The 143,154-nt window shown below is 42.9% G+C and overlaps 7 protein-coding genes across 11 annotated transcripts in view; 4 read left to right on the top strand and 3 right to left on the bottom strand.

The window, feature by feature from the left end:
• Positions 1-2,982: 2,982 nt before the first annotated feature.
• Positions 2,983-22,947, bottom strand: CHMP4C (charged multivesicular body protein 4C). Of its 2 annotated transcripts, XR_014513908.1 has the most exons (6): positions 22,376-22,947; positions 8,965-9,142; positions 7,642-7,750; positions 6,424-6,532; positions 4,847-6,038; positions 2,983-4,617 (listed from the first exon to the last, which is right to left on the bottom strand). XR_014513908.1 is itself a non-coding variant. In XM_083451431.1 (5 exons), the coding sequence occupies exons 1-5, from the start codon at positions 22,569-22,571 to the stop codon at positions 5,974-5,976; spliced, it is 657 nt and encodes a 218-aa protein (XP_083307557.1). In that variant the 5' UTR covers positions 22,572-22,947; the 3' UTR covers positions 2,983-5,973. The 2 variants fall into 2 exon arrangements, 1 of the variants encoding a protein (XP_083307557.1); XM_083451431.1 differs by having other exon boundaries at positions 2,983-6,038.
• Positions 22,948-24,728: 1,781 nt separating this feature from the next.
• ZFAND1 (zinc finger AN1-type containing 1) lies at positions 24,729-37,673 on the top strand. The gene is made up of 8 exons (XM_083451358.1): positions 24,729-24,885; positions 32,346-32,388; positions 33,325-33,364; positions 34,269-34,396; positions 34,490-34,581; positions 35,551-35,672; positions 37,107-37,262; positions 37,373-37,673. Exons 1-8 carry the CDS (start codon positions 24,732-24,734, stop codon positions 37,541-37,543), a joined length of 906 nt encoding a protein of 301 aa, XP_083307484.1. The 5' UTR covers positions 24,729-24,731; the 3' UTR covers positions 37,544-37,673.
• A 1,850-nt stretch (positions 37,674-39,523) lies between these two features.
• On the top strand, positions 39,524-51,546 carry IMPA1 (inositol monophosphatase 1). Its single transcript, XM_083449802.1, has 9 exons — positions 39,524-39,716; positions 41,149-41,217; positions 42,066-42,199; positions 43,815-43,919; positions 44,610-44,655; positions 44,786-44,894; positions 46,106-46,214; positions 48,161-48,312; positions 48,787-51,546. Exons 2-9 carry the CDS (start codon positions 41,155-41,157, stop codon positions 48,903-48,905), a joined length of 837 nt encoding a protein of 278 aa, XP_083305928.1. The 5' UTR covers positions 39,524-39,716; positions 41,149-41,154; the 3' UTR covers positions 48,906-51,546.
• A 7,944-nt stretch (positions 51,547-59,490) lies between these two features.
• LOC310682511 (myelin P2 protein-like) lies at positions 59,491-63,474 on the bottom strand. 4 transcript variants are annotated; one of them, XM_083451465.1, is made up of 5 exons: positions 63,151-63,474; positions 61,579-61,690; positions 60,835-61,007; positions 60,540-60,641; positions 59,491-59,658 (listed from the first exon to the last, which is right to left on the bottom strand). In XM_083451465.1, exons 2-5 carry the CDS (start codon positions 61,649-61,651, stop codon positions 59,608-59,610), a joined length of 399 nt encoding a protein of 132 aa, XP_083307591.1. In that variant the 5' UTR covers positions 61,652-61,690; positions 63,151-63,474; the 3' UTR covers positions 59,491-59,607. The 4 variants fall into 4 exon arrangements, with proteins under 4 accessions (XP_083307591.1, XP_083307593.1, XP_083307592.1 ...); XM_083451467.1 differs by having other exon boundaries at positions 61,579-61,687; positions 63,151-63,362; XM_083451466.1 differs by lacking the exon at positions 63,151-63,474 and adding an exon at positions 62,490-62,654.
• Positions 63,475-74,685: 11,211 nt separating this feature from the next.
• LOC310682509 (fatty acid-binding protein, adipocyte-like) lies at positions 74,686-81,846 on the top strand. The gene is made up of 4 exons (XM_083451462.1): positions 74,686-75,272; positions 77,492-77,664; positions 78,255-78,356; positions 81,597-81,846. The coding sequence occupies exons 1-4, from the start codon at positions 75,200-75,202 to the stop codon at positions 81,645-81,647; spliced, it is 399 nt and encodes a 132-aa protein (XP_083307588.1). The 5' UTR covers positions 74,686-75,199; the 3' UTR covers positions 81,648-81,846.
• Positions 81,847-87,889: 6,043 nt separating this feature from the next.
• On the top strand, positions 87,890-92,519 carry LOC310681886 (myelin P2 protein-like). The gene is made up of 4 exons (XM_083449879.1): positions 87,890-87,997; positions 89,431-89,603; positions 91,109-91,210; positions 92,263-92,519. Exons 1-4 carry the CDS (start codon positions 87,925-87,927, stop codon positions 92,311-92,313), a joined length of 399 nt encoding a protein of 132 aa, XP_083306005.1. The 5' UTR covers positions 87,890-87,924; the 3' UTR covers positions 92,314-92,519.
• Positions 92,520-142,458: 49,939 nt separating this feature from the next.
• The window catches only part of FABP5 (fatty acid binding protein 5), an 8,862-nt gene continuing 8,166 nt past the window's right edge, over positions 142,459-143,154 (bottom strand). The window contains exons 3-4 of the mRNA XM_083450261.1: positions 142,874-142,978; positions 142,459-142,720 (exon numbers count right to left, since the gene is read on the bottom strand). Of these exons, the coding sequence (XP_083306387.1) occupies positions 142,670-142,720; positions 142,874-142,978 (156 nt within the window). The 3' untranslated portion in view covers positions 142,459-142,669. The remainder of the gene's footprint in view (positions 142,721-142,873; positions 142,979-143,154) is intronic.

Here is a 143,154-nt window from a genome sequence, read left to right on the forward strand (position 1 = left end):
TATTGCAAAACCTGGGCAAGGTGTTCCATGACTCATTGTTTCCACATCTCCAGTGGTGTCTGATTTTGTTGCTGTTAATGCAGAAACCGGCTAAACCTTTAGCTGCAGCCAAGTTTGGGAAAAGCTGCTAGTTTGTTCAAAGACAATATCTAGCGTTTATTCACTGCCAACAGTATAGGAGCTGCTGGGCAAAGATGGCTGGCATACTTCAGCATGGGACAGAGGTCACCAATCTTTTGGGAAGTGTCCTGGAAGTCAAGTCCAAGTAGGAGCAAGCATGCAATGAATAGGAACACGAGGAGAGAGCTCTGCTGAAGTAGGCCAAAGGTGTGTCTAATCCAGCACGCTGCTTTCACAGTGGCGAACTCGATGCCTGTACAAAGCTCACAAGCAGGACATGGTGCCATATGGTTTTATTTATGTCTACCCTGCATTTCCTTCAAAGAGTTCAATGTTTGTCCCCTCCCTCATCTTAACTTCTTGAAAAATTTGTTAGGTAGCCTTCTTATCCCACTCCAGCTATTATTCCCCAACGACAGAGAAACAGTGGTACCTCAGGTTACATACACTTCAGGTTACATATGCTTCAGGTTATAGACGCCGCTCACCCAGAAATATTACTTCGGGGTTAAGAAATTTGCTTCAGGATGAGAACAGAAATCATGCGGCGGCAGCAAGAGGCCCCATTAGCTAAAGTGGTGCTTCAGGTTAAGAACAGACCTCCAGAACGAATTAAGTTCTTAACCTGAGGTACTGTCGGACTTGCGTTCAACCAAGCGACTCTTCCAGTCGAGTCCTCCGACGTGATTAATAACCTGAGCCTTTGATGAGGCTCCAAGCACGTTCCCCCATTACGCAGAGTATCCAGCATGCAGGGAAGGAGCCGAGATAGTATGAGCTACATTGCAAAGAGTGTTTTATTTCTAACTATGCAGACAGAAAAGAAATATACATCTCTCTGTGAAAGCAGAGAGCAGCTGAACAACAAAGGAACAGGAAACCAGTAACATCACATCCGTCTCCTGTCTTTTGTGAGACTTCCAATAGCCTGGAATCTCCGGAATTCCAAATAGAGTCTTGGGCCTCCAAGCACTGCACAGTGGCACAAACAGAAACTAACAGGTACCTCTGTACACTATTTTGGAATGGTTTTGCCTTTTGTCTGCTGTAGTGGGAAGCTGGTGGAAGCAAAGATAAGGAGACAAGCCGTATGAGCTGGACTCTACTGGAACATGTTCAGGTCTTCCACAAACCACAGCTGCCTGGGGTGTGTTGGTTGGCCATTTATCTGTGACTGAGAGGGTGACGTAAAGATGAGAATCGTCTCTACCATACATTTGGTGGGACACTTGTTTCCTAACTTATAAAAAGCAGTTTATTACTTTTGAATAAAAGTGAACCAAAAACAATGCAGCATAGTAGTTTGGGGAACTAAAAAGACCCGAATTCAAATCCCCACTAAGCCATTCTTCTCAATGGGGGGCACTGGACCAGTCAGCCTAACTAGGCTCTCAGGCATGTTTTAAGGATGAAGGAAGGGCAAGTGTGCATGGTGGCTGGAAGAGAGAGGTAATAATAAAAACAGAGCCATGCCCATCTGTCTTGACAAAGTATCTTAATATACTGGCACTAGTCTGACACAAGCTATTCTCATAACCTGTGGCCTATAGAAATTAACAAATAAGGGCTGGAAATGTAGCCTTCATTCCCCTGAACTAAATCCAGCACTATATGTCTTCTTGCATTTCTGCAGCAGATAAAAAAAAGGCTATCCCTCTGGACTGATCCATTTCTGTGTATAAAATGAAGCAATATTTACATATCCTCAAAAAGAGGTTATGCCGATTTCCTCATGTAAGGGAGCCTAGCATGAGCAGATCTTCAAGCAAAAGTGGTCAAGCAAGTTTAACATTTGTTATTGAATTCAGAGTGCCACCTACAGGCCAGCAAAAATACCTCCCATCCTGTTTTTTTATTAAAAAAAGACCTTTCACATGCATCTCTCAAACATATTAACTTGGTCCAAAGGCCGTTACCATGATGCAGGTGGTTGTTTCTAGAAGTTATAACAATTGCTTCAATCTAGCATTATTATTGGGATGCGGGTGGTGTTGTGGTGTAAACCACTGAGCCTTGGGCTTGCTGATCGGAAGGTCGGTGGTTCGAATCCCCACGACGGGGTGAGCTCACGTTGTTCGGTCCCAGCTCCTGCCAACCTAGCAGTTCAAAAGCACGTCAAAGTGCAAGTAGATAAATAGGTACTGCTCTGGCGGGAAGGTAAACGGCGTATCTGTGCACTGCTCTGGTTTTGGTGTTCCGTTGCGCGAGAAGCAGCTTAGTCATGCTGGCCACATGACGCGGAAAAACTGTCTGTGGACAAATGTTGGCTCCCTTGGCCAGTAAAGCGAGATGAGCGCCACGAGCGCCACAACCCCAGAGTCGTTCCCAACTGGACTTAACTGTCGAGGGTCCTTTGCCTTTAGCAGCATTATTATTTTGCAGAGATTCCAGTATTTCGTTAAAATGAGCAGGGCAGCTTTCCTTCTGAAAGCTTCAGTTGCACTTTGGAGCACAACGCAGAAAGGCTCTGTCTTTAAGATGGATTTCTAGAGTGTGATTTCCACCAATCTTACAAGATCTGTCCAGCAGTTATGTAGACCGCATGTATCTAATGCATCTATACTTAGAAGAAAGTCCCACTGAGTTTACACCCAAGTAGGACTGTATACTTTGACTCTACCTAAAGAAAAGCAACACCTGATCCACTACGATGCAATTCCTGGTTAATAAGACTTCAGCCTCAGCTTGCTTGCTTTGCACCTATCAGGAGAAACAACATTACCAAGCAACTTTTAGCTAGTTTTGGGGTTGTTTTTTAAAAAAAATAAAAATAAAGAAGAAATTGGAGACAGAGAGAGAACATGCCAAAATGTTCCATGACACTCTATATAAACTGCAGAAAAATAATTTGCACCAATAGCATTTTAACTTGCAATAATTTTAAAAATCATTTTATCGAAGGTTTTCAACAGCTCATGCTTTCTATATCCAAAATCTATATAAATATACTTGTCATAGTGGATACTGGTCAGGATTCAAACAGTTGTACACACAAAAGCTTTTTTAGGCTCTCCTGAATGCAGCCCCCCCTCTCTCTACACACACACACACAAATACAAAGAGCCAAAGGATCATTTACAGCAGAGGAAGCAGGTTTTTGAACTATACAATCTGCTTGTCTTTGAACCTGGACATCCACCACCTAGAGCCAGATACTAAAAATACATATTTACAATAATTTACAATGGCTCTGAGCTGCTGCTGAGCACAGGGATTTGTTTTGAGTACTGTACCAGAATAGACCTCGGCTCACAATTCTTATCCAAGCTGCTTTCACTTAAGCAGTCAAATTTGCTACTATTGAACAACTTAAAACCAGAAATCTTTGCCAAATCTGTTGCAAATCACCCAGAGATCCACCTACCTCCTGATCCATGAAAGAATTATTACTTGATGTTGGGTATGAGTGTCACATTTTCCAGGGTATTGCATGATTAAGCATCAGTCAGCAGGGTGAAGAAAATATGTATAACTCATCCCCAGTAATGATGAACCAAAGCATAAGAGTATTAAGCCAGATCAATATTGCATCCTTTAAAAATAATTTGTGTTACCATTGGCCAAGCTGGTTGGGACTGAGAGGCACCTTCCCATCAGATGTCAAAGAAATAAACAATTATCTGACTTTTAGAAGACATCTGAAGGCAGCCCTGTTTAGAGAAGCTTTTAATATTTGATGAATTGTATTTTAATATTTTGCTGGAAGCTGCCCAGAGTGACTGGGGAAACCCAGCCAGATGGGTGGGGTATAAATATTATTATTATTATTATTATTATTATTTGAAGGGGCCAAAGGTTTCCCACCCCTGCTTTACAGCAAGATAGGAAAAACAATTGCCAAGTCAAAACAAATATTTTCAGACAATATATTTATTTGCACCTTCATTATCCAATCATCTGAAACCCAGTTCTGTTTCTCCCAGGTCAAAAAAAAATGACCCTGTTTGAAATTTGATACTTCAAGTTATATAAATTATTCCATTATAAAGTGTTTCATTCAGGCAAAAAGGAAAAAAGAAAGAAACTGAATGAGTGCAAGGAGGACATTTCAAAAGCCACAACCTTAAAAACCTATTAAGATTCCCCGTTTGATAATAGGCATGGCAATATGAAAGGTTCAGTGTTAAAGAAAGCTAAGTGGGAAGAGGGGAACAGAAGATTCTCGGCCATTCTCTGCCCACTATTCTCCACGTTAAGTCTGATTTAGTGGACTGCAACCTCCATGTTAAAACGGTTTGATAAAATCAGTTTTAAGTCGGCTGGTCACAAAACCAAACACCCATTATAAACTGATTTCTCAGCCCGTCTGCCCCCCCCCCCCATCAAACATGCTCCACTCAACTACCTTTGTTGGCTAAAATTAACTCCATTTTAGCAATCAAACACACAAAAACTCGGTGGAATTTAGCCACTTATAGCAAGCCAAACTGTATCCAGCATTTTAGACTGCAGAGCTCTTCATGTGTTATGTGCCTATACAAGACCCAAGTTGTCTTTCTATATACAGTGGTACCTCGGGTTAAATACTTAATTTGTTCTGGAGGTGTGTTCTTAACCTGAAACTGTTCTTAACTTGAAGCACCACTTTAGCTAATGGGGCATCCCTGCTGCCGCCACGCCGCTGGAGCACGATTTCTGTTCTCATCCTGAAGCAAAGTGCTTAACCCAAGGTACTATTTCTGGGTTAGCGGAGTCTGTAACCTGAAGCGTATGTAACTCGAGGTACCACTGTATACGCTTGACAAAGATAGTGTGCTAGTCTTTAAGGTGCCACATCAGTCTTTGACTCTTCCATATAGGACCCCGAGTGAACAAGTAGCTACATGGAAGGAAACTCCCATAGAAAGCAAAGAAATCCAACAGCACAAAACTCTGGCAGGACTTAGACAAATATTTTCACAACACCCTGTAGGGGTAGATGAATCTGCCAATTTTGGTGTCTCTCAGTTGTTGGTTTGTCAGATTTTAAAATAGGTTCATCATAGTTCCAAATCGGTTTGTGAGATTCTTCTGTTATACATATTTGTGAAGGCAATTTCTCCTAATGTAACACATTTTAATGCAAACTCTCTTAACAGACACATTTATTACACCTTTTGGTTGGAAAACTGCATTGCAAAATTCAGGAAAGTGCAAATATTGAAGGATAAGTGCATTTTGGCTTATGTGTTGTTTGGAGAGGTGTGCATTAAAATGCAAACGAAATCAAATTTCTCCTTCATCTCTACCTAGTGGGACCAAATGGACCACATATTCCAACAACTCCAAACTTGTTTGAAACTCTACAGAGGATGTTGCTCTATATTAGAAACATGCCTGTTCATACCATCCTCTGCAGCAAACAGGGTTTGCAACCTGTACAAGCAAAAGTCAGTACATACGAAAGAGGAAAAGCAACAGCCTGGGAGAGCTGCATTTATCGGCTCTCAACTTTGAAAGTTTCTATGGAACAGAACCAATTAATTCAGGTAATAAGCATGCATGCCTGTACCTATACACAGAGCTTTCAGAGTCAAAGGATAATACTGTGTAGTAGTAATAGACTACCCCAGTCAATTTTCACCAGTAATATAAAAAAATAATCAGATTTCTTCTGTATGAAAAAAAATATTCATATGAGGCTGCATCTAAAGAAGAAGGCACACTTCAAGTACAGGTCTTAAGTAATCCTGGTTCTTTTAAAAATACACACACACACACACATATACATACATGTGTACATATACATATAGACATAAAATCCCACCAGGGACCAAAGCCGGACTGTATCAAACACAGCCATGCTCTGTGTAAAACAAAACACTGTTCCATAAACTTCTTCCATGGCGTTTCCCGTAACCCTGTAGATTGCTGTTAAGAAGCCCATGCCGCAAGCTGCTGCATATCATCTTCATCCTCCACCCTCTTCCTTGAAGATGCTGTAACAAAGAGATGTGCAATAACCGTTAGAATAGAAAAACAAGGTACAAACATGATGATTCAAGGGGAAGTCTTGGCCATGGCCATCATGCACCCAATACAAATTCTAATTATATCACTTGAAGTACAAGAGTCATCATCATGGAGGATGTCAATAGAAGGTACACACTAGAACTGTTCACAGAGTGCCAGGTTTTGGGTCTTGAACCTCAGTGCTAAAAAAACCCTGTTCTTCACTTAGTGTATTCTGTCTCAATTCTTCCCACTCATCCAGTCAGAAATCTTGACAGTTTCAGGATATATATACTGAAATTTATTTCACCTGAATCATTCTATATCATATATCATTAACAGACAGCTTAACATAAGGAGGGGAAAGTTTACCAGGATGGGAAGGCAGTGGCGTAGCTGGTACACTTGGTAGTCGAACATTTGCCATTTTATTATTGAGTTCTTCTTGCTCCAGTTCTTCCAGTTCTGCCAACAGCTCATCCTGAAAGTTTTTTTTTAAAAAATGGAAGGTTATGTTTTGAGAAACAGGGTCCACTATCTCAAGAGACTAATAATGGCAGCCATGTAAACAGCCACTCGCCTAGTTGCCAGTAGCAAGTAAGTATCTGCTCCAGGCAATCAGACAGGGAAGCTTTATTAAACTGGAAACTGGGTTGTCATGTCATGATTGGCATAGGTCAGAGGTGGGGAAACTCTGCACCAGGGGCCAAATCTGGTCTGACAATTATTTGGCTCACAGGGCCACCGTCTCCATATGTCGTCCACCTGCTGCACACCTGATGTCATATGTGATAGCAGGTGGAGATGCAACTGGACTGGCTGCTCATACAACTGATCCAAGCAGGAAGCATGATTTATGGTCCCACATGTCAGCTGATATACAGTGGTACCTTGGTTCTCACACGTAATCCATTCTGGAAGTCCGTTCAACTTCCAAAACTTTCAAAAATCAAGGCGCAGCTTCCGATTGGTGCAAGCGCCCCAGAAGCAATAGCCGACAACCGCATCAGACATTTGGCTTTCAAAAAACGTTTGAAAACCTGAACACTTGCTTCCAGGTTTTCGGTGTTTGGGAGCCGAAATGTTAGAGTACCAAGGTGTTCAAGAAACAAGGTTCCACTGTATGTGGGAAATGGACTAGTATTATAGTATTATTTTTGATTGTAGACTTATCTTCAGGACTCTACAATCAATTACAAATCAATGCATCACACCCATACGGACATACAGAGCCTTTTTGTAGTAGAGGCTTTGCTTTAGTTGAGATTCCTGCATTGTAGGCGATTGGACTAGATGATTCTCAGGGTCCCTTTCCAACACTACAGTTCTATGATTCAAAGACCATTAAACTTCGCTGGGTGTGTGCATTAACATGTCTCGCATATAGTTCTGAAAATTTTCTTCAGGGAAGTACTGAGTCCAATTTCCCACCATTTAAACTGTTATCTCCTCAGTCAACTGAGAACTGAAGTGCACTTAAAGACAGGTGTTAAGTGCTTGGCAACCAGCCTGACAAGATTTTATCGAGCATAAAATTAAGCAGTGATATTTAGTCTGCATCTACTTTATGTCCTTAATTTCATTACCAACCTCATCAAAGTCATCACCAACTTTTCTGGTAAGAGCTTCTGTGATTTCCTGAGCGATATCTTGCTGTTCAGTGATATCTTGCATCATGTCGTCAATTTTGTCCAAGTCCCTGAAGAGACAAACATTGATTTAATGAACCTGTATACTACGCATGAACATTTTAGAAAGTTACCAGGGTGGGACAGAAAACAGACAAAAGTCACAGAAGTATCATGAAGCACCAAAGAACAGCAGAATAAAGAGCAGTAATAAAAACAAGCAGAAAATCTACAGAATTATAGAACTATGGAGTTGAAAGGAACTCTGAGGATCATCTAGACCAACCCCCTGCAATGCAGCAATAGATGTTAAAAAGCCCAGGGAAATAACAGGTTCAGCTGGTGCCTAAGAGACTTTGGGTTGGAGTCAGACTTGGCACATCCGAGTTCTATTCACTATGGAGGAAGGGGCAAGATGATTTTTGCCTTTACTCTTTTCCCCTGCAGAGCCTGTTTCCCTCACCACCTACACACACAAAAATCTCTTCTGAGCTGCTGGAGGACCATCCTGTTCAGCATCAAAGACAGCACAGGATCTCAGTCCCTTTAACTAGCAAAAGGGACACTGTGGACGCAGCCTTCCAGCTTAAGTGTAAGGCAAGCCTCCCTGGTGAGAAAATGCCATAAGGGCTGCCACAACATTGGACCCTCACCCCTAGTCACCATGACCAATTTCAGAACACAGGCAGGTTGAAGCAAGGGAAGAGGTTCCCTCTAGAATCCACATCCCAAGCCATGTAGGGCTAAGCACCAGCACTCTGAAGTGTGCTCTGAAACAGATGGTAGCTACCGGAGCTTTTTAAGCACAACTGAGGTGTGTTTGAAATGACCAGTTAGTATCCTAGCCGCTGCAGCTGGGCAGTTTCCAAAGGTAGCCCCACATACATTACACTGTAGTAGTCTAATACCCCCAGAACATGAACTTGCTCGCTTGTTTTGTTTTAGAATCATCCCTCCCCACACACAAATAAATTGGCCATAACCTAAAATGGAAAGGAAGGACACCCTTGTAGCACACCAGTTCAGCACATGCTTTGCACACCAGAATCTCAGCGCAGCACAGACTACAGGGAGCAGCTAATCATGTTAATCTGGACTGCCACAGGGCCTGCAAAAACACCACAGGAGCAAGAAATACTGCACTCAACCCCAATGTCTACCCATAAAATCTTGCCACACCTGAGGCTCTAATGAAAGCAACAGCACAAACCAAAATAAACCCAATGGTAACCTTAACATTGAAGGGCATTGCCAATGGACAGTTGACAGTGTGTTTTCCACTTACATGTTTTCATGCACCTTTTTCATCGCTTGGGCTGCATAGCCCATGTTCTTGAACACTTCCGTGTTAGTGTAGGAATTTTCGAGGGCTTCGCGTTGGAATTCAATGGTGGAAAGGGTCCCATCGATTTGGGTCAACTGTTTCTCGTATCTCTTTTTCCTCTTCAGTGCCTGCAGTGCAGCTGTTGGTGTAACAAGGAGAGGTTAGCGGGAGAGCTTTTCGTGATGCAGCTGCAGGGAACCTGTGGTCCTCCAGTGGCAGCTGGACTGCAACTCCCAGCACAGCCCTGACCACTAGCTGGGACTGATGGAGCTGGAGTCCAGCAATGTGTGGGAGGCCACAGGTTCCCCACCCCTGTCCTAATGCCGTGCAAATGGTGCTGCTTCACAGCAAATAAGGCAGAGTAGCAGATAAAAATAAAGAAAGGAAGGGGGCTTAGGAATCCATCAGGCCACACACACAAAAACCCCAGGGTCCCTCCATAGCTTTCAAGAGGCAACACAATCTCTATGAGGGAAATGAGGCAACAACATTCTAAGGGATAAAATATTGTCAAGATAATAGCAAGATGTTGATATTTCTGAGATAAGATACAAAAAGCACACATGGGATACTTTCTCCTCTACTGCAGAGGCACATTCCAGAGCATGGGTAGGCAAACTAAGGCCCAGGGGCCGGGGCCAGCCCAATCGCCTTCTCAGTCTAGCCCGCAGACAGTCTGGGAATCAGCGTGTTTTTACATGAGTAGAATGTGTCCTTTTATTTAAAATGCATCTCTGGGTTATTTGTGGGGCATAGGAATGCATTCATTTTTTTTCTTCAAAATATAGTCTGCCCCCCCCCCCCAAGATCTGAGGGACAGTGGACCGGCCCCCTGCTGAAAAAGTTTGCTGACCCCTGTTCCAGAGAAACAAACAACTAACTCCACATTACCAGTAGGGCTTTCTGGCATTTACATCTCGAAATCTCTCTCAATAGAAATTTGTTACAAAGCGAAGGAGGAGGAGGGTAGAAATAAATGGTGTTCAGTTGGGAAAAGTGGATGAATGCAAGACTTGTGAATTTTGGCTATTTGTTTTCCTTTCTGCTTTGTGAATGTTTCCGCCCCAAAGCTTTACTTAGATCAGGTATTAGGGTCTCTACAAAAGGGCACAATTTAAGGATTCCAGAGATCATGCAGTTCCTTCCACTGTATTTCTTGGAAAAGGTCCCCTGCCCTAAATGGCCCATCCTTTTATGAAGGATGCAACACCCACATCAAAACACAAGCAGAGTGGTAGGAATTGGTTCATCAGCTTTGGCAAAGCTAGGTATCAGTAGCCCTATTAAGTCATTGTATGAACAGTAGGACGGCGTGCCCGGAATCTGCTTTAACCAGAATCTGCCACAAATGTTACAAATTCTGTATTTCTAGCATTGCTTTCAGAATGGAACTTGTCAGGACAAATCCATTGAAGTATGATCAAAATAATTCCAGGGAATAAAACTAATTAGAAATTCTTTAAAATTGGTCCCAGCCCTGCTGCCCCCAATTTGTTATTTGCAAAATTACACATTTGGAAAATCAGCAGGGAGACTGAAAGAGACTACAGCCTAAAAAAAACCAAAAAAACCTGGTGGGGGAGGGGGAGCAAATATTTTAGACTGCTTTTTTTCTTTAAAAATGTTTAGGGGTACTCTCATTTTGACTCAAGAAAATCACCATTTTATAGTTCAAATTGGGGAAAATAAACACAGTAAATGGACAAAAGTACAAAGATTCACAAAATGTTTAGGGGTCTGAGTATCCCCAGAAAAAAAGCACTGATTTTAGAACACCCTGAGTCTCCACTGATCTGTTCTCTGAAACAAAGTGAAACTCTGAGCAGTATTGTACTTTGAACTTAGTGCCACTCAGGAAACTGGGAGTGTCTCACAGAATAATACAGCTCTGCTGCTGTATTTGTGAAGGAGGTTGGTGAGGAAAAAGATCAGCCTTAATTCATTTCCTTAATGGGATCTAATGACAATTAAATGCTTAGAGATTTCACTGGAATGTGAAGTCAGTGGTGGGGGAGAAAAATAACTGCTGCATTCAACCCAAACGAAGTTGTTGAGCAGCAGGTGTGCATAAACAGAACTGGGATTTCTTTGGTTCATTGTGGCCAAAATAAGAGGATTCCATGCTTCAAGAACGACCCAGTTCAACCAGTCCAACAACTGCAGCATGGAATGAGTTCATGCCAGGAAACTCCATAAGAATCTGAACAGCTAGTGCCTTTATAATACGGATTTTTAGGAAGACAGAATCCATTCCCTTTAGCTTTATCATATGTACAGTCATTTTTACAAATGGGTAAAGGTAAAGGTAAATGGACCCCTGACCATTAGGCCCAGTCATGGCCATCTCTGGGGTTGCGGCGCTCATCTTGCTTTATTGGCCAAGGGAGCCGGCGTACAGCTTCCGGGTCATGTGGCCAGCATGACTAATCCGCATCTGGCAAACCAAAGCAGCGCACAGAAACGCCGTTTACCTTCCCACTGGTAAAGGTACCCCTGCCCGTACGGGCCAGTCTTGACAGACTCTAGGGTTGTGCGCCCATCTCACTCAAGAGGCCGGGGGCCAGCGCTGTCCGGAGACACTTCCGGGTCACATGGCCTGCGTGACATCGCTGCTCTGGTGAGCCAGAGCCGCACACGGAAACGCCGTTTACCTTCCCACTAGTAAGCGGTCCCTATTTATCTACTTGCACCTGGGGGTGCTTTCGAACTGCTAGGTTGGCAGGCGCTGGGACAGAACAACGGGAGCGCACCCCGCCGCGGGGATTCGAACCGCCGACCTTTCGATCGGCAAGCCCTAGGCGCTGAGGCTTTAGCCCACAGCGCCACCCGCGTCCCTACCTTCCCACTGGAGTGGTACCTATTTATCTCCTTGCACTTTGACGTGCTTTCAAATTGCTAGGTTGGCAGGAGCAGGGACCGAGCAACGGGAGCTCACCCCGTCACGGGGATTTGAACTGCCGACCTTCTGATCAGCAAGTCCTAGACTCTGTGGTTTAACCCACAGCGCCACCCGCGTCCCCCTACAAATGGGTAGATTTATCCAAATAAAAACATATAGTCATAGATATATGTCTTTGGAGCATACGAATCTCCTTAAGCCAGTGGGGAACCTGTGGCCCTCCAGGTTACAACTCTCTTCATTCTTGACCAACAGCCATGCTGGCTGAGCCTGATAGCAGCTGGAGTCCAATAAGGACTGGACAGCTATAGGTTCCTCATTCCTGCCTCCACAGGCATTTTAAAAACTCATAAAATTCAAAATTCGAAATTCTTTATCAACGACTTGGATGATGGACTCAAGGGCATCCTGATCAAATTTGCAGATGACACCAAACTGGGAGGGGTGGCTAACACCCCAGAAGACAGGATCACACTTCAAAACGACCTTGACAGATTAGAGAACTGGGCCAAAACAAACAAGATGAATTTTAACAGGGAGAAATGTAAAGTATTGCACTTGGGCAAAAAAAATGAGAGGCACAAATACAAGATGGGTGACACCTGGCTTGAGAGCAGTACATGTGAAAAGGATCTAGGAGTCTTGGTTGACCACAAACTTAACATGAGCCAACAGTGTGACGCGGCAGCTAAAAAAGCCAATGCAATTCTGGGCTGCATCAATAGGAGTATAGCATCTAGATCAAGGGAAGTTATAGTGCCACTGTATTCTGCTCTGGTCAGACCTCACCTGGAGTACTGTGTCCAGTTCTGGGCACCACAGTTCAAGAAGGACACTGACAAACTAGAACGTGTACAGAGGAGGGCAACCAAAATGGTCAAAGGCCTGGAAACAATGCCTTATGAGGATCGGCTAAGGGAGCTGGGCATGTTTAGCCTGGAGAAGAGGAGGTTAAGGGGTGATATGATAGCCATGTTCAAATATATAAAAGGATGTCACATAGAGGAGGGAGAAAGGTTGTTTTCTGCTGCTCCAGAGAAGCGGACACGGAGCAATGGATACAAACTACAAGAAAGAAGATTCCACCTAAACATTAGGAAGAACTTCCTGACAGTAAGAGCTGTTCTATGATTCTATGAAATCCAAAACATCCTAAAACAGAGGTCGCTCCCTTCAGCTTGACTCTGAATTGTATACAGATAAATATATGAAACCATTATGCTGTTATACCAAAAAAATTCTTCTCAGCCTTCTAAAGACTGTATGGCGCCATCCAGTCAGAGATCTAGACAGTTTCAGAATATATATGCAATATATAATGTAATTCCCCAAAATAATAATAAAAAATACATTATATTGTTTTTATAACTGGTTGTCAGAATGCCGCAGGTGAATTAAAGGAAAATAAAAAGTAGACATAGGACTGCCAATTGCAGAGGTGTGAAAGACCAACCGACAATCTGGAAAGTCAGAGTCCGAGCCTCTGTCTGTCTGCTTCACAACAGTGGATAAGAAAGGCTCAAGAATCTGGCTTTGCTTATCAGTACAACCATTTGTTTATTAATTGGTAAATGCACATTTGTTGTTTACTGTACAGTCAATATAACCTAACCTGATGGTTTCACAATATTGGAGAGTAACTTACTTCACAGACAAGATATTCTGAAAGACCGGAAAAAGAAGGTTCCCACTCCAAAGATTTCAGAAACAGAAGAAAGCCAGAGTAGAAACAGAGAGTAATCTGAGGAAATAAACATAACATCACAGGTCGCAAGACTATATAGATTTATCTTTAGTTATTTATTTTTTACTTTAAGAGTGCTGCGATTTTAAAGAGTGACAATTTCAAAATAGCAGTAGTAAGAGAAATATCAAGGATGGAGTTTGATATTGGATACTTCTCTAATTACAGAAGTATTCATTTGGTACAACAGTTGTATTCAAAAAATAAAAGGAAAACTTCCTTTAGAGAACGAAAATACAGTGGTACCTTGGGTACCATATGCTTCAAGTTACAGACTCCACTAACCCAGAAATAGTGCCTCGGGTTAAGAACTTTACTTCAGGATGAGAACAGAAACCGTACTCCAGCGGCACAGCAGCAGCAGGAGGCCCCATTAGCTCAAGTGGTGCTTCAGGTTAAGAACGGACCTCCGGAATGAATTAAGTACTTAACCTGAGGTACCACTGTACAGCAAGCGTACAGTCTAGTAAGGCAGAGGCTACAGTTGCAGACACAAAACTGTACCCTTCAAACTAAAATGTAGAAACAAATGGAAATGCAATGAATTCTCCACCAATCATTGAACCACAATTATTTCCACAAAACTCAATGATCATGGCGTAACAACAGGCAGGATTCCAGGAGTTCTGTTCCCCAGCAGCTATTTCTCATTTTTTTACTAGCTACAGCGTGCGTGCGTGCGCGCACGCACGCACACACACACCAGAGGTTCCCCAATCTACTGGAGCAGGAATGAGGGGGTTTATTTGTGTGGGGAGGGTAAGGAACAAAAGCAACTACGGAAAGAAAAAGTTATTTCACATAAATAGAGCTCTACTCATGATTTGTTGGGATTTACTTTAATACATTTACAGTGGTACCTCTGGTTACGAACTTAATTTGTTCTGGAGGTCTATTCTTAACCTGAAACCATTTTTAACCTGAGATACCAGGTAGGTATCTAAGGGGGCTCCCACCGCACGATTTCTGTTCTCATCCTGAGGCAAAGTTCTTAACCAGAGGTACTACCTCCAGGTTAGCGGAGTCTGTAACCCAAAGTGTTTGTAACCTGAGGTGTTTAAATTTCTATTAACACCCTTCTCATCTCACGATCACAGGTCCATTTACAACATAAAAACCACAGTAAAAAGATAGGAAAAAAGAGATTGTATAAATTTAAACTAAGTTTAATTTTTGTGAATCCAAAGAAGAGTAATAGTACATTGCTGTTTTCATTTTTGTCAAATTAAGAGTGTGTACATTATGTACGTTATTTATTAATTTCAATAAAGTTATGTTAAAATAAAAAACAACATAAAAGCACAAAAATACATGACATAGTAACAAACAAAAACAATACCCCCTCCCACAAAATATCAACAGGCTTAGACCACATTCCTTTTCTTTCTTTCTTTCTTTCTTTCTTTTTTTAAAGTAACAGGTAAAAATAGTCTGTCAATTCAGTTTACACTTACATGTTGGCAAGGGCTACTTATGAGCAGAGGAAAAACTGATAACTGATAGAGCATGTGCTTTGCATCTGGTTCAGTCTCCAGCATCTCCAAGCAAGCCAGGGAAAGACCCTTTGCCTGAAATCTTAGAGAGCAGCTGCCAGTCAGTGCAGACAATACTGAGCTGGATGGACCAAGTGTCTGACCCAATGTAAGGCAGCTTCCTATGTCTACTTCTGATGCAGCCCATCTCATATGAGACAAAATGAAGTAATGCCAGCATGTTCGGTATAAACTTAGGGGAGAAAGTTAACCCTGGCATTTGTAACCAATGAAATGAGGTGTCAACCCTCTATAAAGATAATGTTTTAAAGCAAATCTCACAGAGCTTCCTTTAGCACAGTTCCAATAAACTCAATATTTACACTTAAAAGAAGTAGATCATACCATTTGACAAATATTTATCCTTAGGGCTCTTAACTCATGTGTCAGGACTAGGAGGTGCCGAATTGTACACCTCATGTGGACTGCTGCTGGATCAGTTCTGGAGTTGATTAATGGCTTAAAGACATTCATACTAAAGGAGAACTGATTATGGCTCTGAGTTGTGGCTTAAGGACAACTCTAAGGAACTAAGCCCTGTTTTCTCTTGGCATGAGATTGGAAATTCAGACAAAGTTTCCTAGCTGAAGTTATTACACAGGGTAATCTATTGTGTTACAAGAATAGCAGGAGCAGATCTGAGCCACTCCTGTTCTGAAGAAGGTGCTTTTTTCTTATAAAACTCTCTGGAAGTTACAAAACAATTCTCTCAGTGGCTGAATCTGTCCATTATTGTTTCTCATTTGTCCAATCTTTTTAGTACATTTTAGTACAATTTTCCCCCAATAAGCACATTTTTGTATGCATGTCTGCCTTTTTTACACATTTCTGTAAAGTATTTTTGCTAATGTAATGGTATTTTCACTAATACAGACATACCTCAGAAATAAAAAAGAATCTGTTCCGGAAGTCCATTCAATTTCCAAAATGTTTGACTTCCAAAACGCCGCTCCTGATTGGCTGTGGGAAGCTCCTGCAGCCAATCAGAAGCCGCGGAAGCCCAGTTGGACATTTAGCTTCCAAAAGAATGTTCAAAAACTGGAACACTCACTTCTGGTTTTCGATCATTCGGGAGCCAAAACGTTTGACTCCCAATGCGTTCAGGAGCTGAGGTACGACTGTATATGCTTTTCAGATAAACTTTCCCCTAATACGCACATTTACATATGCATTACTTGTCTGGAGAAACTGGAGGAAAGTGTGAATTTTGAAGGATGGTTGCATTTGGTTTTGCACATTGTTTCAGAAAGCGTGGATTCGACAGGTTCACTCTTAAATGACAACCAAATTGAATTTCTGGTCCAGAGCAAGACATGCACTGGGCAGGAAGGTAGAGACTGCAGCAGGATTATGGTGCTGGAGGAATGGAGTCAAACTCTTCTCTTCGTATCATTTTCCCAGCTATAATCTCACCCTTCCAAAGAAACAACAAAAAATCAGGTACCCATTCAATACGACAGTATTTTGCCTGACAAAACAAATGAAGCAGCATTTTAATCAGGAAACCAATCAAGAAGAAAGGCTTAATTCCCTTTTCCCCAGGACCATGATGGTCTCACTCTTAAGTCCCCCTCCCCACCAGTGGGCTGCTGATTTGACTTTTACAGACTACAGCAAATCCTGATGATGGATCTCCTGCTTCAAATCAAATGTGGTTCTTATGCACCAATGCATCAAATCTTGGGGAGAACCAATTGTGCATTTTATAATAAGAAATTCGTAAGCTATTGCCTCTTTTCATATTTTGTAGTTTGAAAATGAAGCTTACGAAGCAACTTCCTAGAAGACTGGAACAAAGTGGTATTTGAGATATTTATGGGTGCACGTCAGCCTCGCGATGGTGTTCTTAATAACATGTCGCTAGGCTTGTTCTACAGTAACATGAAACATTTGCATCATTGCCTGACTCTTACATTGCCCAACCTCAAGTAACAACAGTCAAGACGGCTAAGTCAAACACATGGAATGCGGATCACCATCATGAGACACTCAAAACACCACCAGCAGTACATACATTTTAATTATCTATTACCAGCCCCCCCGGCTTGTTCTTTTAATCCCATACTTCAACTTTACCAACAACTTGCTATGCATCTTCCAGACAAAAGTGTTGCTACATTTTCTGAGCAAATATCAACTAATAATATTTGGTGCAAGGAAAAATATTTTGTTGGAAAATATGCCCATTGCTTTATGCAAATGCGATTATTTTCTAATAACCTAAAGGACTTCAAATATCTAAAGGGCTGCCCCATGGAAGATGGAGCAAGCTTGTTTTCTCCTGCTCTGGAGGCTAGGACCCAAACCAATGGATTCAAGTAACAAGAAAGGAGATTCAAACTTAAACAACAGAAAGACCTTTCTGATAGTAAGAGCTGTTCGGCAGTGGAACGGACTCCCATGAGAGGTGGTGGACTCTCCTTCCTTGCCTTGAAGGTTGTTAAGCAGAGATTGGATGGCCATCTGTCATGGATGCTTTAGTTGAGGTTGGACTAGTTGACCCTCGGCATCCCATGCAACTCTACAATTCCATGATTCTATGATCTGGTTGTCATGGACATCTACCGCATATAGGTTGATATAATTAGTGACAACAATCCTAAGCCTGTGCCACTCTATGAAAATTTATTTTTCTGGATTACTTTAATTATTTAGTAAATAGCCTCAAAAGGGTATCCAAGTTTGGGCTTTGTAGCCTCAAGAGGCTATTCAAGTGGCTTACAAAAGATTTACACAATGCAATTATATTCAAAGGGTGAGGACCACTTGTGCTGAATTGCTTGTGCAATTGATTTCTGCTTGTACAAAAATCCCCTTGAGCACTTGAGGAGCCTCTGCAGCAGGCTGAGGACAAGCAGGGACTGCAGAGGGAAGGAGGAATGGGAATGGGGAGAGTGGGGTTATTGGTTTGTGGCAGTTTTGTTGTTGTTGTTCTTATGTATTTTGTGTTTCTACCTTATATTTTAATGTTGTTAACCGCCCTGAGGTCTATGGATGAAGAGCAGTAAACAAACAAACAAACACATGGAAACCACAATGTCCCCATGATTGCCACAATCCCTGAATCCAACAACAATCAAGACACAGAGCTGGAGGCTGCAGAGGCATCAGCTAAGGACCCAGATCACATTCAGTGCTCTGAGCTAACTGCTGGAGATCCAGGGAACTCTGTAATTGAGGGGGGCAGATAGAACTAGCAGGACCAAACCCTGGACCCTCATGGGTGCATTCCCAGAGGATCCAGATGCCTCCCATTACACCAGTCCAGCGACTAGACCCGTGAAGAGCTTGTCTGAGGTCCAGGGCCAGAGTCTTGTTCTTGGCCTGACAGCGTAAGTCTGGCAGGCCCCTGGCTGGGGCGCCAAACAGCTTAGTCCTCCAAGGCATGGGGCAAGTGTACCCAGCTGCTCCACCACTCTGCATAAGCTTCCCAGAGACACAAGGAGAACATCAGTAGGGAGGCTAGGGAATGGAGGAGGAATGGCTGCCTCCAGGCCCAGGCCCTTTAAGCCTCTGAAGTTCTCCATGAGACGGTGGAGCCTAGAGGAAGTAGTCTGTTTTCTCAGAGTTATTTATGGTTCTGCAACTTTTGAGGATAGGGAGGGAGAGGGTGGGTGGGTGGAAGCTAGCCTATTGTACTTTTGCCTCTGGCCCTGCCCTCTGTTGACATTTGGCTCCCATAAAGGTTTCTCAGAAGGAAATGTGGTCCTTGGTTTCCCACCCCAGCCCTATAGCTAACATTTCAACTCAAAGGGTTTTTTTATCTGCAATGTATTTTTAAGCAGTTTCTCATCACAAAATTATTATCCCCATGTTCCTCTTTCTATTACACATGGAAGTATATTGTGCTTGTGGAAGCATCACACAAAGCCTAATGTGTCAAGGTTTGATAGATTATGTGGAAAGCTGTAGAAAAACCAGTGTTTATATATTATTGAGTTCTGGGAGATGACTATGTCTGCATAACTTTAAAGGCTGTTCCAACAACAAAACTGCAGGTGCCAACTTTGCCTTTGTTCCCTGGCTCCCTTTCTGTAAGTACAACAAAAGTTTTCTTATCTACAGCTCACACATCAGGGTAGATTTCCTTGACCCACTTCCTAGCTAAAAACCTTTGTGAAATCTCTGCGTTTTTATATTCTTGTTTCACAAAAGAACAGTACATTCGAACGTTGCTTTGATATCAGTCTAAATTAAAGCGCTCTTGGTCAAGATAAGGCAGCGTATTGGGCGATTGTTATTGTTACTTTTCGTTTACATAATCAAGAATAAGTTTTAGGTTTTCAGTGTTGCTTATATGCTGTCTGAGTCCATTCAACTGCCCTGGCCTTTCCGTAGCAATTATACCGTGATCTACCAAGCATGCCCACAACATGGTCTTCAAACAATTCTATTGTCACCAGACTATTGCACCACCACAAGCTGCTCTCATTTCATTGATGTTGCAGTACTATACCCATTTACCCATTGTACTCATAGTTTTGAGTAGAAGTGTATAGGATTGCATTGTAAGACTGTGGTCAAAAGAGATATTTGAGAATCAAGGCTTTCTGATAGAATTCACCAGCCACAAACATCTACAGGCTAACAGTTTCACCCAGGTAACCACAACCAATGGAAGCACATAGCTTTTGTGGTTACCTTGGAAGATCAGCCTATCTGTGCATTCGCTGACGTGGGTGGCAGCTTTGCAACTGCCCTTCATCCTCATCCTCTCCCTCCCTCCTGCCACTGTTGACCTCTAACTCCATGTTGGGCAAAAGATTCCTGCATTGAAAGAGGCTGGACTAGACAATCCTTGTGGTCCCTTCCAACTCTACAATTCTATGATTCTATGACAACAAACCTAGACAGCAACTTAAAAAGCAAGAGACCTTGCCAACAAAGGTCCGTATAGTTAAAGCTATGGTTTTCCCAGTAGTGATGTATGGAAGTGAGAGTTGGACCACAAAGAAGGCTGATCGCCAAAGAATTGATGCTTTTGAATTATGCTGCTGGAGGAGACTCTTGAGAGTCCCATGGACTGCAAGATCAAACCTATCCATTGTTAAGGAAATCAGCCCTGAGTGCTCACTGGAAGGACAGATCCTGAAGCTGAGACTCAAATACTTTGGCCACCTCATGAGAAGAGAAGACTCCCTGGAAAAGACCCTGATGTTGGGAAAGATGGAGGGCACAAGGAGAAGGGGACGACACAGGACGAGATGGCTGGATAGTGTTCTCGAAGCTACCAGCATGAGTTTGACCAAACTGCGGGAGGCAGTGCTCTGGTCCATGGGGTCACGAAGAGTTGGACACGACTAAACGACTAATCAGCAACAATGACAGCAAATGTTCGGATTGCCTCATGCCAGTTTCTGATGTAGCAATGCTTATTCAGAAGTAAAACCCCACAGAGTTCAATGAGGTTAACTCCAAAGAAACTACAGTATTTAGTGCTTTGTCCAAGTTCCCTTTATACTGAAGGTTGAAAGGGGAGCACTCTCACAAACCAGAAAGCCATTCTTCCAAAGTACTGTTATATAAATCTCAAACACACCTACATGACTTCATCCAGCTATTTATATTGGCTAGCTAGGGTGGGTCTACGGATGCAGGCAAAAGAAACACTGAAATTACTGTGTACAGTTCTAATTCTAACTTAGATTCTGGCCAAACAATGAAGACCAACAACAAATCTAAGAATATACTTCACTTCAGCGCAGACCACACAATCATTTCCGTTTATTTTTGTAACACTTTATGCAGCAACTAAAAAAAACCCTAGTTGCGCAATACCGTAGAATTACGGTAGATACAATTAAAAAAGTCACTAATATGCAATATCTAGAACTACTCATAGTGATGGAATATTTTAGAAACTTAAAACAATTATATATGATAGTCGCAAATGAGCTCTAGAGCCACTGCAATCTTAGCCTTCAGCCCATTTGTATAGGGTGATATGCAATTCAAAGGATGTTTACTCAGAATGAAGTCCTGCTACATATCATGAAATTTACTCTCTGGAAAGTGTGTTCAGGATTACAGCCCAAATACAGGACTAACAACCCAAAATCTAGAAGTGGTGTGGTCCCTTATAATACATATTGCAAGGTATCATTTTTTTGATACGAGTGTATCTTTAAAACAATCTGCTTCTGCAGACCTTTGAAAACTAATTTTAATGATTGTTCTTGTTGTATATTTACTTATTAAACTAACAAAGATCAAAGTAACAAACTTTCTAGTGGGTATAAAGTTCACATTGTGATGCAGTGTGATTGGGAAATAAGAGGCTGTATACAAAGATAGTATCATATAGACACAGTTAAGGGGGGTCATTATTGTGGAAATGAGTTCTCTATCTAGGAAATGGGTGTGAGAGCAGCATAGGTAGAATTTCTAGGGAGCAAGCACCCTAGCTTGCCAACAGGAAAGGACATCACTTTCGTATAGGAAATAATATATGTGTACATCCTGCACTCAGTTGTCACGTGGTATGATTACAAAGAAGAATGGGAAGGAGCTTGTACTGGATACAATCACAGGGAGCAACAGCCAATTATGCCTTCTGAGTCAAAACCCAATGCACTATTTAGTTACTAAGATGCATACCCCACCTTTCAAGGCAAAACAACAACTCTCCAAGACCGCTTACAAAAACAAAATAAAACAAAGATTTAAATGGCAACATTCCAAAAACCAAGTAATACGCAGCAGCAGCAGCAGCATAGATCAACATAAACAGAAAAATGTAAAAGGCAGATACAAGTGTAAAATTATTTAGCACATTCTAATTTAGAGAGCTGTTTTGGATGACAACTCCCATCGGATCCAGGCAGCATGGAAATGGTCAGGAATGACAGGACGTGTAGTCCAGAACTTCAAGAGGGAACCAGGTTGAGGAAGGTTCCTTTAAAGAAATGCAATACATTCCAGTAACCAAGCTGAAACTGCCTCTGGTGAAATACACTTTATGACACAGCTGCCTTCTTCGGTCTCTCCAGTCCACACACAACAGAATCGACAATTACATTCCTAAAGGGTGGGAAGCGAGAGAGCCGTAACCGCCAAACCGACAATGTTTGGGGCGAAAGCGTTTGCACTCTGCACGTGTTCAGAGGCACCGCTTCCTAAAAGCGCCTCCCCCACAAAGCTTGACCAACTTGACCCTGAAATCGTGCCTTTTAAGGCCTGAGCCGGTCCAAAGCTCACCTCGCTTGTCTCGGGTGCCGTGTTTCTTGGCCAGCGCCAGCTCTTTTTGGATCCTCGCCTCCAGATACTCCTGCTTCTTGGTCAGCATCTCCTCGGTCTCCCGCAGCCGGGCTAAAGCTTCCTGCGGGCTCGGGCCCCCTTTGCCTTTCCCCTTGGCGCCTCCTCCGCCCTTGAAAAACTTGTGGATCTTGCTCATCTTTGCCCCGCCGAGGACCAGCCGCCTTTGCCAGGGATACGATCGCGCCTCCTCGACGCCCCTAACTCCCTAGAGCTCTTCCCTAGAAAACAAGCCCAGAGACGCGCCAGAGAAGCGCCAGGAGGGGAAGGAAGTGGCTGCTGTTGCGGCGGCTCCCGAGGCCGACGGCCGAGCCACGTGACCCACACGTACCTGCGACAGGTGTTGCCACCTGGGGAACGTGCGGCGCCAGCGGAGAGGCTCTTCTCAAACGGGAACCCCAGCAGGAAGAACCAGCCAAGCCGTGGGACAGCCGCTGCACTCTGCACATGCTCGCCAGCGCCCTCCTTCTCATTCCTTCCCTACATTCCTGGGTTGAGCACTGATTCGTTTGGGGCTTTATCAGGTGTCAAAGAAATAAACTATCTGACGTTTAGAAGCCATCTGAAGGCAGCCCTGTTTCGGGAAGGTTTTTAATGACTGATGTTTTAATGTATTTTTAATCTTTTGTTGGAAGCCGCCCAGAGTGGCTGGGGAAACCCAACCAGATGGGCGGGGTATAAATAACTTCTTCTTCTTCTTCTTCTTCTTCTTCTTCTTCTTGGTACCTCTGGTTGCGAACGGGATCCGTTATGGAGGCCCATTTGCAACATGAAAAGAGCGCAACCTGAAGCGCCGTATGCACAGGTGCGCGGCATGATTTGGTGTTTGTGCGCATGCGCGACGCGCGATTTAGCACTTTTGCGCATGCGTGAGCGGTGAAACCCAGAAGTAACCCTTTCCGGTACTTTCAGGTTGCGGCGGGACGTAACCTGAAAGAACGTAACATGAAGCGGATGTAACATGAGGTATGACTGTATTATTATATCAGAGCAGGGTTGAAAATTTGGGAAACCTTAAGACCCTCGTGGTACCTAAATGCAAATACTGTAAGACTATTATTATTAGCCTGGATAGCTGGTTAGAGTGTGGTGCTGATAATGACAAAGTTGTAGGTTCAATCCCCATATGGGACAACTGCATATTCCTGCACTGCAAGGGGTTGGACTAGATGATCCTCAGGGTTCCTCCCAACTCAATGTTTCTATGATAAGCTTTCACGCGCTGCCGTCCATCAGAATCGAGGCTGGTCAACGTTACTCGCATTTTACGGATTTTTAGGGTTTGACTCCACCCAACTCCCAAATTGTTGCATTAGGGAGGATCTGGATTTGGGAACCCAAGGTGGAAATCCAGCAGGATGGTTTAATATTGCTTTATACGGAACACCTAGTATACGCGATTCTTGCTTCATTGAGGGGGTACAATGAATCCAGCGCTATGTTTTTAAAAACTGAAAATAAACGTAAACATCCAGCAATATTAAGGATACCAAGACACAGGGAGCTAAGCATTCGTGCCATGACATCTTGCTTTAGTCATAAAGCTTACAATAGGCATGACTACCAAACAGCGTGCCTTGATTAATCCTTCGCTTTACATGTATAGATTCAAAAACCAGAGATCCCTAGGCAATTAGTGTGTCATTTTAAATTGTAATGGCAAGGAAGATTCCTACTGATCAACGGTGGTCATGAGAGCAGTTATGTCATGAACCCCACATGAGTCACCACGTGTACCTGCAATGATTGACAGCACAGTGCAAAGTATGCCTGCTCAGAAGTAATCCCTCACATCTAGTGAGGTTTAAGGTAGACTCTAAGTTATAGTTAAACTGGAAGCAACCCTCACTGACATAATTGGGCTCTTACTCTCTACTAAACTGATTTAATGCCTAATAATGCAACTCTAGACTTAGAGGTAAAGCCCATTAAGTTTACTCCCGGGTAAGTGATACAGTAGTAATTTATACTGTCTAGGTGAGTGGAAAAGCTCTAGGATTTCTATTTATGACTTTTGTATGTCTCTGGATTTTTCTTAAGGTCTCTGGAAGTTTTTAAGAACTTTAAAACAAAATAAAAAGTAGAATATAAAACAATGTTCAATGTTTTAAAAAATTGCGGCTGCAAATCTACGCACGTTTACCTGGGAGTAAGTCCCATGGAAACGGGCAAGACTTAAATAGGAGTAAATGGGCTGCACACACACAAAAAACACTACATCAGAAAGGGGGCAGACGTCACGTGACAGCGGGTAGGCGCTGCTCCTATCTCTCAAGCTCCGCCCCTTAGATGACGCCCAATGTCATTTGGAACGCCGTGGCTCGGTAGGAGGAGCCGATTTTACCCTTTTAGAGCCGCCGGAACATGGTGGCGGCGCGCGCATGCGCCGTGCAGCAACATGGCGGAATTGGAGATTGGACAGCACTGTGAAGTGGAGGACTGCGGGCAGCTTGGTAAGGAGCCCTTGAGCGGCAGGGCAGACCATGGGACTCTCCGTGGCGGGGGAGGGGGAAGTGCATCTTCATGGTACCACTTCTGAGGGGCGAGTTGGAATTGAACGAAGAGGCACCACCATGGAGATTTGAGGATAGAGCGACTTCCTTCTCCTGCCCTTCCGGAAGTGTAGGCTAATGTACTGTTCTCGGGTTTTTTTGCTTCTATGGGTGTGGAAGGCAAAGGGGAGGAGATAGTGGACAGTAACCAAATTAAGGGGCGTGGCTCTTTCCAGAAGTGGGCGTGGGCTGTTGCTTGGTAGCCAGTGGAGTTTAGCCAGCACTCTGGTTATCACTGAAGGCAAAAAGGTGTTTATCCTGTGGCCGATTTGCTTAGATACAAAAGGACATGCGCTAGAGCTCACGTCTGCCAGGCCAAGTGTGTGTGCGTATATGTGTAGGAGAGTAGTTATCTTTTATTTGAGTTTTATTTTATGGTCTTATCACAAAACGTAGCTTGCACTCAATATAAAACCCTTTAATCAAGAACGGCCAGTCCTAGTGTTTATCAAAGGAAGTTGGAGACTTACAGCAAATCAGTCCGCCAGTTCTTCTGGCCTTTGCAGATGCAGGACGGACTTCGCAGCAAGGAGATGGCTAGTCCGCTCCCGAGCAAAAGTTATACATTCTTTATACACAAAGTAGCATGTGTCATTTCGCTTGACCCAAACCTTACAGATAGCTCCCCTTTCTGGGCTCAGAGCCCAGCACTCCAAGCCCACAGATAAAGATAACAACAAAGGCAGCCAATTAGCTTTTATAAAAGCAAGTGAATGTAAACATATATGAGCTCATTGCTACGACAACTTCCAGTTAACTCTGGGGTTATCATGACTATCAAGATGGCATCAGCAAAGCTTTCAGAACACTTCAGATTCGGTTCAGCACAGGTGTTGATTGACATATGAGATTATCTGTCTTATTTTTGTCACTGTCTTATTATTGCACCTGTAATATATATATATATATATATATATATATATATAGGAGAGCGCAAAATATGGTCTGAAGCTCAACATCAAAAAAACGAAGATCATGGCCACTGGTCCCATCACCTCCTGGCAAATAGAAGGGGAGGAAATGGAGGCAGTGAGAGATTTTACTTTCTTGGGCTCCATGATCACTGTAGATGGTGACAGCAGCCACGAAATTAAGAGACGCCTGCTTCTTGGGAGGAAAGCAATGACAAACCTAGACAGCATTTTAAAAAGTAGAGACATCACCTTGCCAACAAAGGTCCGTATAGTAAAAGCTATGGTTTTCCCAGTAGCGATGTATGGAAGTGAGAGCTGGACCATAAAGAAGGCTGATCGCCGAAGAATTGACGCTTTTGAATTATGGTGCTGGAGGAGACTCTTGAGAGTCCCATGGACTGCAAGAAGATCAAACGCATCCATTCTTAAGGAAATCAGCCCTGAGTGCTCACTGGAAGGACAGATCCTGAAGCTGAGGCTCCAATACTTTGGCCACCTCATGAGAAGAGAAGACTCCCTGGAAAAGACCCTGATGTTGGGAAAGATGGAGGGCACAAGGAGAAGGGGACGACAGAGGACGAGATGGTTAGACAGTGTTCTCGAAGCTACAAACATGAATCTGACCAAACTGTGGGTGGCAGTGGAAGACAGGAGTGCCTGGCGTGCTCTGGTCCATGGGGTCACGAAGAGTTGGACACGACTGAACGACTAAACAACAACAACATATATATATATATATATATATGCTTTCGTAGATTTTCACGGGTACAGGAATGCAGGTTTTGGTGTCCTCGGGTGTCTTCCCGTGTAAAAGTTGGGGTGTCTAGGCGACGTTTCGACGAGGTCTCACTCGTCATCTTCAGGCTGGTGCTTTCGGCTTCTTGTTACTGGAACAGAGCAGGATCTCAGTGTTTGAGTTCCTATAAATACTGTTGAGGAGGTGTGGTGTATAGCCTCCAATGTTCTGGGCGGAGAGGAGGTTCCCAGGCTGGTGTGCCTTTTCTTCTTTTGTTCCTTAATTACTTGAGGGATATCTTGAGTGATTTCTTGAGTGATTTCCTGAATCCCACTTAGGTGGGTCATTAGGTGTGGATTAGTTGCTAAAGCCTTCGTGTCTTGAACTCTTGAACTTTGTGAAGAGTTTTTCTGAGAAGATGGCTGTACTGCACTTGGTTGTGCTCTGGCTTGGCTTCGTGTATAGGGGCGAGCTGTGGTTTTGTGGCCTGTGCCAGCCAGATCTGTGTAGGGATTGCAGGGGGGTGCAGCATCCGGAGGTGCCACCCTGGTTTGGCTACTGGATGGTGTCTGTAATTTATCTGTGGAGAGGGTCTGGGTTTGGGTTTGGGACCAACCACTGCCTAACCAACACGTACTTCATCCACAATGGACAAAGATACAAACAGATAGAAGGAGCACCTATGGGATCACCCCTCTCACCGGTCATCGCTAACCTGTACATGGAACACTTTGAAACCAATGCTTTAGACAAGTCAGAACACAAACCCAAACTTTGGCTCAGATATGTTGACGACACCTTTGTAATTTGGCCACACGGGAAGGAAAAACTGGATAGCTTCCTCACACATCTCAACAGCCTACACCCCAAAATACAATTCACTATGGAAATAGAAACCAACAACCAACTTCCCTTCCTTGACGTCCTAATCTACAAAAAACCTGATGGCTCCCTAGGACACATTATCTACCGGAAAAAAACACACACCAACCGCTACTTACATGCACAATCACACCACCACCCTGCACAAATAAACTCCGTAGCCAAGACTCTCATCTCCAGAACCAAACGCCTGGCTGACGAAGACCACTTGACAACTGAGTTACAGAATCTCTCAAATGTGTTAATTGCCAATGGATACCAGCAAAACAGGGTTACGAAGCTAATCCAAAAAGAAACACCCCCCAAAAACCAAGACACAGAAGAAAACAATGGCATAGCCCTCCTTCCTTATATCAAGGGCACTACAGATAAAATTAGCAAAATCCTCCATAAACACAATATCAAAACAGCCTTTTGCACCAACCAAAAAATAGCCAATATCCTCAGAAACCCCAAGGATAAAATTCAGTTGGAAAACCAAGGGGTCTATGAAATACCCTGCAAAGTCTGCCCAGCCACGTACATTGGACAAACAAACAGACGAATAAATGCACGGATCGCAGAACACAAGAATGCCGTCAAAAAAGAAGAAAAAACTTCCTCTCTTTTCCAACACATGAAAGAAACAGGACACGAAATTAATTTTGCAGATTCCAAATTGCTCTTTAACATGGAACATCACCACAAGAGAATAATCATGGAAGCCATCGAGATAGAGAAACACCCTCACAACATGAACAAGCGTGACGACACATCCCGCTTGCCAGACATCTGGAAATTAGCCCTCCCCACAAAATCTGACACCAGATCCAGAGGCACACAGAACGCCATCACCAATCAACCACACCAGACCCAAACCCAGACCCTCTCCACAGATAAATTACAGACACCATCCAGTAGCCAAACCAGGGTGGCACCTCCGGATGCTGCACCCCCCTGCAATCCCTACACAGATCTGGCTGGCACAGGCCACAAAACCACAGCTCGCCCCTATACACGAAGCCAAGCCAGAGCACAACCAAGTGCAGTACAGCCATCTTCTCAGAAAAACTCTTCACAAAGTTCAAGAGTTCAAGACACGAAGGCTTTAGCAACTAATCCACACCTAATGACCCACCTAAGTGGGATTCAGGAAATCACTCAAGAAATCACTCAAGATATCCCTCAAGTAATTAAGGAACAAAAGAAGAAAAGGCACACCAGCCTGGGAACCTCCTCTCCGCCCAGAACATTGGAGGCTATACACCACACCTCCTCAACAGTATTTATAGGAACTCAAACACTGAGATCCTGCTCTGTTCCAGTAACAAGAAGCCGAAAGCACCAGCCTGAAGATGACGAGTGAGACCTCGTCGAAACGTCGCCTAGACACCCCAACTTTTACACGGGAAGACACCCGAGGACACCAAAACCTGCATATATATATATATATATATATGCTTTCGTAGATTTTCACGGGTACAGGAATGCAGGTTTTGGTGTCCTCGGGTGTCTTCCCGTGTAAAAGTTGGGGTGTCTAGGCGACGTTTCGACGAGGTCTCACTCGTCATCTTCAGGCTGGTGCTTTCGGCTTCTTGTTACTGGAACAGAGCAGGATCTCAGTGTTTGAGTTCCTATAAATACTGTTGAGGAGGTGTGGTGTATAGCCTCCAATGTTCTGGGCAGAGAGGAGGTTCCCAGGCTAGTGTGCCTTTTCTTCTTTTGTTCCTTAATTACTTATTAAGGAACAATAAGGAACATGCTTCCAACTTAAATTCCACTCTAAAACCCCAGCTACCGAAAGGATCCTGAAACGAACTGAACTATCTCTAATCAGAAACGAACTACACAAGAAAAGATACCTACTAAACCAAACCAACAAAGATCTACTCACTCTTCACCTCAAACTCTGTAACAAAATCCACCCTGCACTCTGGGACAAATGCAAACAACTAGCCGTCTGGAGAGCTGAAACGGAGACCTCACACAAGACAGACACACACACCAACAAACTCCACAAACTAGAGAAACGCCAGAAGCCCAGCCACCCTCCACAACAACCCATGAAACAAACAGTACATAACATATCAGACAGGATCCTCACCTCAACTGAAACCAAAGTACTCTCCAAAGGTTTCAACTTTGCAGTCGCCCCGAGACGCATCCCCACGGAAAACATCATATGTGGAGTCGAAGCTAGCCTAACCAAAATCAATCCAGATGAAGCCAATAAAATCAGACTTGAAGTCACCAACATCCTCTGCTCCAGCAAACCACCCAGAAGCAATTTACACAAAGAAGAACAGAAAGCACTCACCAACCTGAGGAAAGACAACAACATAATCATTCTCCCAGCAGACAAAGGTAATGCCACTGTTGTGATGAACACATCGGACTACCAAGCAAAACTATCAAATCTACTCCAAGACCCTACCTACCAACCTATAAAAACAGATCCCACCACCTATCTGGAAAAAACCACCAAATCCAAAATAAAAGCCTCTCCTATCAGTGAAGAAATCCAGCTAAGAATCATCCCCAGAGAAAAATCATCCAGATGCCCCAAACTCTACGGCCTCCCCAAGATACACAAAGAAGGAACACCACTCAGACCAATAGTCAGCTCCATAGGCTCACCTCTACAAAATCTCGCTAAATTTCTCGCCAAGCAACTTCAGCCCTATGCAGAATCCATCTCTTCACACGTTCCAAACTCCTTCCAGTTCATAGAAACAATAAAGAAGCAAAACCTACAACCCAATGACCTACTTGTGAGCTTCGATGTTGTATCTCTCTTCACACAAGTGCCCATTAATGAAGCCTTGACAGCCATTCAAAACAAATACAATCCCCCCGAATACATCTTGGACCTGACCAACCACTGCCTAACCAACACGTACTTCATCCACAATGGACAAAGATACAAACAGATAGAAGGAGCACCTATGGGATCACCCCTCTCACCGGTCATCGCTAACCTGTACATGGAACACTTTGAAACCAATGCTTTAGACAAGTCAGAACACAAACCCAAACTTTGGCTCAGATATGTTGACGACACCTTTGTAATTTGGCCACACGGGAAGGAAAAACTGGATAGCTTCCTCACACATCTCAACAGCCTACACCCCAAAATACAATTCACTATGGAAATAGAAGCCAACAACCAACTTCCCTTCCTTGACGTCCTAATCTACAAAAAACCTGATGGCTCCCTAGGACACACTATCTACCGGAAAAAAACACACACCAACCGCTACTTACATGCACAATCACACCACCACCCTGCACAAATAAACTCCGTAGCCAAGACTCTCATCTCCAGAACCAAACGCCTGGCTGACGAAGACCACTTGACAACTGAGTTACAGAATCTCTCAAATGTGTTAATTGCCAATGGATACCAGCAAAACAGGGTTACGAAGCTAATCCAAAAAGAAACACCCCCCAAAAACCAAGACACAGAAGAAAACAATGGCATAGCCCTCCTTCCTTATATCAAGGGCACTACAGATAAAATTAGCAAAATCCTCCATAAACACAATATCAAAACAGCCTTTTGCACCAACCAAAAAATAGCCAATATCCTCAGAAACCCCAAGGATAAAATTCAGTTGGAAAACCAAGGGGTCTATGAAATACCCTGCAAAGTCTGCCCAGCCACGTACATTGGACAAACAAACAGACGAATAAATGCACGGATCGCAGAACACAAGAATGCCGTCAAAAAAGAAGAAAAAACTTCCTCTCTTTTCCAACACATGAAAGAAACAGGACACGAAATTAATTTTGCAGATTCCAAATTGCTCTTTAACATGGAACATCACCACAAGAGAATAATCATGGAAGCCATCGAGATAGAGAAACACCCTCACAACATGAACAAGCGTGACGACACATCCCGCTTGCCAGACATCTGGAAATTAGCCCTCCCCACAAAATCTGACACCAGATCCAGAGGCACACAGAACGCCATCACCAATCAACCACACCAGACCCAAACCCAGACCCTCTCCACAGATAAATTACAGACACCATCCAGTAGCCAAACCAGGGTGGCACCTCCGGATGCTGCACCCCCCTGCAATCCCTACACAGATCTGGCTGGCACAGGCCACAAAACCACAGCTCGCCCCTATACACGAAGCCAAGCCAGAGCACAACCAAGTGCAGTACAGCCATCTTCTCAGAAAAACTCTTCACAAAGTTCAAGAGTTCAAGACACGAAGGCTTTAGCAACTAATCCACACCTAATGACCCACCTAAGTGGGATTCAGGAAATCACTCAAGAAATCACTCAAGATATCCCTCAAGTAATTAAGGAACAAAAGAAGAAAAGGCACACTAGCCTGGGAACCTCCTCTCTGCCCAGAACATTGGAGGCTATACACCACACCTCCTCAACAGTATTTATAGGAACTCAAACACTGAGATCCTGCTCTGTTCCAGTAACAAGAAGCCGAAAGCACCAGCCTGAAGATGACGAGTGAGACCTCGTCGAAACGTCGCCTAGACACCCCAACTTTTACACGGGAAGACACCCGAGGACACCAAAACCTGCATATATATATATATATATATATAATATATATAATATTATATATATATATATATATATATATATATATATGAATTCATTTAAGTCACTTCTACAATGCTTTACATTTCCAAAAACAGCTCTCTACAACCTCTCTTAAAAGATCAAATGAAATATTACAAAATACCCACACACAAAAATTACAAATGAAAGTGAGATACAATAAAGATTTGCGTTTAAAACAACACGAGTAACCTAAACAGAAAAGTAAAAATATCAAAAATTCATTTGAGTGTTATCTTTTTCATTTTAGATTTTCTCCCTTTTGTCTGTGATGGCTGCTCCGGAGTCTTCTGGTAAGAAAGAATGTATGCTACAATCCTGACTTCCCAGATATACAACATCCTAATCTCTCCCTGCAGGAATATCCTTCCCTGCACTTTAAACTGATATAGATGACTTGACCCAGGCATATTTATTTATGGGTGCTGAGGGATAGCCCTGCTGGCTTAAGTCAAAACAGCAAAAGCAGTGTCAGAGTAAATGCCCCAAAGGGTGAGAATGGGAGTGGTGTGAGAAGAATAGACAAAGTTGCACTGCATCCTAACTCACTTTGTTCACTGGTCCTGCCCACAAAGCTCAGTATAACATATCGAAAAATTCAGGTGTAACTAAATCCACCCCATGGGAGACAATGGAAGGTCAGAAAATGAAAGCTTACACTGTCACCCACAATCTGGTCTTGATGCCAGGAGCAGTTAGGATGCAGGAGATGCACTGACTTAACTGCCTTCTGGAATATCTGTCTGTTTAGGATTGCTCTGCTCTTCTTATTTGTATAGCACCATTGTGGCACTTAAAAGAAATAAAAGAACAGCAATATATATGAAATAGTCCCAACCCTGAGGAAGTTAAAATCTGTAGTTGAATCAGGGATGGAGAACCTGTCACCCTTGAGATGCTGTTAGATTCTCAGCTCCCATCAGCCCAGCCAAAATGACCTCTGGTCAGGGCTGGTAGAAGTTATAATCTAGTTATATCTGGAAGGCTACAAGTTCACCATCCCTGATTCAGACATTTGGATGGATGGGCTGCGAAACAACATAGCTAACAAATAAACAGAGAGAAGAGAGGAATGAGCAAAACTATGCTTTGTTCAACTGAAGCTGTAGCGTTCTTGATTAGTTTTGCTGAGATAACTTTTCAGGAAAAAATGTGCCAAGTCTTTTTTTGTTCTCCTGTTAATTCACAAACTAATGATATGTTGGTCTTTATTTACTTGTAATTTTAAGTCTTCAGCACAGAAGTCGGGCTGCTCATGGTTGTTCTGAGGTAAGTTGATAATTTTTATCATCTGTAGCATTCAACACCTCTGGAATATTTTAATTAACAGTGAAGTTCCCTTAAGCTCATTCTGAATAATTTTGCAAGCAATTCTTTGTAAGTTTTCGTTCAGCAATTCATATGATCTTTTTGCCAAATTATGTTTTAATTGTATGCTTGTAGATCACCTTGAGACTTAGGTAAATGGATTGGCTTAGCACATGATCCAAACCAGAGTTCATGGTTTAGCTCTCCCAGATAAACCACAAGCCATAATGCACAAGACAAACATTGGTTACAACTTGTGGTTCATCTGAAAACAGCTAAACCGCAAAACTGGGTTCAGATGGCATGCTAAGGCAAACATGGCTTAGCTAAGTGCAGGGCAGCACCAAAATAACTGTGTTGGAACAAAGCAGCTGTGATCTCTTCCAGAGTCTGCAAGCTCTCATGTTCACCTTGACTCATAATATGTCTTAGCGTGTCATGCAAACCAGACCATTCTCTGCCTTTCCCCCCTAGGTTGCTTAGAGAGTATTTATTATTTACCTTAATTTGTGAATTGGTTGCTTTTAGTTGCTGTTATTCTTTTATGGTGTCCTTTTTCCTGCTTATAAGTTCCTGATAAATCATAGGCATATAGTGAACATGAGCACTTACGTATTTTAGATTAATGGCTTCTATTAGTTTATTAGGAGTAACTTCCTGGGACATGTTTTATTCTACTCAGTCTCTTTCCACCTGGCATTTGGCAAAAGTGGTCTTATATTAAGAACATAATATCTTCTCTCTTTATTAAGAGAGAGCTACTAAATAGCTGTGATGTATGATGGAGAAAATGCCCAGTTATGTTTCAATAGAATGCAGGATGTGTATTTGTAAGTAACATGAATTTCCTTTAAAATTGTCTTAGGCAAATCTAAAAAGTGGGGAGGTGAAACCAGATCACCACAAATCTTTCTTGTGCACATATAAAGGTTGTGATGGAAAAGAACTTGTACCTGTGTTGTGCCCTTCCTGTGGAAAGCAGTTTTGCTTTCGGTGAGCAAATTAATTAATCTAAGCAACCTCACTCCTCGTTTTTCATTAGGTTGTAGACTAACTACTGAGAGTTTCTTCATCTATTGTTTTCAGTCACCGCCATGAACTGGACCATGAATGTGAAAAATTGGAAATCCCTAAACCTCGCATGGCTGTTACCCAGCAGCTTGTTAAAGATATTGTAGGTAGGTACAGTAAGACTTGCTAAATATACAGTTTTCTGCTGCAGAATGTATGTGACTCCTTTCCTGTTGTGGGGACATATTGAAGAAACAGGGTAGCATTGGAGCCAGTAGGTAAAGCACCCCTGGAATGCCCCGTTTTACTTTTATTGCTATTGGAGCACTGACAGTACAGGTTTCCACATCCACGGTGGTAAGACTTCTTAGGGCAGCCTTCCTTTGCTCACGGACCTCCCTCTCCATGGCCGAGGTGGAGATCTACTATGGTCCCTAGGATGCCTTTGCAGGGGCCATAGGATTGCGCCCTTAATAAGGTTTCTGATACAGAAAGAGGATAAGAGAGGCTAAGTTTTTCATATTTAATATTGTGTCCTGAAAGTAAGGCTGGGTCCTGCAACTTCCATCTCCTTGCTACAAGTCCTAAAAGTAATAGACTTGTCCTATTGTTCTGTGTACTTGAGCTATGTCTGGGTCTACTTCCTATGAGACTTAGATGGAAATCCTATGCAGGAATAAGTCGTTCTGTTTTTCTAACAGCAAACTGCAACTTCCTAATGCTAAAATACTGTAGCTTGAGCTAGCAAGATATAATGAAGGAGTGGAACCACTTTCATTCCCACAAGTTCTCAACTGTAATTGAGCAGTAATTTTTGTATTGCATGAAACCATCCCTGAGACAGGCCTGTGGGATCAAGTTGGTTCCTTCGTATCTGAGCTCCCCTGAACATCTTCAGTTCTATATATTGGTGTGGCCCATTCTTAGTGACACATGTTGATTACTGGCAAGCATATAGTACTCGGAGGTCGGAGAAAAGGTTCTATCCTATGTACACAAACAAGAGAAGGCTGCACATTGTTCCAGTGCACCCATTCTGAAGAAGCTTTAACATTCATGCTGGTGCATATTTCATTTTTAGCAAAATGAGAGGGACTGGTGATAGCTACTAAAATGAGTCCATGCATAAATCTCAGATTCTAAGAAAGGAGCCACAGTGAGTAAAAGAGGCAGAGGAGCAAAGAACAGCGAAACAGCAGCAAAGGTGGCCCTAATGAAACTGAAAATGCATGCATCTGGGGATAAGTCCTTGGTGCAGGTAAGTCACGTTCATTTGTCTCTAAACACCATACCTATTTGTAGTTACTCCCATATTTAGTGAAGCAAAAGTGATCTCTGTACTTCTGCTATTGTGTTTGTTCAGGGTTTTCTAAAGTGGAATGCAAGTGTAGGAGAGTGTTGTCTACTACACTGTCCTTGTAGAGCAATTTAAATAACTGCAGGACCTGAAGGAAGGAGCAATGAAGCCCCATTAGTAAAATCTTCTTCCCACAGGGACTGTACATGCAGCAGCTTTGTATATTAAACTCTGTACAAATGTAAAATATGGTATAGGATGGAAACACCTGGAATTGTGGGGAGAGTGAGGTAAGTGGATTCTAGATTGCTGCTGGATAGTTTTCGTGAATTTGTATCCTTGTCAACTGAGGTCCTCAAAACTCTCAATGATATTTAACTAATATTTGTATTTTATTTTTATTTATTAAATTTGCAAACCGCTCCACCCCTACCTTTTTTTTTAGTTTCAATCTTTATTGAAAGTTCAAAAGTTACATAACCATACATGTACCAACATGGTGAGACACAAAAGAGAGAGAGAGAGAGAGAGAGAGAGAGAGAGAGAGAGAACCCGTGCAGAAGGGAAAACAAAAGGGGGTGGGGACCCAAAACTGTATATTTTACAAGTTTGTTATTGTACTTCACCAGATCTTAACCTATTACAGTATTTGTAAGAATGGATTCCGAATATCATTGAACTTGTCCATGGCAAGTCTCTGTTTATATGCAAGTTGTTCATGTGTTGCAAGTTTGTGTAAGTCTTCGATCCAATTGTAGAAGGGAGCCACATTTTTATTTTTCCAATTCATTAGTATCAGTCTTTTTGCTATGGTAAGGGCACGGAGAGTCCATTTGTATTGTCCTTTTGTGAGGTTCCATGTGCTGGGTTCAAGAGGATATTTTGCTCTGTAAATGTAAGGTTGTTCCGTACAGTTCTGTTGATGGTTAGTTACCTTCTGCCAAAAGTCTTTCCATATCGGACAATGAAAAAAACACATGTTTTAGAGAAGCATTATCCCTATTAACCCACCCCTATACCTGTAGATCTCAGGGTGGTTCACAACAGAAAATCACAATATAAAAAAACAGAAAATACATAATAAAATAAAAAACATCCCAATAACCCCCTCTTTCTACAACACATTTTTAAAGCTAATAAAAATGAAATGAAACCATCCCAGCTAGAGCAAGAGTAGGGACCTGATGTTTTCTTTGCCTGCCTGTCTCATGAACAGCTGGTGGTAGTGGCATTGGGGAGGGGACATTCTGTGTATGTTGTTTTTTACAATTGGAGGATATGTTGTTGTTGTTTTACCTTTTCTCTCTAGTTTACCTGGCCCTGATTCTTTGTAGAGTTCCTTTCTGAGGAGTATGTTCCTTTCTAAAGGCACATCAATGCCATTTTCTATTGCAGACAGAGAGAATCTACTTCCAAGTGTTTTTACCTAAAGAAAGTAAGGAGAAAAGCAAACCCATGTTCTTTAGTAGTAACTGGAGCATTGGTAAAGTGATAGATTTTGCCGCTACCTTAGCAAACCTTAAGAATGAGAACAACAAAACCACAGCTAAGGTAAATCAACTACAGCAACTATTTTTTATCGTTCAAATATTTTTAATTTCCTTAGAGAGCTGCGAAATAACAACAGGGTATCCCCCCCCCCCTTTTCTCTGGATTTTCAGAAATTACGACTCTGCCACCCGGCATCTGGAGAAGCTTTGCCTTTGGACCAGACACTAGCATCTTGGATAAGCAGCAGAGAATCCCCACTAAATAATGGTGGAAATGTGATCTTGGAATATCTTGATAATGAAGTCCAGTTTCTAGAAAATGCAACTTCATATATAGAGTAGTCGTGAAAAACACTCTGCATGTGATTGTCAGGCCTAACGAAAGACAGAGTCTGTTTATAGTTTCATCATGTGTTATTTTTATCACCTACATGAAGAAATTTAATAAATTCTGATTTATGTCCATTTCAAAGTAGTCCAAGGAATTACTCATAAATCCACGCTCCTCAGTTGATGCATTTTAGGGCAATGGGAGAAGTAGAGCTTGTGCAAGCCCCGCCCCCAATCGAATTATAATACTGAAATGATTGTTGATTGTTAAAGGAATCCTTTAATTACAGCTGTTATGTCACTGGCAGCACGTTCGGATCTCGAGATTCTCGCTAAAAGCAAAGAGAATGTCATAAGTCAAGTTTTCGCACTGGCACCACAAACAGCTACACACACCCCCTCCCCCACACAATCGCCTTTGGCTACACTCCAGATGCAGCTGATGTTTGTCCATAGCTGTCAAGCTTCCCTTTTTTGGTGGGAAATTCCCTTATACCAGCTGCTATCCTGGATTGTTAGATATCCTGTTGACTGTCCCCGGGACAGGTGAGGCTGCTGATCCCTTATTCTTGAAGCTGCTGATCCCTTATTTTCAAATCTGAAAGTTGACAGCTATGTGTTTGTCCCGCTGTCCCTCCCACCTGGCGTCTAAAGACGTACTCTATAAGCTCCCGCCCCCAAGAAACATCAGAACGCGCAAGGGCCAATAGGATGCGTCGGCTTGTATGGCGCGAGCCAGCTTGTTATTAACTCGGGCACAAGCACAGTGATGGGACCAAAGGGCTGGCTGGCTTCCTTGTTCCGTGCTTCTCATTCCCTGTGCCCCCCCCCGTGTTAACTCCTTCCCTTCCTTCCTTGTCCGTGATTCTTCTTCTCTCCCCCCCCCCCCTCCTCAGGCAGCATCCCATTCCACCCCACTGCCAGCGCTGAGCACAGCGGGGGCAGCAGGGCAGCATCTCCCTCCCCCCCCCCCCGAGCGCAGCGATCGGCCTACGATCGACCATAATCAGTCTCAGGTTCCCCCAGTCATCGCGATCGACGTATATATGCAGCGTTGGGGTCACACAACAAAGCGGTTGCTGAAGTGAGCTGCAAACGTGCCATCAGTAATAACTCTAAAAGATAGAATAAATAAAACTGAACCAGCTAAGCATCACATAGCCTGTTAGAACCTGGTGTGCCATATCTGCCTGCCCTCCCATTAAAGAGAATAATAAATACCAGACACCTCACAAAAAGAACCCACCCCGCCGCAAACATGTCAGCAAAGCCTTGCAAGACAAAAGGGAATTAAAGCGGGAAGCTCCCTTTGCAGGGAACCCGCCCGTCGCAAGCCGCTGTCTCCATGTGCGTGCCCCCTCCCCGTTGGTCCTCCAAATGCCACTGAACCTCAACTCCCATAAGCCTTAGCGAGCTCAGAGCATCTTGGGAGTTGTAGTCCAGCATCATCAGAACTCCGGCTACCTCCCAACAGCGGTTCTCGACCTGTGGATCCCCAGATGTTGTTGGACTACAACTCCCATCATCCCTGAGCTCTGGCCTTGCTAGCTAGGGGTGATGGGAGTTGTAGTTCAACAACATCTGGGGACAGCTTAAGAAAGGCTGTTCCAGAACAACCATAGTGTCTTTCTACCACTCTCATCTATTTCTAGTTGTTGTTTTTTTTAAAGAAAACCGTCGTCGGACTAGAATGAACTCTGCACAAGCTCAGGGGCATTTGCCAACGATAACTGTGTATCTATCAAGGGAAAGGTCGCCATCGCTTGAGACGCAGCCTCCCTTTTTCCTAAGTGCGAGTCGGGCAAGCAGCCAACCATCTGAGTCCCCAAGGGCTCTTCGGGGGTCTGCCGACTGAGCCAGGAGGCTGCCCGGTGCTTGCCTGCCTGCCCGCCTCTTGGGAAGGGAGAGCAACCCGCCCCTCGCCTCACCAGAGGCATCCCAGCGTTGCCAGGACGACGGTGGGATGCCGGTCATCCCCTTCCTTCCGCTTTTAGCCGCGCCCCTTGGGAAGAAAAAAAAAAATACCGGTGGCTGCCTAAGAAAGAAAGAAAGAGGCGAGGAAGGAAGCACATAACGGAGAGAGGTGCAAAGGTCATCATTTTCCTCCCACGCAGGTTTTCGCCCGCCGGCTTTGTAGATTTCCGTTTGAGAAGTTTGATCTGAGCAGTGCTTCGATTTGCTGACGGTAAGCCCGGGGCCTGGTGGGGCTTCTCTTCAATTCATTTCCATGAGTTCCGGGGCAGCCATGGTTTCCTTTTACCCCCCAGTTATTTCTACTGCCTTCCTCCCCCACTTCGCGATGAGAATCTGCTCTGCAAGCACTCATGGAGTCTGCACCCCACCCACCCACAACTAAATGTATAGCGGGGCTGGGCCATAGCTAAGATTAAGCCCCAGGATCAGTATCTAAACTGAAAAACCGAGGTGTTTGTTTGTTTGTTTAGGGGCATCTAAATACAACTTCTCTCCTTCCTTGTCAGGCATTCCTGTTAAACCATGCAAAACTCAGGGGTAACAAGAGGAATCCATGTTTTGTGAAATTTAGACCCCCCCCCAACAATATGCAGCCTTTTTGTATAACACTGAAATAACAGATAATTGAAAAGTGTAGCCCTCCAAATGCTATTGGATTAACTTCCCCATCATCCCTGGCTATTGGCCACATTTGACCGGAGCTGATGAGAGAAGTGTTATGTGGGAGCACTGAGGTTTTATTTTTTATTGCTATAATAATTTAATGCAGGGTTGATGTGAAATGTGTTGCTTATTATGTTAGAACTGTGTTGCTTATTACATTAGAAATTATTATGCATTGGCTACCCTTGATGGTCACGGCTGTCTTCCACACAATGCTCAGTATTGCTATGGGAATGCTTAGTGGAATGGAGAAAGTCACATTTCCCTAGAAGCAAAACTCCTGTTTTAAGTGCTCGGAAAGTGCAACATCTACACAACACATTTGCTGGATCTTTCACAACAGCTAAACGTTAACAGCAACCTTGTAGCATATTATGAACAGTTTGTCTGGAAGACTGAAAGATTTGGAAAACATGGCAGAGATGCTATTGTTGGTCATCATGAGTAACAACTTTTCATACATTTGGTCTCTGTTGGTTTATCAACTTTTATATGTGCAGAAACATGCTAAGGGAGTCTACAGTGTGAAATTGCTAATAAGCTATAAGTGATCTTCCCACTGCAAGTTTTCCCATGTTGCACTATGAGCTTTTATAATCTCTGCAATTGTGTGAACACAATACTTCTCTTGCAAGTCACTGCCAGTTCTAGTTATCTGTGGCAAGGGCATGTCTCTTGCTACATTTATGCAGGAGCACAAATTTGCTCAGCATCTGCCTGACATTGGCAACATACAGGAAATTGTGTAGTTGCTGGGTAGCCCATATTACAAAATAATGCATTGCTCTGGACTGAAGAGAAGTTTATTTCGCAGTATCGCACAGTGTTGCAGCTTTGATATCAGCATTTTGAAACAAAATAATAGTATTGTTTGTTGAAATAGTTTGAACCTGCAGATTTAGCATTTTAACACATCTTCAATGTTGTGCTGTTTGCTCTTTTGATTAGTATAATTTGGTGGTGTATGTTCTGTTTCCTAGAGAAAGATGGCTGATCCTTGGCAAGAATGCATGGATTATGCAGTTATTTTAGCAAGAAAAGCTGGAGAGGTATGTTTCAGGAAATTTTTAATGTTTGATGTTTTATCATGTTTTTAATATTCTGTTGGGAGCCACAAAGAATGGGGAAAGCCAGCCAGATGGGTGGCGTATAAATATATTATTATTATTATTATTATTATTATGCTTTGAATTTTTGTAAGCACATAATTATTCTGAAAAATGTATATGTCTTGCTTGCTTGTACTTCTGTTTAGTACTTCAGCAGTCTAAAACGATGGGGTATTTGCAGAACAAATAAGGAGACCAACTCCATTTTAAAATATAAAAACAAAGGGAAGGTTTAGAAAAGCATGATCAGCTTTGTAAGGAAGTCCAAAAATATAGCAGTCTACAACATGCTGTACTTCCCTTCTGCTAGTCATTTTTAGAAAGGAGACAATAATCACAAGTGGCTGTGTTCAAGCCTGAGCATGATGGCTGCTTTCAGATGAGCTATTTACTGTGAAATTGCCACTCCCCATCTACTCACCTTGAGAAGTCATCCATATGACACTGTCATGCATTTGTAATCTTCCCATTGCCCTTGGTGGTTTCTGGCTTTTTCTTTTTCTTTTTTTTTTTTGTACCAGAAAGAATCTGCTATGTTCTGAAAAGGCTGGAATAGTAGCACTTAGATGGGGATGATTCATAACACCATTAAGTAGTCTTTGGAGAGGGCTTTGGATGTGCTAAGTGACATTGCTGGGGCAGGAATGGCAAGGCACCTCTCCTCATTTCTGGCTCATAAGCCCCTGAGCTTCTGCCTGTTCCACAAGGGAGGAAATGTTTTTGTGCATCTGACTGAGTGCATTAACTTTTGTTTTCAAAAAGTGTCATGCAAAAATTTTTCTTTGCAGGTAGTCCGGGAAGCACTAACAAAGGACATAGCTATCATGATTAAAAGCTCTCCAGCAGATCTAGTGACTGTCACTGATCAAAAAGTAGAAAATATGCTTATTTCTTCTATAAAGGAAAAATACCCTTCTCACAGGTACAGAATATTTTAGAACTTGATTTTTTTTGTTATCACTGGGGAGAGGAAGGATGTGTCTGAAGTACAGGTATGAAAGCTTTGGTCCTGATGGCTCAAAATAAGCACAGAGAACCTGACAAACTAATAACATAACTTTTTCTACATTTTAAGTTTGCTTGTCTCGCATAACCTCCATTTATCACACTTCAATTCTAGTTAGGTAAGGATGGGAAAAGGGAGAATAATGGAACCTTCAACACCTGTAGGCAGTAACAAAGGAAGTTTCTTTCAGTTATGGCAAAATGGCAGGATGATGCAAGGGTGTGGTAGAAGCCAAGAGAAATGAATGACAGGCTTTGCAAATATGAAGAGGTGGATCAGAGAGTCAGCATGGTGTTATGGTTGCTGCTTAGGCAGGAGTAGCCCATTTGCCTGGGATGCAGGCAAGCCATGATCATTTGCGGGTGAATATACCAGTGATATCAGTCTCTGCAGGTCAGCAAGAGTCTGAATTGTAAGATGGTACGCCATGCTATTAGGCCTATGTGGGAAGATTATATTTTATTCAAAGTGTTGTGCGTGTAGAACAGGTGAGAGGATGCCTGCTGTCTATAGAGACAGAGTTTGCAGATCCTAAAAAAAGAGGGAAGGCCAGATTATATCTAACTAGGTATGGTTGTGACAGCTTCATAGATCTGGAACATGGATTATAGGTCAGACACATTTTATCAGTGTTGTACAACATGAGAAGTGGGCTGCTCCTGTTGGGAGAGATGAAATCACTGTCATGTGGGGAATAGCCAGGCGATGTGAAGATGAGGCAAGTCTGGCAGAGAACAGCAATATGCACATGGGCATCTTGTTTCTCAAGACAGAAGAGCAAGCCTGATCCAAGAGGTCAGGACTTCCCAACTGACCTGCTGTGACAAATCTAGCCCTCTTCTTTGGCCAGTGCTTAGGGGAGATACACAGGATAAATCTATTAACTGACAGATCCCAGTTCTAGGACTCATTTTAGGTTCAAAGTCTCACATAGGTGCAAAGGAAGGATGCAGAATACCAGTGGTGGCAGAAGGGGCTCTCTCTACTTTAGCAAGTTTATATGGGAAGATCCAATATAGCAGAGCTTTCCAGTGCAACCTCATTGCTTACCAAGCATATATGACAGATATATAGCAGAAAGCGCTGTATCATACAACACATAGCTACTTTGTGGAATTCACTCCCACAAGATATTGTAATGATCTCTGGCTTATGTGACATGAAAAGGAGATCACCAAAATACATGAAGGGTGGAGTTTTAGAGACACACCAGGACAGAGGCAGTAGTGAGGAAGGTTGTTGCATTCCTGTCCTCTTTGTGGGCTGTTCCAGGGTCATCAACAGACCACTGTGGGCTGCCAGGATTACATCTTGCCTAGTCTAGGAAGCTGAAATAAATCCGACAAGGCTTCTTATGGCTATCAATTTCCTGTGCATAATATGAATCTGTACCATGGAGAATGGGATGTTCCATAAATGATCTGTTGGATGAATTATCATTTTTGAAGTTGTGACATTTTAACATCTATATGTGACAGGTGTAAATCCTGTATATGTTTGTTTGTTTGTTTGTTTTTAAATATCCCTTTAGTTTTATTGGAGAAGAATCTGTTGCCGCTGGTGCAAAAAGTACCTTGACAGATAATCCCACTTGGATTATTGACCCTATTGATGGAACGACTAACTTTGTTCACAGGTATGTTTTTTGCATCTTTCTCTTAGAGTCACGGTGGGCGTGTTTAGGTGTCACATTAAATCGCAAACCGATCACACCCACTTCACTCTTCCCCACTAGCACTGGGAAGAAACAAACTATGATCCCATTCTCAGCGTTACATCAGCCAGGGAGTACAGTTTGGTTTGCTCCAAACAAACCACCATATCTAAGCAATGTTTCTTCTTGGCTTATTGATTATAGTTGTTTTTTTTTTTTTAAGTCAACTAAATTGCAGTCTTTGATTTGGACATCACATTAAGCCATGGTTTGTTTCTCCCCTGTGAAAATAGTGAAGCGAGCATGACGGACTTGTGCAATATACCTCTGTGCTTTTCCCCCTCTGGAATCAGAGTAAGATCTTTGTCATGTTAGACTTTGCTTTCCAGTTTGTATTTTATTAGGAGTAGCTAGTTAAAACTTTGCCTTAGTTCTCTAATTCAGTGTTTCCCAACCTTGGGTCTCCAGCTGTTTTCGAACTCCAATTCCCATCATCCCTGACCACTGGTCTTGCTATCTGAGGATTATGGGAGTTGTAGTCCAAAAACAGCTGGAGGCCCAAGGTTGGGAAATGCTGCTGTAATTTACAGTTGAACACTTGCTGCCTGTCAGTCATTAACATTATGCCTCTGAGTTTACAAGTGCAATATGCTTATCTCTTTGGTTTTCAAGGTTTCCCTTTGTGGCTGTTTCAATTGGCTTTGTTGTAAAGAAACAGGTAACTTATAATTTCTTTTTAACATACGGTAAAAAAGTAAAATACTACCATTGCAGCCTACACACAAAATGTAAACTTTTTTTTGAAAGCGTAAAAAACCCCATATGATTTTGCATTTGTTTGGTCGCAGATGGAATTTGGAATTGTATACAGCTGTGTAGAAGACAAAATGTACACTGGCAGGAAAGGAAAAGGAGCATTTTGCAACGGGCAAAAGCTCCAAGTATCAAAGCAACAAGGTACGGCTTTTGCATTAATATAGCAGTATGACTATACAAAATTGAGAAAGTGATGGGCCAGGTTCAACTAACCTGGTGTCCCAGCAGAATGACTTCCACTAGCACAACAGGGCTTCTCCACCTCTCACTGTGCCTCCCCCAGATCCTACTGTAAAGGGTAAAGTGAACCCTCAGGATAGTGCTCACAGGAAGGAGAGGGGGGATAGTTATTTCCAGCAAGCAGAAATGCCTGTGCTGGCAGAATGGTCATCTTAGCACAATGTTGAATTTCACCCTGTGGATTGAGAATTGCAAAGACCCAATTGTTGACTTAAATTTATTTTGGATGTACTGTGGTACCTTGGTTTACGAGCTTAATCCATTTCGGAAGTCCGTTCTTAAACCAAATCCGTTCTTAAACTGAGGCGCGCTTTCCCTAATGAGGCCTCCCACCGCTGGTGCCCTTCCACCATTCGGATTCCGTTCTTAGAATGAGGTAAAGTTCTCAAACCAAGACACTATTTCCGGTTTTGCGGAGTTTGTAAACCAAGTTGTTCTTAAACCAGACTGTTCTTAAACTGAGGTACCACTGTATTAGAATAGAATTCATGATTTCACCCTGAGAACGCTATCCTGGAGACTAGATCATTCATGTGAACAAAATGTGACGAGTGTTTTTCCATACTAGCTTCACTGTTCATTTTACGTATTATCTGGAGGAATAGTTTTCAGCTCAGAAGACCATAGAGAACCTTTGGGTGCGTAGTGAAATCTGCTCCTTCAAGTAAGGTTGAGGCAGCAGGATTGGCCCATGTATCAGTCTTGTGCTTATTTTTTTATCTTATTAGAGACCATATGTTCACCAAAGAGTACTGTATAAATTCAGGTAAGTGCAGGAAGCAGAGGCCAAATCCTGACACCCCTAGTGTGTTACATGCAAATTTCTATTTATTTGCAGATTTATAAACTGCTTAACAACCAAAAGTTATTGAAGTGGTGTACAGTAAAGTAAGATAAAAGTACAAAAGATCATGTGAGCAAAAGGCAATAAAACCATTTGTATGGATATTGTATAATGGTTTAATGAGTTATATGCTGTGGGGGGAACATTGTGTGAGTACTTTTCTTAAACACTCACTGTTTTTCCTTTGAGCTACAACAACCAAATCTGAATTAAAGTAATGGTCAGACTTGTCTACCTTTCCTCTCCCCCCCCCCCCACTTCTCTACAGATATTACAAAAGCACTCTTAGTGTCAGAGTTGGGATCCAACCGTGATCCAGAGGTTATAAAAACTGTTCTTTCTAACATGCAAAGACTACTGAACATTCCTATTCATGGGTATGTCTTATTCTTGTTGTTTATTTATTAAATTACTCTAGTGTCCTGCATCCGAAGGTCACAGGGCAGTTTATGCATGCCATTACCAAAAAATTAGGGACGCGGGTGGCGCTGTGGGTAAAACCTCAGTGCCTAGGACTTGCTGATCGCAAGGTCGGCGGTTCGAATCCCCGCAGCGGGTTGAGCTCCCGTCGTTCGGTCCCAGCTCCTGCCCACCTAGCAGTTTGAAAGCATCCCTAAGTGCAAGTAGATAAATAGGTACTGCTTTATAGCGGGAAGGTAAAACGGCGCGCAACCCTAGAGTTGGACACGACTGGCCCGTACGGGCAGGGGTACCTTTACCTTTACCTTTTTACCAAAAAACAATAACCCTCCCACAAACAGTTCAAAAGGCCATAGGTAAAGGGACCCCTGACCGTTAGGTCCAGTTGCGGACGACTCTGGGTTGTGGCACTCATCTCACTTTATTGGCTGAGGAATCCGGCGTATAGCTTCCGGGTCATGTGGCCAGCATGACTAAGCCGCTTTCTGGCAAACCAGAGCAGCGCACGGAAATGCCATTTACCCTCCCGCCGGAGCGGTACCTATTTATCTACTTGCACCTTGACGTGCTTTCGAACTGCTAGGTTGGCAGGAGCTGGGACCGAGCAATGGGAGCTCACCCCATCGCGGGGTTTCGAACCGCTGACATTCTGATCGGCAAGCCCTAGATTGTTTAATTAGCCAGAGGCCTAGAAGAGGAGGATAGTTTTTGCTTAGTGCCTAAAGAAATGTAATAAAGGTGTCAGGCAAGCCTCCCTGAGGAGAGCATTCCACAAGTGGGGAGCCACCACACAAAGGCCCATTCCCATGTTACCGCCATCCAGGCATCTCACAGACAAGGCACACAAAGAAGGTCCTCAGATGATGCAGTGGTTCATATGGAAAGAGGTGGTCCTTGAGGTATTGTGGTCCTCAGCCATTTAAGGCTTTATTGGTAAAAACCAGCACTTTGAATTGAACCAGAAACTGATCGGCAGCCAGTACAGTCAGGCCAGGATTGGTGTTATATGCTCAAACCGTCTTGCCCCGGTAAGCAACCTGGCTGCTGAATTCTGCATCAGCTGAAGTTTCCGAACTGTCTTCAGAGGTAACCCCACGTATAACATGTGGCCGTAATCTAACCTAAAGGTCTGTTCTCTGGCATAGATGACAGAAGTTAGGCTATCTCTGTCCAGATGGGGGCACAGCTGGGCCACAAGCTGAAGCTGATGGAAGGCATTCTTGAGATCTACATGACATCAAAGAGGCTTGTTTAGAATGAGGCACAACTTAGTTTTTTTAACAAATAGTCTTTAAAACTGTAGTGTTGGCTATCCTTTCTTTAAAAATGTTTGCTTGCGTGTGTATAACAGCATATTTCAGATGATGCAGGAAGGCGAGGGCAAGGCAGAGAACATCAGTGTTTGTAGCAGTTAAGTGAGCCTAATCTGGTGTCCTGTCGTGACCATGTCCTGCCCAAAAGTTCCACAAGGGGGCACTATTAAGAAACCAAAAAGTCAGCTATTCTAAAGTGTTTAAGAGGTCACACATAGTGGGGGTGGGTGGGTTATATATTATTTAGGACATAATGGAGGAATGGTATGATGCAGCAGTGTGCTCCTATTGATAATATGCAGCTATTGAGTTAGATCCAGACTGAGGCTGCCTTCCTAAACTCACATACTTGGGAATAAGCGCTATTCATCCCAATAGGATTTACTTTTGAGAAGACACTATTGCACAGAGACCCAAGTTAAGTCACGACTAACTTATCTCATTGATTTCACTGAAAGAGACCCAGGTCAAATGATTTGGTTTGCATCTGCTTCTTTTGCATTTCGAACGACTGGCGATTGCTGTGAATATTTTAATGTGAAACTGCAGGGTTTGAATTTGCTTGCGATAATATACTTTCTCTGTTTAAGGATTAGAGCAGTTGGGACTGCAGCTGTCAACATGTGCCTGGTAGCAACAGGAGGAGCAGATGCCTACTATGAGATGGGCATTCACTGCTGGGATATGGCAGGGGCTGGGATTATCATTATGGAAGCGGGCGGAGTGCTGCTCGATGTCTCAGGTAAAATATGTTGGGAATGTAACAAGACCAGTTAATTTCTGCTTTCTTAACTGAGGGATGTGCATTTGTGATGTGCAATTCTGATTGTGTTCTATGTCTTTAATGGTTGTCAGTTTAGTAAACAGTAGGTAGGGCTTTAGAATTTGAGTATATTCCATCTAGTGGGTTGTCAGGGTCTCAGGTTTTTGAAGGATTTAGCCCACTACTTTTGTCCTGGAAAACACACCAGATTAGTATGACTAGCAGACAGGAGTTGCCTGTACTGTAAACCACTATGCAATCTTCAGATGAAGGGTGGTATTATTATTATTAGTATTATTAGTATTATTATGTTACTTTGGAGTGGTCCTTAATAAATTTTCGCATGACTTATCCAGAATATTTCGATAATTATAGCTAAAACCCTGCTTCATAATATTAGTTCATAAATAACACTGTAAATCAGTTGTGTTTGTTGTTGTTTTTCATCCCCAGGGGCACCATTTGATTTGATGTCAAGAAGAATAATTGCTGCAAATAGCCAAGTACTAGCAGAGCGGATAGCAAAAGAGATTCAGATCATTCCCTACCAAAGGGATGACGAAACAAATTAAATGTTATAATTGCACCATCTCTGTATGGACAATTCCTATCAGCTGGTCTGTATACTTAAAAAGAGCTTTTAATGTGAAATGCACCCTTTGTGCTAGGGCACGTGATATAGATCTGTTGCTGAATTCTGACATTTCAAAGCTTGATGCTTCAGTCCTCCCCAAAGTTCCTAGAAATGTGTTTAGTCTTGTGCAAACAGCACACAAGTATTTTTTAAAAAAATAATGTTTCATTACCTTGTTTATGTCTCTTACGGGAAAACATATGGGGTGTGGTGGTGGGATTTCTGCTTCAAACATCTTGGGCCCAGAGACTCATTCTGTAATCTGAGGACCAAACTAGATGTTACCTTTGCAAATAAGTGGCCTCAAACTCATGTTTGTCAATACAAGCATGGAGTGGGCGGTTGCAGGCGTTTGCAAGGACAGGTCAGTCAGCAGGTGGAGCGGATGCATAACTCCTGAACAGCCCACAGTTTCTCCTTCACAATTTCCCTGGACTCTCTCTTCAGCCAAACACATTTTCTGACACAAAGCTGGATGTGAGCAGAACTTGCTGGGGAGAATCAGCAAGCACATATCTGCCTGCCAAGTCGTCCCTGCAAAGTTAGCATTACGATGGAAAAACTGCCCTGTTGTTTCCCTCTCAGTGTCCAGTTTGGCCACAAAACTTCTGCATTTGCCAACTTCTGTTTTCTGTATTTTCCACCTCATATTGTATTTCATATCAACCTTCTTGATACTGGCCTGATCAGTATCATCTTTGATATGCAGGGCACAGGATGTCAGAGTTGAAGTCAGGATCCAGCTAACCATTTTGAAAACATTGTGTGTGAAATGGTGGCATAAAAGCATATGCTTAAATCTCATCAACTGAAATCTATGGTATTTAAAAATGTTTAGCTTTGGCTTTATTCTGCAGCTTTTCACAGAATTGTGGTTTTTCCTTTCTCCTTCACAATAATTGTTAAAAGGTGTTTTAAAGGGGGATATTATTAATAGATTCCAAATGCAAAAATAAAATAAGACAGGCATGCCCTCTTTCGAATACCTAATTATTAAACTAGGGTAAAAATATTTGGCCAAAAATCATGGAACCGTTATTGTCAATATAAACAATATAAACATTTGGCTGAGTTTCACACTGAACATTCTTCACAGATTTTTTTATAGCCTTATTTTGAGAAGTTTATTTCCAGTTCCAGATATTTATTTCTTGGTTTATTTTGGAAATCAGTGTTTGATCAGCTGAAGTGGAGTAAGTAAGTAAACAATAGCTCTTTCAGGGGCAGCAGAAAGTCTTGTGGTTCATTAAAGAGTGACTTATGAATCAATTAGGGCATAAACTTGTGTAGGTCGTTTGCAGAAAGCAAGCTATGGCCCAGAAAAGCTTCTCCTCTAATATATTTGTTGGTCTTCTTTAAGATGACATAAGACTTTTTGTTACATTTTCTGATTAACACTCATTCAGGGATTTATCCGTTAAGCTGTGTGTGTTAGTCTTACGTACTATAAAATAGCTGACGTTTGCCATCTGTTAGAAAGAAAAGTTTAACTGTAAAGAAGCATTGGGAGGTGTAAGGAAGGTAGCCTTGTGGTGTCTAGAAATATTGACTTGACTCATACATTAAAGCTTGTACCTGCACAGCTGGAACTTTGACAGCCAAAATGCTTTCAGTATAAAATACAGGTCTCCTGATAGAACCATAGCTCTGTTACTAGCAGTTTTCTGTGATGATTCACTTCGTGATGCTATTTCGGATGTACAGGTGACCTGTTTGCAACCGTGGAGCAGTGCCACCAGTGTAATATTTGTAGGCATGTGGTTAATGGTCCTCTGGTCTTCCGTAATTAGAGCTTTCATTATGCTAGATCTTCTAGTTCAGCCATAACCAACAGGGCTTATGGCCCAGTCACGTGAACCTCCGCCATTGTCCTGAAACATTAGGTTGCTAATCTGGCACCCATGGGTGCGCATGTGGCCAGAGAAGGGCTTCCTAGCACCCGGAGGGTCCTGTCTCAATTCCTCCCCCTGCTGAAATTAGGCTGGAAATAAGCCTAAACCTAATGGGATAATGAAAGTCGAACTTTTGCAAGGTGTGCTCTTCCCAGAGATTGCTGAGGAAGGAAGGTTAGCCCTAGCTTCTCTCTCCAGGAAAATTGCCACCACCATTAGATTTTGGGATTGGGGAGCAAAAACAATTCCGTCAAGTATAATTGGGAGGGTGTTAGTGAGTGTGCATATTCATGCAGGGTTGTGGTACCCACACAATTTCTCCATTTTGTACTTTTGCCCATAGGCCCAAAAAAGGTTGGCAACCCCTTCACCTAGTGTATAGGATTTATCACCAGTGTTTAGATTTTAGCAGTGCATGGACTATAGCACCAGTGCAAGGGGACAGCTCAAGTGTAAGCTCTAGAGACATTTCCTGTACTTCAACCGTCTTCAGAATTTTACTTTTTTCAAGGCGTCAGAATGATTCTTTAGCATAGCAGGCCAGATAAATTCTGAGCTTTTGTTTAAAATCTAAGGGCGGGGAATGCTAATGTTAAGAAGCTTTACTTTGTAAAGTTGAGAATTGCTTTGAAAAGTGTTGTAGTAATATATTTAAAATAAAGTCTAGCTTTATTTTTGGCTTTAAAATGACCCTGACTATTATTGCCCTTTATTTTCAGAAATTTGCATGCTCCAGTGCCGCCTTCACTGAGCAGTAATTAAAACATGTATTTCAGTGATAGTCGTTTTCTTAAAAGCTAGTCTAAAATTGTATATCCAGCACCTGTGATTGAATGTCCTGCTGCAACATAATTGATGGGAGTAGCCTTGGCATTGTCCCATACGCATTGTTGCCTTTAACAAAAAACCAAGGAAGAGATGTACTTGAGAAGAGGCATTTGGAAACAATAAGAGGAAAAGGTGTGTAAAATAGTAAGGGTGTGCCTGTGCTTCTTTGCAAGGGAAGGGCTGGCTACGCTTGAGTTCATCGTTTTGAAAAAAGAACTAATACGTATTCCTCTGCATGAGTTGCATCACCATTAAATCAGGCCTGGCTGAAAATGATGTTTCCTGTATAGTTGTTAGCCAGCCAGTAGAGGGACTCATTTCCCCAAGTTAAAATTATGTACACTGTACATTGCTTCCTCTTACTAATATAGTCTTGCTTATGCTAATACACCAATATGGTATGTTCACATTTCTAAAACAAACAGGCAAACACATTGTCTCTTTGGCTGTACATCAGTTTGTTGCTGCTGACATCCCTCAAGTAATAAAAGCCGGATAGCTTTACTTAGAGGGATTGGATCCAGAGAATAAGATCCCATATTTGGGTGGTTTAGGATCCTGCTATTGCCTGGCTAAATTCAGTATTTTCCAAGTCTCACACAGAGTAAAGGTCTGATATCAGGAATTGCCCTATGATGATGGCCTTTGGATTTTTCCTCAGGGGGCAGCTCAGCTATCTTTGCTCTGTATTTCACATACTTTTCCAAGTGTGCTGTCTTGTAGACATTCACATATAAAAGTGCACAGTCTTGCATTTCAAAACCAGACATTCCTCCACAGATTTCACAATAACGTAATCTTCACGTACATTAAAAAGCAACATGTTAATGTCTGCAAAATGAAGGGAAGATTTAGTTAAAATGTTATATAAACTTTACTCAGATTGTTATCAGCAAAATACAAGTGGGTGATGTTTATGGCTAAGAGAGATAACGGGCTGAAAAATACTAACTGATAAGCATGGTATTTTTTCCAGCTGTGCTCGGCACTAGCTGGTACCACCTCCCCCCCCCCCCATCCTTGAAAAATTGTTTGGGGTAAAGGACATAGCGAAGAGATTAGAGTTGCAACAGCCTTATAGGCAACTCTACATGAAATCTGATGCTCTCATCTGGGCAATTAACCATTTCTTTTTCAACAAGAAACATCAGCTCACAATAACACAGTGACGACCAATACATCCATCTCATTTTAAACATGCATGTCAATATAGGTTATTGAAATACCCTGATACATATCCAAAGGAAATTAGAATTTATAAGAAATGTGTTCAAACATAGCAAGGGCAGTAAAGTCCCTGGATCTTTGCATAATAGATGGTGGGTGTTCTGTGTCATTTCAGGCTTGAAGTATAAGCCTCTTGGCAGCCATAAGGGCTTGCAAAATCCATCTTTGTCCTACCATTAGTCCTCACAGGAATATAATTTAAAAGTAGATGAACATCTGCAAACGAAAAGCATTTGTGCAATACAAAATGAATGCAGACAATAACTACAGACCAAAAAATATATATCACTGGACATGCTCACATCATATGCCTCAATGTCACATTGAAATTAACAATTTCCATTTGGCAAGAGTAATTAACCTACATCTACATATAGGATTAGATCCAAACAATGTTTGGGGTGGGGTTTTTTTTAACCCTCTTATTTTGTTTATAGAACATAACATAACACAAAGCAAATAAGAAAGACAACCTCACAAAATAGCAAATGTATGCCTCTGCATTTATTTTTTTTTTAAATCAGAAAATGTTCCACCAAATATATCTGTGGGTAATGGATGGATTTAATTGTGTGCACCTTTCTTTTCATATATTCAATAGAGCTTTAACTATTTTGTCGAATATTCCATTAATACTGGGTTCCAGTTTTGTTACAACCAATAATCTTATGTCTATTTATTTATTTATAACAATATTTATATACTTATATTTTATATACATAACAAATGTGTTTACAAAAAGTATATATAAAACCATACAGTTAAAAAGTTTAAAACAGAAAGCAGATAATTACTGTGGGAAGAGCAGTTGAAATAAAAAATAAAAATAAAAAATTGTCCAGTAGCACCTTAAGGTCTGTAAGGTGCTACTGGACAATTTTTAAATTTTTTTATTTATTTCAACTGTGTCGGACCAACACCGCTACCTACCTGAATGTGGAAAGAGCAGATCTTAATTGCTTGCATAAGCCTGTCAGAATAGGGGGAAAAAATCAGGTATGCAAAAGCTGAAACACAAGGTGCCTTCTAAATCTCTGTAGGCAGAATATTCCACAATATCAGGCTGATAATGCTAAAGGTTCAGATCCTAGTTGTCAAATGAGTATTGCCAACTCAGGGAACGACGACGAACGCTCCTGCAATTGATCTTAACGACCCAACTTGAGCTATAACGGTACAGGCTGCCCCAAGATGCCCTAGACCAGGGGTCTGCAACCTTTAAGACAAAAAGAGCCACTTGGACCCATTTCCGAAGAAAACAACAACTGGGAGCCGCAAAACTCGTCATTATAAAAATAACTTTTTTTGTCACTTTTTTATTATTTCTTTGTTTGACCCCTCAGAATTACTCCTCCTCATAGAAATAAATGTTAAATTAACAAGTTACCTTTTTTCTGGTGTGTGTTCTTCACTCCCCTTCAAAACAGTGACCAGCGTACATGCCCCCTTTCAATGCAGTGACCAGCGTACATGCCCCTTACAATGTAGCGAGCGAGCGGGCGGGAAGGTGACGTCGGGACGGTGCGTGACTAACGCACGCACCGCCCCTATGCGACGTCACAGCCAGTACAGCGCCCGCCACAGTGGGGAGTGTCGGGGCGCACAATGCGCCTCCTCCCCTCGCTAGTATCCGCCCTTGAGCCGCGGCAAAGGTGTAAAAGAGCCACATGCGGCTCTGGAGCCACGGGTTGCAGACCCCTGCCCTAGACCTAAGTTGCTCAGGCTTTGTAAATGAATGCAAGGACCTTGAACCTAGCCCATTAATAGCTTGGCAGCCAATGCAGATGTTTTAGCAATGGTGCCACATGTTGTCAGCTAGATGACCCCATGAGTCTGGCTGCTGCATTCTGTGCCAACGAGAGCCTCCGAACCAGGCTCAAAGGCAGCCCCAACGTTACTTAGTGACTTTCTCTTGTCAAATTAACAAGAGGTTTGACTCTTACAGTTCAAAAGTACTTTAAACGCAAGACTTGGAAATGCAAGTGCTTTGCAGGCAAAAGCCCCCAGGTACAACCCATGATATCTAGTAGCAGAGGGCAATCCTAAACCAATATCAACTGGGATGAGCAAGTTGGGTCTCTGGCTCAGCTTGTCTATGCTGGTGTACACCCCAACTCCATTTTAGAGGCTTTTTTTCCCCTCAGAGGCTTGGGCCAGCTAAGTGAGCAGTAGCCTTGATCCTGAACAAAGTTTAGATCTGGCTTAACTTTATGCCAGCTTAATATACACTGAGGGTGGCACTGTGGTCTAAACCACAGAGCCTAGGGTTTGCCGATCGGAAGGTCGGCAGTTTGAATCCCCGCGACGGGGTGAGCTCCCGTTGCTCGGTCCCTGCTCCTGCCCACCTAGCAGTTCGAAAGCACATCAAAGTGCAAGTAGATCAATAGGTATCGCTCCAGCGAGAAGGTAAACGGCATTTCCGTGTGCTGCTCTGGTTCGCCAGAAGCAGCTTAGTCATGCTGGCCACATGACCCGGAAGCTGTACGCCGGCTCCTTCAGCTAGTAAAGCGAGATGAGCGCCGCAACCCCAGAGTCGTTCGTGACTAAACTTAACTGTCAGGGGTCCCTTTACCTTTAATATACACTGGCTTCCCATAGGATTTGCTTCCTAGGTTCAGAGACCTGTTTGAAACTCAGGAAAGCTGCTGCCACTCACTATGCATTTGGTTACTTAATTACATTTATATCCCACCTTTCTTCCACGTAGCTCATTATTATTTTTATTTATTCAATTTATAGGCCACCCTTTATCAGAAGATCCCAACGTGGTACACAACATTAAAAACACATTACAGAGCATCAATGATAAAAACATGATAAAACATAATAAAAAACTTACTGACATGCAGCCTAATATTAAAATCATTACCATAATAACAGTCCTCTCCCCACACTTTCACAGTCCCCACACTTTCACAGGCCATAGATTACTTAATAGCCATAGGCCTGGGTAAAGAGGAATGTTTTTGCCTGGTGCCTGAAGACATGTAGTGACGGTGCCAGACAAGCCTCTCTGAGGAGCGCAGTCCACAATCAGGGAGCCACCACAGAAAAGGCCCATTCTTTTCTTGTTCTGTGGTTCTCTTCCTCTACATGTTATCCTGAGAAGGACAGTGTACAGCTGGTTGGACTAATACTGTGAGACAACTTCCTGTGTTCTTTAGCAGGCACCAGAAAGTTGACTCCAGTTTTCCTCAACCAGTGTCACGAACTGGCAGGATCATGGGGAGGGGAAAGAAGATCCAGGTGTGGGGTGTAGCCATGACTGATACATACCAAGGCAAGCTGGGGGTGGAGAAGGAGAGGCCAGGGGCATAGAAAGTATGGCTTTTTGGCAAATGAAATCTTGAATAATTTTTTCAGCTCCTCATATACCTCGTTCCAAAATTTCCCTACAATTTTACATCATGTGTGATAAAAGATTCCCACCTCCCTCTTACATCTCCAGCATAAGTTTGACTGCTTTTTGTAAATCTTAGCCAATATTTCCGGAGTGAAGTACCAGCCGTAAAACATTTTCATCATGTTCTCTTTTACGGTATAACAGGTTGTGAAACTGATATCCACCTTCCACAACCTTTCCCAATTTCCCAATTGGATTGTATGACCAAAATCCTTTGCCCACTTTATCATTACTTCTTTGGTTGTTTTGTCCTTCAATTCCCACTCTAACAGCAAATTGTACATTTTAGAGATGGTCTTCTTTTTAGGTTGTATTAATTTACTTTGTAATTTTGACACTTTTTGTTCAAAGCCCTTCTTTTTATCCTGATTAAATCTCTGAACCACTTGGTGGTATTGTAACCAGCTATTGTAATTTTTCTTTTTTTGGTTTTGGAAATAAAAAATTTTTTTAAAAAAGAAAGTACTCATGGGGTGACAGCGGACAGCAAGGGGGTTGGTGCTGGTTATAAAGGACCAAAGCAGGGCCCATTGCCAGAGCCTGAGCCCCCCCCCTCCACGAACATGGCGGGCTCTGAGGTATAGGGAGCTGTGGAAAGTGTGCTCTAGGAGGCTGAGGCCAGCAAGGGCCCACAGCCCAGCTCATGAGCTGATCAGATGGAGCTCACCAGCTCTGGGAGAAGGTTGTGATTCCTCAGCTGGAGTGGGCTTGGAACAGGTGAGGGTCGCATGCCTCATCTAGCCTAGAAGCTGCAATCAGTATGCAAGGGATAAATGGGAAGCAGAGGTGAGGTTCTGTGTCTGGTGGACTTCCCATGAGGAGGGGCCTTGGCTTGGATATTCCAGAAGCAATTCAGGACTGTACTTTTTGGGACTGCATACACCAGTGGGGACTTACCATCAGGTACGCCGGGGGCTGAGGACAACCAGGTGCCTGCCAGATGTTTTGAACTTCAACCTCTATCAGCCCCAGCTTGCACAGCCAATGGTGAAGAATGATGAGCAACATCTGATGGGGGCGAGGTTGGGGAAGGCTGGTCTACACACCGGCAAGCATACGGATTATCAGTTTCCCACCAACTCAGACTGCGGCGGAATAATGCTTTACTTAAATAAGAGATTATTTAAAAATTTGATCCAGCTACGGTGGGAAATGGAGCTACAAGGTCAAGAGAAGCTGGAAGGCTACAACTGCCCATATCCCCAAAATAGCTTATGTAACAGAAGGGAGGAAATGCTTTTCTAATCCCCTATTCCTGTAAATTAAATTTTAATTGTTTTTAATTGCTGGATTTTAAATTGTGGTAGCTCACCTTAGGACCTGCTGGCAAAGAACAGATAACAATATCCAAATAATGTAGCCTGTGGGTCTAACGGTGGTTAATAATCCTGTTTTAATTTCTATTTCATTTATTAGTTTTCTTGAGGAAAGTTTGGTAACCCTCTCAAGGTGAGAGGGTGTGTGGACCAGCCAATCCTTGCAAGATTTCTTACTCTGTGGGTTTAATGCATTAAATTGAGGTAAGCATGTTGGTTATATGAGGTTGGATTTATCCCGCAGGTCTTACTTCAGTATCTTAGTCACTAGAACTGTAGGCCATCAAGGCAGTGGATGGAGGAGGCAGTGTACCTCTGAATACCCGTTGCTGGGAGTCACAACTGGGGAGAGAATACTTCGCACTCAAGTCCTGCTTGCAAGCATCCCGAGGACATCTGGTTCGCCACCGCAAGAATGATGCATTAGATGGAACTTTGGCTTACGCCTGCAGGGCTCTTATGTTTTTATGCATTAGTTCTGTGCATTATGCATACAGCCAGATACCATAGCAGCAGCAGGAGCAGGTGGCGCTATAGTCTAGACCACTGAGCCTCTTAGGCTTGCTGATCAGAAGGTCAGCGGTTCAAATCCACACGACAGGGTGAGCTCCCATTGCTTTAGCCCAGCTTCTGCCAACCTAGCAGTTCAAAAGCATACCAGTGCAAGTAGATAAATAGGTACTGCTATGGCGGGAAGGTAAATGGCCTTTCTTTGCGCTCCGTCACGGTGTTACGTTGTGCCAAAAGCGGTTTAGTCATGCTGGCCACATGACCCGGAAAGCTGTCTGTGGACAAACACCAGTTCCCTCGGCCTGAAAGCGAGATGAGCGCCACACCCCATAGTTGCCTTTGACTGGACTTAACCATCCAGGGGTCCTTTACCTTTTACCTTTATAGCAGCAAGTACCCCATTATTATCTCTACAGTGATACCTCTGGTTGCAAACAGAATCCGTACCGGAGGTCTGGCCGCATCCCGAGGAATTTGCAACTGGAGGACTGCTTCTGGGCATGCGTGCAGCATGGTTTAGCGCTTCTGTGCATGCGCACGGCATGTAGAGCGCTTCTGCGCTTGCGCACAGGACAAAACACCGAAAAATACTTATGGGTTTGCCACGTCCGCATCCCAAAGATTACATATCCAGAGGGAAATGTAAGCAGAGGTACAACTGTACTACAGTACTTTAAATTTAGCATAGGGACTTGTATGTACAGAGGAGAGAAAAGCACTCTGTGCTTGGAAAACTGATATTGGCCTAGGTGCCTCCCTAATGTGCTAGTTTTTTTCATGCATCAAGCTTTGTGGGATTTATGTATGTTCAGAGTTGGGGAAGTACTTGATTGTCTGCTGTTTGGAATATATGGATTGCCTCTTATTTAAATTCTCCCTAGCGTGTCTTTCATCCCAAAATGTAAACTGCAAACTCCACTGGACTTAACTTCAAGTTAGCCTTTATTGGATACCCTAAGTATATTATCATAACCCTTTAATCAACAGCTGCAGTTCACAGCCAGATTTGGGTAAGTAGCTTATTATACAGCCCGACTTCAAAGGGACTTCTTGCTCAATAACACATTCCATCCGAATCTGTTAAGCTACAGCCACTGCCCCCTACACTGATTTGCATTCTGGTGCAAATATTCCTGGAAACTGGTGTGTCCGAAAGGAAAATGCTGAAATGCAAAATAAACCTTTGCAATTAAGAATGTTCTTACATGCATGAAACCGTAACAAACTTAGTTTGCAAAAAGGAATTGTGATCAATTTTGCAAAGTAAGCTTGTTCAAAGGGCATGTGTTTGTGTGTGCGGGTGACTGAGTATGAGTGATATGAAAGGCTGCCACTGAAGGAGCTTCCTTTAAGCCAATTCCTTGAAATTATTTATTTCAGTTCCACATAAGCGCTGTGCTCATTTATGTAACGCTAAACTAATATGCCGTAGGAAAAACAAGCTGAAATGGAAAGACAATGTCTTCACACTCTTCCATAGACTCTGGTACAAATGATGTCATTCATGATACATTCCTAGCAAATGAAAAAAATAATAGGTTACAATCCATAGTCTTCAATCATCTTTATAGCAATGCTGGTGTCTTCTCAGTTGTTTCTATGTGTGGGGTGGTGATGCTGTTGCCAGTCACACTGGCCCAGTTTGCATGTTACATTAAACCATAGCTTATGACCAAGCAGCAGACCTGCACATGCTGTTGAAATCATGGACACACGAATCCTACCCTTCCTCATATACTTTGGGGGCTGTCTACTCACTCCTTCTGTAACTGCCTCACAAAAAGGACATAGGGGTAGAATAGCAATTTGTTAACTTCAGAAGGGTGGTTGTCATAATACAATGCAGCTATCAAGGCTGTAGTGTCAAGAGCCAAGGAGAATGCTATTCTTCCCAATTTCTTCTTGTTTTTTCCCACTCTCTCCTTCCATGCTCCAGTCTGATGGGCGGGGAAGGTATACTATGTCCTAGTACTGGTGAAATCAACTTGATTGGGAAGAATAGCATTCTCCTTGGCTCTTGACACTACAGCCTTGATCGCTGCAACTTTAAGCAAACAACAACAGAACTGACTGCCTTAAAACCCCGGGTGAAACGTAATGAGCTGCCCTGCATAATCAGACCATTGGTCCATCTGGTTCAGTTCTGTCTCACACTGACTGGCAGGGACTTTCAGACAGAGGACCTTAGCAGCCCTAGCTGGCGATACTCAGGATTGAACCTGGAACTGTTTGAATGTTCCATAGGGTTGCTATATTCCCCCCAAACGTCAATTCCGCCTTTGAAATCCCTGTAATGTCCAACAGAATCCGGACATATGGCAGCCCTATCTTCTGCCACTGGACTATGGTCCTTCCCCTGGTCACATGGATGTATGAATGAAATGGAAAAAGCTTACCAACACCATAGTTCCATCTGCTATTTTTCGTTTGATGATAGTCTCGTTGCCATTCCACTTCTGCACTTGAATCAGAGTGTCATTCTCTCTTGTTATAATGCTCTTAAAAATAATGATATAAGTAAGAGTTATAAGGAGATGAATTTTTGGTTTTACCTGCTATTTTTCTTCTCCCCCACCAACAGGAATATACTGTATTTATCTAAGTGAAGTTCTGATTATTAGCAGACCCCTCTGTCAAGACACTGCACTTCCCACCATGGGAACCATTCCTAGGGGAAACAATAATATTCACCTTGGCACGCCTGTTATCCATTGTTATTTCCTCAAACTCTTGGTCTAGCTTGAAGGAAATCTCAGCAACTTTAAACACAGTCTCTGTTCTGATGGTGGCTACATCTTTGTCTGTGGTGATGATCATGGTGGGTTTGGCTAGGCTGGCCAGTTTCCTTTGGGCAAAACCTACTCCTGCAGATGAGAAGGAAAACAGAATTTCACCTTGGGAGACTGACATTACCCTGTCTCTCACCTAGGGCCACTCTCAACCATCTACCAACCCCATGAGTACACAATCCCTGGACCTTAACCAAGGCCCCAAAAATATGACCCAAAAGAAGATGAAGAAAGCAAAAAACAGAGACAAAGAAAGGGGAAAGAAACAAGAAGATGGAAGGAGAGAGAAAGAGAAAATAGAAAAAGGAAAGGAAAAAAGGAAAAGAAACAGAGAAAAATAAAAAGGGCTTCTGATTCTCCATCTGCCAGTTACATAAAAACAGTGGGAGGAGAGTATTTAAGATATTCAGTCCATGATAACATCTATTTTCTGTTAAACAGTATTTCTTTTAAGCCAAAGTGCCTCAGACTCATTCTGAACAGTTTTCTTGTTGCCCCACTCCTTTCCCAGGGAAAACCTATTCTTTAGCGCTAAATCGGAGCAAACATCAATCCAGAGAAAATCTGCCGTTTCCTTGGATTGAATGCTAAAGAGCCATTTCCCCCAGGGGATAAGCCCTTAGTTTGTGACAAAATGTTTGCTTACCCAGTTCTTTCATATATTCATCAAAATTTTCACTAGAGATGAGTTTCCAGGTTCCTGAGAACTGCTCAACCATTATGTAAGAGTGATGGGGGGAAAATCCTCATGAGTACTGCTGTATGGGAAAACATGATGATAATTTTTTGTAAGAAAAAGGTAGCTTTTGGCAGGCCAGCTCCAGATTTTTTTATGCCCTTGGCATGTTCAGACAGGGAGTTAGTTGCTACAGAATGTCGTCTCCTGGGCTGCCACCTGCCAAACTTAAAAGGGTGGTGGGACTACCTAGAAGGTCCCTCTGCTGATCTGAGAGGGTATCTCAAATATTTGGGGCCTCAGTCATTTAGGCCTTTAAATAGTTGGGTTGCCTAGGGGTTCACTACTATCTCTCATCAACTGATGACATATCCTACAACATTTCTCCGATGAAAATAGGGACGTCCCAGTCCATAGTGATAATTTTACTATTTATACCCCACACATCCTACTGGCTTGCCCCAGCCACTCTGGGCAGGTTCCACCATACATAAAAACACAATAAAACAGTAAACATTTTTTTAAAAAACTTCCCTATAGAGGAAGCTTGGGGATCGGATAACTCCATATCCTCCAGCATTTCTCCAATGAAAATAGGGACATCCTAAGGAAAAGTGGGACATTCCAGGATCAAATCAGAAACCGGGACGGTTTCTCTAAATCAGGGACATCCCTTGAAAAAAGGGACACTTGGAGGGTCTGTGATGATGCTTCTCCTCACTTTTTCCTCCTCCTGCTGCCTCTTACTCTTCAGGCCCAATGTTCAAGAAGGAGGAGGAGGAGAACAGGAAGCAGCACTCATCTATTTGCTCACACTTTTCCTCTGGGCCAACTGGCACTCTTCAGCCTGGCAGAAGCTAGCTGCAAATTATAGCACTGACACTCTGTGTGGTCTGTCCTCCTCCGCTCCTCACTCCCTCTCCAGGGCCTGTCCTCGTGACATCACCAGGGGCATCCTGTCATAACATGGCCAGGGCCCATCCCTAGGTCTCAGGTTTGGGCCCTGAAATCTCTGGGTCTGGGATGCCCTTGACCTGGCAACCCTAGTGGCCTGCGGGCCTCTTCCAGGTCCTTCCTTTCTCTGTTAATGGGTCTTTATCTTTAAACTGGCATTGGATCAGAGTTTTTCCACACTGAGGGCTCCTTCAAAGAGAGGACAATGCTTCTAAAAATCAGGCCACAGTATAGACACACATGGCCTAAATCAGTGCAAATGATCCTTTTTTTTTTACTGGGCCTTCTCTCCCTTTAGCAGCTGTATAGCAGGCAGTAATTCAACTGGTGAGGATCCCCCCCTGTCAGTTGCATGCATATACTGGAGGAAAGTAGCATTTGTTGGGTTTCTGCCTGTTATGTAGCTTGAGTAGAAAACTTGTTCTGGGGTAGAGGTGCAGGAAGGTGGTGGGCCCATCCCGAAAAGCATGGAAAAGAAAAGGGCTTGAAGATAAGTAGATAGATAGAAGCGATTTCAATCAAAGCAAATCATGTACTTGAAAAGGTCTGTGTTTCCCCATAAACCTTTTTTAAAAGTTCGCAGCTTACCTATACAGATATATTATCCTTACTACTGAGATCGCCAACTGGGTGCTACAGTCTTATGGCTTCAAAACCTGAAATATTTCCAGGGTCAAAAGGGTCCCAAGGACTTTTGCTTTCTGGGTAGGTGACATTTTAGAAAGGTGATGGATAGAAACTTTGTGTTAGTAGTACAGAGCGTTGGCAGGTTAAATGCCTGTAAACTAATGAGGGTATCCTCATATGTGTCTTAAATCTCACCCTGAACTGAAATTTCAGTCCGGTTATTAAATCTCTCCCTTTCCTTCTCCCCACCCACCCCAAACAGCCATGACACATGGTACAGTCCTCTAATAGACTGAAAAGTGCAGCTAGATAAAAAAATGTCTGGTACAAAACGCAGCAGGGAAGCAAAGCTAAAATTGCTTTCTGGCCCCTGCGTCTCAGTGCACTTCAAATAATACATGCATTAGCAAAGAAAGTTGCTCTGGAAGTACTGAAGGTTAATAAGAAAGTTGTGAGAGATAAAATGGTCATTACTGCTCCTTACCAGCCAGGAAAGACCTTTGCATTTCCACAGAAGGAAACCACGGTGATTACACTTAGGTCAAAGCAGAATAAATTAAAGAGAAAATAACTTCCACTGTGCAATTGGATGCAAAATTTAGAGCTGGAAAAATGTGCAGTTAGAAAGCAATTGGCAATTGGAAAAATGGCAGGGGGTGGGGATTATGACCCAATGTCAGGGACCACATGTACACAAATATAGGGCAGAATGCTTAAAAACAAACTGCCTAAACTATGTGAAAGCACCATCATCTTTTGGGCCAGAACATTCTCTTCTTCACCTACATCTTTGGGCAGGTAGCACTTTTCACATCTTTGCAAATAGTCTCAAAGTCCACCTTTTTGTGCCTGTTAGTTAATGAACTAAGGCAGAATCATAAATGAATCTTCACTGTATAGTAAATAAGCACTGACTATTATGGAGAAATTGCCACAGATACAGGGTGTAAGCAAGGAGCAGAACACCCTGTATGTTAGTTCAGCTTCTTCTTCTAATTATTAGTGTGGAGTGTCTGATGGGGAATTTGAGTAGCTGGAAAACCTGCTTTACTAAAAACATTCCTGCATTCATTTAAGAAGCAGGCCAAGTTTGGATGCACAACTGATGCAGTGTTGATGTAAAAAGCTATCCATTTGACACAAAACAGTCCAAACAAACCTTTTTAACACCAGCAATGACTTAGCTATTACAGTGTCCCTTGTGGCTGTTACCTTTCTCCATGCTGTGGGAATACTTCATGCCACTGTTGAATTTCTGCCTACTACTGTGTATAAAGTTGAAAAAAGGAGAGGGTCAGTTAGAACAAGGAAACTTCAACTCCTTTTATCACCCATTTGTTTGCATCTGATATTTGCAATATTTGCCACATTGTAAGATGATACCAATGAAAGTTGCATACTGTATTTGGTAGTTTGATCTCCTGTGGTGTCTCTGTGCCTCTGTACTATAAAGTTTCTGTCAACTTTAAGCTAGACTGACAACCCTCTTGCAGTAGCAAAGGCAATCTAACTCATTTGCTGAACTGTTCAAGAGGAAGCCTGCAACAATGTTGCCCTTCCTAATTACTTGTAATTAAAAGCAGGAACGTCAAATACAAAGCAGCTGTAGGATAGAAATCCTGATAGCCAGGAAAAAGGAAACACCTGAGTTTGTGTTGTAATGTATCTCCAGTCTAAGCAGAAAATGTCTTGTTTACGTCTCCAGTGTATTCCTGCTGTTTATCAATTTTTCCAAGATGAAGGTCAAACTTTGTGAAGTTCCTTTTTCTTAGCTGTAGGCGGTTTAATGTCAGTTCTTACAGAACGATTAGTTATATTTTTTAGAATAATATTCAACAGGACATTGACTAGCAGAGTTTTTAGAACTCTTAAAGATCTTTGTCATTGTATTAGCAAAGCTTAGCTGCAAATCATGCCTGAAATTAGCCTCAGTTCAGATTAAGTCCAAGAAAACCATCAGTCCTGAAACAACATAACAACAAAACAACAACAAGAGTTGCTACAGAGCTTCAAGCTGAGTATGACTCCAGCCTACCATTTTAAGGAGCAAGCAGGAGCCTGGTTTGCCCAACGGACTTGTTTTCCAGGAAGCAATCTTTGCAACGCCTGTTTAGATGTCTGGAACATTGTGGCATGACTTGCCACCTACTCCCAGTCCATGCCAAGCTAGGTTTATGTACCTGCATAAAGCACTGAGTTCAACTTCTGACTCATAAATTACTTTCATGTGCATTAGTAGCTGGGTTGTGAATGATGTTGCGCAGTGGTAGATTCTGGAAGGCAGAAAGGACAAGACCTTTCCAACAGCTGCCCTATATGAAATACCATAAACTGAAGTCCTTGAGCTTCAGTCACCACTGCCTGAATGTCAGGAAACCATAGAAGAGGCGGAATTGGTAAGTTCTGCCCATTACAACTGGGGGAGTTTAGAGGAACCCCCTCATACATTCAAATAATGATGGGGGAGGGCTGTGTGGGCTAGCCCCCTCTGTTGCCACCATGCCTACACTGGCAATACATGTGGCAGTCATGTGCCCACCATCTGCACACCTGGCACGCATTGTCTGCCAAAATACATGTGTGGAGCTCCTGGATAGCTCAGCTGATTAGAGCATGGTGCTGATAACGTCAAGGTTCCAGATTTGATCCTTTTATGTGACAGCTGCATATTCCTGTATTGCAGGGGTTGAACTAGATCAATTATTATTATTAATAATAATAATACCCCGCCCAATGGGCTGGGTTTTCCCAGTCACTCTGGGTGGCTCCCAACATAATAATAATAATAATAATAATAATAATAATAATAATGCGATAAAACATCAAACATTTAAAACTTCCCTAAGTAGGGCTGCCTTCAGATGTCTTCTAAAAGTCAGATACAGTGGTGCCCCGCAAGACGAATGCCTCGCAAGACAGAAAACCCGCTAGACGAAAGGGTTTTCCGTTTTGGAGGTGCTTTGCAAAACAAATTTGCTATGGGCTTGCTTCGCAAGACGAAAATGTCTTGTGAGTTCCTGCGGGTTTTTTTTCCTCCCCCCCCCTTTTTCCCAAGCCGCTAAGCCGCTTATCAGCTGATCCGCTAAGCCGCTAAGCCGCTAAGCCGCTTATCAGCTGATCCGCTAAGCCGCTAAGCCGCTTATCAGCTGATCCGCTAAGCCGCTTATCAGCTGATCCGCTAAGCCCGCTAAGCAGCTAATAACACTAATCCGCTAAGCCGCTAATGGGCTTGCTTCGCAAGACGAAAAAAACCGCAAGACGAAGAGACTCGCGGAACGGATTCTTTTCGTCTTGCGAGGCACCACTGTAGTTGCTTATTTCCTTGACATCTGATGGGAGGGCATTCCATAGGGCAGGTGCCAATACTGAGAAGGCCCTCTGCCTGGTTCCCTGTAGCTTCACTTCTCACAGTAAGGGAACTGCCAGAAGGCCCTAGGAGCTGAACCTCAGTGTCCGGGCTGAATGATGAAGGTGGAGACACGCCTTCAGGTATACTGGGCTGAGGCTTTAAAAGTCAGCACTAACACTTTAAATTGCGACCCTCAGGGTCCTTTCCAACTCTAGAATTTTATTATTCTATGATCTGCTTACATGGAGGAGCTGTATGTGCACACATAGAACACTTATCACATGAAGAAAATGTGCAACTTGTGACCTCATGTGTGAAGTGTTTATCTGACCATCCTGATTGTGCTTTCTGGGAACTGCAGTTTGTTTACCCTCACAGAGCTACACTTCCCAGCACTCTTAACAAACTACAGTTTCCATGATTCTTTTTTTTGGGGGGGGGTGCTTTAAAATGTGTAGTGTGTATATAGCCTTCATGATGAGAAAAGCTTTCTTCCTGTCATGAAGCTGATAAATTCACTGGAGTCCTGCCAAGAAAAAAGAAAAATCAGAACCCTACTCTTGTAAGGCTCTCCCAAGGGCCACGTAAACAAGAGCTGCTTGTCACAAAGAATAATAGAATAATTTCCCTCTATAAAAGCCCAGCTGTATAACTGAAAACTCATTTCCCCTCTTAAATGGGTAAAGAAGCAAGAGTCAAAACTAGGAGCCAGCGAGAGGGAGGAAATGAAGGAACAAAGTTCAAAAAAAAAAAAAAAGACTGATTCCTTTCAAAAATGAGTGAAAGGTTGATTAATATTGTGAGGCAGCCTCAAAGGTCTCTCACCCTCTAGCTTAAAGCAACATCAGTGCTGAAAGCGCTGTGAAACTATTTCAACAAGCATGGATTTCCCTAAAGAATCCAAGGCACTGTACTTCGTTAAGGGTGCCGCTAAGACAAAAGTACTGGAACGCGGGTGGCGCTGTGGGTAAAACCTCAGCGCCTAGGGCTTGCCGATCGCATGGTCGGCGGTTCAAATCCCCACAGCGGGGTGAGCTCCCATCATTCGGTCCCAGCTCCTGCCCACCTAGCAGTTCGAAAGCACCTCCAGGTGCAAGTAGATAAATAGGTACCGCTTTATAGCGGGAAGGTAAACGGCGTTTCCGTGTGCTGCGCTGGTGCCGGCTCGCCAGAGCAGCTTCGTCACGCTGGCCACGTGACCCGGAAGTGTCTCCGGACAGCGCTGGCCCCCGGCCTCTTAAGTGAGATGGGCGCACAACCCTAGAGTCGGACACGACTGGCCCGTATGGGCCAGGGTACCTTTACCTTTAAGACAAAAGTAAGGACTGCTTCAATCAGCACATCGTCAAACTCTGGAACTGGCTTCTCCAAGATTCTGTTCACATATAAAGGAGAAGCTACCTAGCTTGCATGTTCCAAAACAATGTGCAAACCAAAACACAGACATCCTTTGAAATTTACAGATTTTGCAGTGTAGTTCTTCAGCCCAGTATTGTGTACCAAAAAACACACCATATACTATAAAAATGCATTTATTAGGGGAAATAACACAAAAATCTATATTAGGGGAAATTGCATGCCAAAGCATGCATATTTGGCAAAATCATATAGGTTTGGAAAAATGAGAAATTGAGAGAAACCAAATTACAGTTTTGCCCATCCCTAGCAAGAACAATTCTTCCTTTCCTTTTCTATTTGCATTTGTCCATAACAGCATAAATCAGGCATAGGCAAACTCAGCCCTCCAGATGTTTTGAGACTACAAGTCCCATCATCCCTGATCACTGGTCCTGTTAGCGAGGGATGATGGGACTTGTAGTCCCAAAACATCTGGAGGGCCAAGTTTGCCTATGACTGGCATAAATCCTGATCAGTGACACGTTTGATTTGTCCATTGATTTCACCAGATCTGTTCTGAGTGTGAACTGAGTGTGAATTAAAGGAGACAACCCAGTTTAAGCTTCCAGTTCTATGCACACACTTACTATGCAGTAAGTACCATGCTAAAAATTCCGTGGGACAAAGTTTAGAGTAAGAATGCACAGGGTCTAGCTGTATGAGTGCACTTCTACTCACCCATGAGTGGGCCTATGGACTTTAGTAGCTAAGGCTGCAATCCTGTACACACTTATTAAGGAGTAAATCCCTCTGAACTGAATTCGGTCTTACTTTTGAATAGACACGCACAGGACTGTAATGTGAATCAGCGTGACATGAGAGTTGATTGCATTCATTTTCTCATAGCCACTCTGATTCAAAAATCGCTCCCATATCATTTACTTACTTATCAAACCTTTATTAGGCATTATACAAATAAAACCATAAAAGAGAAAATAAGATATAAAAGCCTTGAAATATATATAAAAAGGCAGCAGTTGGCTACATACATATATATATATATGCATATAGAGTCAGTGGTTTTCCTTGTTAACCTGCTCCTTGGAGAACTGCTACCAAAAACTCGGCTACCCCCGCCGTTACCCTTTGGTCAACGTCGGATAGGCAGAATCCCACACATTCACCTTGCTGGGGTTCCAGACCACCCAAAAGAGGGGACAGCACGCGTTGACGGAGCGTACGGTACAATGGGCAATGAAAGAGAATATGCTCTACGGTGTCCGGGACATTCATAGAACATCTGCAGAATCTCTTGTTTCTGGGAATGTTTTGATATCTTCCCCTGACAAATGCTGAGGGAAAAACATTCAAACGGGCCAGCATAAAAGCCCTACGTTGGGCTGGGATTATTAATTTAGTGACGTAATTGGCTCTGCCAGCTAAGATATTTAAACCATAGAATATGGGAGAGCAAATTTTGTTTACAGCTGCCATAATATTTTGCCTCTCGACATCCTTTAGTCTAGTTAGGATATTATGGAAAATGTATTGCTCATTAGAATTGTACAGGGGCTCCAGCTCGATGCCTAAAGATTCAATCTTTTTTTCGAGGTACTGATACCATCTTGATTTGTAGGGGTCTTTGAGCAAATCTGCGAGCAGACTTGATGGAGGGCAGCGAAAATGGCAGCGTAACCAGTACTTTATTGAGGTGGACCAGGCCCAGTATTCCATTGTGTGTATGCCTATTTCTGCACACATTGTTTCATATTTAATCGCAGCTGGGAGTCCAAGAATACGTCTCAAAAAGCTGGAGTGAATCTTTTTTAAATCACTATTATATGCTTGGACCCATAGCGGGATTCCATAGAATATCTGGGATTGCACTTTTGCTTGGAATATCTGATTGGCCGCAGGAATAAATTGATTGCCTTTCTGATAATAAAAACGGGCAACTGCTGATGAGGTGCACTTTGCCTGTTTTATGGCATTTGTGCGATGATTTGCCCACCCTAAATTGCTCTGGAATAAGATTCCCAGATACCTATAGATTTTCACTTGTTGGATTTCTTGCCCTCTTATTTTCCATTTCTCTAATTTCCAACCATTCGAGAAGACCAAAATTTTTGTCTTCTCGTAATTTATAGAGAGTTTGTTACATTCGCAGTAAAGGATCAGAGAAGATATAAGACGTTTCAGACCCAAGCTCGTTAATGATAGTAGAACAGCATCGTCTGCGTATAATAACAGAGGAACTGGTTTCTGATTAAGTTTAGGGGCATGTGATTCTATTTTTTGAAGGTGATCTGGCAAGTCTGATAAAAATAAATTAAATAGAAAGGGGGCAAGAATACACCCTTGTTTTACCCCTTTCGAGTTTGGGATGTCTGATGAAAGGTGACCTTTGGTGTTAAGTTTGACTTGACAGATATTGGAAGAGTATAAATTTTGTATTAGAATCAATAAGCGCTGGTCAATTTTTAATTCTGCGAGTTTCCTCCACAGCTTTGGGCGGTCAATTGAGTCGAATGCACCACGAAAATCTACAAAAGCAGCATATATCTTAGATTGCCTTTGAGATCTGTATTTTTCAACCAAATGCATAAGTATAAGGCAGTGGTCTAATGTAGAGCAACCTTTGGAGAAACCTATTTGTTCTTTCCCTGGTAAATTTAGATTTTTCATCCAGGTGAGGAGTTTAGATAAAAGGTGCTTAGCGTAGATTTTCCCTATCACTGATAATAGGCTTATCGGTCTATAATTCCCTGGTTCTTTTGGGTCGCCATTTTTAAAGATTGGGATAATTATTGATCTTAACCATATCTCAGGTATGATCCCATATTTATCTATGAGAGTAAACAAGTGAGCTAAGGGTTCTGCCCACCAATCTATATAGGTCTTAAATAATTCTATTGGTAGACCGTCTGGCCCAGGAGATTTCCCCGATTTGAAATTTTTAACTATCTCTCTAATTTCCTCTTCTTCTACCCTTGGCCACTCCTGGAATTTATTGATTTTATTTTTAGTGGTTTCATTTCCTTTAAGTTCACTGTGTAGATTGTTAAATACAGATGTAAAATATTGGGACCATTTGGATTCTGCAATTGGTGGTAGAGTTAGTTGATTTTCGGCTTTCAATCCTCCGTACACTAGGTTCCAGAGCGCTTTGTTGTTTTTACTCTGAATTGAGTCGAGTAATTGTAGCCATTTTTGGGTTGCATATTTCTGTTTCTTTTCGGCCAGAATGTAATGATATTTTCTTTTTTCATCAAGATAAGAGGGCTCTAGTTTAGTGCGATTATTTTTAAATGTTTGGCGCAGTTTTCTTTTTAGCTGGAAACATTCATCATCAAACCAAGGGCTAGCGCTATATTTAAGTACCCAAGCTTTAGGTGGAGTACCGAGTTCTACGAACATTTGGAAGATTTCATTATAAATTTTCGGAATATCGCTGTAGGAATTAGCGGTCCTTAAGTTGGATAATACTTGCTTTCTCAGGTTGGCTGTAAGTTTTTGCCCCACTGCTGCGCTCATTTCCTGGGACCATTTTAATTGGGTCATTTGTTTGTATTGAGAGGGTTCTATGATATTGTGCTTGGTTATTTTGGTTTCATCCTTTAAGTTAATAGACAACAATAATGGCTGATGGTCGCTTTCAGTACGCGTTCCAATTTTGAGGTCTATGATCGAATTTATAATATTATAAGGGACAAGAATATAGTCGGTGACACTGCATCCTCGGGGGGAGAAGTATGTAAACTCCCCGCTTCTATCGCCTTTTGTTGTACCGTTCACAATCTGCAAATTAAAGTTGTTACATAATTCTAGTAGGCGTAAGCCTTCGTTGTTTACAACCCTATCTCTGGAGAATCGTCCTATTTTCAGGGCATGTGCGATATCATTATCAGTGTTCCAGTTTAGTTTGCTACATAGTTGTTCATTGTTGGTTCCCACTCTGGCATTAAAATCACCTGCTATTATCAATGAGGCATTTGGGTATTTGTCGATCAAATTTTCTATATAAAAGGTTAGTTGTGACCAATTATCACTGTTGCTGTTGTTTTTGGATGGGGGGATATAGACATTTACAAGTAGCAAAGTATCGTCTTTTTGGGTTAAAAGTAGAGCTTGTGCAAGTGGTAAGCATTTTTCTAGCTGCTTGATTTCAAACCCTAAGTTATCTTTGATCATACAACAGAACCCTGCTTTCGGCCGGCCCTTCATGTTTGTTTTCAATGCGGGTTTCGTATAGGAGGAGAATCCATTGATTTTAATATCTCTAGTTGACCATGTTTCTTGTAGAAGTATTAATTCAAAATCTTTAAAGAAGTTCATTAGGTCTGGGTCTCCTTCTTTGTTTCCCCACCCTGCAATATTCCAGGACAGCAAACGTAGGATCCGTTTTTGAGTTGGTGGCTGGTTGATGGCATTTAGTCATTCTAGTTCTGTTATTGAGTCCAGCGAGGGATTTTGTCTTGTGCCAATACAGCCATTTGTCGTTGCTTTCGGTGGGGGACATAATGGTGGATCTTTTAGATTCTTTTTTGGAGTGCGGGAAATTAAAATTTCCTCCCTTTCTTGATTTTCTTCCTTAGCTGTTCCTTGTTCCTGAGAAATTTCTGTGGCTGGTGGACTATTATGGACAGTAGGACTGTTTTCAGTCTCTACTTCCATTTCTTTAGTCTCATTTGATGTTGAGCTCAGTGTGTCAGGTCTGTCAGAGGTCATCTTTTGTTCGGCAATATTAGAGTCCTTTGTAGTACTTAAATAAGGGGTACCTATTTCGTTTGGAGCTAGTATTTGATATCTCAGCCAGGAATTTGTAGTCTCATTGCTGGAGTTTTTCCTTGTCATTTCATATTTTAAAGGAGGCTGGATTTGAAGCTCTGCATCTATGCATCTGAAAGTTCCATTAGTAGCTCTCTTTTTGACTATGCATTTTGGGGAGAGGGCTGGTAAGTGTGGAGTTTGATTGTGTATTGTTTCTACTGCATTTTGTTGACCTTGTTGGTGAATTTCGGTCAATCTGGCCTGTAGTTTCGTCAGTTTACTGAGTATGTTTATTTGTTCTTTATCTGGTAGGTTGGTAAAATTACTCAGCAGATCTTCTTCTTCTGGGACTGTCCAGTCTGTTGTGTCAAGGACGAGGCTGTTATTTGATGCTACAATCGCATGGTTTGGGAGCTTGGATTTTTCTTGCGTGATTTCCCGGGTAGCTGGCTGCGGTTTCTCCCATCTACTGGGTTCTTCCACGGAAGTAGGGCAGATATCGGCTTCTGGTGGAATGGCCTTGTTCATCTTGTTCTGTCTTTTGGATGCAATCAATGGTCTGAGTGATATATCTTCAAAGTGTCGACGTGGAATAATTCCTTTCTGGGCTAAATGAGCCTTTTCCCTTAAGATTTTGGTTGGAATTCTATGACTACCAAATCTTAGTAGTACTTTTTTGGAATATCCATCGTTAGTGAGCCTCTTGACTGCTTTTAAGTCAGTCCTTCCCCCCTCAAGGCCTAGGAGCAGATTTAGATGATGTCTGGCCCAAAAGGATGACTCCCAGTAAGGTAGGGGCCCTCTGTATGGAAAGATGTGGAGAACAATCTCACATGGCCTCAGTATCAGGTTGGCTGAGTGAGGGGGGCTTCCTCTGATTTTTGGCTGGTTTAGAGGTATAAATTTGTGTTTATTCTGTTTATCTCCAGGGCTTGTTAAGGATGGCAAAAGGGGAATGAGTTGCCTCCTTTCATCTGGGTTATCCAGTTTCTTGAAGATGTTTTGTAATTGTTCAAAGATTTTTTGAATTGTTTGAGCAGTCAGTAGGCAGCATTCCTCCAGCAGCTCCACCTTTCTATCAATTAGTACTTGTGCCTCGGTTATGGGAGTAGTAGCCTTATCCTCGTTTATTCCTAGGGATATCTCTTCAACTGTCTTTCCATGTAAAGAGTTGAGGAAGGTTTTAGGAGGAGATATGTGCTGTTTTTGAGGTAGCAGATAATTATCTAGATTACTCTGTTTGAAACCAGAGGGCTCTGCGTCAGTTTCTGTATCAAGACACCTGAGTCTTTTGGCTCTTCTCATTGCAGATTCTTCTTAAATCAATGAGATCAGATTTCTAAATAGAGTGATGAAGTGTTAAAGTTCTCAGGTCGCAATCTCATTCAATTTTCATTCAGTCCTAGGTGGGCTGCTGCGAGGAGTTTAAAACTGGGTCCAATTAGAGCACTCCTTTGCAGTACCCCCCCCCCTTCTTCTCAGTTTGTTAAAACAACTGAGATGTTTGGGGGTCCACGAAATTAAAGGTGGTGGGAGAAATTTGTGGTTTTATGAGTTTGTAGTTTTTAGGGTTAAAAGCCCATTAAAAGTCCTTTAAAATCCTTGGAAAATCCTTAAAAGTCCTTAAAAAATCCTTGGAATAAGTTTGTCACGCGGAGTCAATGAGAAACTGGGTGGGAGTGCCTTAAAGCCCGGGAGGGAATGTCTGAGAGCCTTCGTTAAAAATTCATTAAGTCCCGGCACCGAGGAGGATAAGATAAGATGTTCAAAAGCACAACAAAGTAGTGAAAGGAAATAAAATCCAAAAGAAGGAGAGGAGCCAGCAACAAAGGCATTTAGTTAAAAGATTTCTTTGAGCTCCGATAAGAGCGTCTTACCTCGGCGCCATCTTTTTCCTCTCCCCCATATCATTTACATGATATTGTAATAAGAATCTTTTGATTATCCAAGCTGCCACATCTGAGCAGCTTTGAAGATCACAGTCTTTGATCCACCTACCCAAGAGCAACTAAAGCAGCTCTTCTACCACCATGCATTTAAAGTTTTGGCACGCACCATTTGAGACAACTCAAGTATTTCTATGCTGCTGAGTCATGGAAGAAGATAGCACTGTGGGCCTCACTATCTTCTGAATGAACCATGCACAGGATTCCTCTGTTAGTAATTGTGAGTGTGTAATCATGTGGTGGAGAGGAGTCATTACTAAATCAATGCAGAATAAAGGTTACAATATTTCCTCCCCAACCAGGAAAATTAATTAGGATGCAACAGCAGAAATTGCCACAGACACTCAAGCACAATAATTAAGTGCTGACAACACAGTGATTTATATTGCAGTGACTAATAGTACTATGACCCACTGAGAAAGGAAGAAACTCTGGTAATTGGAGTCCTTGAGAGTCTCTGTTACCATTGGCTAATCTTTTGAGGGTCACATGCTCAGGGTTTCTTTTTAAAGTCATCATCTGGCTGTATAGTAGAGGTGCTGTGCTCTTTGTGGTGCTTAGTTAAACTTGTAAGAAGTTCCTCAGGAGACTTAGTTAATCCTACACCATGTGTGAACAATTTTTGGGAACTTGGAAGCTTGTTTCCACTGAAAAATTTGATGACTATATGAAAGAACTTGGTAAGTAGGAAGCAATATTTTTTGTAGGTTTGGTTATGATGCTGAGTTTTTTGCTTAGGTTTCTTACGTGTGAAAATCCTTTTCCCCCACCCACATTGATAACTAAAAAACAAATTATCAGCTGCTGTTCTGCAAGTAGTTTTCTATAGTTCTGAATTTAACATTAAGTTGCTTTGTTTACTGGATTTAGACTTCTTTAATAAAGTGAGAGTCTGGATGGAATGCTGTAACTCAAATCAAGTTGTTGTTGCATAATCCTATGCATGCTTGTTAAGCAGGTGCCACATTGTTATTTTGAATGATTTCCAAGTAAATTGCATGGTAATCCTAAAGAAGCTTATTAAGTAGTAAGACCTATTGTAAGCTCAGCCCATTTTCCACACAAAGGCTACAAGGGTACCATTTTTATCTGTTAATTTTTGTGTTTTTTAACTAGTACTAGAAAAAAGTCTGTAACACGGGACTATTCAAAAAATCTACTTAAAGTGTTTATAGTGCTAGGCCATTTTTAAAAAACTTATTGAAATCCTTTTTACTCATTACCATTTAATCACGTTGCTGAACTGATAGCTACCTGAATAGTGTTGCCACTATTTTAGCAGTGGGATATCTAGAAAGAAAAGCCATAAGTGCTGCTTGCCAGAAGCACTCAGTGTGGAGTGCTTCTCTTCATGAACCAGCTAATCTGTGGTGTTTCCCCTCCTTTTCCGCTTGCTTTAAACAGTGCCTGCTGGACATGCTCAGCCCCCAATGGTCTGGGGGGTGGTTCTTCATGGGTAGGGGGATATTGAAGTACTGGTAGCCAATTTAGCTACATCGCTCTTTGATTTCTCTGTCCATTTTGGGGTTCATTTGAAAGTAACTTCTCAGAAATGATATATCCATCCAATGAGGTGGTCTTCCTCTATCCTATGTACCCAGATGTGATTTTCATCCTGTTCTCCATCAGTTCTATTCTCCCCCGCCCCTGTTCAGTCTTCAGTCCCCCCCCCCCCCCATTTCTGAGCTCAACTGGTATTTTATGAGCAGTAAACATGTTCAGTCCTCACTGAGCTGGGTTTTTATGGGGGTGGACCCCCTAAGTCCCCCCCCCTAAAAATACTTTGTGTTTCTGCAACCATTGGGAAGGTTACCATGAGTTCGCTGATACTCTCCTCTTATTCATGGGTGGTGTGGTTTTGACAACAGAAAGGCCAGCATACTGGAAATGGATAAATGGATAGTGGCAAGCACCGTAAAGCAGGGAGCATGGTTTATGTAGTACATAAATGAAACTCTGTAATTGGCTACCATCTTTTTGTTTTTTATTGCATTTATATCTCCAAAGAACTCAAAAGTGGTAAACAAGTTTTCCCCTGAGATGTGTCAATGGCCACCAGTACGGGACTTACCCATGCTTGCCTTTCCTCTGCTCTTTCTAGAAGCGGTCCACACTTTAAAGCTTCATGTCCAGACACACTTTTTTTTTGCTCTGGAGCTTTCTCCGTGAAGACCCACTCTCTAAAGCTGAATTGGAGCAAACTGCATTCCACGGAAAACCTGAATTGTCATTTGTTGCCCTTCAGCTTTAAAGAGAAGGTTTTTGCGGGGAAAGCTCTGGAAGCAAAAGAAAAGAAGAGTGCTCAGACACTGAGCTTTAAAGCGCAGGATAAAAGGGGATTAGACACGTTCATGGAGGAGAAGGTTATCAATTGCTGCAAGTCATTATGGCAACATGTTACCACTTCAGAAGGTCACAATGGTCATCTGAATATGTCACTGGGAAACACAAGCAGCAAATTGCTATTGTGCACACATCCAGCTTGGGACTCTTGAAGGCACATGACTACTGTAGAAAATGGCGTCCTGGTCTGGATAGATGTTCCTCCTGAACTATCTCAATACCACAGCATGGGAATGCATAACACTTCATTCTCCATTTTGCCACCAATGCTCTTCTCCTGAAATAGTTTTTCTCTAGCTGTATCTTCCGGTTACACTCTGCCCAGAGGTAGACCCCGGTGTGTGGGTGTGTGAATAGTTGCAGAGAAGGGAAACTTGAGCAGGACAAATGTTTGGTTGCCCATGTTGTGCTTTTAAATCTTCCCCACTCTTTCCTTAAAGTTATCCTTCAGGACCTAGCTTAGGATGTCCCACTGCCCTGACTTCTTAACTGCCTTGATCTTCAGACACCCAGCAGCTTACGCTGAGAGCTTAACAGTGTTTCATTTGGCTTCTAGGTGTGGGCTTTCCCACCAGGAAGCTGGCTGGTGTTGCCAAGCCCAATGTGATCATCAGTTGCAACGGAGATGTTATAACCATCAAAACAGAGAGCAGTTTAAAGAACACCGAGATTTCCTTCAAACTGGGGGAACCGTTTGATGAGACCACAGCAGATGACAGGAAAGTAAAGGTATGTCCTGCTGTTTTCTTAATTTATTTGATCCGAGCCTTGGTGTTGCAGGATGGATATCACTTGAAGTGTGGTGTGGGAGGCGGAGTGGATCTGAAAGATCAGATTTGGATGGACTGATTTTTCCATCTGAATGTGGAGGAAGAGTTTGCCCAAGGTATCAAGCAGTAGTTAATGGTCATGGGAACCTTTGGTATGCACTTCCAAGGCCATGGATGGGGAACATTTCTTATCTTGAGGGCCCCATTCTCTTGTCAACAACTGTTTGGGGGCCATGTTCTAGGGGTTGGCAGGGTCCAATGGAAGAGCATTGGAGGTGGTGCTGATTTTTGTATAGTGGTCTACATTCCAACCACATGCTCTCTCTTCCCTTATTTACATATCTCTACTTTCTATCCAGCCAAGCAAAAAGCTTTATCTGGAGGGTACCACCTTGGCTACCCCTGGTTTAGCTTCTGGAGAGGTGTGCTTTGGCAATCACTCCATGGTTTGCCAGTTCATGCATTGGGCGAAACCACAAATAAGCTGCTTAACTACAGTTTAACATGATTTAGGATCCACTAACCAGATGGTCACTCTTTTCTTGGCAGAGTATTGTAACATTAGACAATGGGTCGCTCAATCAGGTGCAGAAATGGGATGGCAAAGAGACCACAATAAAAAGAAAAATAGAAGATGGAAAGCTGGTTGTGGTGAGTTCATTTTCCCCCTTGTATCTATATTGCAATGTGAAAGTAGAAATGGAAAAATTATGCACTATCTCTAATGAAAGGGAGAGATAAAAATGGAAGCAACGATGCAATCTATACCACATGCCATGCATGGTGACAGAAGAGCTTAATAGGTACAGAAACTACTTTTAAGGGGGCATGGAATGCAATTGCTCAAACAATTTTTTACATCAAAACAGCACACTTTGATGGCTGCTCCTTGCAGTCACTTGTATTTGGACAATATATCTGTAACCATGGGGTTTCTCATTTTATGAGAGCCATGGTACATAATCTGATCCAGCATTTCCTTGCATTTGAACCCAAGGAAACAGAAACAGGAAACAGCTAAAATTCACTCGGGACAAACTTTAAATCGAACAATATGCTGTTATGGTTTAAGGCAGCTGCAAATGTTTGGATTGCAACTCACATCAGCCCCAGTCAGCATGGCCGTGATAACTGGGGCTGATGGGAGCAGTAGTCCAAAACATCTGGAAGATATCAGGTGGGGGAAGGCTGGTTCAAGGGCATCACTCAATCCCATTTTTAAGTGCCATTGACTCAGTGATATTGTTAAGAATACATGTTAATTGGAATCAGTGGGCTTAAATGGGCTTTGATGAAGTAGGTAGTGTTCTGAATACCATTTTTGCAAGTGTATAGACACAGGGTCAGATGGAAAAGTTAGGTTGTTGGAAGGCACTGGAAATTATGAGGGAGTTTCTGTTGCCAGCTACAGCGTAACTTCCAGATTGGATTACTGCAATGTGCTCTAGGTGGGGCTGCCCTTGAAGGCAATACAGAAATTTCAAATGGTCCGAATTTCAGATTACTGGCCGGGGTCCACTTGGAATTTGCAAAAAACAAACAAACCTGTTTTGAAACAGTTTCATTAGTTGCCAGTTGTATTCTGGGCCCAATCCAAGGCACTCACAATAGTATTTAAAGCCCTTAACTACTTATGCTCAAAATATCTGAGAGACTGCATCCTTCCCTACACACCATCTTGGATATTAAGATAAGCAGAGGGAGCCCTCTTGGTAGTTCCACCCCCTTCATAAGCCTGGGATGTGTGGTAGGCCCTGAGTTGTGAAATTCCCACCTCACAGAGAGGTACACCTGGCACCTTCGCTACACAGCTTTTGGCAGATGCTGATGATGCACCTATTTAGCCTGGCTTTAGAAATGTGAGATGTGTGCTTTCAGGACCCACCCTATTCCAATGACTGTAATTTGTTTTAATTGTTTTTAATACTGAATTTTATAGTGCTGTAACCTGCCTTGGGACCTACTGGAGAAGGGCGGGCAATAAATTTGGCACTAATTGATGGGCTTATAAAATCCACCCTGTTGAGTAAAGGGACATATTCCGTGGCCAGTACCTACAGGGTTTCAAACCATCTCTGCAATTGCCAGAACACAGGTTTTATAAACAAACTGATGACAGTTTTTAATACTGGGGTTTAATTGTTGTAACCTGCCCTGGGACCTTAGGGTGAAAGGTGTGTTGTTCTTCCTAATAATGGTTTATGATGAGTAGACAAATAGCTCCCTGCTTGCCACCCCAATGTGTAGGATCTCAGGGGCGGGGGACATCAAGTATTAATGGCAGCTACTTCAAAGATGCTACAAGGGTGCTATCCAAGGCTTTGTGCAAGAGGAATCCCACAGACACACAAGCGAGCTGACCAGCTTGCAAGCGTGAACTTACCTCCAAGTTTCTTTGGCTGTTGTGCCGGTTGTCAGATCTAGCCAAACTTACTGAACTCTGCACATGTCCATGCATGTAGACTACCAGCCGTAGGCATAGTTCACAGATTAAGGGAGACGCCAGGTAATTGGATGAAACAGTGGTTGATACTGCCAGTCAGCATTAAGGTACAGGGAAATCTGAGCACCTCTCTGCCTAGCTTCTCTTCTGTCAGGGTGTATCTCTTTTTTGCACCAAAAAAGAATCCAAATTATCTTCCAGGAAACCCACTCTTCTTATCTCCAAATCTCTATCAGAGGTTGGGAAGCTGTGGGTCCTCCAGATGTTGTTTGACTGCAGTTCCCACAATCTCAGACTGTTGCTGACATCAGAAGGGCCACAAGTTCCCCATCAACACTGTTCTCTATATTTTGCCTTTCATTAGGAACATACTCAAAAGCACTAGTGATAGCATACGTAGAATACCAGGACCCAGACCGCCAAAGCTTTACAGCTCTAAAACTGTGCTTTGAATTGAGTCCCAAAATATGTTAGGAGAGGTGTGTTGTCGATAATCTACATTGGGCAACAAATTAGTGGCTGCACTTTTGAAGCTGCTGGAATTTTCTAGACTGCATTTTGGGAAGTCTGACAGAGAGTATATTAAACTAGTGCAGCTTAGAAGTCATCGTGGCATAAAAACAACCTACTGTGGCTTATTCTGCCTCTGCATGACAATCAGTTATACATCATTCTTCTTCAGGGTTTGAGGTTATTGGGGGATGGAGAATCTAATTTTGGGGGCCCATGGAAATCTGTTGGTGAGAAGCAAGCTACTGGGGCTCAGGAAAAGCTTAGGATTTTCTGGGGTTCTGGCCTGACCCCATGCTTAAGGTTTAGAACAAGCACTTTAAATCCAGAACGATCTCTTAGTGAGTACTGACTTCCCACCTGCATTTGGAATGTTAAGTTGGTTCCCCACAAAATCACTTGTTGTGTTCAGCATTTGACATTCACCAGAACAAGGCTCCCTTTATATGTGGGGGCATGGAAGCTGCTGCCATGTATACAAATATGTGCACAGCTGTAAGATGCTTGTGAATGATGTAACAGTGGTCACCAGTGAGGTTGCCGGTTGGTGGTGTGAAAGATCATGTGATTTCAGCCAGGCCCATTTTGCTGTGTCATTTTGTCAACAACTCTGACTTGTGACCTGCAGAAGCATCTCTCGTACTACTGTGGCTGCATCTGAATGGGGGCTTATTCTCTAGTAATCTAGTTGTGGTCCTCCTGCATTTACAAACACCATAAGGGATGTGAACAGGAGATGCTCCATACTCTGATAACCCCCAGATTAGACAATTGCAAGCTGATTTATGTAGGATTCCCCTTAAAAGCCCTTAAAAGTGCTGCAGAACTTGCAGTGAAGCATCTGTAGTGGTTGAACACTTGAGCAACTTGTTTGAAGTTGCTTGTATGAAATGAATGGATTCTGTGATGTACTGATTCTCCTGTCTTTTACCTCCTAGGAGTGTGAAATGAACAACGTTGTCTGCACCAGAGTGTATGAGAAAGCATGAAGATAGACTCCTTCCCCTGTGTGGTTAGTGGGACACAGAAGCAGAAGAGTTAGCTGGTTCGGGATGCAGAGCCCCACAAGGCAGTTGCTTTCTCCAAAGAACTGATATGTTATTGATAGAACCGTTCCAAAGAACCTGTATACAGTATTCAAACTAAAAGTATGGTGACTATTCAATAAAGTGCTTAATGATAAAGAAACAACATTGCTGTTTTTTTGCGGTCAGATTCTGTATGGAAGCCAAATAAGGAATAAGTCCAAAGTGAGATTTCAGAACTCTTTCTGTGCGATCTGCCAAGCTTCACTAATCCCCTCTTAAAATAGTAGCAAAAACCTGGCATCTCGAACAGTCATTTCTTCTCTACAGCAGAGGTACCTGGTAACCTCACCTTCCTTGGTGTGGGACCTGCTTGGATGTTCAGCCAGCTGTCATAGGAAGTCCAAACATTGGTCTATCTAGCTGGGTATTGTCTATACCAGGGTTTCCTAAACTTGGGTCTCCCGCTGTTTTTGGACTACAACTCCCACCATCCCTAGCTAGCAGGACCAGTGGCCAGGCATGATGGAAATTGTAGTTCAAAAACAGCTGGAGACCCAAGTTTGGGAAACCCTGATCTATACTGAGTGGCAGTGCCTCTGCAGGGTTTCCGGCAGGATTCTGTCCCAGCCCTACCAGGTGATGCCAGGGATTGAATTTAGGACTATCTGCATACAAAGCTGATCCTCAGTCACATGCTTCACTCCTCTGATGGACATGGCAGCAGTGTGCATGGGCAATGTTTACTTCATGCACAAACATGCAGGCATCTCTCTTGACACAGTAATGAATCTTACCAAGTCATCCAGCACTGGGTTGGGGAGGAAATGTTGCAATTAACTCCATTTTGTTTGCTTCCCCCCATTGCAGTTCGTGCATGGAACTTTTCTGTAGCATCCGCACTACATTGTCCTCATCAAAATGCTCTCCCACACACTTAATCTGAGAAGCTCATCTAGAAGGGTGGGGCTTTAGCTCAGGGGCTGAGCAGACACTGAGGAGTTGCAGGGTGATCCCTGGCATCTCCCCAATTAAAAGGATGTTGGGAATGGATGGGAAGGACTTGTGCCTGAAAGTTGATGTGACTCAGAATATGCAACTGGCTCCAAGGGTTCAGTAGTCTGACATGAGCCAGCCTCATGTGTACACAGGCAGAAGAAGCACAGTTTGCTTAACTCTCAAAGATGATGGTTCAAGCAACCCAGGTAAAGAAATATGTGTGAAGGCTGGATTCAGTGCCATATCATATCAGATACACAATTGCTCCCCAAACATTAGGCAGTGAAGTCTCCTACTCCATGCATGAAGCTGTAAGCCTGTGGCTGCTTACCTGGAAGTAAGTCCTGTGGAATTCAATGAGGCTTACTTTTAAGTAGACACAGCATTGGATTGTGCTGTTAAGGAATCTTTAGTGGAAGATCAGTTTAGTCTGCCCAGTAAGTTATTATTAGAGCTTTTTCCCACTAAAGGAAGACTTCAGATTGGATGGTAGATAGTTGCACAAGGTTGTAATCCACCCTGGCTGCATTTTTCATGGCAGAACTTACACAGAAGCAGAACTACTTCTCATTTATTGGTTCCTCTGCAGTAGGAAACACTGTTCCTAAATTTCAGTGACTTACCATTCACAAAAACAAAAAGTACCTGAGGCAAAACGCATCCCAAGAAAACCAACTGAATCTTACAAATGAGCTGGTTTTGTGGGGAGGTTTTGTGGGTATAGTACTTCACACAAAGTTCACATACTGAGTAAAAATATCTTCTAAGCAATTAAGACACCCCCCCATTTATTTATTTAATCCGTTACTAACATTTATTACAAAAATACACACACACATAAATATGTATATATGAAAAAACACACATGAGCTCACATTTTCCTATCTTTAAACCAAAGCCAATAATGAATGTAGTCTACAGATTGTACCCACCTTTCCTTTTCCACCTGGCTCATTTATTATAATTTTCATTTTTGACAACTTCCAAAGGCTCCGTACTTTCTTTTTAAAGAATGTATGGGTTGCCTTATCTGAAAATACTTAAACCTTTGAGGAACAAAAGGTAGCAATCACTCTCTTAGTTGTTCAAATGAAATGATCTCATTATTAACATGCAAAAAGTCTTGCAGAGTTTAGAAACCTTACATTTCCCATTCTCTCATATCTCCCAGTATCTCATTTCGTCTTTATTTGATTCTTATATTACATGATGCACAAGGAGAGAATTCTGGGGAAGCTTTACCTTTAGGTCTTAGCCATACATTACAAAATGATTGTGGCACATGGATTTTGTATTTGTGTTTATAGCCCACCTTTTCCTCCAAGGAGGTCAGTTGTGGTATTCATGCTTCTCCCCCTCCTCACTGAATCCCCACAACAACCCTGTGAGGTAAATTAGGCTGAGAGGCAGTGACTGACTCAAGGGCACGCAATGAGCTTCATGGCCATGTGAGGATATGAACAGTGGTCTTGGATAATTGATTCCCGTTCCCTGCACCACCCCAAATTAAATTCTTCAACCTCAGATATGAATTAATATTTTCAGATTGTTCAATTTTATCAGATTTCATCTACCCCATGCCATTTTTCAAGAAAGAGAAGCAGATAAGGCACTTTTCCTGACACATTACATGTGATTTATTCTGGAATGATTTAGCAAGCTGAGGCACCTTGCATTCAGTTTGGGGCAGAAAAATACCCCCTAAGACTATCTGTGTTGGTTTCTTAGCTTCCATTTTAAAACCAAGTGAAGCAGATTAAAGTGTTCTTCTCCTGATGCTTTTGTTTGGGACATTCTCATGTCTCAAGATACATTGGACGTCAGCTTAGAGTCAAAATCTGTCCCATAAAACTTTGTGTCTTGCTTTTAGTATTCCTGAATGATGGTGAGCCAGAGATGCAACCAACTTTTCACATGCAAGTAGCAAGACCATGTCTATCAGCATATTTCGAAAGATTTGCCCTGCTGAATCACTTGACCTACATGTGAGGTCAAGAGGCTCCAGATTATCTTGACAGACTTATTGCTTTCATAAACTCAGGCTATGTGATAATAATAATCTGCTTGTCCTTTCCCCTACATTACTCATCACAACAGATGACTCAGTGGTGCACCAGATCTTGCTTTCATTTGAGTTCTGCTACTTATGGTCTACAAAGAAATTGCATGAAGTTTTGCCTATTTGTCACTCTTTTTCTTAAGCTATCACTCTGCACCACAAGAAAAATACTTGAAAATCGAGTAACTTTGGGTCACAATGAGGCTGTAGACACTTTCCTTACTATTAAACAACCATTACTTTCACCTTTGTAGTCAGGAATATTCTCCAACCTTGATTGTCTTTGTGATTCAATACAAAGATTATTGGAGCTGCTTGAAACAAAGGTGTTCACCTACACTGCAGTTTTTGTGGGGCAGACCCTGTCATGGCCAAGTGTGGGTGCAAAACAATAAAGACCAAGAGATATGTATGGATGAAAACTTGACCACAACTTGATTGACTGACTGACATGGGTGGGGCTGGCATTGGGTTAGGATCTGTAGGCTACCAACCTGATGTGCTGCCATCATACCACATGCCTATCATGGCATCCACTGGTCATTAATTGGCATCCGTGACCTAGCATGGCAGATAACTATGCAACTTGGACCACTGGTATCTTGAGATAGCTACTGGACAGCCTGACCCACCCAAGCTAGGGGCAGGGGCTGTTTACCTTTCATGACCCCTTCAGGGTTCCCCCACCTTTAAACTTCTACCCATCCCAATGGAGATGAGTTGCTACCCGCTGTGTGAAAGGTGAAAACCCCTGAACCTAATACCAGCTGTGGTTGGGAGTAAAATGCCTTTCTGACCCTGTTAACCAGTAGCTACTGCACTCCTCAGAGTCTCTAAACTAGGAATGGAAGGGCTGGGAAAAGTTTCCCCTCTTTCACTTAAGGAGGAAGGAGGTTGGGCAAGATGGCAACCTGTGTTTTAAAAATAGGTACAGTGGTACCTCGGGTTAAGTACTTAATTCGTTCCGGAGGTCCGTTCTTAACCTGAAACTGTTCTTATCCTGAAGCACCACTTTAGCTAATGGGGCCTCCTGCTGCTGCCGCACCGCCGGAGCACAATTTCTGTTCTTATCTTGAAGCAAGGTTCTTAACCTGAAGCACTATTTCTGGGTTAGCAGAGTCTGTAACCTGAAGCGTATGTAACCTGAAGTGTATGTAACCCGAGGTACCACTGTACTACCCTACCCTGAGATTTCACAGGTCTACACTGAGATCTCACACGAAAATTGCCCTTCTTCCTCAACCATGGTGGCTGCTACATCACTCCACAAATTGGCTACCACCATCAACAGACTCACCGGGCTGTGAGTTCCACACTCTTTCTGGATTACAGTGGTGCCCCGCAAGACGAATGCCTTGCAAGACGGAAAACCCGCAAGACGAAAGGGTTTTCTGTCTGCAGAGGCGCTTCGCAAGACAAATTTCCCTATGGGCTTGCTTCGCAAGACAAAAAATGACGAAAAAATCGAATTATTTTTTTTTGCTCCAAAACCCCTTATTCTGAATCGCTGAGCTGCTAAAAGCATTTTAGCAGCAAAACCGCTAATCCCCCCCCTTAAAAAAGCCGTTTTTAGCCCTTTTTTAGCCAATAGCGCTAATAGCGCTACTCCGTCAATGGGCTTGCTTCGCAAGACGAAAAAACCGCAAGACGAAAAGACTCCCGGAACGGATTGTTTTCGTCTTGCGAGGCACCACTGTATCTGATCAAAGCTCCTGGTTTTCAGTAGCACGTATATTTGATGACATCCCGCCCTGCTTCTCTACCTTAAAATTTTCTTCTTCCATCGCATCCTGTATCTCCTGGTATCTCTATCTAGATGCTTCTAGGGCAGGTGTAGGGAACTACAGTTCTCATCATCCCTGGCCACTGGCCATGTTTGCTGGGGGTGATGGATGTTGTCATTCAGCAACATCTGGAGGGCCAAAGGTTCCCTGCACCTGGTCTACAGGTGGGAATCCACCCTCACATTGTTAGTAAAGAACCACATACGTGGATGAAGCAGTAATAATAATAATGGCTATGAAAGAAAGTTAATTTACTATCCTTTTTCAAACTCCTCTCCATTTTTGATACTTGTGAACAGATGCATCTTAAGAGAATAGCATTCCTAGTCTCCTACCACATTTGTGTGTGTGTGTGTAATTGTATGGAGAAATATAGTTGGGTGTTAACAATAAGTACACTGAAGACACCTTGCTCTAAATCTCACCCAACACCTTGATGCTAAACAACATCAGGAACAAGATTGGAACTATCAGATCCCATAGCATATTTTCCAGGGGGCTGATAGACATTGTCATTCCCTGCAATGCTACTCTCTGGTCAGGTATCATGCAAGTACGAATAGAAGAACTGTGCCCCCAATTCCCATCCCAATGAGATGGTCCAGGATGATACCAGGTTAATGAAAGAGTAATAGGGTTACTCACACATCCTTTATCTCTTGATAAAGGTCATCCAACAGGGTGAGCAAGGCTGAGTCAGTCTTCAAGGCAGGTTGAAACTCAATAGTAATAGATGCAATCAGGATCCTCTAAGTCCTGTTACAGTTGGACTACTATTACCCTTCCAATCACCTTGCTAAAAGGGGAGTGTTAGCATGTGGGTGGGAGTTGTCTAAAACCATGTTGTTTGAAATGAGTTTTTCAGAAGTAGTAAAACTACTGCCTCCTCAAGGATAGTAGGCCCGACTCCCCTGTGTAAAGAACATTTCATACTCCCAATTATTTCTTGTGGCCAGCACAAAACTCTCTACATCTTGAACAAAAGGCCTCTGCTCTGCTCTTGAAAACACACAAACTACTAGTCATACCCATAACACCCTCCTGAAAACCAAATATTGTTCTCCACAGTGGCTTTGTGCCGGATCTTCCTTCCAGCATAATAACAGCAAGATCACGTTCTAGTCCTAACTATTCTGCTTTATGACAATAGTGGAGGAGTTGGTGGCAGGCGCAATGTTGCTAGTCTTGGGACCAGCATGAATTGCTTGGAACAAAATGCCCATTGTTTGGCCTCTGACGTTGTCACTTTGCATTGGGTGGCCCTGAACACTACACATCTTGGGACTCTCTTAAAAAGATGCCATTGAGATGTGTGTGGCTCACACAATCCTTCTGCCTCCTACTGAGAACTGTTCCTGTCACTTCCATTCTCCTGAGGAGGTCTAGCAAGCCCTGCATAATGTGCAACAAATTTGTGGGAAGCTGGAAACTTGTCTCTAGTGAAAACTTTGATGACTACATGAAAGAACTGGGTGAGATTTTATTTGGATATTGGTATACTGCTGCCATCGCTGTACATTTCAGTGATGTCTTCATTTGGTACTTATTGCTTTTCACTCAGATCATTAAACATTTTTCTTAAGCATCTTGAAAAGGTAGCTGAACAAGAGAAATTTTTCATTTCTTCTGTCTTACTAACCATGCTCAGATTCTGTCCTTTCCTTTCATTGTCGACTTGCATATTGTGAAATTGCATCTGTTAGTGATGGCCTGGTGTTTTTCAGAGCCCAGTTTTGTATCTTGAATTATGTTTTCCTTCTGCAGAAATATTGGGTATCATATAGTGTCCCATATTCTTTTAGGGTATGTTTCTTTTAATTACAGATGGGGAAGAAATTCTGTTTAGTTTGCATTCAAAGGTGAACCTACCTAATTTGCACTTTCCGAAACAATACGAAAACAAAAACACAGCTATCCTTCAGAATTCACATTTATCTGAATTTTGTAATGCAAGTACCTAGCCGTGTTCTGCATACAAAGATGTGTATACTTTGTCAATGTGTCTATAAACATATTAGTGAAAAAAGCATACAAAATGCATCATTTGCATAAATGTGTATAGCAGGCATAATTGTGTATGAAGAAAGAATTGCCCTAAAATGCTGATATAGTTTCAAGAATGCTGACTGGATATGTTGTAGGATCAGCACATTTGTTAGGCAGTATACATTTCAAACAGTTAAAGTACACAACAAATATTTCATTTCTTAAACGGAGATTTTTAGGGGAGGGCTGATGAATACATATGTATGTATTCATCAAGAAATGCCTGCAGCACTAACAGTGAAATCTTAAACACATCTACTCAGAAGTTCAACGAGTTCAGTAAGACATATTCCCTGGTAAGTGAATGCAAGATTGCAGCATTAAGGAATATTTTGTATCTGTGAATGAACTATTACAGACCCCCCCCCCCCCAAAGCACTACACAGAGATCACTTGATATCACCTCAAATGCATTATTTATCAGTGGAGCTAGTCCACATATGCAGATGTGAGTCTTCAGATACTGAGTACTCAAAAGAGAAACCAAGTCTTGTATATTCATGTCTGACTTGCTTCTGTGTATAGCGGATATGTGACCAGTCTTCACTGGTCTTCTATTCAATCCAGTATTGCATTTTGTGGCATATTGACTTTTGCATTTAAACACACCAGTGTGGTTGACAGATGTTCCCCTTTGTCTTTAAAATAATTTGTTAATCCCTAATAATCTTCCCATTCAAATATAGTTTGGGGAGAACATGGGCAATCAATAATTATAGCACTCTCCACTAATACTGTAATTCTCTCCAGCTTACATTCCATTTTTTCACTTATAGTTTTCAGATGTATTTTTGAGGCCAGGGAATGTGTAATGTATGCAATGCCCAATGGGGTATAATGCTCTTTATCTGGTTTGTAGGGGTGGGGTTGGCCACCAGAAAACTTGGCAGCTTGGCCAAACCCAAAGTCATCATCAGCATGAAGGGTGATGAGGTAACAATCAGAACTGAAAGCACCTTCAAAAATACGCAGATCACTTTCAAGTTGGGGCAGGAATTTCAAGAAACCACTGCAGATGACAGGAAAACAAAGGTGAGAGATAGCTTCCCCCTCAACTTTCTTCCTTTTAACAGCACTGTAAGGTCTTCAGTTCTTTTGACAGAAACCAAGGCAACTTGATATGTGGGATACAGATAGCGCAGGACTTGTTAGCATTACACTTGTTCCAAGTCTCCAAGGGGTGAGAAGTTCCTTCCAGGAGAACAGCACTTACCCAGGTTTCCTTCTCTGTCAGATATCACTGAAGGCTTCTTTTTTTTGTAATATGTTCTGCCAATTTACAAATATAGAGGTCAAGCGCTAGTGGAGAAACACAAACACTCCAACCGACAACCAAAGTATTCTGCTATCACATCAGATATTGCAGGAGACAGCCAGCACCCCAAAACACTGTTAGCTTACAAAGTCCAACACTCAGTTCTCTCAGAGCAAACTCAGCTTGGCATTTCTTCTTTCTAGAACATTTTTAAAAATAAAAATAGTTGTCGTCATCATAGACCAAAATTAGTTATGTTCATTCGTTTTAGTGTGTGTATTCTAAGTATGACTAAGTATTTAATACAACTTGATTACTAACATTTAAATAGGAATTCAATGCACTCATTGTAGTGGGGGTGTATGGGGTGCTAGGGGACAGGTAGTATCTCTCGTGGGGGGACACATTATTCTCCTTTTGAGGTAGTTTGTCCACCTTGCACTCAGCTTTCACCTGTGGCTCCTAGTTGCTGTTACTATGAGACAGCAGCCACACCCCAGGAAATAGCTTTGACTGGCCAAAACCAATGGGTCTCAAATCCTCAGTGAGTTAAGGACTTCCCACTGTATGTGAAGACAGGCTCCGGGAGATTGAGCGGATGAGACCAATAGTGGAGCCAATGGTCAAGATGACAGTTTCTATACGTGCTATAGATAGAAATGATGAGGACCTCTGTACACACTACCCAGGCTTGCACCCCAAGGAAGTCACTTTGATGCTGCTAATGCAGTGATCTGACTTCACTCCCAGAGATGTACTCTGTTGTCTCTTGAGACAACAAGTGACACCAGGTGAGCTGTGCACCCACTCAATCTGCTCTTGAGATACTAACTGTTGATCAGCAACTTCTTTCCTTTCTTCTGGTTCTTTATGTTGAAAGTGGACTTGGACCAGACAGTCCTTCAAATCGGAGATGCCTTCAACCTTCCCTGTTCCTGTCCTGGTTCCAACTATGTAACTTATTCTTCAGCTTTGCTGAAGCTAAACAGGTGTCAGCCCAATCAGTTGCTTGGACAGAGATCACCAGGAGCCTCATTTACAAGAAGGATATAATAAAACAACTACAACTACAACTACTACTTTTACTATAACTACTACTATGATGATTATTAGAAAGAAATACAAGTGCTCTTGAGATATAATCATATGCTACTTGAATAACAAGGATGTATATGACTGCCTCCCGTAAATGGCATCTCTGTAAATGGCATCCCAACTTTGACTTGATATTTGCAGAAAAAGTAAACAAAGCAGTCACATTTTTCCCCCTTTGTGTCTCCAGACTGTTGTAACCTTAGAAAAAGGTGCATTGGTTCAAACGCAGAAGTGGAATGGCAAAGAATCAACAATAAGGAGGAAACTAGTTGATGGGAAAATGGTGGTGGTAAGATACTGTTTTAAATTACATAATACAGGACCCATTCTAGGCAGTTTTCAATCACATTGAATCCAATGAGAAATCTATAATCTGAGCTTTCTCATTGTAATAGTGGGATTTGAAGGATTGTGCCCAACATTTTTGAAGGGCATTTTTGCCAGTTTTGAATGGCAAACCTCCAGTCACTGTTATAATTTCTAGAAAGGGCAGACTTCAAGGGCCTGTTTAAAATAGTTTACACAGTTTAAAAACTACTGTGTAGCTAAGGGGAAAGTACACTTGAATTAGATTTAGCAATGTTTCAAGAATGGCTGGATTTCATCTTGCTTTTCTCCGCTTGTATGCCCAGTTTAATGCAAATGCCAACCTTGATGAAGGTTAGGGGTTTCAAGGTTGTGCATGTGGCTTTGGCTTAAACATAATCAGGTTTAAGCTTTTCAAGTAGCTGCCACCACATACCCACCTGCCAGTGCTCAGGGATCAGGAGCCAAGCAAGGAACCAAATTGTTCCCCATCTGCCATACACTTTATGGATTAAAAGTATTTCATGACTGCATATAATGTATTTACAACAGCATTTTTTTAAATGACTGCATGTAAGACTGGATGGGTGTTTCAATCTGAGGTGTGTGCAAGCCCCACAAGTGACTGCTAGGGATGAAAGGTTGGTACAAAGCCAATTGTGGGATAGAGAAGCATGCACAAGCAAAAACTGGATAATAGCCACACCACATAGTGCAAGTTATAATTAGTCAAGATGTTTCGATAGCATTAAAATAAAGATGAATTTCCCAGGTGGACTGTTTTCCTTCCCATGTGTAATTATCTTCAAGCATTGGTTGATAGTGTAATGCAAGGTGGGGTACTTGTGGCCCTCCAGATGTTGCTGAACTCCAACTCCCATGCTCCCTGGTCATTGAGCATGCTTGCTGGGGCTGATGGGAGTTGTAGTTCAGCAATATCTAGAAGGCCACAGGTTCTCCGCTCCTGATGTAATGTCATTTCACTAGGCTTTATATAAGCGTAACCCACATGTCCTATGTTATTTTTTTTTTCAGGAATGCACCATGAAAGGTGTCACCTGCACAAGAGTCTATGAGAAGATGTGAGGAATCTCCAAGCCCCTACTCAACTGAATCTAGTTTGTCCAATCCACATTATTTCTGTGGGAAAGCGGTGGAGCTAAACCTCGTGCCCTTTCCCCCCTCAATTCATTTTACTATAGAGCAACTAAGCTGTAAACATAGATTTAGAAACGGCTGTGTAAGCAAATGTGGAAGTATTTGCAATTCAATAAATGCTTACCGCTATCCGACCTGTGAATGTATGTTTTTAGTGCATAGAATGTGCTAGAGAGAAGTGAGTCTCTCTGTGTGAAAAGAAATCAATTCTCTTAGGCCAGAGGGCAGATGAATGAAAGAAAATCTCATACATAGGGTGAATTCTGGAGAAAAAAACACCTGGCCAATAAATGAAAGCTTTTTCAGTTACTCAGGCTGCAACTGGAGCTAGAAAATAAATTGTAGAATACAGATGGCTTCTAGAACTATTTTTTCTCCTCCACCCAGGAATGTCACTTCATTCTGTTGAATGCCAGGCACATTAATTTAAGCATACCTGAACTGCATAACATCACAATATAATAATATGTGCTCCAGTCACACTTCTTTGAAGTCTCTCAGCCTCACTCACCTCACAGACTGTTTGTTGGGGGGGGGGGAGAAGAGAAAGGAGATTGTTAGCCGCTTTGAGACTCCTTATGGTAGTGATAAAGTGGGGTAGCAAATCCAAACCCTGCTGCTGCTGCTGCTGCTGCTGCTGCTGCTTCTTCTTCTTCTTTTTCTGGGATGCCATTCAATACAACCCAGCTTCTGTTGTTTCTCTGTGAAATATACAAAAACGCATATGTTAAATATTTAAGGTTCAAAGATAAAGCCACTATTTAAAACAGAGGCAACAGAATAGCCATTTAAAATCAAACTCAACCAAGTTCTTGAAAGCTTTGCCCAAGTTCTTCAAAAGCCTTCAGGTATGAACACATTTTAATGTCCTAGTGAAAAAAAGAGTACAAGGGGAGGGAGTCTGCTGGACTTCTCAAGCCAGCAATTCCACAGGGAGGGTACCACACCTGTTTTAATTGCAAGTTTCGGAACTATTTAAAACTGTGTTTTAAATTATCATAGCCTGCCCTGGGACCTTAGGGTGAAGGGTGGTTTATTAAAATGATGACTGATGATGATGACTGGTGGTAGTAACCCTGGTTCATAGTTCTAATGCCAGCAAACGAGAACTACCAGTGTAGTTGGGCCACAGCTGACGATTTGAGGAGGCATAGATAGGAAACAGGAAGAGGGGATGCCAGGCCCAGGTAGCCAGAAACAACCAGAACTGCTGTAGGTTGAGTTGTTCTGTCTAGTGTTTGCAGCTGAGAAAACAATACATAGCCAAATGACAACTCCAGCAGAAACACATCCAGGGATGGGGGAGAAATTCAATTCAATTCACATTGATATGGGAGCCTATATGTAATTATCACTTTCCAAAACAATAAGTGAACTGAAACACTGGCATCCTTTGAAATCTGCACTTCTTTAAAGTTTGCAATGCAGTTCTCTGGCCCACTAATGTGTACAAAAATGCATATACCAGGGCAAAGTGTGCATTAAAATAAAAATCGTGTATTTGTGAAAATAACATACCAGAACGTGTTATATTAGGAGGGATTGCTTTGTAAAAATGTGCATATCAGGCAAAATTGCATATTTACATAAAGTGCCAATGAATTTTCGGGATTACTTCTAAAAATATCACAAACTTGATGTGGAAGGTGTGGAGATTATAAGATTGGAAAAATGAGAAACGGGATAACTCGAAATTGTCGGATTCACCATCCCTGGACACTGCAAGTAGAACTGCAAGTCTTGAAACAAATAATACAGCCCTGGCATGGGCTGAATTTTCCATAGATCCACCAAACGCACATAATCACAATATAATAATATGTGCTGCAATCCTATGCACACTTTCCAGGCAGTAAACAGATATCAATTTATTAATAACAATAGCAATAATAAAGCTTTCCAGGCAGTAAACGTTAGCTACTTTATATATCACATCTCCCTTCTAGAAATATGCTTATAGCAGAAAGAGTGTCAGTCACTTAGTTTGACAAATGGCATTTCCTAAGTGGGTGATCATTTTAAAAGAGTATTCGAATACAGCATTTAGAACTCCCTCAGAACTCATGGAAAGAATTAGGCTGTTTATCAAGAAGGAAATTCCTGCATATCTTGCTATTTCAGTGCAAAGCAGTGCATTGGGCGACAGGTCATTGTGCTTCATATGGGAAACTAGTTGCCTGAAATTAATGATAACAGAATTTGGAGTAAAGGGCAAAACATCATTAAAAAGCAATATAGTCCCAAAGGCAAGTATGGGTGGAGCTTGTCACAAAGTAGTTCGTATCATTGTGTTACACTAGAATTCTGGATGGTACATCAACTTCTCAACATGCTTTCCCAGAGGCAATTTACTTTCAACAATATATAATGTTATTTAAGGAAAGGGAGGGCTCATGGGATTTTGAACAGAATAGCCAAGGTTGATTTGATAGGTCAACGACTTGGCTTGGAGTCAAGCACTTTGACCCCAAAACTTGCTACCATATGTGGACAAATGTCATGTAGGCTGTTTTAGGTTTTTATTTTATTTTAAAAAGAGGATCCAGTCTATTACTCAAAGAATGAAAAATATGTGAACTCAGTCCTTTAGTTTTCTACAAGAAAAATTATCTCAGTATCAAGGAAGACACACGGCAGGACTAGAAGGTTGGCTATCTGTTCTGGGCCTCATCTTCATTATTCTAGTTTGGGGATTCAGTTTAAAACCCAAAACACAGGTTGGATATCAGAACCAGTGCTTACTGATTTCAGAAGGATCTCCAAGGTGGCTTATGTAAAATAATGGTTTACAACAAAACTGGATACTGCTATTCCTTCCAGCGTATGACATTATTCTGGTAAAAGATACCCTCTCTTTCTAGCAGGGTCGCAGGTGTTTTCACTGTGAAAGGGAGGAGTCAAGAGCAGCAACTGGGGCTGATGTGCTGAGCAATGGCAGATCCTTTGTTCCCTGTGTGTATTCTATGCCTAAGAGATGGTTCAAAAAATTGAGTCCTCCACACCCTGTTGGAAAATGCCCTGTGTGTGACACAGGACCAAGGGAGGTTTATACTTGGCCAGGGCCTCAGATTTTAGCAATTGGTAAGTTTTGCAGCTTGCTTATATGTGCATCACAGCAGAATATGACACACTTTCTCAGCGTAGTACTGCAAATGTAATCAAATAAGAGGTAAAATATCTTTTTGGTTAATTAAGATAGAGTTTGTCCTATTAAAGAGTTTAAAATATTCATAGATATGAGTTTAAAATGATGGCATAATATTAGACCACGATGAACGTCTTCTTTCAGCTCAACTGATGACATAAATGAGCCAGTATTAGTGGCTGGTGCTGGGTCAAGTGTATGTCTTAAAAGGTAAAGAAAATGTTGTGTCTTTGGTGACTTATTTTGTTTCCATGTGAGGTAATTTTTAATTATGGCTGAAGGACCTCAAAAGCTGGAAGTGGCCTGGGTTTTTCTGGACCTCTGAAAGGGCCTGCACACATCTTGACCAGATATGACTGCAGGATCCGTGTTTGCTCCCCGGGTGTCCACTTTTTACAACGAAAGGGGTGCATGCCTAAAGCCTCCCACCTCCTGCACTTTCTCTCTCGCAGGCACTTCATCCTGGAGGCACAATAGCCAGTTCTTATTTAGAAGGTGAGAGTTCAATTTCTGGTGCAGGAAATTACTCTGTGCTCTTCAGAATACTCCCATTTGGGACCTTGTGCACAAATTGCTTTTTCAGCATCTGGGGAAAGGGTCAGAACACAAAAGGGATTTGAGATTCAGAAACAATGTGCTAAAGGGCATGTTTTGGTCTGTGGGTGTTTACTGAAACCTGGGTCTGGCAACAACCTAAGACTCTGATATGTTTTATAGATGCCACACCAACAGAAATATTGAAGCAGCGATATAGGCTAGAACTTGAATGAATTTTGATGCAAGCAGCTTGATTGTAAGAAAAAAACACACCCTCAGATCAGTGTACTAAAAGCACTTTGGTATTGTATTATATATTTTCTTAATTTTCTTATTTTTTTCCTTTTTGTAAACTTTCCTTTTTGTAAACTGTGGTGCATAAAGTTTATGAAGTAAATAAATAAACGAGCTATCTGGAAGTGATCTGAACATTACATCTACATACACATTGACCTCTGACCAAGGCTTTTTAAAAAGAGGGCAGACAGACCCCAAATGGGCCATTGCAGTGGGGGAAATGAGCAGTTCAAAAACAACCTTTGGGCAGTTCAACACTTCCAGTCATGCAAGACAGGGCTGATGGCCAAATCCAGTCACCCCCTGTCTCCATGCCTGGGCAACTGCAGGACATGGGCAAAGAATCAGCAGAGTCCACTCCGTGCAGAGACCAGAGAAACACACACACACACACACACACAGGCAGCAGGATTCTTCATTAAGAGTTTTACTGAAGCTTAAAGCATACAGGAACTTACTGGATCCCCAGTAAGGCAAAATCTTCGCTCAAAAGTGCATTATCCAGTTGCAGAAGCAAAAACACAGAAAGAGAGAAAGGAGGATAAGGAAGGATAAGGAACTGCACTCAGCGCCAGGTTTATATCACTCTGTCTCTGAGCACTGACCCTGAATTCCCACATGACTAACAGGAAAACACCAGCTGTGGGCACGCTTTGTCAAGAAAGTACAGTACCAGAATGTTCTAGGAAACTACGGAAGCTTCTGCACCCATAAAACTTCCATCCCTGGCAAAGTAGTATTATGTTTTATGTGATGCAGAAAGTAACTGATAAGAATGTGAAAAGTAACTTCAGTAGTCTAGGCTTTCCAGAACCTGAGACTCTGGCTGAACATATGCAGTTCCCCTCTTGCTGCCAAAGACACTTTCCACAGACTCCACTGCTACTTTCCACAAAGCAGTCACCAACATTTCTAATATTGCATGTTACTGGACGGATGCCTGTGTACTAAGAAGGGTGCGAGCTGGGTCCTGCAGGCCTGCTGTATGGTATTTGTGCTTCTGTGCTTTTTCCTGTTATTCTTCCTCTTTGAATACCCCTCATTCCAAACAAAGCTTTGCTTTCATTCATGATGCCTCTTGTGGGAAGCTTGACTATAATGCTCTTCGGCATAAGGGCTGTCGAATCCCCAGTTCTGATGATTTTCTCCCACTCTGTGTAGGCTTCATGGAATGTGACTCTAAGCAAGAAAGCATGTATGCACACCTGAGGAAAATGCACAGGTGCACTGTAGCAGCGTATGCTTGATGCATGAATTATAATCACAGACTACTGGGCAGTTGTACGTTTTCCTTTAGAAAGCCCTGCATCTTGACCTTAGCTTCACAGCCTCTATTGTCAATAATAGAATCCCCACTGGTTTTCTTGGATTTCGAAAGCAGCCCTGCAGACAGCTGTTTGCATTTCAAAACTTTAGAAACAGCAGCTGGTGGGAACTCCGAGTTAAGGGAAGAGTGACTATTCCTTTCCTTGGAACAGCAGCAGCAGGAGTGGCAGCCATGAACAATCTTTGCAGGGAAAATGATAACTAGTTGGTTGTTCCGCTGGTAGTAGCTCCCACTTTGGGGTGGCAGAGTGGGCAATAGTGATCTATCAGGATATCTGTCTATTGCAATGGGTCTACATATTTTGCACAAATACTTAATCAGGTTAGCACTTGTTACAGCAGCTTAAGCAAACAAAAAAAGGGGGGTGTTGTTATTTAGAATCACCCTCTAATTTCATTAGGGACAATGGAGAAATTCATTTTTATTTTTGGCATTTTAATGAGAAACTGTCTAATTCACAGGTCTCAAACCAATACATGAAACGAAACACAGTTTTAAATCATCCAAATTTTGCGATGATGTTTGACAAAAAAGCAATGTCTACAAAAATGCATATATTCCAGGCAGTGTGCAGAAAATGCATATATAAGTGAAAATAGCATACAAACTTCATTATGCCTGGGGAAATTGCTAGCAAAAATGTGTATATTAGTCAAAACTGCATGCAAAATATGTTTAGTATGATAAATGTGCACTAAATTGCTGGTTAGGTTTTATGCATTTCTTAAAAAAATCACGAATTGCTGTGGAAATGTGAACTGAATCTTTGGAAAGATGAGAAAGTGGGTGAAATTGAGACTGGCAGATTCACTGTATGAAGTAGTTTTTAATGTCTGACATTTTATTATGTTTTTATATGTACTGGAAAGGCATAAATATAATAATAATAATAATAATAATAATAATAATAATAATAATACTTGAATTTCATAGCCACTTGAGAGGTAATTTGGGGCCCTTTGGAGGAACCACCAATTCTTTCTCCCAATTCCATAACTAAGGCCTGCATAGCCCCCCAAAAGCTATCCTTTATTTCTCTGACCTACAGTAGCTTTTACCTTTGTTTCAAGGATCAAGACTTCAAGCTTTCCCTGCCACTGTGGGTTATGCCATATTTAGCAGAGTGCCTTTGTGACTGAGATCATAACTCAACCTGCTTTATTCCTTTTAGTTCTTTCATTTTATTCCTTCAAGCGATCTCAGCAGGGAACCAGTATATGCATTATTTATTTATCCACCTAAGGATTTTAAGATCATGCCAGAGCATGTCTTAACATTGCACAAGAAAAATTAAGAAATAGTTCTCCAATAAGCAGATTCTAGTCCAAACTCTATTCATTTACATTGATCTAAATGTCTTTCTGCCCTGTTGTTATTGCCACATTGCAACAGTCTGGCAAAGATGGCATTGCTTAATATTGCAATCCTGACATCTCCAGATCACCACCCAAAGCAATGCCATTTTTGGTTTAGAAGTGAGGCAGTGCTTCAGCTATCATTTTAAAAATTGCATTTAAATCACATCATATATGACTATGAACCAAATATTTTTTGTATGTTTACAAACAATAAGCCAATACCTTTAGAAAGCACTGGAAAGCGCATGATTATTAATTAAATGTATATCCCATCCTTTGTACAAAAGGAGCCCAAGGTGGCAAACAACAGGTGATAAAACATTTTTAAAATGTCTTTTTAAAAATCCAGTACATATGCAGAATGGGATAGAAGCTCAGCTTAAAAGGCTTGTTGGAAGAGGAATGCTTTCAGGAGGCACTGAAAAGAGAACACACCTTTAACTCTCTTGTCATTCAATAGTCCAACTGCTTCCTCAATCAGTTTCCTGCTTCTGATACATTTCTGTCGTTTTTATTGCTGGTCTTAATGTTTTTAGAGGTAACCTCAGAATCTTCTCTCCCCCCGCCAATCCCTTATTGGGTTTGTCAAGCCCACCTAGCTTGTTCCTCTCTGTTGAAGGAGCACACACAGTGCCGGATTTACGTATAAGCTAAACAAGCTATAGCTTAGGGCCCCAATCTCTTGGGCCGCCCCCAAAAAAATTTAAAGGAAAAGAAAACTGGATGTACATTTCCAAAATATAAGATAAAAAACAAGTAAAATAAAACCTACATACAACAAGAGTGTTTTGTGTTGTGTAGGCCCCGCCTGCTAGCCTGCTCCCTAAAATATCACTGGTTTGCTCATTTTTATATATAGGGTATCTACATTCTGCATGGACATGGCAACATGTGCAAATGGCTTTAGATACCTATTAGGTCCATAAATTACCATATAGCACATATTCAGCACAAAAAGCAGTGACAATTTGTTGTTGACAAAGGACAGCTGGAAATATAAAGGGCCCCATTACCTTCTGTAGCTTAGGGCCTCATCAAACCTAAATCTGGGCCTGACCACACACAGCCTAATTCATTAGTATTTCCAACTCATGAGAAAGATTTTCCCAGTCAGCTGACAAGCCTGCCAGGGGTTTGCACATTTCCTTCTCAGTGACCTAATCCTAATCATAGCAAGAGGACATGTCGCAGCATAAGAGCTCCACCCTCGAGACACAGAAAGTGTCATCACTTTTTAGCACCGAATTACACCACAGCAACAAGGTAGCAGGATTTAGGTAAGAGGGCAGATGTAGAGAAACATGCCTTGTTATCAGCTGCGGCCTGCCATTTTGACTCAGTTTGTTGCAATAATCCCCCTTTGATCTGACCCCAGCCCTCATTAGCCTCATGTACCCCTTGCCCTTCTTGTTTTCTTAGGAGAGAGGTTATAGCTCAGTAGCAGAACACATGCTTTGCATGCAGAAGGTCACAGGTTCAATCGCGGGCATCCGCAAAAATCAGAAAATAGGGAGGACATTATCTGCCTAAGACTCTGCTGAGCCTCTGCTGTCAAGAGTGGATCATACTGGACAAGATGGAGAAGGAGACTGACCTGGTGTAAAGAAACCAATTATTGTGATCGGTTATTAACACCAAATTCCATTCTCCTTGTTCATGCCTAGAGCAGAGCCAGAGTCCTGCCAGTTGACAGGAAAGCCTGTGTGATGGGCTGGTATTGCCACTCACAACTATTGTGTGAAAAAGTCTGTCTTTTCTCTCTCCAATCTACCAGGTTTCCATTATGCCCACTCTTGAGATTCTTTCCAATTCTGCTATTCTATCCTAATGGGATGTTTGTTTTTCACATAGAAAAGCATTTAAATGCAAAGTCCCTACCTGCAGTTTTTCAGCCTATGGAAGCTGTAGTTAATGGGGAAGAGAGAAACATTATTTATTTATTTATTTATTTTTATTTATTTATTAATTTATTTATTTATTAAATTTGCACCCCACCCTTCCTCTCAAATCACCCCTAACAAAATCAATATTCTCTTCTTCTTCTTCTTCTTCTTCTTTTGTTTGGATTCCTATTCTGCAGTAAAGAATTAAAATAGATCAAAATTTTACAAAAATGCACATTAGCACAGAATTCCAATTCAGTGATGAAAACTGTTAACAACCCTTTCTATTCTTCTTTAAAAAACAAAACAAAGATAAAAAAACCCCAATGGTTGTAAGGACTGAATTACTACAACCATCTTTTAATTTCCAGAGCTCTGTGGTGAAAAAAGGGGAAGAGGCAATTACGTTTCCCAGGTATAATTATGCCATTGATGACTGCCATGTGCAAAGTCCCTACCTGTACAAAGAAAGAAAAACCTTAGTGTTAAGTGCCAGGAATATATCTGTATGTAGTACTAGTCTCACCTAAATGTGCTTGTTCCTTGTGCAGTTCTTACAGTAATGAAACAATGGGAAAGGGCAGCTAACCCAGACTACGTTTCCTAATAGTAAGATTTCACATGCTGCACATGTTGGTGACTAAGGGAAATGCTGAACCCTTTCTAGCCTTCTGAGATCATTCCCCGAGGTTCACTTCTGCCTTACTTTCACAGTGGCAGAAAGACTAACAATACTACTACTTAGGCCTTATTTAAATACAGTGGTGCATCGCAAGACGAAAAGAATCCGTTCCGCGGGTCTTTTCGTCTTGCGGTTTTTTCGTCTTGCGAAGCAAGCCCATTGACGGAGTAGTGCTATTAGCGCTATTGGCGATTTAAGGGCTAAAAACGGCTTTTTAAGGGGTGGGGGATTAGCGGTTTTGCTGCTAAATTGCTTTTAGCAGCTTAGTGATTCAAAATAAGGGGTTTTGGAGCAAAAAAAATTTCATATTTTCCCGTCATTTTTCGTCTTGCGAAGCAAGCCCATAGGGAAATTCGTCCTGCGAAGCGCCTCTGCAAATGGAAAACCCTTTCGTCTTGCGGGTTTTCCGTCTTGCGAGGCATTCGTCTTGCGGGGCACCACTGTATTACCTTTCCTACATGGAAGCCTCTAGAAAGTCACACCATCTGGCCACATGTCCCACAGTATGCATTATATTTGAAAGCCCCTTAATATGAACATTGGCTCAGCTATGAATCTATGTTTAGGACTGTGTGTCTCTGCACCTAAATGGTGCAACTTCCTTCCTTCCGAGGTCCATCGGCCTCCCTTGCAATCTGTTGCCCACCTAGTCTTGGGCAGGCTTTTCCCAGAGCATATATATATGAATGAATTCTGGTTCAAGTTCAACATGTCCAGCAAAGGAACTAGTTCAGGATCACGTCCATCCCTTTACAAAATGAATTACCATCCCTCATACAAACATGCCTAGGTTCTGATATCTATGGAGGATAATCTTTTCTTGATCCCACCATCCACACAGGCATGCTTGGTAGGGACACAGAAAAGGGCCTTCTTGGTGGCTGCCCCCAGACTTTGGAACTCCCTCCTTAGAGAAGTTAGCCTGGCTCCCTCCTTGTTGCCCTTCTGCCAGCAGGTGAAGCTTTTCTTATTCCAACAGGCCTGAATCACAAATTAAAACTTGACCTCTGATTAATCAGATAACAAAGACTCCTGGAATCTTTAGCCACAAAAAGAAAATGTCTATTACCTTCCAGCACTGGGTTAGATAAAAAGAAACTTGATAATGTCTTTTGTTTCCTGTTTGTATCCACAAATGTTCTAGATGAAACTGCTACGATTTTCCTTCTAGCAATAAATGTCACAGGCAACTGAAGCTGAAACGAAAATTTACACTAATCACCTTTTAAACCTGCATCTTTCACAATGCTAAACAAACTTAAAATAGTAATTAATTTCTCAGGTCCAGATTACATTTATTAAATGTTGTATATTGATTATTGGAAACTGATCAAAATACACATAGATTCACATTCTCTTTTCTGCTACTAGTGCCTTCACAGGTTAATTTCACACACATACACATACAAACGAACCCTCTTGTTTACCCTCAAGGAATCATTATGGCTGAATGTATAATTTCTGATGATACACACACCCCAACAAAACAATGCATGCCACAGCATAATGTGGTTTGGCATTATAGGGCAAGCTACATGAGCTAAATGAGCTGAAATAAGATATATATACTCTCTGAGCCAGCACATCATATTGTTATGTCCTGTGGTCCTGATACAATGATGAAAATCTATCCAAAGTTAACCACATTCAAGTCTTAATGATTTTATGTGATGTCTTTGAAATCAAAGAAATTTACAGATGCACAGTTTTGGCTGAGCATGGTCCTAAAACTGTTTCCAACTTTTGTTTGTTGTATATGTTCTTACATGTGTGCAAGCAGATCACATTAAAAGCATTGCCAAACTGTCTTATGTGGATTGCATGTTTGAAAAAGCAAAACAGAAAATGTGTAGTTTTATATTTCTATTTTTAAAAGCATTTCATTAATTAAAAAAAATAAACCAAAGATAATGAACATAAAGAAATACTATTACAGCAGACAGAAAGCAGCATATGGTTGAACATTATCATTGAACTTTTTGTTCCAAAACATTACAAAAAAATACAAATTTTTCCATAAACTTGTTAGGCTGGTTTATATATATTCTTTTATAAAAAGTTAGCTTAATCACAATTACTGTGGACCAAATTTTCTCAATCCATTCAGTTACATTAAAAGATATGCTTCTCCCACCCCCAAATCTTTAGCTATTATAATCTTAGCAGCAGTTATAAGGGTAAACACAATTTCTTGATCATTTTCTATAATAATACCTTTTAGTTAACCAAGCAGAAATATTTTAGGTTCCAAGGGCATGTGATATCCCAACATAGCAGAGATATTAGCCTGAACAGATTTCCTGAAATATTTTTGTTTGAGAACAATTCCAAAAGATGTGTATGTAATCTGCTTTCTTGAATCCATGTCTCTTGAACATTTATCCCATCCTAATTTATGTATCAAGTTCTTTATTTTGTTGTTGTTTAGTCGTTTAGTCGTGTCCGACTCTTCGTGACCCCATGGACCAGAGCATGCCAGGCACTCCTGTCTTCCACTGCCTCCCGCAGTTTGGTCAAACTCTTTATTTTAATCCTGCATTAGAAACTGGATGATTTTACCTGTTGAGTGAAGCATAGATGTGCCCTTCATGGGCACTTTATAATGGCAATGCTTCTTTAGCTAACTTTAAGTTCCATTTGTGTCCCCTGATGTATGCTTTCCCGTGATGTGGGAGAGCCATGCAGCAGACAATGAACAGTTGCAGGCTTTGTGACTTAGATTTTAAAAACTGCTTGGGACAGCAGTGTTGTGCCTGATTAGATCATGCTGCGTAGGCAGGGCTGGTGTCTAGCTGGGAGCCTTTTGCTTCCATCAGCTCCCTTCTCTTTTCTATTGGTCAGCAACACAAATCTTTTAATACCACTGGGTGACAAGCAGCAAGCAACATAGGCTTGATTGACTTGGGACTTGGAATCCTCCATTCAGAATCATAATTAATCATCACAGTAAAAGGTAAAGGACCCCTGGATGGTTAAGTCCAGTCAAAGGTGATTATGGGGTTGTGGTGCTCATCTCGCTTTCAGGCTAAGGGAGCCAGCGTTTGTCCACAGACAGCTTTCCAGGTCATGTGGCCAGCAAGACTAAACCGGTTCTCATGCAATGGAACACCGTCATGGAAGCCAGAGGGCATGGAAATGATGTTTACCTTTCTGCCACAGTGGTACCTATTTATCTACTTGCACTGGTGTGCTTTTGAACTGCTAGGTTGGCAGGAGCTGGGACAGAGCAATGGGAGCTCACCCCGTCGCTGGGATTCGAACTGCCGACCTTCTGATTGGCACGCCCAAGAGGCTCAGTCGTTTAAACCACAGTACTACCTTCTTCTATACAGTCAACGGCCTATTGCATGTATTGGGCATAATTTGTATGGACTTGCCTCAACGCAAACACTACAGCAATGCATAAAGGCACTCTTCTACTTCAGACCAGTGCATTTAGATCAGGTCCTCTACCTTCAAGGATTATCTGAACTGTAGGATAGAAGACCTAATTTATGAAAAATAAGCACCTGCATGAGGAAGGCTTGCAGCAGCTGCCTTGCATGTGGAAGGTCCCAGGTTAAATTCCTGGAGTCTCTAGGCAGGACATGGAAAGATGGCCTGAAATCCCAGAAGTTGCTGCCAACCAATACAGTGGTACTTTGATACTCGAACAGATTAGCTGAACAAATCGGCTCCCGAACGCCGCAAACCCAGAAGTAAGTGTTCTGGTTTGTGAATGTTTTTCGGAAACCAAACATCTGACGTGGCTTCTGCTTGAGTGCAGGAAGCTGCTGCAGCCAATCGGAAGCCGCGCCTTGGTTTTCGAACGGTTTCGGGAGTAAAACAGACTCCCAGAATGGATTAAGTTCAAGAACCAAGCTACCACTCTATAGACAATAGCTAGATTGACCAATGGTCTGACCTCATATAAACCAGCTTTCTATGTTCCTAAACTAAATTAGTTTCAATATTATTTTTCTTTAGGGAAGGGCTGTGGACCCCTGGCTGAAACTCTGGTGTATAGATAATACTGAGATAGATGGGCCAGTGGGCCAAATCAATATAAAGAAGCTTCTTATGTTTCCATAATCTGAGAAAATACTAGTTCTCATCTTGTTATCACTGTGGAGACTCCAGATTCTATGGGAATGATAGGGAAGATTACCTTAGTTCAAGATCTCATCCTTATTTCAAAAGAAAAAAAAGAGAGGCTTAAATGGTTCTCATGCTCCTCAAATCAATTAACCGCTGAGAGATGGTTAAGGGCTACCTACATTGCAAAACAAATGCTAGTAATAAAACAAATCCAAATGAACAAGTGGGAAGGAAGGGCTTCTCTTTTTAGCTGCCTCTTGCAGAGGAAAACTTGAAATGCTTAGTTAAAAGAAGGAAAAGGAGACAGGTTTGTAAATGATTGCTTTTGAACTGTAGAGTTTCTCAAACACACACCTTTCCTTCAGGCTGAAGGAATATTGGCAGCCCAAATGGTAGAGGTAATTCTCAAAGGATTATTTTTTTTTAAAAAATCCTTTGAGAATTACCTCTACCATTTGGGCTGCCAGTATTCTGCCAGAGACATCAGCAGGAAAAACTTCTGTTTCTGTTGTGATAAAATCTAGCAGAAAAGTGGATTAAACCTGAGTTTCGAATGAGATCACTCCTTCTGAAAGTGAACGCAGTCGTGAAAGCATCGTGCTGACAGAGGTGGAGCCAAGAGGAGGATGCTGAGAAGCAGGAGGGAGATGTAAGCATTCCTGGGGAACGCAGTGGGGTTTGCAGGTGTACAAAATGTATTTTTTAAATAAATAAAAAATCAAAGGACCACAAACTACTTCCAAAATAGCCTTCCCTGGCTCAGTCCTATTGAGCTAAGTATCAGGTGGGGAGGAAAATGGAAAAACGGGGGTGGAAGGAGTGGAACACCTTGTCTGATAGCTCCTGACAACTTAGTTTCTTTGAGGGGGACATGTTTGGAGTCCCAAACAAGAGCAATCCTGTTAGGACATCTGTGGGCAGCCTTTGTCCCTCCAGATGTTGCTGAACAACTCCCATCAGCCCTAGCAAGCAAGGCCAATGGTGAGGGAAGATGGGGATTGTAGTTCAGCAACATCTGGAGGGACACAGGTTTCCCACACCTGTATTAGGAGATGCGGAGGACACACAGTAACGTTTTCGGAGGGGTAGGTGCTATAGTGCTTTAACTCAGTTTGTTCCACTCTTGGTGTTGTGCATAGCCCACACATTATTCCTCCTCGCTGTGATTGTCCCATTATCTTTCAAACAGTGTGCCTGTTGTTGATTCAGGTTCCAGAAAGTGGTTCTGTTCCATTTTCATATTGTGGTGTGGATTCTTCTTTGATGAAAACTGCAGTTTTGTGCCATACAGATGGATATATGTACCAAGAATAGCCTACCATTGTTAGTGTAATAAATAAGTTTTTAAATAATTTAACTATTTAGCTTGGTCCTAGCAGGTGCAGTCTAGTATGCACACACACACACACACACACACACACACACACCCCAAACACAACTTCTAATTGTTAATGAATTTAATAATTCATGAACTACAACTGAATTTAACTATTTTGTTGTCTCTTTGAGAGCTTTAGTTTTTGTTTTTTTAATTAATCATATGCTATGCTTAAATTTATCTTTGCGTTATAACAGGGTTTTTTCGTTTCAGTCTTCATAAAACTTTGTCTTTGCATTTTACTGGTTTTAAATCTGTAATTCACTTCACAGCTCTGGCCTGGAATTCATCATTGCTAAATGTCTGTTGTGCCACTTCAGATGTTTCCAAGAGGTAGAAAATCCTGCTGAGCTCTGCAGGATTATATTGGAGCAAAGATTTTAATGCTACACATTCCTCCGACCAGAGTCTTGATATCAGCGCATTGTGTAGCTCTTGAGATATGTGCTGTATAAACAATTAAATGGATAAGGGCTTTCTCTGTATCAGTTTACTTTAGGACATTCCTCCTTCCAAGCTTTGTCAAGTAAGTGTTTCTCTAAGAGACAGAGAGATAAGATTTTGTGGATCAGAACAACTAAAAACAATTATCCTTAAGTCCATAAGAGGAGCCTTGTTGGATCAGGCCAAAGGCACATCTGGTCTGACATTGTGGTCTCCCAGTAGCCAGCCAGATGCCTGTGGGAAAGCTGGAAGCAGGACCTCAACATGAGTGCACTCTCCTGATATCTGGGATCCAGAGACAGACTACCTCTGGCAGTGGAGGGAAAACTTAGTGCTCTTGGTTAGTATTGTGATAGGAGATAATGTGATAGGAATTTTATGGTATTAGATATATGGTAATGTTCATAACTGCACAACACAGGAAGACCAACCTGAAACCATTTTGATTCCTAAACTGACCAAATCCTTTCTCTGCAAGGTTAAACTGGAAAAGCCTCCCCATTGTCTCTTTCCTCACAAGATATGTCTGTTTGAATAAGGTGTGAGCCTGTTACCTGGCCCAGGAAATAAGTATTTTACCACTACAAAAGAATGGCCAGGCTCCCCAGGAAATCCAATCAAGTAACTTGCCAGACAGGAGATAAACTGTGACAGGAGAAAAACAATATTTAAATTTCTGTGATGTAGGTGGGATGTATCTGAGGGGTGGTCTTAGGTTACACCCCTTCTGTGATGTATGCATAATGATTCTGGGGGTGGTCTTGATCTACAGGATGGGAATTTCAAAGTCTTTATAAGCCCTTGCACAGCAATTTTGGGGGTCCTCTTCCTCTCCTGCGTGTGAGGGGAGTACCCTGTTGCAACAGATCAATAAAGATCAAGCTTACTAGCTGCTTTGCTTCTCAATATTCTCTGGTTGGCCTCTGTTATTTTCTCCTACCAATAGGGAACCTATGTAAGGACTCTATATGGGCTCTTGGATACCCCATAAGGGAAAAGGGCATATTTTTATTTACAACAGTATCCATTGGTAGTCTTATCCTCCACAAATTTGTCCAGTCTTATTTTAAAGATTTTGCTGATCATATGGTCGGCGGTTCAAATCCCTGCGGCGCGGTGCGCTCCCGTCGTTCGGTCCCAGCACCTGCCAACCTAGCAGTTCGAAAACACCCCCGGGTGCAAGTAGATAAATAGGGACCGCTTACTGGTGGGAAGGTAAACAGCGTTTCCGTGTGCTGCACTGGCTCGCCGGAGCAGCTTCGTCACGCTGGCCACGTGACCCGGAAGTGTCTCCAGTCAGCGCTGGCCCCCGGCCTCTTAAGTGAGATGGGCGCACAACCCTAGAGTCTGGCAAGACTGGCCCGAACGGGCAGGGGTACCTTTACCTTTTTATTTTAAAGCCATCCAAGTTGGTGCCCATCACTACATTGAGTGGGAGCAAATTCCGTAGTTTAACTATGTGATGTGTGAAGAAGTCCTCTCTCTTGCTTTTTGTTTTATCGTGAAATAATGATAAGCCAAGTCAGATCTGTGGAGGAGAAGAAAAAGCCCATTATAGCCAACTCCAGACTTTCAACTGTAGTATCATCACCATCATTTATATAGCATGTTCTAAGTGCTGGAAGTGTTTCATGTGCACTGTCTCCATAGTATTTAATATATTTTGAATTGTAATGATCAAATAGGTAAAGGTAAAGGTACCCCTGCCCGTACGGGCCAGTCTTGACAGACTCTAGGGTTGTGCGCTCATCTCACTCTAGAGGCCAGGAGCCAGCGCTGTCCGCAGACACTTCCGGGTCACATGGCCAGCGTGACAAGCTGCATCTGGCGAGCCAGCGCAGCACACGGAACACCGTTTACCTTCCCGCTGGTAAGCGGTCCCTATTTATCTACTTGCACCCGGGGGTGTTTTCGAACTGCTAGGTTGGCAGGTGCTGGGACCTAACGACGAGAGCGCACCCCGCCGCAGGTATTCGAACCGCCGACCATGTGATCGGCAAGTCCTAGGCGCTGAGGTTTTACCCACAGCGCCACCCGTGTCCCTCTCAAATGATCAAATAGGTTTACATAAATAGGTCCATATTTACTCATAACTAAGGTATATTTTTAAGCATTTCATAACATATATCCAACTCACCTACTTTCCAATTGACAGTTGTCCTTTATTAACCTAAATAAATGAACTTATTATCTCTAAATCCAACTAGCACATCATAAATACCTTAATGGCTTAATTACTCATTAATTTAATGCATTACACCTAAGAAAGCATCCTTACCACAAAAAGAACCCAGAATTGTTCTTTCTAAACCATTTTTCTGCTTTCTTTCTATTTCTCATAATTAAAATCGTGTTTCATTTTCCATTCCATTTCTTTTGGTACTCCTATGTTCCCTCCCCCAGTAAGGATTTACTAAAATATAGCTACCTTCAACAAATAATATACTCGTTCATTCTCAGTTTTTGAATCCAGTTCTATCCATATTCCCCAATAGCATTTTAATGTGGTATAATAGGATTTCCATTTCTGTTAATTTCCTCGATCTTCCACAGTAGCATTTACAACAGCTCTACAAGGTAAGCCAAATATTGTCCCCCATATTGGTGATGGTGACTGAGGCTGGAAGAACCATGGGTGAGAGAAAAAATTGTCCAGTGAATTCAGCAATTGTGAGACCTCAGGTTCAAATTACCCAGGGGGTTGCTATCCTTGTGGTCTACCTGTGAGGGAGACCAGCACTTACATTTGCCTGGAGAGCTCTGTTGGTTAGAGCATAGTGCTGATAATGTCAAGGTTGCAGGTTTTATCACCTTATGGCACAGCTGGATATCCCTGCATTGCAGGGGTTTGGGCCAGATGATCATCAGGGTCCCTTCCAACTCTACAATTCTATGATTCTTCTATGATTCTTCCCTGCCCTCACTGCTATTATGTTACCAGAAGGCCTCCCCTCTCTGGATCCAGGCAGCAGTGAGGGATTTATGGCAGTGGGTGGTGTTTGGGCAGGGTAGCACTTCCCATTTCATCTCAGGTGGCAATCACAAGAATCCGGAAACAGCAATATGGAACCTGAAATGATAACTCCTTCTGCCACGTGTGAGGTCCTCTAAAAGCAGTGTCTTCAAAGGCCTAGAAGATCACAGGCCTAGGAATCATTCTGGTATGTAAGCAATATATAAAGAATAGCTGCTACATGACATTTGACAGGAGGAGCCCATGTCAAATGACCAGGATAGTTGGTAGAAATTTCCTCCGTGGGAGCTACTGGTTAGGCAACCATCGGTCATCTGGAGTTTTTGTAATATTTGTTTCATTTCTTAAGTAATCAGAAGACGTCTGCATGGTCCTGAATTCAACCTATTGGATGAATTTATAGTAGTTAAAAGTTGCAAAAGTAAAGGGAATTTTTGGAGAGAAGTGGGGGGGAAAGGTGGCTCAGTGGGTGGAAGTCTGGAAACCTTACAAATAGCAAACCTACATTTTCAAAGAAGACTTTCCTCCAGAACAGAGGCATATACATTTCAGGAATTCAGCCTCAATTATAATTCAGAAGAAACGCCAATGGTTTTAATTCATCCAAAACTGTACTCTGAGGAATTATGCATATGTAAGTGGATTTTCTAGATCGAAGTCATACTTCATAATTTTTGCATGAACTTTATGATCTTTGTGTTTCCATTTAAGCAGAGTGGATATTGTCCTCTTGACGGAATAGGGCTGGCTTAAAGTTTATTAGTTCATGACTACTTTGTCACAATGCACCAGGTTTGATGGTGTGAATCTTCTCACCCAAAAAGTAGAAAAGTAGTCATGTTCATCATCATCATCATCATCATCATCATCATTTTATTTGTATGCTGCCTTTCCATAGTTGAAACTATGCTCAAGGTGGCTTACAGCATGACAAGATTTACATAATTACAAACATAAAAGAAGTCATAAAAAATAAATAAAACACACCAAAGAGTATACAACCTAATGGAAACAATTTCCACATAAATCATAAGATCTAAAACTAAAGACACAACAATAATATCAATAAACAATACTCCAGCCCAAGAATCTGTTAAACAGCCTCAGCTTTCGTAGCTGGAGTCAGTCAGCACTCCACTCTCCCAGGCCAGATAGGAAAGGGTCAGTAAGGCAGGGGGCAGGTCTTCCAGGGCTCACAGCCAAGATGGCCTCATTTAAAACAACACAGATAAAAATTTAAAACAATTTAAAAGAAAGGTCCTCGATGCTAAGCAGCCGCCACAGTCCTTGTGAAGCCTGTCAGGCCCCACCCCAAGCCATGTGGATAGAGGCAAGGGCGGCGCCCTTCAGGCCCTCCGCAGGCAGTTATGTTGGCCCATAAGGGAAAGAAAATCCAAAAATCATATTAAAGCAATGCCTTTATTAGACCAATCAAAAATATTGTAAAACAGTTTGCAAGGCTTTGAATTCTCCAGTACATGACATCCGGCTAGATGGAAAGAGACCCAGGTAAAAGGCAGTTCTTGTGTTTTCAGTGATGGAAAATCAGCCATTGATATGTCTCTCGTTTCCAGCAGGCAGTGGTGTGACCTGATGCTGAACAACCATTTTGAAAGTCTGTTCCCTCCACCCCCAATTCCATCCGAAGGCTTATGACCACATGCAGACTCCATGACTTCAATGTCAGCAAAACAAAAACCCTCCATGCTCTCTCCCAATCCCCATGCCATTTACCATCTAACCCATTTTCCCCAACCTGCTGCCCTCCAGGTGTTTGGAGCTGAGGTTGGGGCTGATTGTAGCAGCTGTACAAAACATCTGGAGGAAAACATGTTGGCATAGACGCTGATCTAGCCCAAGAAAGAGCTCTGGAGAACGTGGACCTAATATTTTAAAAATATATCTACCACTATGCCAAACAACTGATTGCTCCTGTGAGCTTGCAATGAGAAAACATCAGTATCCTAATGTGCCTTCTCTGCTGTGTATTTCTCTTTCACAAACCCTCTGACAGCCACGCTGAAATGAATGGATTGTGCACAACTTTCCATGCGTGTTGTCTGCAAAGGGGCCACAGCAGCAGACTTCAGTGGTTTAAGCATGGAGATGAAACTTTCAGTGCTGTGCCTATAACCCCAAAGAGGAAGGCAAAGGCATAAGATGGATTAAGAGGTCTCTTTTATTAATATTGCATTAAAATGCTGTAAGATCTATAAAGACTATAATACCCCTATTATGTGAGGATTAATTTTGGTGATAAAGGATCGCTTTCTTTTGAAGCATTATAGGCGAAATAGCCTGAAAAGAAGTAGCCATGCATGTGCTTGGTTTTTCCAAGGCAAGCACTTTTCAAAGCATAAGTTAATATTCAGTTACATACTCTCTAGCTTACATTTAAAAGAGCACCAGTCTTTCCAAACCTGGTGTTCTCTGACTGTTGTTAGACTCCAACTCCCATCATCCCATCAGCATGACCAATGCTGAGGCATGATGGGAGTCATAGTCTAAGACATCTGGAAGGCACCAGGTTAGGAGAGGTTGCACTGAGCAATTGCAATATCTGTTTCCGGCTTATGAAGCACAGGCCTTTTTTTTGCAGTCTAATTATACAAACAATTTGTCTTTTGTAGTGCAAATGCAAATTTGTGTTCATTGATGTGTGGGATTCAGATGGCTTCCCTCCAGAAATCACTTCTGCAAGGGAGTTAACCCACACAATTCCTTTCCCCCCTCATTTACTGCAATAATTGTTCTTTAGACAGCTGTCTGGAATGTTGTTGCATAAATGATACCCTGATCTACTTGATATTACCCTTGGCATAACTGTTTATGGGTGATATAACCCCCTCCTGCCCACAGTATATTTTAACCTGTGGTAATAACACTCTGCAAAGTCTACAAAGAGAAAAACAAGCATGGAAGTGGCATCTTGCTCTTAACTAAATGTAGAGAACATATACAACCATTTGGTTTCACTTCTGACAATGGATCTTCAACACTGAGTCATCATCATTCTTTCTTCCTTTATTTGTATTCATAGCCCACTGTGCACTGTATGGGGCAAGGCAGGTTACAAAAATATCACAACTAAAAAAAAACCCCAAGTACATTAAAACCATATAACTGAACCATGAAAAAAACCAATGGGAAAATAACAGCACAGAAGGACAAAACAGCAGAGCACAGCAAGACAAATGGAGGGAAGAACTACTTAACCAAGGTGGATTGGGACCATGCATCAAAAAGCATAAAGGGATGTTGCATCCCACTTCAAAGGGGATGTCATTCCACAACCTAGGAGCCACCACAATCTTGTGCATGATCACCTTTTGAACCACAAATGGTGGTAACCCTATCAACAACATGAACTTCACTAAATCTGAATTGTGTATGAAGCTACCTGGCCCCAGTGCTGTCTACTTTGAGGTCAGTGGGTCTCAAGAGTCACAGGCAAAAGTATTTCTTGACCCTTCTTTTGCTAAAGATTGAACCTGAGTCTTTTGCATGCTGTGCCACTGAACTATGTAGTCTCTCCCTAATTTGCTGCCAAGAAGGAGCTGGGAAGTGACTTTTCCACATTTTGCCTTGAGACCTGTGCTAACCTCCTTTGTGTGCTGGGGAGAAGGTCAGATGTACAGTTATGCTCTGTTTTCTCTCCCTGTCCCCACGATATCAAGGGTCTAACCATAAACTGGCCGTTAATGTTTGCCTGCTACACAATCTCTGTTTTTTTCTCAGCAGCTGAGCTCTTCAAATCCAGCAACAAAGGTGCAAGTCTTTGCAGAAAGAAATCATAGAATCATAGAATCATAGAGCTGGAAGAGACCACAAGGGCCATCGAGTCCAACCCCCTGCCAAGCAGGAAACACCATCAGAGCACTCCTGACATATGGTTGTCAAGCCTCTGCTTAAAGACCTCCAAAGAAGGAGACTCCACCACACTCCTTGGCAGCAAATTCCACTGTCGAACAGCTCTTACTGTCAGGAAGTTCTTCCTAATGTTTAGGTGGAATCTTCTTTCTCGTAGTTTGGATCCATTGCTCCGTGTCCGCTTCTCTGGAGCGCAGAAAACAACCTTTCTCCCTCCTCTATGTGACATCCTTTTATATATTTGAACATGGCTATCATATCACCCCTTAACCTCCTCTTCTCCAGGCTAAACATGCCCAGCTCCCTTAGCCGTTCCTCATAAGGCATCGTTTCCAGGCCTTTGACCATTTTGGTTGCCCTCCTCTGGACACGTTCCAGTTTGTCAGTGTCCTTCTTGAACTGTGATGCCCAGAACTGGACACAGTACTCCAGGTGAGGTCTGACCAGAGCAGAATACAGTGGCACTATTACTTCCCTTGATCTAGATGCTATACTCCTATTGATGCAGCCCAGAATTGCATTGGTTTTTTTAGCTGCCGCGTCACACTGTTGGCTCATGTCAAGTTTGTGGTAAACCAAGACTCCTAGATCCTTTTCACATGTACTGCTCTCAAGCCAGGTGTCACCCATCTTGTATTTGTGCCTCTCATTTTTTTTGCCCAAGTGCAATACTTTACATTTCTCCCTGTTAAAATTCATCTTGTTTGTTTTGGCCCAGTTCTCTAATCTGTCAAGGTCGTTTTGAAGTGTGATCCTGTCCTCTGGGGTGTTAGCCACCCCTCCCAGTTTGGTGTCATCTGCAAATTTGATCAGAATGCCCTTGAGTCCATCATCCAAGTCGTTGATAAAGATGTTGAATAAGACCGGGCCCAAGACAGAACCCTGTGGCACCCCACTAGTCACTCTTCTCCAGGATGAAGTGGAACCATTGATGAGCACCCTTTGGGTCCGGTCAGTCGGCCAGTTACAAATCCACTGAGTGTTAGCATAGTCAAGACCGCATTTTACCAGCTTCTTTACAAGAATATCATGGGGCAACTTGTCAAATGCCTTGCTGAAATCAAGGTAGGCTACATCCACTGCGTTCCCTTCATCTACCAGGCTTGTAATTCTGTCAAAAAATGAGATCAGGTTAGTCTGACATGACTTATTTTTCAGAAATCCATGCTGACTATTTGTGCTGGTCCCGGGGGTAAGGTACCTTGGGTGTAGCAGAGTCCACACGAAGAGGGGCAAGGTCCGAGGCAGAGTGCCGGGCGGTGAACAGGAACGCAGGAAGGTCCGAAGCCAACAACGACGTTGCTCCCGCAACCTGGGACCGGGCTGACTGGGCTTTTATCCTCTTCTAAGGCCAGGGGCGGTCCCGGCCCCCAGGAGCCCCGCCTCCTCTGGCCTTAAGGCGAGCACTCCTCCTGGGGGCAACCAGTTCCCTTCGCCTCTCTGCTCTAAACCTCTGCAGATCAGGAGAGGCCGAAGGGTTACTGGGCCCTGGAGGAGGCTCACCTGTGGCCACTGAGTCGTCAAGCCTCTCTGGGGCCAGAAGGGCTTCACCTGGGGCCAGCTCCTGATGCACTGCCACAGGTGCAGGCTCTTCAGCATCTAGGCCTTGCCCCAGTTCAGCCGGCCCTGGAGGCGGGGACTCCTGTGCAGGCCGGGATTCCTCTGTTTCATCCTCCGAATCGGAATCCCAGGCCATCACACCATCCCCCCTCCCAGGCCCCCCCCTCAACCGAGGGTCCGGACCCGGCTTGCCGGGGTACGTCGCATGGAACTCTCGGAGGCAGGCAGGTGCGTGGACGTTGGCCGCAGGTTCCCAGGAACGGTCCTCCGGTCCGTACCCCTTCCAGTCAATGAGATACTGCAGCTTTCCCCTGCGGTATCGGGAGTCCAGGATGCGTTCCACCTCGTACTCAGGCTCTCCCCGAACCAACACTGGCTGCGGTCGGGGACGGTTCGGGTGGAACTCGTCGGGTGGGGCCACCGGACTCAAAAGGGACCTGTGGAAGACCGGGTGAACCTTCAGGGTTGCGGGTAACCGGAGACGAAATGCCACAGGAGAGACTTGGTCTACGATAGGGAACGGGCCGGTGAAGCGGGCGTCCAACTTCCGCGAAGGTCGAGAGGGGTGGAGGTGGCGAGTGGAGAGCCAAACCAGGTCACCGACGCGAAGTTCCGGCCCCACCTGGCGGTGGCGGTCGGCCTGGGCCTTGTACGCTTCCTTGGCCTGGTGCAGTTGCTCCACCAAAAGCTGTTGCTGGGACTGGAGCTCTTGAAGCCACTCCGTCACCGCCGGGACTGCGGATATCGGCAGCACCTCTGGAAACAGCCGTGGATGATAACCATAACTGGCCTGGAACGGGGTCTGCTGGGTGGACGCATTCACCGCGTTATTGTAGGCGAACTCCGCCAATGCCAGGTGGTCGACCCAGTCATCCTGCTGGTAGCTGCAGTAACACCGGAGGTACTGCTCCAGCACCGCGTTCGCCCGTTCCGTCTGGCCATCGGTCTGTGGGTGATAGGCTGACGAGAGGCAGACCTCCGTCCCGAGGGTCTGGTGAAGTGCTTGCCAGAACCGGGATGTGAACTGAACGCCCCGGTCGGACACCACGCGCTCAGGTAGGCCATGCAGGCGGAAGACATGCTGAAGGTACAGCTGAGCAGTTTCCTTGGCTGTGGGTACAGATGGACAGGGAGCGCAGTGCACCATCTTGGTGAAATGGTCGGAGAAAACCAGAAGGCAGGTACAGCCACGAGACGAGGGTAAGTCCACTACAAAGTCCAACGAAACCGTGTGCCAAGGGTGCGGTGGAACTGGCAATGGCTGAAGTAGGCCGGGGGGTCGCCCGGTAGGTCCCTTAGCGCGCCGGCAGACATCACAACCAGCAACGTAGCGAGCCACGTCAGCCTTCAGGCGGGGCCACCAAAACTCTCGACTGACCAGATGGGTGGTCCGATACCGTCCAAAGTGCCCCGCTGCTGGGGCATCATGGGCCATCCGGAGAACCTCCAGCCGTAGTGGCCCTGGCGGGATGTACAGACGACCGTGGTGCAGCAGAAGGCCCTGATGCAGGACCAGCCCCGGATATTGTGGGCTGGACCCTTCAGCCAGCTCCCGGAGTCGTTCCTGGGCCCAAGCGTCGACCCGCTGCTGTTCCCGCACCCGAACCTGCAGTGGCTGCGCCTCCTGGGTGGCCAGGAATGCAGCCGGAGGTAGGATCGTGGTGGGTTCTGCTTGCTGTACCGTGTCTGCGTTGTCTTCAGGTTTCCGGGACAGGGCATCCGCCTTCTGATTCTGAGAGCTAGGGATGTAGCGGATCCGGAACTGGAACCGGGAAAAGAACAACGCCCACCGGATCTGTCTTTGGTTCAGCTTGCGGGTGGTCTGGAGGTACTCCAGGTTCCGGTGGTCGGTTCTCACCTCCACCGGATGTCGTGCCCCCTCAAGATGGTGGCGCCAGACCTCAAAGGCTACCTTGATGGCCAGTAGTTCCCGCTCCCACACAGTATAGTTACGCTCCGCTGGTAGGAGCTGGCGGGAATAGAAGGCACAGGGTAAGAGTGGCGCTTCAGGACCAATCTGTTGAGACAAGACGGCACCGAGAGCCGTACTGGAAGCGTCGGTCTCCACCACAAAGGGTCGAGAGGGGTCAGGATGTTGTAAGATTGGTGCCCTCTGGAAACAGGCCTTCAACCCCTGAAACGCCTCCTCTGCCTCCTTGTCCCAGGAAAACGGCGTCTTTGGGCGCAGTAGCCGGGTCAACGGGGTGGTGCGATGAGCATAATCAGCGATGAAGGTCCGGTAGTAATTGGCGAACCCCAGGAAACGCTGTAGGTCCTTGCGGTTCCGGGGTGCCGCCCATTCTTGAACCGCTGTCACCTTCCCCGGGTCCATTTGCACCCCATCTGGAGAGAGCCGGTGACCAAGGAAGTCCACAGTCCGCTGATGGAACTCGCACTTGCTGAGCTTTGCGTACAAACGGTGCTCACGCAAGCGCTGCAGCACGGTCCGGACATGTCCCTCATGACGGGCCGGGTCACGGGAGTAAATCAGTATGTCATCCAAATACACCACCACGTACTTGTCTAACAAGTCCTGAAACACGTGGTTGATGTAGCGTTGAAACACAGCAGGCGCGTTGCACAAACCGAAAGGCATAACCAAATATTCGAACTGCCCGTACCGGGTCCCAAACGCTGTCTTCCACTCATCCCCGGCTCGGATCCGAATCAAGTTGTAGGCCCCCCGGAGGTCCAACTTGGTGAACACCTGTGCCCCTTGCACCCGCTCCAGCAGCTCCGAGATAAGGGGCAAGGGGTACCGGTCTGGGACGGTAATTTTGTTCAGGGCTCGGTAATCATGGCAAGGGCGGAGTTCCCCACATTTCTTCTTAACAAAAAGCACCGGTGCCGCGGTGGGCGAGGTGGAAGGCCTAATGAACCCACGCTCCAGGTTCTTGCGCAAGAAGTCCTGCAAAGCCTCGCGCTCTGGCTCTGTTAGGGAATATAAGCGACTCACTGGTAAAGGCGCTCCGGGTTGGAGGTCTATGCCGCAGTCAAAAGGCCTATGCGGCGGCAGCTGGTCTGCCCCCCGTTCCTCGAACACGTCCTGGTAGTCCTGGTACACGGCTGGGAGCGTGGGTGCTGCCTCCTCTGAGGGCGCGGACGCCAGCGTTCCGGATTGAGCATGGGAACATGGGACTGGGAAGTGCACGGTCCGTTTGACCCAGTCAATCTGAACGTTGTGGGCTTCCAGCCAGTCCATCCCGAGCACCAGGGGGAAGCGGGGCATAGAGGCAATGTCCAACGTTCGCAACTCCCGGTGCTGCTGGAGACACAGGACCAGAGGCTGGGTCTCCTGAGTAACGGCACCTGACCGCAGAAGTCGACCGTCAATCGCTTCCACCTGGACCGGTACTGGCTTGTTCCGAAGTGGCACCTGATGATGGGCGGCAAAAGCAGCGTCCATATAGGAGCGGGTTGCCCCTGAATCTACCAAAGCATGGGTGAGGATCCAGGGCCCACCTGGAGGGTATAAACGTACCGAAACCATAAGATGTTGCAAGTCCATTGGTGCGGGCCCATTCTGTACGGTTTGGGACCCCCGGTAGCTAGGGCCATCAGCTACTGGGGTTGGCGGTTTCCCTGCGGCTGGCGTTTCTCAGGGCAGGACCGAGCGAAGTGTCCACTTCCGCCACAGTAAAGACAGAGATTTCCATCCCGACGCCGCGCCTTCTCTGCGGGGGAAAGGCGTGGCCGCACTGCCCCGAGCTGCATAGGCTCCTCCGTTAAATCCGTTGTGACCGTGGGGCTGCCGGAAAAAGCTGGTGCCGTGAACTGGAAGTGTCGGCGACCCCGGGCCTGACGACGATCCTCCAACCGGTCGTCTATTTGTAGACTCCGTTGAATGAGAGTGTCCAGCGTGGTGGGGCGTTCCATTGTGGCCAACTGGTCCAGTACCTCGTCCGAAAGCCCTTCGAGATACTGGTCCCGCAGTGCCGAGTCATTCCAGGTCAAGTCCTGTGCCAACAGCCGAAACTCCGTGGTATATGTGGCCACCGTGGACTTGCCCTGTTTCAAATGCCGAATCGCCCGGTTGGCTTGACTCTCTTTCTGGGGGTTGCCGAACGCGGCCTCCAAACGATTGCAAAACCCCGTATAGTCTGCCAGCAAGGGGGAGTCTTGCCTGAGTAGCGGCAACGCCCACTTGGCCGCCTGGTCCTTTAACAAGCTAATCAAAAAGTGCACCTTGGTACGGTCGTCAGGAAAGTTCCGGGCTCGCCCCTGAATATACAGTTTGGCCTGGGCCAGGAACATGGGAAAGCTGGCCGGGGCTCCATCAAATTTCTCAGGCAAAGCCACTGGGTACTTGCCCGGAGCCGGGGCGTCGGCCCCAGGAGCCGGTAGGGCTTCCAAGCGTTGCTGAAGTGCCTCAACCGCGTCACTGAGCTGCTGCACGGTGTGAGACAAGGCCTGGTTCTCCTGGGCCAAAGCCACCAGTGCAGCCGCCTGTTCAGCCATGGCCTCTGGCTCTTCCCGAACGCACCCCTACGAAGGGGGAGTGCGGGAGGTGGCGGGAGCAAACTGTGCTGGTCCCGGGGGTAAGGTACCTTGGGTGTAGCAGAGTCCACACGAAGAGGGGCAAGGTCCGAGGCAGAGTGCCGGGCGGTGAACAGGAACGCAGGAAGGTCCGAAGCCAACAACGACGTTGCTCCCGCAACCTGGGACCGGGCTGACTGGGCTTTTATCCTCTTCTAAGGCCAGGGGCGGTCCCGGCCCCCAGGAGCCCCGCCTCCTCTGGCCTTAAGGCGAGCACTCCTCCTGGGGGCAACCAGTTCCCTTCGCCTCTCTGCTCTAAACCTCTGCAGATCAGGAGAGGCCGAAGGGTTACTGGGCCCTGGAGGAGGCTCACCTGTGGCCACTGAGTCGTCAAGCCTCTCTGGGGCCAGAAGGGCTTCACCTGGGGCCAGCTCCTGATGCACTGCCACAGGTGCAGGCTCTTCAGCATCTAGGCCTTGCCCCAGTTCAGCCGGCCCTGGAGGCGGGGACTCCTGTGCAGGCCGGGATTCCTCTGTTTCATCCTCCGAATCGGAATCCCAGGCCATCACACTATTGGTGATCACAGCATTCCTTTCTAGGTGCTCACAGACTGTTTGCTCAATGATCTGCTCCAGAATCTTCCCTGGTATTGATGTCAGACTGACTGGGCGGTAATTATTTGGGTCCTCTCTTTTCCCCTTTTTGAAAATAGGGACAACATTTGCCCTCCTCCAGTCTGCCGGGACTTCGCCTGTTCTCCAGAAATTCTCAAAGATGACTGCCAGTGGTTCTGAGATCACATCTGCTAGTTCTTTTAATACTCTTGGATGCAGTTCATCTGGCCCTGGAGACTTGAATACATCTAGACTAGCCAAGTATTCTTGTACTATCTCCTTAGTTATTCTGGGCTGTATTTCCTCTGCTGAATCATTTCCTCCAAATTCTTCAGGTCGGGCATTGTTTTCTTTATCGGAGAAGACTGAGGCAAAGAAGGCATTGAGGAGTTCAGCCCTTTCTGTGTCCCCTGTTTGCATTTCACCATCTTCTCCTCTGAGTGACCCCACTGTTTCTTTGTTCTTCCTTTTGCTACGAACATACCCATAAAAGCCTTTTTTGTTGCTTTTAACCTCTCTAGCAAGCCTGAGTTCATTCTGTGCTTTAGCTTTTCTGACTTTGTGTCTACACGTGCTGGCTATTTGTTTGAATTCCTCTTTGGTGGTTTCCCCCCTTTTCCATTTTTTGTACACATCCTTTTTTAATTTTTTAATTTTAAATGTTACATTAGATTTCATCAACGTGTGTTAAGGCTTTTAAACACATGGTTTTATTCCAAATGCCTGTGGAAACCTTGCAAACCAAGCTTCTCTTTAGCATTCCCCTAAGTATTTGTGAGGATGTGTACTGGGCCATCCTTCTCAGCAGAAATATTTAGAGCATAGACTAAACATTTCTCAAGCTTTGCAAAACTCAAGCTGCCCTTTGCTACTTGAGGTTCTGCATAAGCACAATTGCATTTCCACACTCTTCCCTTTGTTTATTTTATTGAGCAAGATTTCTATGCCTTTTAATAAAATATAAGTTAAAGCTTTAAACAGTTTATATAATGGTATTTAAAAATATTTTAAAATGGTGATAGAAGCAGATTTTTAAAACAGCAGACATAATAAAGTTATCAAAACATAGATAAAACCAACAGTTTTTTTTAAAAAGAAAAATACTTGTTTTGTTTCTTACCTACCCTTTACCAGAAGGGTGCTCCCAGGGAAATCAAGAAAACACATAATTATAAAACAGCTACAACCATACAACAAGGAAAGAGTAAAAACAATTAAAAACAGTTCCAAGTATATAAAAACAATTTTTAAAAAAATCATATATAAAAATAGTTCAAAAATAATTCCAGTACAGAGGTAGACTGGAGTAATAAAATTAAATATCTGGATAGACTTGCCTAAGCAAAAGTATTTTTTAGCAGGCATATAAAATAACACAATGAAGGCTTTTGCCTAATACTGTACAGTTAAACCTCCGCAAACGTCCGCCCCCTCGATCATCCATTTCAACAGACGTCCACAGCAAACCCAGAACGTGTTACTTTCAGGTTTTCAGCTTCACGCATGTGCAGAAGCACTAAATCATGCTTTGTGCATGCGCAGAAGCACTAAACTGCTCCACACGCATGCACAGAGTGATGCTCTATTGAGTGTCCAAGGCTCTGAAACGGATCCCGGACGCTCGACAAGGTACCAATGTATTAATAATCTTCTCTGGGTGCTCCACAGAGTAGGTGCTGCCACACTAAAAGATCAGTATCTCACAAGTGCAGAATGAGCATTGTGTCACCCTTGTCAAAGTGTCAGTTCCACAGATCATAGTGAGCATATTTGGTCATCCTTCAAGTAAACTTTAACTCCCCAAGAGGTCGATGTGATCATATGTTAATAGTAACACCTTGCCTTTGGCCCAGTAACGATGCAATACCTTTAGCTTCCAGATCAAGTGCAAAGGAAGCCCTACATAGGTGGCATTGCATAACTCAGTCTTTAAGTTACCAGTGCCCAAATTTCTGTGGTCAGGCTCTTCCATCCCAGGAACAGCCATTGGTGTCATAGAAGCCAAATCTGACACAAGGCTCTGCTAGCCATCGAGTCCACCTGGACCTTGAGTGACAAAGCTGGTTCCAGAAGCACCCCCAGACTTTGTACCATCTCCTAACTGTAACCCCATCCAAGGCAGGCAACTGGTCGTTTTCTGAATTTTCCCATTTTCTTTGTATTCATCGGCCTGTTAATGAAACCGGCAGTTCTTTTGCCCTACATTTCATGCCATTTTTACTGCAATGTGCAGGACCTTTTGAAACAGATTTCTCACTGGCAGCAAGTGATTTTTTTTTTTAATTTCCTGTCCCGCTACTCCAGCAACCCCACAGTCAATTTTTGTCCCACCTATTCTATGTTCTCGTTTCAACTTGCACACCCAGGCCTGATTTCAGGAACAGGAGCAGCATGAGAAATGCAATGCTCTCTCTTCCAGCGATATGAAGAAATGTCTGACTTGGCAATAAGGTTGCCAAATCCTCTACTGGCCTGGCTCCTGTTCCAACAGCTTAGAGGGTTTTGAAGTTGAATGGATGTACAATTGCTTGACTGATGGACAGAAAGATAGGTAGGAAGATAAAGAGAGAGTAGCCTGGTGTGCTGACATTACACAAGCAAAGCGTTTCCTCATCACTCTGCAACAAGGAAGAAGTTTAGCCATTTTTACATATTAGGTTCCTGTAAAATGCCCCGAGAAATGGGCCTGGCCATAAAAAGTTGCCAAATTTGCTCCCACCTACTTTTTCCGGATTTTATTTCCATTTACCAGCAAAATGTTGTGGGGTGGCAAAGGGAAATAAAGAAGAACCCGATCAAAAGAAATATATCTGAATATTCTGGGCACACCGGCATTTGCCACATGGTCCAGTGGGCTTAATTTACATGAGGGCAGGTTTTGGTTGGAGTTCTTGATGGCAAGAGCAAGTCTGCAATTCAGCCAATTGCCTAGAGCGTGGGTAGGTCTAGCCCAATTGCCTTCTCAATCCGGCCCGCAGACGGTCTGGGAATCAGCATGTTTTTACATGAGTAGAATGTGCCCTTTTATTTAAAATGCATCTCTGGGTTATTTATGGGGCCTGCCTGGTGTTTTACATGAGTAGAACGTGTGCTTTTATTTAAAATGCATCTCTGGGTTTTTTGTTGGGCATAGGAATTCATTCATTTCCCCCCCCCAAAAAAAAAATAGTCCAGCCCCCCACAAGGTCTGAGGGACAGTGGACTGGCCCATAGCTGTCAACTTTTCCCTTTTCTTGCAAGGAATCCTATTCAGAATAAGAGAATTTCCCTTAGGAAAAGAGGGAAGTTGACAGCTATGGACTGGCCCCCTGCTGAAAAAGTTTGCTGACCCCTGGCCTAGAGGCATGTTTGACTCTCCCTTAAGGGAGGTCTTCAATGGAGACCTTGGGGATGGTGCTCCACCTCAGAACTGAAGGTCCAACAGCCTATATTTCTATGCTGTACTTTGCTGCATAATTAGCTATTTTAAATCTCTGCTGGGGTTCTCTCACCAAAGAGTACTTGCCCCAAACCTTGACATCTATGAATTCTACTTTTATACCTATATATTTGTTCCTTGTCACCAACACACCTACCATTGAATAAATCTCTTTTCTCTCACACACCTTGCCTTAATCCACTTGGTTGGAGTCAGTTCTACAAGAATTATGCCTCATATTAAAATATTTCTAGAATCATAGACTTGCATCGTAGTTTAAGGCTGCACTGTTAGATGCACATATGAACCTCCACATATACACTGCTAGTGAGAAAATCTCATTTAACCCTGGCCCCACTTAAAACAGTTTCATACCACTTTGAACTGCCATGGCTTCTCCCAAAAAATCTTGGAAACTGTAGTTTATTAAGAGTGATAAGAATTTCTACAAGATCCATATTCCCCTCATAGAATGATATATTAACCCAGGCTTCCTCAAACTCGGCCCTCCAGATGTTTTGAGACTACAATTCCCATCATCCCACTGGTCCTGCTAGCTAGGGATCATGGGAGTTGTAGGCCAAAAAACATCTGGAGGGCCGTGTCTGAGGAAGCCTTTATTAACCAGTCCTTCCCAGGGAGCTATGTGAAGGGAATGGGAGTCTCCTTTCATCTCTCAGCACCCTCAGTGAAATCTATAACTGTTTAAAGTGGTATGATACTGCTTTAAGTGTATGTTGTAGATGGGCTTCAATGGAGCTTACGCAGTGCAAACATGTTCAGAAAGATTTTGCAGGCCAGAAAGGCTAAGCTTTCAATAACAGGGCTCCTGTACATTTCACAGTTTGTTGGGGAAATTCCATGGAATCCTATCACAGTCTTGTAGCGCAGTCCATGCCAAAATTCCCTAATCTCTCCAGAACTATTTCCTCTTTGTGTGATTATATCTAGAGGTTCTCTGTTGGCACTCTGGTGTTTGACTTGTTCTTAAGTGGGTGAGGTCTCGCAGACAAAAGGGCACTTCCACACGGATGTTTACTAATGCCGCTTATTCGTGGAAGTGTTGGATATGATGTCATCCTCATAAAAATGCAGAGCCACCTTATTTCCTTATTTAACCTAGATTTACCATTTCGGGGGGGAGGGGCGACACACACCAAAGAGTAGAACAAAAAAAGGCCCTGTGGAAGTGCCCAAAGCAATGTACTGTGAGCTCTTGTATATCTTTGAGGCTGGCTACTTATGACATCTAGTGGCTACAACTGAACATCAACCATGATTTTGAAGGGCAATGAAGAAGGAAGGTTGGGACAGGGTGGGAATGGAAGGAAAAGGTTTAAAAAGGAAGCGCAAAAGGTGGCAAACATAAAAGGAGTGTCCATACACTGGAGATAACTTGTAATTATGCAACTACCCAGCGTTCCTTTTATGTTTATGAACAAAGTGATTTGTTTGAATGATTTCTGGAACAGAACTCTGTCTTCACCTTCATCGCTGGAGAAATCAGATAGCTAACCTGTTTCACAAGTGAATGGAAGACCAATAAAACCTGTGACGATGTTAGTGAAAGAAAGAGAGCATTTAATCTACTTACTCCCAAATGATGGGTTGTGACCCACCTTTGCAATGCATTACAAGAGCCATATGGGAGAATAAGGAAGCTCTGAGAAAATGCACCCCGTAGTTGAATTCAACTGGACCAGGGGTTATTTACCTTTTACCGTTGGGCATTGGCGACATCATTACCTCCTAATTACCCCCAGGCCTGGACTGGAGCGCCATTTCTTTACAGCCCAACCCTGGGTCTCCAAGCCAATTTGGGTGATATTCGATGGGGTGCAAAATAATTTTTAAAAATTGTTTGCGTTTATTTGGATGGTGGATTAATTTGGCTTCCCTTCTGTGAAATTTCAGGTCTAGTAATGATTTCCTACGTTTGCATGAATTAGCATATGCAAATCTTATGCAAATTTGTTCATGCAGGATTCAACCCCTAGGATCATTGAAGTTCCTAGCAGTGCCTCTGCTCTGCTATTGGATATGATGCTGTCACTTCCCTGCCAGTGGGTGGACTTGACAGATGGATTCTGGATAGGAGCTCACACACAAAGGAGAGTTGGGGGCATACAAACAAGTTGCCCACCCTCCAGCATGTCACAGTCCCTGACTTTTCAGCTCTACATGAGTTAAAGAGCCTTCATCTGGAGTGGAAAGCTGCAAGATTTCATAGGGGTTTCCTGCATGCTTTAGAACCCAGCATTATTATTATTAAGTCCATACATTTCTACAGATAATCATGCTTAGCATTTTATCTAAGCATTTCACACTTACATAAACACAAACTTCAGTGGGACTTACACCCAGATAAGCAGGCATTGGAGTGCTGCTTAAATTTACATTACACTGTACTGTTAGATAACCCTTCTGGAAACAGGAGGTCCTAACTGAATAAAACCAGAGGAATATTAGCTAGAAACATGCAGTTGCTCCAGTCATTCATAGTCAAACTTCATATCTGCATCACTAGTATTGGTGGCTAATAACTGATTTCTGTAAGAAGCCCTATGTTAAGTCTGGATTTCCTTCACTGAATGGAATACACTTAAGTACCCAATTTAAAAGTATGTGAGTTTGTTCATAATAAGGATTGCTAAAGTCAAAATGGCATTCAGTATTCTTGAATATATCATATTTCGAGAGACAGAACCATTCATCCTCAGCGAGAAAAGAAGAATTCTGAACTTTCCAAGAATCTCATTCTGGACACACCTCCTAGCCACTGGAATGTGCAAAACTTAGTTAAAGATCTACAGCAATGCAATTTCCATATATTTAATTTGCAGATGATTTTAGGCTTTGTGTGTATTATTAAAAATTCAGTTGCAACATTCTCCATCGCCAACGTTACATAGGAAGGTTTGGGGAATCTTAACATCAAACAGTTGAACACAACCCCCACCTTTTGTTGTTGAAAAAAGGATCATGCTTTTTTTAATACTAAGTTAGGATGCAAGTCCCCAAGATTCTTGTACCTTTATGTTTCATAAGAATGTAAGAAGAGCCTGCTGGATCAGACCAATGATTTATCTAGTCTAGCCGTTTGTCCCCACAGTGGCCAACCAGATGCCTGTGGGAAAACTACAGGCAGGATTCGACACAAGACCAATCTCCTCTCCTGCTACAAGGAATATTTATCTTATCAGGGAGTGAAGCTGGATTTAGGATCTTGGAACAATTCTACATAGGTGAAATTCCACACTCTTTTGCCAATTGCTGTATTATGTTGTTGAGAAATAGACATTCTTCTTTGCTCTATCTTTACAGCTGTCAGTACTTTGCTCGGTATTTTTGAGTCCACCAGAAAATGCTGAATATTGTAATAATTTTGATGCTCCAATTAGGGATCGTGGGTAGAATTCAATTCACTTTGCACTTAAATGTTATTCTACAGCCCTGTTTAGGGAAATGTTTAATGTTTGAACTTTTATTGTGTTTTTACTACCCTGTTGGAAGCCGCCTAGCCAGATAGGTGGAGTATAAGTAATAAATAATTGTTGTTGTTGTTGTTGTTGTTGTTATCATACCTAATTTGCACTGTCTGAAACAGTATGAGAACCAAAACACAGCCAGCCTTCAAAATTCTCACCTCTGTGAATTTTGCAATAGAATTTCTCAGCCAAGTAATGTGTACAAAAATGCACATGCTGGTGTAAAGTGTGTGTAAAAATATACACGCCAGGGAAAATAACATTCCAAAATGCCAACATTCTAATCCAAAGTGGAAAACAGCTTTGTGAAAATGTGTATATTTTGTGAAACTGCATATTCAGAGAAATTCACACTAAAATGACAATGGGTTTCCATGAGCACTTCTTTGGAAAATGCAAACTGATGAGGAAATGGGGAGAATTGAACTTAAGATTCAAAGAGAAATTGAGGCAGTCCAAAACTGTTAGATTTGTCCATGCCTTCCCCCAATGCAGCTCTGGATAGACAAGGGTGGAAAAAAAGCACATCATACAGATGTGCACATTCAGCTGAAGGCTCATAGGCACTCATTGTGTTCAGGGCCCCCAGTCTTGCAAAGGTGGGGTCCCAATCACACATACTGTACATATCCAACTGAATTCACCTTTGGATATTTTATTTATTTAATAAAAATATTTGTATACCACTAGTTCATTAAGAAAAATCAAAGCAGTTTACAACATTTGCATGCCATGCTAACCATGCAGATATCAAGGAGGTGGGTTCAGAGACACACCTGACATTAAAGTGAGTGCCAACAACATGGGCCCATCCTATCTTATACACACATGTGAACAGCGTGAGCAAGGAGTGTGTGGCATACACAACTAAAAGTATAAATACCAGCCTCTTTCCACGGCTCTTTGCCAAGGCAAAGAGTGCAGCAAAAAAAGTTGAAGAGGATGAGACTGCTGGTGCATGCAATCACATGGCAAATAGCAAAAGGAAAACAACATAGTTTAGAGTGGATGTGGGAGTGATTTGGACTGTACACAATAAACAGTACCAAGTTCTTTTTAAAAAATTGGCTGTGTATCAGAAATGAGAAATGAGGAACCTTGCCGTTTATATAGAACTCTTGAAAAACTACACCTGTGTCATTATGAAGAGACCCTGGGCAATAGATATAACAAATGAGGGCTGTGTAAATATTGGAAAACCTCTGAAATGGCCCTGGCTTTGGTCCAATAAGTATTTTTGTCCTTTTTCTTAAGTGCTTTTCCTGGGCAAAGCCATAGTGAGCATTAATGAAAAACCTGGTGTAAATATGGCAACGATGTGTTAAGTGTAAGAACAAAACAACTCCCAGCTTGACTTCCTTCCCTGGAACACTCTGTCACATCTGAAGCAGCAGAAGTGATGTACCTTTCCCTAGGAACCAATAATAGACAAAGGTGGAGGGTTGTTTTGAAAAGCACCCCTCTCCCTTTCTACCTCCACCACAAGTCTTTCTCCATTTCCTTGTCATTGCTTGTCTAAATGACTGCCTCTGTCTTCCAGTGATGTAGAGGTCCAGTGTTGTGGGAAGGTCAGAGAAATGTTGCTATTTCTCAGCAGGTCCCTTCAGGGTCCTTTTCTCCAGCATCCCAGAGCTGCCCAATTATCAAGAAAGGGGAACTTTTTAGCCACTATATGCTCCCAGACTATGCATTTAGGAACATGGAAAATACCAGGTGCTTCAACTGCAACAGAATGATGTGCAAATTCTGTTATGTATAACTCCTGTCACTCCGAAAGAAGATATTGAAGTACAGTGGTACCTCGGGTTATAAACATCTTAGGTTACAAACACTTCAGGTTACGGACTCTGCTAACCTGGAAGTAGTACCTCAGGTTAAGAACTTTGCCTCAGGATGAGAACAGAAATCACGCAGCGGCAGAATGGTTTCAGGTTAAGATCGGACCTCCGGAATGAATTAAGTTTGTAACCAGAGGTACCACTGTACTCCAAATCCTTTGACTTTGTATGCACACAGAAAATAGTTTCCCTAGGTGAAAGGCAACAATGGAGATCCATTGTTAATCACTGCAATGCATCCTTAATTATTATTATTATTATTGTATAACTATATGTGTTTCAAATTAGTTTCCCTGGGTCCAGCTAATATTAGTGCCATCTTGCCATGGAGAACCTAGCCCCGCAAAGGACTTTGGGTTGCATTCAACTAAGTGTTACTCAGGGGAGATCCACTGAAAGCAATGGAACTCATTTAGTCATTTCAGTGGGTCTACTCTGAGCAGGTCTCACAGTTTGCACTGTAACAACAAAGTAAAAAAATCTAGAAAGGTGAATGGAGAGAAACTCGAGTCATACCGTGCAAAGAAACTACTGGAGGAAGTGAGTGCTAGGATGAGTGATTTATTAGCCTTGGCAGCCATTCCTTGGCTAACATATCAAACAAGCATCCACAAAACACTGAGAAGAGATGGGCAGCCGCCACCACTGGGTTCTATTCTTATAGCATGATCTAGCCCCAACAATAACACCACAGTGGAAATGCGTCAACAGATCCATTTTCTAATAAACAAAGTCTGCATTTTAAGTGAAGGTGTCCCGCATTGTTAACTGTTGGCTGGAATATGCATGAAAAATACAATCTGTTTATTTTTAACTTCGGCGCCACTTTATGCATTTCTTTTTAAAATAGAAAAATGCTGTATAGATGCTACAAGAGTAAATATTTAAAACAAGGAACGATGAGTTATCCCAGCTAAGTGCTGGGAAGGGGAAGGAAGAGGGAAGGACAGGGTTGTGGGCAATAAAGAACTCCCATTGGCTCCCATTGGATGGCTTTGACTGCGTAAGGATAGCTTGGCTAAAATTATCCATCCTCTAGTAACCTCCAGGATGAAGGTTCTCATAACTAGAACCTGTGGACATCCCATGCTGCTGAATGTCAAAAGATTCAGGGCAAATAGAAGAAAGTATTTCTTCATGCAGTGCATAGCTAAACTCACTCCCACAGAAGGCAGCGATGGTCATTAGACAAATTCAAAGGGTCTGCAAACAGATTTTACATTTTGAAGCAATTAAGATGGAAATGAATGTTAAACTTCCACTACATTCCATTAGATTTCTGGAAGCAGGATTGACATTGTGTGAAAGCTCAAATACAATGTGGAAAAAGAATAAACTGCCCTTTGAAGGCAGCCTCGGATGTACACTGACTGACATTAGCTCTTCAGGGTTCAGATAGAGATCTATCCTAGCCTTTTCTAGTGCTTCCAGGGATTGAATCTGAGACCTTCTGCTTGCAAAACATGTAGCTGTAACATTGAGCTATAGACCCACTCCACTGTGTCCGCAAAGTATCTTATTCAAGAAGGCCCAGAGTAATATTCAATATTCAGGAAGGTTCTGAGCAATAACTTGCATTAGGTGGTCCTGTCTAATTTTGTACCTGATGAATGCCAGTTCCAGCATTGCTGTTCTTTTCCTAATAACCTGCTTTGGCCACCCGGAGTGTATTCTTGCCTGAACAATGAATAACATAATGTGCCAATTAGATTATCATGTTCAGCTTCCGTGATCGCAGGGACACTGTTCCAAGCCGTTGTTTTTCTTTGTACTAGAATTCCAACTCAGGAAAAGGATTCCATTAAGACACTGCAATGCTTTGGGTTGACATTGCATGATAAGGACTGTGCTTGCTTGTATGAAATTTTCCCACTGAAACTTGAGCAACAATATGTGAAGAAAAAGTGTTGCTCCGATAGTCGCCACATCAGTTGGTGAGCAAACCAGGCTCCCTTTTTGTTCCACCTTCTTCCATTCCTGTGAAGCAGGAATATATTTCACATGCTCACAGTTAAGGATGAGGGAGAAATTTGATACAGTCCACATTTAAAGGCGAATTCATATAATTCACACTTTCCAAAACAATATGTAAACGAAAACAATATGATCCTTTGAGATTTGCACGTCTCTGAATTGTGCATTGCAATTCTTCAGAAAGGTAATGCATACAAAAATGCACATACCACATAAACATGCATGCTCATGAAATTAGCGTCCCAAAAATGCATTATGTAAGGGGACTTGTTTTGCAAAAGTATGTTGTTGTTTGTTGTTTAGTCTTATCCGACTCTTCATGACCCCCTGAACCAGAGCACGCGAGGCACTCCTGTCTTCCACTGCCTCCCGCAGTTTGGTCAAACTCATGTTAGTAGCTTCGAGAACACTGTCCAACCATCTCGTCCTCGTCCCCTTTTCCTTGTGCCCTCCATCTTTCCCAATCTTTCCCTGGAGCAGGAACTGGCAAGCCACTTCAGTATCCCTGCCAAGAAAACTCAATGGACAAAAACAACAGGCAAAAGTATGTATGTTGTGCTAAATTGGATAATTTGTCTTAGGATAAATTCACACTACTGAATTCTTATGAGGAATTTTAAAAGAAACTGATGTGGAAATGTGGGGAGCTGAACTTAAAAAGTAAACAAAGGAGAAATGGAAAGAAACCGAAATTGACAAATTGACTAATCCCTACTCAGAGTTCCCTGCAAGAGGAGATTCCACCACTTAAGGATGACGAATCTTCCTCTGAGCACTTCAAAGGGTTGGAGATCCTGCCCTTTTTATCATAAAGAGTTGCAAACTGGGGGCTCTTCCATCTTGTAATTTCCCCCCTTTGAGAGGAAGCCTTGTAGCTCAGTGATAGAACATCTGTTTTGCATGCCAAAAACAACAACCCCAGTTTCAATCCAGAGCATCTCCCATTAAGGCTGGGAGAGACCCCTGCCTTAAACTTTGTAGACCTGCTGCCAGTCAGTGTAGACAATACTGAGCTGGGTGGACCAATGGCTTGACTCAGACCACATTCACACCATACATTTAACATACAGCGGTACCTTGGTTCTCAAACGTAATCCGTTCCAGAAGGCCATTCCAAAACCAAAGCGTTCCAAAACCAAGGCACACTTTCCCATAGAAAGTAATGCAAAATGGATTAATCTGTCCCAAACTTTTAAAAACAACCCCTAAAACAGCAATTTAACACAAATTTTACTAATTTTACTAACGACACCATTGATCCATAAAATGAAAGCAATAAACAATGTGCTGCATTCAATCAATCAATCAGTAGCTGAACTGGGCTCCACACAGTCACAAAAACAAAACAAAAAAGCCACAAAAACAGACAGACGTCAGCATAACACTCAAAACGGAAGTGTGGCACTCAAATTGGAAGTGTAACACTCAAAATGGAGCATGTTTGGCTTCCGAAAAAAGTTCGCAAACTGGAACACATGCTTCTGGGTTTGCAGTATTTGGGTTCCAAGTTGTTTGAGTACCAAGGCTTTTGAGAACCAAGGTACCACTGCACTTTAAACAGTATGTTTGGTGTGAATGGGGCCTCAGTGTAAGTCTTCTCTGTTTTACAGCTGAAAGTCCAGAGTAAATGTGACACATCTGCTTTGAGGAGGGTTGTATTTTGAGATGTAGGCAGAGCGCAGGTAAGTTGAGAACTTTGTGACCTGTGGCAATGTGCTGTGAAAATATAACAGTGCTTTCTCTCAAATATTTTTTTAAATGATGATCTGGGAGGCTGGCTAACAGGAAAGCCCATCCCCGCATGCTTCAGAGGCAGCACTTGGCCACACTTGCCCAGGAAGCTTCAGGCAAGGCATTTCTGGCGCAGGATAAGTTCTTTGCTTCCAGTTCTAAAGCACCGAACATGAAAGATGAAGAGATACAAGCATGGAACAGCAACCGCGTTCCAGATTTCATCTGTAACAAACTGCAAGCATGAACCAGGTGCCAAATTCGAAACTCTTTCTAATCGACTCCTTTTGAACAGGACAAGAGTTCTGTCCATCTCAAGTCCTTCTGGGTAAACTTTGCATTGTGTTAAATGTATTATAGCATTGATGGAAGTGTCATTTTAAAAAGCAATTGGAATGGTGGACCTCTATTCTGAACAGGAATTATGATGCATGGATTGGGGTGGGTAACCCTATCTTGGGACCCTTCGTTTTTCCAAGAGTCTGACCAAAAAAAAAAATGACATAAAAGATCACCTCACCCCTTATATATCCAACCATCTTATCAGGAGGCCTCTTCTGTATGATATAGGGATACATTGTGGTGACACCTATCCTTCGTACACAAGAAAAGTCTTTATCCCACTCTGCATCTATATAACACTTGAAATTACTTATGAAATTATTTTGAATTGTTTTTACACCCCCCCCCCGGAGGGGACCCCCTGTGATGTGGGGGTCTTTTACCCAATGCTGGACTCAAACCCACAACCCTGAGATTAAGAGTCTTCTACTCCTCCTTCTAGGGACACGGGTGGTGCTGTGGGTTAAATCACAGAGCTGATCAGAAGGTCAGCGGTTCGAATCCCCACAACGGGGTGAGCTCCCGTTGCTCGGTCCCTGCTCCTGCCAACCTAGCAGTTCGAAAGCACGTCAAAGTGCAAGTAGATAAATAGGTACTACTGCGACGGGAAGGTAAACGGCACTTCCATGCACTGTTCTGGTTCGCCAGAAGCGGCTTAGTCATGCTGGCCACATGACCCAGAAGCTGTACGCCGGCTCCCTCGGCCAATAAAGTGAGATGAGCACCACAACCCCAGAGTCAGTCACAACTGGACCTAATGGTCAGGGGTCCCTTTACTTTTACCTTTGGTCCTCCTTCTATGCTTGCCTTCTTCCTGTGTTATAGATGCAAATCATTTTGTTTAAATTTTATTGCATTTGCTTATAGAGAGAAAAGAGGTATTTCCTTATGTACATTATTAGCTAAACCAACTTCCTAAGCCTGTACTGCTGATACCATTTCATATCACTAAAATGCACTGCACCTTTAACTCACTAATTTTGAATTGTTTTTACATATGAAAGCGTTATCATCATTGTTTTTATACAGGAAATTTCAGCATCTGTTTATTGTTGATGGTTTAATTACGAAAGCACTTTGAGATAATGTATGGGAAGCCATCTATAAATGGAATTCATTTTTTTAAAAAAAACACAAAAACCTGCAACTGCTGAATATCTTCATGATGGCAAACAGCCCCAGCCTCACCCTAAGCCAGACAGTAAAAAAGGGATCGGTGTGCTGATATTCAGAGTAGTGATCGGTGTGGCAGTGCAGGTGGGACACCACTTTTCCCCACATTTCCAAACACAGTGTATCACTAGTACTTACCAGGGGAGAGCCAAGGCATGGAAAACTCAGTGCTTTTCAGCCTGGTGGAATCAATCTTCTGACCTTGCTATTATGTGTCTGCCAGGTGTGCCAACTAGAATAAAATCTAGGGAGCAGGTAAGCCCTGCCCTGCATAATCAATCACAAGATGTGCACACAGCAATGTCCATCAACTTTGGGGTGGCTGGCCCCCTCTAATCTTTTTGGGGGGCCCAAAGGGACCTTGAACCATAGGAGTTGGCTTCTATGGTGCCTACACAGCACCAAGCTCCTTATGCCTTGCCTCTCTCCCTTTCCCCCCAGTAAGTGCCATAATATTATGTTATAGAGGAGTTTAAATGAGTTGGGGTGCCTGCAGTTAAGGGGATGCTACAGGCCTTCACCTCCTTCCATCAAAGAGATTGCAGGTACTTGCTCCATAGGAAGCAGAGCCAAGAACAGCTCTGAGCTGCCCCTACATGACTTCATCTTATTAAGTCGTCCTGGAGGAAGCGGTATTATTTTCATATGTTCTTTGAAATATGTGTGAACAATAGAGAAGGCACACCCTCTCTAATAATTCCTAGAAAAAATACCAAATTAGGTTCATTCACGTTCACTTGAAACTGGAGCACAGCGTACACTTGAATAAACCGCAAGCCGTAGCAGCCATGTGTATTCCGGCGATCAAGACTTTGATGTATGCGCAGGAAGAATGCGCAGGAAGAATTCTGTCCCCCGCCCTTCTGTATCCTGACTTCATCACATCAGAGGCACACTGCACATGAAAGACTTGGTCGAGCCATTAGAACAAAATTTACAGGTCTTTTAGTGCAGCCAAACACTGTTCACAATGCAGTTGATTAGCTTTTAAGGTTTTATTGCGTTCACCCTATGAAACACATGTGCACATTTCTCAGTTAGGAACACAAAAACAGAGGAAGCTGTCTTATACAGTAGTACCTCTGGTTACATATGCTTCAGGTTACATACGCTTCAGGTTACAGACTCCGCTAACCCAGAAATAGTACCTCGGGTTAAGAACTTTGCTTCAGGATGAGAACAGAAATCGTGCTCCAGCAGCGCGGCAGCAGCAGGAGGCCCCATTAGCTAAAGTGGTGCTTCAGGTTAAGAACAGTTTCAAGTTAAGAACGGACCTCCGGAACGAATTGAGTACTTAACCCGAGGTACCACTGTACTTAGTCAGAACACTGGTCCATCTAGCTCAGCATTGTCTACCTCGACTGGCAGTGACCCTCTAGTATTTCAGAGAGTGTTCTTATCCAGCTCTCATCCTGGAGATTTTGGGGACTGAACCTGGGACTTCCTGCATGCAAAGGAGATTCCTCTACCACTGAGCTATGGCTCTTTCCCCTGACAATTGCACATCACAGCGGGTCATCAAAACTTTCCTAAGGAAGCAGTGAAGATCAGTTATGTCAGGGACAGTATATCTCCTTTGAAGTTCACATTACCTCATATATCTACTCAGAAATGAACCCCTCTACAATAGTGCCTCCCTGGAGATGGATGAAAGAACACAGAGTGGAGTCCAAATATAAATCACACACTGGGAAGGAGCTGTAATAATAATATAAAAAACATAATCAAATTGTATAGAATGTAAGACACACTACAAGCACTCAGATCAAGTATCCAAGTATCTCCATACTTTCTGAAGTCAGTTCCAGCTGACATACTTACTGAGCATTCATCCTGATTTGTTTGTGAAGAGGTTATGTGAGGTTAAATCAAGTGTTTTCCCACACTTTTCCAGCGCTTTTTTCTCATCATTCTCCTTACTGCAAAATGTTTGATGGCTGTGTGTGTAATTGTTGCACAAGAGCACCAAATCAACTTTAATTGTACGACCTAAATTCGTTGAGACGTGACTGAAGCACACCTGAAATTTACACCCTGAGGTGCTATTTCTGTGTAAACTAACATGCCAGTTCTAGTCAACGGTGAGACTTACATCTGTGTAAGCATGCATGGGATTGTGCTGCTTTTCCAGTTGATTTGAACTGGACTGAAGTACATGCTCAATGGTGTGTATTTTTACATACAGTGGTACCTCAGTTAAGTACTTAATTCGTTCCGGAGGTGCGTACTTAACCTAAAACTGTTCTTAACCTGAAGCACCACTTTAGCTAATGGGGCCTCCTGCTGCTGCCACGTCGCTGGAGCACAATTTCTGTTCTCATCCTGAAGCAAAGTTCTTAACTTGAGGTACTATTTCTGGGTTAGCGGAGTCTGTAACCTGAAGCGTATGTAACCTGAAGCATATGTAACCCAAGGTACCACTGTACTGACTAAAAAGCAGAAAAAAGATTATTGTGCCCTTCATATGTAATTCAAAACAAAAACAATACTAAACTGTAAAATAAAAATTTAAAACAAAACACAACAAAACAAAACATAGATTTATTGCAGCACATTGCGGGATCTGAGTTCTTCGCATTATTTTGATCTACATTAGTTTAGGGAAGTTTTTAATGCTTGGTGTTTTATCATGTTTTTAATATTCTGTTGGGAGCCACCCAGAGGGGCTGCAGAGACCCAGCCAGATGAGCAGGATATAAATAATAAATTATTATAATATTATAATAGTAGGACACCCCGATTTAGGCGGGGACAGAAATATAGGGGAACTAAATCTAGCAGAGTTCTGATTTTCCCCATGATACTTTTTTTGAAATACCAAATGTCAAATTGTTTCCCCATCCGAAACCCTCAAATGGTGGGTGCTTCTGCCTTGCTGGTTCCCTAAGGATGTGCTTAGTCAGCCTATTGGCTAATCCAGCACTGCTTAGAAGTAGGTTTTTCCACTGTGGGCATGGGCACAGCCAAGGAGGGCAGGGGGGTAGCTGCCACCCAAAATCAATACAAATCTAAGGTTCTGCCTCCCTAACAAAAGCCTGCCCCCCTAACAAAATTCCTGGCTACGGCCATGAATGTGGTGCTCATTTTGCAGAAGGAATTCTCTGTGGTGATCAGCTGAGCACTAATGGGGTGCTTTCTGACACCACTTATATTTTTTCTGTTGAAATTATAGGACTATTTTGTTATCTTCACTGTCGCTATTTATTTCTGTTGTGAACTACTTTGAGAGTTATATATATGTATGAATGAAAAGTGGTGTATATGTTTTCAAAAATTAATTCAAAAATTCAGTGTGACTTACTCATAGCTGTCAAGTGTCCCTTATTTGAAGGGACAGTCCCTTATTCCAGCGCCATGACCTGCTGCTGTCCCTTATTGATAGATGTCCCTTAAATGATGTCCCTTAAATTTCAAAGGAAGCAGCTCCTCTCCCTCCCTCCCTGCCGGCCAGGAAGGAGGGAGGCTCCAACTGTGTTGCTTGGCTGTGTTGCTCACCCAATAAGAAGTCTAAGAACGACTGGGGGGTGGAGCTTGCATGCCTTGTGTGTGGCTAGTTAATGCAAGCTGAGGGGTTTTTTGAATGCTGGACGCCATTTTGTTGTATGTGCTGCTGCAAACTTTGCAGTGCAAAGCCAGGCCGGGGAGCCATCTTAAGTTGAGGGTGCATAAGCCTTGTGGTGCATGTGATTCAGATTCTATTCAGCTGAACCTCTGGTTACTAAGTTGGTTGGACAGTGTTCTCAAAGCTACCAGCATGAGTTTGACCAGACTGCAGGAGGACAGGAAGACTGGAGTACCTGGAACAGGTGAGGCTGCTGGTCCCTTATTTTCAAGGCTGCTGGTCCCTTATTTTCAAATCTGTAAGATGACAGCTATGGACTTACTCCCGGGAGACTGTGTGTAGGATTGCAGCCTAAATCTCTCCTTTATAAATTGATGAGATATGAACTGTAGCATTAGCTGAATCATGCCCATCTGCTGAAAATTGTTCTCAGAGGTAATACTGAAGCTTTGATAAGCTGAAAATCTCAGGCATTGCTTTCAATACAGGGAAACAGTCATGTGATCATTGATACACAATCCTAAACCAAAAAGTTAAAGGATGTATGCAGGTCTTGAACAGAACTCTTAAGTAGTCCAATCCCACGTGTGTGGCTGAAGGTGGACCTCAAGACAACAGCTGTGTAAATGTGGAGAGAAACTATTTCTTTTATTCCCTACAGGTTTCAAGAGTAACTCTTTCTCAAGAGATAAATAAAGCTTTACAAATAAATCAAGGCAGCTGGAATCCATTGATGCATGTCTAAAATAAACTGAACTATCTGCTTTACTCATCAGCCCTTAGAGATGGACAGTCCAATTGGCTCGGATAAAACAGCCTTGTAAATTGAGCTTTTGGGTTGCTCGAAGCTCTCTTGACACACATACCCAGACTCATGGAAACCAATTCCCCATCCCATAAAGCTGTGCTACGCATGTGAGCAGTGCAACCATAGGTGGGGGGGTCCCCTCGTATGTCTTTTTGCCCCTGATCAACTTCCATCAGAAGAAAGGGTGCTAAGAAATGCAATAGTTGTTCCTAGAGCCATTTCACACATACTGCAAGTCAAGACAGGAGTCACTGGTCCTATATTAGTTTATCGGATTCTTCCTACCTAAAATCAAAATGTTGCATTTACGTCTATTAAGTGTTATGCAGGTTTCACTTTTTCTTTTCTTCTTCTTTTATATACCAGCATGCCATTCAAAATATTGAAGTGGTTTTCAGCAATAAAACAGAAAGCTAGACAATAAAAACCATGGGAAGGTTAACAATAGGCATCAATTAACCATTGTGGGTGGGTGTGTTCTTAATTGCCTGGCTGAATAGAAAATTTTTCAGCAAGCATTTAAAAGTTGGCACAGAAAGCACATGCTTTTAAGAGACTCCCATCCATCTTGCAGTTCCTTCCCCTCAAATATTTCAACTCAAAGGATTGCAATAGCTTGTCTTTAAACTTGTTGAAGTCAGTTTCCCTAAAGTATAACTATAATAGCAGGATACATTATTTAATGTCAAAATAAGGTATCTTCTGAATCAGCTGCTAGCAATTCATTCAGCTATAGCTCACCAAGAGCACGTCAGTTATGTCAAACAAATGTAAAGTACTCCTAAAGGACTCAGTTATCTGATAATACCATATGGCAGTGGGAGGATTTAGAAGCAAATATACCATTTGGGTAGATATTTTTAGCACTTCAAAAAACCATAGGAAGGTTTTGAATTTGAGAGTTGGTGTTGTGATCTATTTCACTAGAACCCGCAAAACCTACATTCAACACAAAGTATTGGCACTTATGGGGGACGCGGGTGGCACTGTGGGTAAAACCTCAGTGCCTAGGACTTGCTGATCGTAAGGTCGGCGGTTCGAATCCCCACGGCGGGGTGAGCTCCCGTCGTTCGGTCCCAGCTCCTGCCCACCTAGCAGTTCGAAAGCACCCCTAAGTGCAAGTAGATAAATAGGTACCGCTTTATAGCAGGAAGGTAAACGGCGTTTCCGTGTGCTGCACTGGTGCTGGCTCGCCAGTTGCAGCTTTGTCACGCTGGCCACGTGACCCGGAAGTGTCTTCGGACGGCGCCGGCTCCTGGCCTCTTAAGCGAGATGAGCGCGCAACCCCAGAGTCGGACACGACTGGCCTGTATTGGGCAGGGGTACCTTTACTATTGGCACTTATGTCTTAGCTTGTGAGCTGCATCTTATCCCTTTGAACTTTATTCCAGCACACGGCAAAGCTTCCATGACGATAGGCTGGGGGAAAACACAGGCAAACTGAATGCAACATATAGGCTTTATGTCCAGTGGCATAGCGTGGGTTGTCAGCACCCGGGACAAGGCAAGTAATTTGCGCCCCCCGCTGCACTGTCCCTCCCCCAGATAGTCCCTCGCTCTCTCTACGCACCGCACACCTGGCACCCCCCCCCCATGTTGCGCCCGGTGCGGCCGGCCCCCCCTGCACCCCCCACGCTACGCCACTGTTTATGTCGTCTTTTGCATCTTTTGCAACAGTGCCTTGCAAAAGATGGAATGCCTTGGCACACAACAATTCTTTTCCTTATGGACAGTACGTGTAGAGTAAAATGGGGCAGGGATGATGCTAAAGGATATTAAGGAAGTGCAAGGAGGCAAGGAGATAGGCAGATATGGAACACAAGAATCCTGGGATGGGGAGTTGGAGACCTACACACAGACACCATGAATGGCAGTTTATAGGAACCATGTGAGAGGCAGATTTAGGGCAGCGTAACTGGTTCCGCAGCACTAGATGCCGAGCCTTGGGGGTCTCACAACTATGACGTTGTGAATTGAGTGGAATGGAAGGCGAAAGGTGGGGATGCTGAATCTTGGGTTCACACAGCGCTGCTGAAATTTGAAAGACCAATGTCCTCAACATAGCTTCATCATGAAGCTTCATCATAGAGGACGTTTTACTGGAATCCTTCTTGGATCTCTTGAGGCCCATAAAATCCCTGAGTCAATATAAAGGGTGACATATGGATATTTCACTTAGGGCAGCCTTGCCCAGTCAGGTGCCATTCAAATGTTGTTGGACTGCATCTCTCACCATCCCTTAAAATTGGTTCTGCTAGGTGGGAATGTTGCAAGTTGTAGTAGTCTAAAACATTTGGAGGCAGCAAGTTTGGGAAGGCTCATTTAGGGTGAGCTTTTTCAGTTACAGCTTACTATCTAGAGTTTGTTCTGCCCCGGGACAAAAATGACTTCAAAGGAAATGAGCTTGGCAAATTATAGTATAGAAAGAAATTATCTATATATTGTCTAGCAGCTAAGAAAACCTTCTACAGACTATAACAGGAATGAGGAACCCACAGCCCTGCAGATGTTCTCGGACTGCAACTCCAATTGGCTCAGCTAACCCAACCAATGGCCAGGGATTATGGAAGTTGTATCCCAACATCTGAAGGATGTAGGCTCCCCATCTCTGGTCTTCCAGTGCCATGCTATTTTCCTTTAAGACTGCATGTGTAAACACACTTGCTAAGACATAAGTATCATAGAAGTTGCACCGAGTTCAAAGAAACCATGCTATAAATGTGCCTAGACAGAATACACCTTAACTAGTAACTAATCACTTCTTCTCACAGCTAATCTAACTAGAGTTTCCAGAATTTCTTCAACTGAGGAGAATTCTAAAAATTACAATACAGTTGCAATATTCCTACTATTTCTTACTTCACTGTGGTGGCACCTACTCTCTGGGATGCCATTATTCAAAAGAATCAACTGTAGCATGCTTCCAAAACATTACTGAAAACACGCCTCTATATCCAGATGTTTGCTGATCGCCAGCACTAGATTCTACCATCCTATATTTCTTGATCTTCTGATATTTGCTCTTTTCTGAAATGTTTTTGAACTATGTTTTATGTTTGATATTTATTTATTTCTTAATAGCAAAGTGGATTAAAAATATTTGAAAATAAAAACTCATGAAATTTTCAAATTTAATAGCTCTCAGTAGTTACATCAAGGACTTGAAATTTAATTGTGTACAGTACAGATTCTTCCAAGATGCTTTAAAAAAACCTGGGGGGCAGGGAGAAGGAATACAGATGAGAAATATGGAGTGTAGATCAGCTTTGTTCCTTGAACTAAGCTGTCCATCAGAAAAGCTCCGCATCCAAAATAGAAGCCAGCATCTTCATGCTTTCTGGTAGACGCGAGTACATTTGGCACTATTCATGACACATTCCTGCAAAACAAAGAACGTTCATTCATCAGTCTCTCTCTCCAGATCACTAGGGAATAGAGCAATGTAGATAGATACTTAGTATGCCTGAATTATGTTGCATTCCAGCTATTGTGTACAATTTTGGCTAGGAATTCAGGAGAAAATTCCACTTACCACAACGAGTTTCCCATCTACTATCTTTCTGGTTATCGTGGTTTCTTTGCCATCCCACTCCTGGTGCTGGGTCAATACATTATTATCATCTAAGGTGATAAGGGTCTGAAAAAGAATACAGAAATCTGGTACTTAGCATCTTAGTGAATTTATTCCAAAACTGCTCTGTCCCAAGAGAGTGCAGTAATAGTTAGCGTGCTTCTGATCTTGCATTGGTGTACATAACTAAGGGCCAAACTAGATTTGATGCATTCATGAAATTAGAATATTTTTAATTAGAA

Source organism: Podarcis tiliguerta (assembly GCF_965153285.1).
Source record: "Podarcis tiliguerta genome assembly, chromosome: 7".
In the NCBI taxonomy this organism is placed as follows: Eukaryota; Metazoa; Chordata; class Lepidosauria; order Squamata; family Lacertidae; genus Podarcis; species Podarcis tiliguerta.

Coding starts and splice junctions, on each gene's coding strand:
- LOC310681886 (XM_083449879.1), top strand. CDS start 87,925: ATGTGCAACAAATTTGTGGGAAGCTGGAAACTTGTCTCTAGTGAAAAC. Junction 89,604..91,108: donor CAGATGACAGGAAAACAAAG/GTGAGAGATAGC, acceptor TTGTGTCTCCAG/ACTGTTGTAACCTTAGAAAA. Junction 91,211..92,262: donor TTGATGGGAAAATGGTGGTG/GTAAGATACTGT, acceptor TTTTTTTTTCAG/GAATGCACCATGAAAGGTGT.
- IMPA1 (XM_083449802.1), top strand. CDS start 41,155: ATGGCTGATCCTTGGCAAGAATGCATGGATTATGCAGTTATTTTAGCA. Junction 43,920..44,609: donor ACGACTAACTTTGTTCACAG/GTATGTTTTTTG, acceptor TTGGTTTTCAAG/GTTTCCCTTTGTGGCTGTTT. Junction 44,656..44,785: donor GCTTTGTTGTAAAGAAACAG/GTAACTTATAAT, acceptor GTTTGGTCGCAG/ATGGAATTTGGAATTGTATA.
- ZFAND1 (XM_083451358.1), top strand. CDS start 24,732: ATGTCATTTGGAACGCCGTGGCTCGGTAGGAGGAGCCGATTTTACCCT. Junction 24,886..32,345: donor GGAGGACTGCGGGCAGCTTG/GTAAGGAGCCCT, acceptor TTTTCATTTTAG/ATTTTCTCCCTTTTGTCTGT. Junction 34,397..34,489: donor GGAAAGCAGTTTTGCTTTCG/GTGAGCAAATTA, acceptor TATTGTTTTCAG/TCACCGCCATGAACTGGACC.
- LOC310682509 (XM_083451462.1), top strand. CDS start 75,200: ATGTGTGAACAATTTTTGGGAACTTGGAAGCTTGTTTCCACTGAAAAA. Junction 75,273..77,491: donor TGACTATATGAAAGAACTTG/GTAAGTAGGAAG, acceptor TTTGGCTTCTAG/GTGTGGGCTTTCCCACCAGG. Junction 78,357..81,596: donor AAGATGGAAAGCTGGTTGTG/GTGAGTTCATTT, acceptor TTTACCTCCTAG/GAGTGTGAAATGAACAACGT.
- CHMP4C (XM_083451431.1), bottom strand. CDS start 22,571: ATGAGCAAGATCCACAAGTTTTTCAAGGGCGGAGGAGGCGCCAAGGGG. Junction 9,143..22,375: donor CGGCACCCGAGACAAGCGAG/GTGAGCTTTGGA, acceptor TTACACCAACAG/CTGCACTGCAGGCACTGAAG. Junction 7,751..8,964: donor AAAAAGGTGCATGAAAACAT/GTAAGTGGAAAA, acceptor TTGTCTCTTCAG/GGACTTGGACAAAATTGACG.
- LOC310682511 (XM_083451465.1), bottom strand. CDS start 61,651: ATGGTTGAGCAGTTCTCAGGAACCTGGAAACTCATCTCTAGTGAAAAT. Junction 61,008..61,578: donor TGAATATATGAAAGAACTGG/GTAAGCAAACAT, acceptor TCTCATCTGCAG/GAGTAGGTTTTGCCCAAAGG. Junction 60,642..60,834: donor TGGATAACAGGCGTGCCAAG/GTGAATATTATT, acceptor ATTATTTTTAAG/AGCATTATAACAAGAGAGAA.